Source organism: Megalops cyprinoides, chromosome 2, assembly GCF_013368585.1.
Source record: "Megalops cyprinoides isolate fMegCyp1 chromosome 2, fMegCyp1.pri, whole genome shotgun sequence".
Classification (NCBI taxonomy): domain Eukaryota; kingdom Metazoa; phylum Chordata; class Actinopteri; order Elopiformes; family Megalopidae; genus Megalops; species Megalops cyprinoides.
Window position 1 is genome coordinate 62,336,677 of NC_050584.1, and position 144,179 is coordinate 62,480,855.

General features: G+C 48.2%; 1 protein-coding gene across 1 annotated transcript; it reads right to left on the reverse strand.

The window, feature by feature from the left end:
* Positions 1-8,029: 8,029 nt before the first annotated feature.
* Positions 8,030-109,305, reverse strand: LOC118795056 (heparan-sulfate 6-O-sulfotransferase 1-A-like). The gene is made up of 2 exons (XM_036553412.1): positions 108,480-109,305; positions 8,030-9,167 (listed from the first exon to the last, which is right to left on the reverse strand). The coding sequence occupies exons 1-2, from the start codon at positions 108,995-108,997 to the stop codon at positions 8,429-8,431; spliced, it is 1,257 nt and encodes a 418-aa protein (XP_036409305.1). The 5' UTR covers positions 108,998-109,305; the 3' UTR covers positions 8,030-8,428.
* Between the last annotated feature and the right edge of the window lie 34,874 nt (positions 109,306-144,179).

Here is a 144,179-nt window from a genome sequence, read left to right on the forward strand (position 1 = left end):
CCCATGTCACCTCCCGCCGGCCTTGGACCCCTAACCACATCCCTGCTGTGGAAATACGGGGATCCATCAAAGAGAAACATCCTGTACACTTCAATGAAAAGGGGCTTCCATTGTGACTGCATGTCCCTCCACATGTTTAGCGCCTGATCTCAGTTCTAAACAGCAGTAGCCCCCATGGTCAGGTCTGGCAGGGACGGTGACCATAAACACCGCCATGCCGCTATGCTAACCGCGCCTTCACCCTCCTGGGTGTCATCCGAGGGGCGAGGGAGCGACACACCCCCAAACCCAGAGGCAGCAGCAGACCCCATCCCTATTCGGTCGATAAAAAGCGCACCGCCCCAGTGGCGGAGGACACCAGAAAGCCCGAAAAAACACGTGCAGTGACTGACTTGCAGTGACCCCGGAGTGCCCTTGCGGCGCCCGGCGCGGGACGGACTCCTGCCCGTCGTGGAAACCGCACAGCCAGTGACCCCGGAGTGCCCTTGCGGCGCCCGGCGCGGGACGGACTCCTGCCCGTCGTGGAAACCGCACAGCCAGTGACCCCGGAGTGCCCTTGCGGCGCCCGGCGCGGGACGGACTCCTGCCCGTCGTGGAAACCGCACAGCCAGTGACCCCGGAGTGCCCTTGCGGCGCCCGGCGCGGGACGGACTCCTGCCCGTCGTGGAAACCGCACAGCTGCCGCCATCTGTTTTCCCTCTGCCGGGGGAAGAGACGAGCCGTAATCCCAATTCCCCCGTCTCCCCGCCGTGTTGATATTTCAAACTTAATAGGATTGTTAAATTTTCCAGATTGTCCCTACAGCTGCTGCTGCTGCTGCACCCCACCCCCCCCCACCCCCACCCCCACCCCCCCAGCCCCACCCTACCCTCCTCCCCTCCCATCCACTGCCTCTCTGGATCAGTCCCAGGGCTATTCATTTTTAATGGGGTCTTTATTTTCGGCTGTCCATAGCTCATCCGCATCCATGCTGATGGCATATCCTTGCCTTGACCCTGAGTGTTTGCAAAGCGCCATAAGACCCCCCCCCCCACCCCCCACCTTCCCGCCGCAGTGATTTTACAAGGCAAGGTATTCATTACCGCACCCACTCCCGGTCCTTGCCGTTATGGCTCTCCAGTAAATTTCAACCCTTTTTTCTGCTTCCAAGCAGCTGATGAACACCTTGGGGTGATGTGATTTGATTTCGGATTTATTTTTGAGTAAAAAAAAAAAAAAGGGAGCTGTTTTCTGAAGGACAAGAATGTGTTTTTTTGTCGCTCTAAACAAGGGAAAGAAAGTCTAACTGGGGCAATGGAAGCATGATGGTTTATAGGGGCTGACTTTTTATCCACTCTTGCAAAACTTGATTGGATTGTTTGGCGTGCACACGTCTGAGTGTGTGTGTGTGAGTGTGTGTGTGGAGGGGACTTGATACTTGTTTTTCATGGAATTTGTTCTAATCCTGCCTAATTGCACAAAAGGACTCTGACAGTGTGAAAGAGGTCCCCTCATCCCCAGATTGTTGATTTATCCTTTTTTTTTTTCCCCCTTGTTATTTTCCCTCCATTTGAAGCGTGTGACGGAGCATGCGGACCCTTTGAAGGGGTAAAGCTCAAAGCTGCGGAGTAGATTAAAGAGGCTCACCTAGCTGGGGTGCCGAATCACTCTGAGCGCGAGCCGGGGGTCAAAGGTCGCAGGAGGCGCGCCGCGTTTACGACGCCAGGAACAGGCGCCCGGATTCCGCAGGTTATTAGAGTCAGGCCTGACTCATCAAGAGCACGTGTGTTACTTACCGCCTCCCGGGAGGGGTTGCCGGGGGCAGGGGAGCCTCCTCCCAGCAATCCCCCCCCCCCCCCCCCCCAAGGGAGGGTGGGGGGCAAAGAGCAGTGCCTCTGGGCCAAATTAAACTGTATATCACGCATGACAGATCCCAAGAGGAAGCAGATTGTTTAATGTGGGGGTCAAGGTCCTGCGTGTTATACATCAAGGGATCGGACAACGGTGGGGGTGGAGGGAATAGCACGGGGATTCTCATCCCCTTCACAGCAGCGCTGCGGGCAGTTAACCCTTTACTCTGCCGATTTTACCACATGTACGCGGTGACCGCTCCAGATGCAGACGCTAACCGCTTCACCTCCACGTCAGCCGTGGGTCAGCAAACCCCAAGCCTCAAACCCGCAGTCTATTTCAGAAGCCGTTTATTGCTGAATTTTGCGGTCAATTGTACATAAACTGCCAGCATTATGTCTACTGCCATCAATTGAGCTCAAGGAGGCAGCGGAATGATAAATTTTAAGGGATAAAAATGCGTGAGTCGGTAGCACAATGGATGTTTATTTGATGCATTAAGGTATTTTATGTCTGATAGTTTGGGCATTAGACTGGGTTTGAGGGAAAGGTAAAAACAAACAATAAAAGAACATCTGTCCAGATGGCGGCTAGGCATTATGAATAGGACTCAGGACCATATTTAATCAGTGCTTGTCCTTCAGCTTGACTCAGTATTACTGCTTAAGTTAAGCAGTGTTACTTTTAAGTGTTACTTTCATTCTTCAAAACCACTTTGGCAAGTTCAGTGACTACCAAAACGTATATAAACCCGCTTTTATCAAATAACACACCAGGGTTTCCGTTATCTGGTAATTACCGGTTTTTGCCCAGTGAAATTTATAAAAAAAACCTATAAATTAAAAACTTGAGCTGAAAAAAAAAAAAAAGCTGATCAAAATGTCCGGTAATAATGCTCACACAAAATGTAGCTATAATGAAGGCTATCCCTAAACAGGACATTTGTGTTTTGACAACGAAACAGCCTATTAACAGTCTACGGTACTTTTTTTCCCCCCTGAAAGGATGTATTGGCAGTGATGACGGTGCTCCACGGTTATGGGGGTTTAACTTTTGCAACAGCTTGCAAAGTGCTTATTTATAAGTTCAGCGAGCTGTATCCCGACTGGGCTACACTGGCTAAAATTGCCTGTGTTCTGCCCGTGTCAAGCGTGCCAGCAGAGAGGGGCTTCTCTCTGCAGAGTCGAATTAAGACGGCACTGCGAAGTCGTCTGGAGGAGGAGAGTGACGCGGTTAATGCGCATTGCAAGCTGCAAAGACACATTGGACATGTTTGATTTCAAGTCAGCAGCAGAGGACTTTGCCGCAATGAAAAAAAGGAGAAAATAAAATGTTACCTGGTAGTTTTTTTAACAGGCTACAGATGTTACAGGTTACAGATGTTTCGTAATAGCCTACATTTTAGCAGCTAATGTTGAGGTTTTGCTCAATCGTTATTGTTCATTTTGCTTAATCGTTACTGTTCATTAAATAGTCAAACTGATTTGAGGTCATTGTCATTCTTTCGTCAACCTAGTTGTACATTATATTTGTGTTTGTAACATAGACTCTAATTGAAACGTGACCGGTAAGTTTCATATTTGTCCGGTACAATAACTTCTTTCCAGACACCGGACCAGCAAGAAAAAATCCTAGCAGAAACCCTGACACACACATGCTTGCATTTACTTGTTGGTCAAAGTTAAGGGCAAATGTTGATTGAGTTCAGGCCAAAGAGACTGAAAAACACAGTGCGTTTGATGGGATATGATGTAACACTGTGCAGCACTGTAGCATAGTGGTTACGGAACGGGACTTGCAACCAAAAGGTTGCTGGTTCGATTGCCCACAGGTGAACTGCTGCTGTAACCTCGGGCAAGTACTTAACCCACAACTGCCTCAGAAAATACCCAGCTGTATAAATGGATACAATTGTAGTTGATGCAAGTCTGCTAAATGCCAATAATGTAATGTAACATAACTGACAGCTGTTGCCTCCAACTTGACCCCAACAACTCTAACAGAGCAAGCTGAGAGACGAGTGTCTTGTGTAATGTTAATGACACAAAGGCATCCGACCTGAGCAGAATCTCACCAGTTTCTTCTCGAGACTCCAGATCCTTGCTGTGACTGGGGGGAAATTATCACGGCAATTACCTGCAATTTCATCCTTTTCCCAATACTGCTTTATAATCACGTGTAATCGTGGGATAACAGCCAGGCAGTAAAGTTGAATTAGAGCGAAATGAAGTGCTAATGATTATTAATAATCTTCATTATCCCTGGGTCTGGTTTGATTTATATCATAGCGCAACCAGGTAGAAGACATTTTGGTAGCAATTACTACCCGTAATTCACATAAATTCACATATGTACACATCACTAAGTGCGTCAGAGAATTCCTTGCCATGTTCTTACATCGATTTTGAAAGCATTTTAGAGACAAAACAAAAAAATTTATAAATAGAAAAACTGGCTCTGGCTTATTTACTGTGTTGTTGCAAATGCAATGTTGCACTCTCTAGACACTTCCAAAACATTTTAAAAAAATCTGCACGTGCCACTTGCTTTTTGACCATTATGTCTCCACTTTATGGACCCGTTTACAGTAGCTCTCTGGAATGGAGCGTTCCCTTGGACTGCGGGCGATTTGGTGCGAATTTCCCCGAATTTTTGGCCGGCCTCTCTCCGTGTGCTCTTCTCTTCAAAATTGCATGCATTTTCAGCATTCCTCTGAGAAGTCAGAGAGAAGGTGCAGCGTTTTCCACTGGTGGCTTTGATGACATTCAACAGTCCTTGAAATGCCATTGAATTACCTCTTGCACAAACGCACATGCACACGTACATACAGATGTGCACACGCACATACAGATGCGCCAGGGTGAGTGACAAAGCCATCTTCTTGGTTCCGGGACTTCTGAATCCTCTTTTAGCCTTATGACAAGGCACAGCTGAACACCTGTTCCATTACCATTTTTATCATTATTATTTTATAAATACCGGTAATGTATGTAATGTGATATACTGATTTTAAATAAGTAAAAACAAGACTTCCATTTCAGCAGAATATCACAAGGAGAACATTGATGGTTCCTGAATGGGATTTGTCATTCTAAAGGTCAGACAAATGTCTGAGCCCATAACCCACACTCATCTAACAATGACTCGCAGGGCTGCTGCCGAGGGAAAGTGAATAAATACTGGGGAGAGCTACACTGTTAGCTGCTCCAGCTGCTTTTTGCTTGGTGTGTGGAAACATGTTACTCTGAAATGACATAAGGGGGGCTCTGCAATGTTCGCCTTTATAATATTCACCTGGTTCTTTTTGTAAAAAAAAAAAAAAAAAAACAGAAAAACCAAAAACTGAAAAAAGACAAGTGCATTGATCAGAGAGTTAAAAGAAAAATTTAAGAGAAGACCATGTTTTTCGTAAAAAAAAGAAATCTCTTTAATGGTGGCCTGGTGATTCATTCTGCATGAATGACAAAAAAAACATAATCACAGCAAAGTACAGTTAGAGCAGGACACAAACTGGTAGAACACTTGAGAAACGTTCCGTTTTTTTTTTTTTTCCGTTAAACAGGGCATTCGGTAACAAACGCCCCCTCCCACCCCGCTGTCCGCAAAAAAGACGCAATTCAAACCCTCTACACAGTTCAACGAAAAGACCTTTTCAGGCCACAACCCTGCTTGATCGCCGTCGCCTGGGAGACGTCTCTTGCTTGGTCACATGATCAGGGTTTTCTGGTTGCTCGGAGGACTTGGTCCATACTTTCCCATGAGGCTGTGGGCCACACACAGCCCTACTGCGTGCGGTTGCTGTCACAGTTAAACCTGGTTCAGAGAAACAGACTTTGGGGAGGGTGACAAGCCCATGGGCCTTTATTTTTCCTGATTCACAAATAACAGAGAAACCAACAGATAACAGTTTGATTCCGTATTGCACTGGCTTCTCCAATACCAAAGTCTCACTCTCTGCAGTCACCCCTAAACTGTGATTTTTCCATTATTTTATATTTCCATACAGAGACACGGGGAAATCCAAGCTCTTGCATTATTTAAAAAAAATGAACAAACCAAAAATGTTCCACGTTTTCCATTCTTTCATAACATTCATAAGCACTACATGAGAATGACATAATCATGGCATAAGAGTAAGTAGACACATTGAATGCTGTTTAATGGACATGTACCAAATTAAAATCACTGCCACACCGCTTCTCAATTCACTGGGTAGGTTAGAGGCAGCAACGCTTCTGATTTGGCGCATAACCACCAGACTCGCTGTGCAAATGTTTAAATCATTCAATCCGTATTCATCACTGCTTATGGGATGCTTTGTGAAGGCTGCAAAACCACGTAAAATGAATTTAACGCGGCTGCTATGTCACACTTATGCATTGCTTATGAACACGTTACGCATGCATTATAAAGACGGCATACCAAAGTAAAGCGTCACCGACCCCTTTTGTAATCCCACGATATCAAGACAATTTTAGCTTGTCTCTCTTCTTTTAACACAGTACAATGCAGGTGCCATCATAAGACTAAAAAAAAAAAAAAAAAACATAAAAATGAATGGTCTTAGGCAACAAACAGCTGTCAGTTTGGAGTAGTCCAAGTCCCGTAGAGGTTTTCATAGATTATTCACAACAGATGGCTATTTGAGATGATGAGAAGGGTCGTTCCAGCCATTACAATAAATAATAATAATAATAATAATAAAAACGAAACTATTGTCAGTGGGAAATGCTAAATCCACATTCACATTTTCGGCCCTTGCTATTTTCACCTACTGTAGCTGAGAGAAAAAAAAAAAAAAAAAAAAACAGTTGGGGGTTAGAAGATAAATTGGTCTTTACTTCACAGGAGGCTAATAACCACTTACATTCCAATGTAATTTTTTGGCAACTTTCGTCTTCTTAATTGCGATCAGTTCGGTACTAACTACGTAATCATCCAATTGTTTTTGAGGGGGTATTATATTTGTAACCGGATAATTAACGATTGTTGTGTGCGAGACAAAAGGAGATGTTCCAGAACTCAGAGCCCTCCGCGCTGGGGTTCTCTCCCTCTGCTAGCAACATATATGCATAAACACAAACATACACATACACTCAAACACGCGCACATACGCACAGACAAGCACCCACATCTAGACAGTATAGTGAGGGAGCCATTACCACCCCCCCACCCAACACACACACACACGCACACGCACACACGCACACGCACACACACGCACACACACGCACACACACACGCACACACACACGCACACACACACACACACACACACACGCACACACACACACAAGCAATCTGAAGGAAAAAGTAGCAGGGGTACAGAGAAAAGTCACTTTGTGTCCAGGGGTCGTACAGGTGATGTGGCTAGGGACTAATACGTTCACTCCCCTCAGCTAAAGGGCCCCATACAGACAGCATCTCCATGATCTGTATTACAGCGTGTCAATTAATGACTTCATTTAACAAAATCAAATTCAACAGAGAGAGAACACAGAAGGCTTAAAAAATAATATAAAACATATAACAACATTCTGCATTTAAGGGGATGTTCCTGGGCAGTCACGTGGTGAGGCTGTGGCCAATAACTTTGCAGGTTGTAACAACCAGGACCCATCCCTCCACCATCTTATGGGTCAAAAGCAACTGGGCCAATGGGCCACAAACACACTTAAACCAGAAGGGCTGGCCACTTCATACACATATTACAGAAAGTGGTAAAAACACAGAGGTAAAAAAAGGTTTGTTCTTGTTTTATATTAAGATATAGCTCTAAAATCTGATAAAATATGTTAGTATACCTTCAGCAATTTGATCCAGATACAGTGATAAATTCAATATGACAACAGCCAGTCGGATTCAGGACCTCCCTAACCCACCAGTCACTTGAAAGCGATTTTATACAAACTGAGGAAGGAAAGAAAAAAAAACTTTTTTTCATCGATCTGAGCAGCTATCATATTGCATTCAAATCGCTTCTCAGGCAGCTTGCTTGGCCTTACTGTCATTAAAACATTTCTCTCCAAAGTACTTCTGTATAATTTACAGTCCTGTTAAAATGGTATTAAGCGACATGGAATATTCATGTTCGGTCGCTTTTTGAATCAAACACTTTTTCCAATACGCATCTTTTTTTTTTTTTTTTTTTGAAACAATCAGCTTTTTCTTTCGAGAAGTGATATCTGAGCCCGTGGCAATCTCTGCTCTGTCTCTGCCATTGGGAATGCCATAGCACCATGGCCTCCACAGTCCTGAGGGCTCTGCAGGGGATTATGGGTATCCATCGAGACAAAAAAAAGCCCGGCCCCTAACCACTTAAAGACAAAGCTCCTCTTAATAGATTGAGAAGGGGGAAAAAAAAGTTTGGTGGTAGAGAGCTGGGGTGAGTTTGAGGGGGGCAAGGGGTGTTGGAGTGAGGCTGGGGAGAGGGGAAGTATGTCAGTCAGCACCCCTCAACGGCTGGGGCCAAGGTTCAGCCTTTAAATGGAGTTTTGAAGCTGTCCGCGATCCATTCCCCAGCTAGACCCCACCCCCCGTCCCCTCTTTCCCCGCCTCTCTCTCTCTCTGTCCCTCCCTCACCCGGGCCGTCCCAAGGCTACCACCTGTTGATGATGTGGTTCATGTAGTCCTCGGTGGGCAGCCGCGCCCCCTCCTCCGGCCCCTCCTCCCCGGGCGCGTCCAGACGGGCGCGGCGCTGGCCGAACCCGCCCCCTCCACCGCCGCCGCCCCCCTGGCTCCTGAGCATGAGCCGCTGCTCCCGCCGGTCCAGCTGCCGCTTGTACTGGTAGCGCTGCTGGAAGAGGTCCTTGGCGTAGTCGTACAGCTGCATGTCCAGCTCGTTGAGCTCCTCGATGCGCAGGATGGTGTCGTTGTCCACGTCCACGCCGGCCGCCCGCGTGCTGTTGTACTGCACGAACGGCCGGATGAACTTGAGCCGGAAGGTGCGCTCGAACAGGTACTGCGTCTTGCGCTGGAACTCGGTCAGGCCGAAGAAGGCCATGTCGCGCAGGTTCTTCTTGGCCGACTCCAGCAGGATCTGGGCGCGCTTCTTCTCGGGCACGAAGGACATGTTGTAGCAGCCCACCAGGCTGAGGTCGGCCAGCATGCGCACCTGCCGGTTGTTGGCCAGGTTGTAGGGGCAGTCCATGAACTGCTGCAGCGTGCAGCCCGACCAATCCGTGCCCTCGTAGCAGGCGGGCAGCTCCTCGGGCGTGGGCGTGCGCCCGTCACACATGTGCAGCGACGTCTTCCAGGTGGCGCCACGCTGCACGTGACGCCACTCGCTCAGGTAGCGCGACACCGGGTCCCGCAGGAGCGTGATGTAGTAGAACTTCCTGCGAGGGGGAACGAGAGATCATCCTTAGCATCACATCCATAGCATATATTACAGGCATTTAGCATCACATCCACAGCATATATTACAGGCATTTAGCAGATACTCTTATCCAGAGAAACTTACATCGGTTACAGTTTTTTTTTTTTTTTACAATGTTATCCGTTTATACAGATGGATATTTACTGAGGCAACTGTGGGTTAAGTGCCTTGCCCAAGGGTACAGCGGCAGTACTGGCAACCTTTTGGTTATAAGTCCTGCTCCTTTACCATTGTGCTACACTGCCGTCCACGCACACACGCAGACACACACACACATACATTTTATATATATATATATATATATATATATATATATATATATATATATATATATATATAAATAATTAGACATATTAGCTTTATATATGTACACAGCTTTATAATTTAGCTTTTTATTTTCCGTTTACACACCTGTGTATTTACTAGAAAATTCAGTTTAAGTGCCTTGCTCAAAGGTGCAATAGCATTTTCCCAGATGGGAAGTGAACTGGCAACCTTTTGGGTTTCAAGACCCGTTTCTTCCCACTACACCACAGAGATTCTTTAACATCCCGAAGGTTACAATGGAAGGATTCCCACGTGCTGACCAAAGCTGTGGGGGTATGGGAAACGCACACGTGCACGGATGTGGGTTAAACCGCTAAAAACAACCCACAACGCTGCCTGTCAGTGTTAATCACCGGCCGAGACAGCGGCGTCCTCCCCGCGTTTAACGAATTGAGCCGTTTGACTTTTACTATCCCACAGGCACTGTGATGGAGGAGCCTTTTTAATCTGGATTCCACATGCGCGGTGCATCTTGAAACATAATCTCCAGCGCAATAACGGCCTGACATTCCTGAGCCCCCGCCGCGGACCGGGGGTTGCCCGCCGTTCGCTGACGGGGGCCGGATCTTGATAAGTCGTTTTCGGCGGGACGCTGACGCGGAAACCGGGGAGCGGGCAGAGAGAGAGACGCATAGAGAGACATGTCCCCGTCCCCCAGAACTCGATCCACCTGAAGCCCCGCCGTCCAGATTCCCAGCGTCCCTCCCGGCAGGCGAAGAGCTTTACCCCTCACCCGATTAGCTGCCTGTTTTCTCATTTTTCCCCTCACTCCTAATGCAATTGCAGAAGGAATTCAGCTCAGTTCCAAACAACATTCCGCCTCCTCTCATCAGAAATAATGTAGGCTAACGCGATAAAGTGGTAGATGTCTGATAATGAAGCTGATTGATGTTAAATTCTATTTATCTGTACGGAGCCTCATGCATGCATGCATTAACGAGGCCTTTTAAAGAGCAACAACAGAGGGATCTCTGCGGCAGCCGGCCCCGCTATGAGATGTCTCGCTATTAATCATTCTCCGCGAGACCCAGTTCATTCATCTCATCGTGATCTACCGATTAATGTCGGATCAGAGCGTTAACAGTTTCCCCCCTTTTTAGGTCTCTTGGCGCCGTCCTGCGTAAGTGTGGTTTTCCGAATGAGACACTGGGGGGGGGGGGGGCGCTGAGCGGGGGGGCTGAGCAGGCGGGGCCGGTGCCACACGCCCACGGCCTGCTTCTCAGCTCTGGCTGATCTCTGTGGCGGCAACGGCAGTCTGCCGACTGCGAGTCCCGCTGGTCGCACAGGTCAAGGCAGAAGCGTGAGGGGGGGGTCGAATTTATTTTCCCAGAATGCCTCGGCTGCTTTATTTATGGGGGGCGATAAAGAATTCTGTCTGCGGCGTCCGCCTGGGTGACCTTGCCGCCTCCGTTCCGCGATTTTTAAGCAGTCGTGGCGTAGCGGACAGGCACGAGCGCTCGGCCAGTTCCTTTCCCCATCTGAGCCCCCCCCCTCCCCACACTGCCCCACTGCTGCTGCGCAGGACCCCCGTGGAAAGCTTGAGGCTTCCATGAAGAAGAGGGCGGAAAAAAAAACAAACCCCACACATTAGAACAGTCACCTGTTCCCGAAGGTATCGCATTTCATACTGTTCCTCTGCTTGTCAAAACAGTTATCAATAAAGGAACATTCTACTGAACGGACAGCTAAGGGAATGATGAGGGGGGGGGGTGAAGACAGAGAGACATGGGGAGAGAGGGAGAGAGAGAGAAAGAGAGAGAGAGACAGAGAGAGAGGGAGAGAGAGGGAGAGAGAGAGAGAAGAGAGAGAGACAGAGGGAGAGCTCATTTGTTCTGCGGATTCCACAGTGGCTCCTAATCTTGATTTATCTTACAGCCCTGGGGAGAAAGAGTCCAAATTCATAACCGGGCCAGAAAAAAGAGCGAGCCTCAAATGGTAACAGACGCAGATGAAACATTAGCAGGAGCAGGAGGACCGCGGCGCTGATGGAGCCCATATGCTGGTGTAATGGACACGGGGGGGGGGGACCTCTTAACCCTCCACCTGCTGGCTGAGCCCCCCAGCGCGTGGAGGTGGGGGAGATGGATGGGGAACAGCCTGATGTACAGGCAGAGGCACAGACCTGCACCCTGCGGCAAGGCCCACCAGCCTCCAACGCACTGCATCCCAACATGTCCGCCAGCTTCACTGCCTCTCTCCCCCCCTCATGTATCCTCTATGCTCTGCTGTCCCGTCCTCTCTCCTTCACATCCTCCCTCCCTCTCTCACATTCTCTCCCCCCTCTCCCTCACATCCTCTCTCCCTCTCTCACATTCTCTCCCCCCTCTCTCCTTCACATCCTCTCTCCCTCTCTCACATTCTCTCCCCCCCCTCTCCCTCTCTGACATTCTCTCCCCCTCTCACATTCTCTCCCCCCTCTCCCTCACATCCTCTCTCCCTCATATCCTCTCTCCCTCTCTCACATTCTCTCCCCCCTCTCCCTCACATCCTCTCTCCCTCTCACATTCTCTCCCCCCATCCCTCATATCCTCTCTCACATTCTCTCCCCCCTCTCCCTCACATCCTCTCTCCCTCTCTCACATTCTCTCCCCCCTCTCCGTCACATCCTCTCTCCCTCTCACATTCTCTCCCCCCTCTCCCTCACATCCTCTCCCTCTCACATTCTCTCCCCCCTCTCCCTCACATCCTCTCTCCCTCTCTCACATTCTCTCCCCCCTCTCCCTCACATCATATCCTTTATCCCCTTTTGCTGTGTCCTTTCTTCCTCTCTATGTCTCTCTCTCTCTCTCTCTCCCATTAAGAACTACTCGTGTTTCTTTTCGACACCCTGACAAAGTTCATTATTTATTTTATCTGTTTGCTTGGCAGGCAGCCCTGTCATGAGAAACTTACAGCTCATAACTCACACGCTGTCCATTAATACAGTGTTGCAGCAATTGAAGCCATTTGCTGGAGAGTACACTTGCCCTGTACGGGAGTTAAACCAGCAACCCTCAGGTGTCATGCTCTATTCCCCGACCAGAGTGCCACAGGGCCTCAGTTAAACCGGGAGCAAGACCTTCGTCTGTGATACAGGGAGTCTGGCAGACTCAGGGCATCACAGACTGAAGCTTCATGTGGTTCCATCCAAGCTCTTTGTGGCCTCCCCAGCTTTAAGGAGAAACAGTGATGGATACATGCTCTGATGGTCTCCTTGAACAGGGTTGCTGGTTTGAATCCTGGCTTCGACCCTGACTACTCTGTTGCTAAGCGTATCTGTGTGCGTGTGCGCAGCAATGTGATTACACCGATCACGCTCAGTCAGTCACTCTCGAACCCGGGGGAGCACTCCGACAGATTCCCCACTGCCTATTTGCTACCAAACTCAGATACACTGTCTTCAAAAGCGATGACTCCCCAGTGCGACTTCCCCCACAGTGGTCTTCCACAAGGCTATGGCACTGCAGGCCAAGGAGAAATTTTCCACACACTACCTTTCCCAAAACTGAAAGCACTCATCTAGCTGGACAGCTAGGCTAACACGTTGTGGAGGGGGCCTAGACAGAGGGATTAATGCTATTGGTTTGTCTCTTTGTTGCTTTCACTCACTAACGCAAATCAACTTAACTGAGTCAGCTGTCCATTAGTCTGTTACACAGATACCTACAAACAGATCCCTGAAATAGCGTGCCACATGCTACCGTAAAAAAGCGTTTCACACACACACATCTTAAAAACAGCATGTCACACACTGCTCTGACACAGTACATCACACACACACCCCTAACTGCCTATCACTAATCTTTGTTATGTTCTTTGACCCCCAGAAACAGCTGAGTCAAAATGCAATTCCCACACCAACCACACAGTGGCGCTGTATGCAAAGTGTTGTCATTCTGGCATCTCTTGACAGTGATAGAGTTTACTGGTTAATTAATGTCTCCCCTTTCAGGTGCCGTAACAGCACCTGGACACATCCACATATGGCCTGACAGCTCTTTCATTTAATCATCATGATTATCATCATTATTGCCAGCACCATTTTGACTACTGACACTGCTGCAATATTAATAATCTGATTTGATATTTTCCCTCTGATGAAACTGAACACAGAGAGAGAGAGAGAGAGAGACACAGAGAGAGAGGGAGAGAGAGAGAGAGAGGGAGAGGGAGAGGGAGAGAGGGAGAGAGAGAGAGAGAGAGAGAGAGAAAGAGAGAGAAAGAGAGAGAAAGAGAGAGAGGAGGACAGACAGGAGTGAGAGCATGAAGGAAACAGAGGAGAGAAAGAATGGGGGGGAGGTGAAGGGGGGGCAGATACTGAGAGGAGATGGGATACAGGCAGAAGGAGAGAGACTCCAGCACAGTAGTGTAGGACAGCATGTTGATGTTGTAGCTGTATTTGCTGAACTCAGAGAGGGGCAGCACAATGCTGTTGAAAGCACGACTCCTCATTGACACAGTATTACAGTCTCTACAGAGACACACTCCCAGATCTCCAAACTGCCTATCATAACATCACACACAGAGCTAAGAGAGACGCATCCTAACAGAGAAACTGAGGAGTCTACCTAGGCCACCCTCACTGCTTCTCTCCACCTCTCATTCTTTCTCTCTGCCTCTCAATCTCACACTCTCACCCTCTCTCACCCTCTCTCACACACTCTCACACACTCTCACACGCTCTCACACGCTCTCACACGCTCTCACACGCTCTCACACGCTCTCACACTCTCTCACACTCTCTCACTCACACTCTCTCACTCACACTCTCTCACTCACACTCTCTCACTCACACTCTCACTCTCACACTCTCACTCTCACACTCTCACTCTCACACTCTCACTCTCACACTCTCACTCTCACACTCTCACTCACACTCTCACACTCTCACACTCTCACACTCTCACACTCTCACACTCACTCTCTCTCTCACTCTCACACACTCACCCTCACTCTCACCCTCACCCTCACTCTCGATCTCACTCTCATTCTCACTCTCTCTCACTCTCTCGTTCGGTCTCGCTCTCTCTCACTCTCACCCTCTCTCTCGGTCTCGCTTTCTCTCTCCCTCTCACCCTCTATCTTGGTCTCTCACTCTCGCTCTTCGTCTCTCTCTCTCTCTCTCTGCCTCTTTCTCACTATCTCTCTGTCTCTTCCTCTAGCTGTCTCTCACAGGTCACACGGCAGGGAGAAACTGAATACCACCTGGCTGCCAACATCCTCACACACTGGCCCAGCACCTCAGCTACAGCTCCGGAACCTCCCTCCGAATTCTGTTCGGTTAAATAACGCTCCGCGCCCCTGCCTCTCTCCCCTCCCATGTTTGCGCACGGATTACACAGCACAGGGTGTAGAGGAGGGCAGTCACAGTCTGATTAGAGAACCCTACAGGAGCCAACAAACAGGTAATTACTCCCAGCCCCCTTCTCCGTAGCACCCGCCAATATTAATAACACACATCAGAGCGGGCTTATTGCCGGCTTAAAGAGCAGCCGACGGCCGGCCGTGATGTTTTCATTTGCGCGTTTCTCCCTACTGGCTAAAAATGTTAACGTGGCCTGGAAACGTACTGGCAGGGGAAGCAGAGTGAAGCTGAGAGTCGGTGCGTTGCCTTCTCCTTTCGGCCGCTTCGGCTGGATGTTTAACATACTGAGGGCGCTAAGCGCGGGACAGCGGTCAGGCTAAAGGGGAGACAGACCGGCCGATCAGAAAAGCGTACACTGAGGTTAATTCTGTACATTTTAAAACAACCGCTTCCCCAGGGTTGGAGCTTGCGGGCCCAAGTAGTAACGGGGTTCCAGTTCAGAATAACCCACGAAACGGTGAACCAGGCGTTCCTATCAGGTAACACCAGCGCTAATAACAAACCAGCGGTCATACTTAAAGGCAGACGTGTCCAGGCTTAACCAGCTGTGAGCTAGCTCCGGGTTATAAAATTCCATTAGCACTATATGTTTGGTTGCAGATTGGAGGGGAGGTGGGTTGCAGGTTATCTAAAAATAATATAAGCCAAAGCAGCGACAGACTTTCCGCTGTCTGGAAGAGGCATCAGGGGAAATCTCCTAAACCCAGCGTCTGAGATTATGAGTCATTTCTTTTCCGCGGTAAAACAAACCCTCTGCTCGGGAGGCGGAGGGAGCTGCTTCAATACTTCCCTTTGCTCTGCTCTGATCCAGACTGCTGGAGGCCACTGGAATCCCCCATGATGCACTTCTCTGATCCTGGTTTCTTATGGCAGCTGGAAACACCCCCCACTGCCATGATGCACTGCTCTTACCCTGGACCCTGAAGGCCACAGGAATCCCAAACAACCAAACAAGGCGCTCTCTCTCGCTCTCTCTCTCGCCCTCTCTCTCTCGCCCTCTCTCTCTCGCCCTCTCTCTCTCGCCCTCTCTCTCTCACCCTCTCACCCAGAAATAATCACGTGCCAAATCAGAGTTCAACATCAATGATCGATGATCAAGACCTAGTCAGATCAAGACGTCAGAGGCCAGGTCCAACAGAGAACAAGACTCTTATTAAGACACAACAGAAGGTGTGTTCACAAAGCCAAAAGATTCTCATCTCACTACAAACTTTTACATGTTACCCATTTAAAAACAGCAGGATATTTACTGAAGCAATTCTGGGTGCTTTTCCCAACAACAGCAGAGCGCCAGCGGGGGATTGACATGGTTACAAGTCCTGCTCCTCACCACTACGCTACACTGCTGCGCTCACTTACAGTAAAGAGAAGACAGACACAGAGCCTCACAGGTAATTATGCCTAATGTGCCTGCATATGAACAAGGCAAAAAGAAAAAACTTCTGAATGTGAACTCAGAGGGCATCACTGGAAAAACAGCGAGTGTACTAATTACATTTCATTTCAGAGGTACTGCTGATGTTGCAGCTTGTAGCCAAGTCATCTGAGGATACAGCGAGAACATCGTACTTACTGTAATCCTACAGGAACTGCAGCTCGTAACTGAGATCATCAGCCCATGCCATCAGCAGAGCTAAGATCAGCTTTTTTATATTGCTTACCGGGTGAGCTGAATGCTCAGGGAGATTGACTTGATGTACCTGAGAAACTTCAAAACTCGGAACTGGCAGAGACATGTATTTTAAAAAAAATATGTCCCAGAGACTCAAGTGGGTGCGAGTTTTTTTTCATCTCTCTACAAAAGAAAAATAACATCTTTCCCTGGAGGAGAGCTCACTGCACATTTGAGGCAGCGGTGGGATGAGTCTGAGGTGTTTTCTACCTGTGGATGCGGTTTACCTCTCACAGGCACCACCCTGCTGGCTCAGTGATACTGATGAAAGAAAAAAAAACAAGGTGAGCAAGAGAAAAAGGCTCCAGCTACACACACCAAATCAACAAAGAGGTTCACAAGAGGGCTGAACAGCAAGTGACCTGCCTGGGATGGTCGATCAAAACATCACCACCACTGCCGACAGCAATGACCTCCCTCTCTCATTCCTTCTCCTGCACTCACTCACTTTTTAAGCTCTGTTTCTCCAACTTTTGCTCTATTCATTTCCTTAACAGACAATACATTGCGTTACATGCATTTAGCAGACGCTCTTATCCAGAGCCACCTCCAGCATAGAGCAACAGTGTCAGACCAGGCTAACAACACTCCCAGACCAGCGAGTGTGAGCACAACACCCATTAAAGCACTACCACAAGTTAACTTGTGCAATCTACTTAGGCGAAGGAAGCCAAGTATACTACGATACATCAGACATCAGTCACTATAATCCAAGGCAGTTTACACAATGTACATCTAGCATGGTACCCATTCACACAGCTTGACAGGTGCGTCAGATTAAGTGCCTTGTTCGAGGGGGCAACAGCAGCGCTGGTCCCAGCTTTGACCCCTTACCACTGCGGCGGCAATGCAGCATAGTGGTTAAGAAGCAGGACTCGTAACCGAAAGGCTGCTGGTTCAATTCCCCATTGGGGCACTGCTGCTGTACCCTTGGGCAAGATACTTAACCTACAATTGCCTCAGTAAAATATCCACCTGTATAAATGGATAATATTGTCAAAAAACTGTAACCGATGTAATCTGCTCCAGATAAGAGCGCCTGCTAAATGCCAATAATGTAATGCAAAAAATAATGTAACCTTTGCTGTTGCCTAGGCTACACGCCACACCATGCGTACTGCCCTCTGGCTGGCCCCCTCTCTCCCTCTCCCCCCCCCCCAACTGTACGGCCTTATTCCGACTGGACCCGCCAGTGGAAACAGTTCTGGGCGTCGAGCTCGCTGTGAAAGGTAAACTCTGCGGTTTTAGTGCCATGGTCGATCCTTCACTGCAGCCCGCGGGCGGGCGGGCGGACAGGTTCCTGGCACCGGGGAGAGGTCGTGCCCGCCGAAGGCTGGCACCGGGGCCCCGGGGGGGCGTGTTGATCTGGGCTGACTGCGGTGGGGCTCTGAAGCTTAGCTTAAAATCACGGAAAAGTCAGCGCCTCTAGGAAAATGAACCCGGGGCATGTGTGTGTTGGACACCCAGTGCAGACACTAAGTAGACAGCCCTTCGGCCAAGCAGTACAGTGGTTCTTTTTTTTTAGACACATAACAGATGACAGGGGAGAAATAGCCACTGGGATCTGGATGGGAAGGAAATAAAAGAAAGAGAGAAGGGTCAACGACTGAAGGAAGCACACAGGATGAATCCCAGATCGGTTCACTGGCTCTACATTCCCACACTTGAGTCGCTCACTCTGAGTGAGCTCAGTTCACTCACTCTGCTTTCCCATACTGACCCAGGATCAGTTCACTCACTCTGCTTTCCCATACTGACCCAGGATCAGTTCACTCACTCTATATTCCCCATGTGAGGATAATCAATTTCAGATCACAGGGAGATTCATTTGCACGACAAAGCTAATTACAAGGAGCCAGTCAATCAGCGCTGCTTAACGAGCCATGAGCTGCTGACAGACGAGCTGACTGGGGAGAACGCACACCTGTGGAGCCTGCGATACACCTCCAGAAACTCCATCAAACACAACACTGAAAAAACCCCCCAGAACATCCAACACCTGCAGAACATTCTCCCACAGAACTACCTACGCTTCCAGAACCTCCTACGGTTCTAGAACATCCACCGCTCGTGCCACTTCCAACACCAGCAGGACATTTAACCTCTGCGGAACATCTTCCACCCGTAGCTCTTTGGGGTTTGACAGCATGTGCAGAAATGCATGACTCAGGCGTAGTGCCTGAGGGGCTTGGGTGAGGCCAGTCCCAGGTGCAGCACATAAGAGAACGAGACACATCCAACACTGTGTGGTTTCCTCACCCATGCTTGTATTAGCTCAGAGCTGGTAATCAGAGTGCTTTGAATTAAACGAATCCAGAGATCATGCCGCATCCCCTGTGAAAGCAGTATCTGGTATAACCGGGACCTGGCGGACTTGCAGGTAAAAGGGAGAATCGTGATCTCCTGCCTGTAAAAGGAGGCCTGAATCTGACAGATTTAGGAGATAAGGATCAAAGAGCCCAGCGGGGGGGGGGGGGGGGGGGGGGGGGGTGTATTTTGGGGCAGAAACAAATGGGCATGAGGGAGATTCTGACAGGCCGGGGATGGAGTGGAAGTGCCACACAGATCGCCCGCACCACGCTGGCCCAGATTCAACTGCGCATTTAAACAGCCCCGCTCCTGGCTTGTCAGACTGCGGGTTTTGAGCTAAGGAGCTGGGAGGAGAGGGGACTGAGCTATTCGGAGAGAGAAGAACCCTCAACAAGCGCTGCAGAGGGGCAACTTAACCCCGCGCCTCACCGCCAAGACCATAGTCTCCCTGGAATCGGACCCATGCCGTTACAGTTTTTAAAACAGTCACTTGGCCGCCAATGAAAAGCCATTGAGTAAGTGAACACTGGCGGATTTATAAACTGCGGTGACCAAAGACGACATCTCGAGCTCGCTCGACATGAGCGGGCAGAAGAGGGACGGGGTCCAAGGGGCCAAACCGAAGCCCGGGGTGGGGGGGCTGAAAGGCAGCCCTGTCAGCGCTGAAAGCCCCCCCCAGCGACACAAACGGAACTCTGACCACATGAATGGGCGCCGGCGCAGAATGCCGAAATCGCTGAATCAAAGAGCCATTCACGGGGGCCCGGTTAGCGAAGACGCCCTGCACAGATGCCAGGCGCCGAAACGGACTCGCCAGCCAGCGTTCCACGGCGCCAGCTTCACAGGGACGTCTGGTCATCCGCGGAGCCTCATAAAAGCCATGCGAGTCCGATTAGGAGATGAGAGGATTAAATAATTCCTAACCATTTTTATTTAGGTGCACTCGGCGAATCGGTTTCCCCATGCTTTGGACTTAAAAGCGTCTCTGTACATAAGTATAGACACCTGCCCTGAATTGGAAATTAAATCTGTCCTGGTAGGTCGAGGTGATGTGGAAGCCTCCAGCAGGACACATTTGTGCATGCAGACACTTATTCACCCACGCAAGCTGGCATGGGTATATATACACACACACACACACACACACACACACACACCTTAACACACTCACTGGAACTACAGAGCATGAGCTGTTCTGTCACAGCCTGCATGGGGGTCAGGAGTTTTTAGCAAAAAAAAAAAAGTGGATACGACATTGAATAGAGCTTGTGCACCCCCTCCTCAGGGCCATGGGGCGGTGGGTTTAGGGGAATCACTAAGGGTCTTGTGTCCCTGAAGAGGACAGACCCTCTCTCGGATGGGTATACCTTTCAAAGAGAAAGGCTTTGAAACAAAATGCAATCATCTTTCCCATGGATGTCTGAGAACCGAACATTTATCTTTCAGGCCTACGGGGATGCTACTATTTTACTTACATTTTTAATATTTTTAGTTTCCTTTCAAGGTTCTGAGGCTGTCTGTATTTTGGCCAGACATGGCACACCGTGGCACGCAACATCACAGTGACAGAGAGGGACAGGCAGCTGATGGCGGCCTCTCAATTTTACTGCTGAGGAGTAAGTGTTGATGAAGACCAGCTGTTTTACCAGGCAATTACCCTCCATGTGCTTCAACAACACATAAAACCCCTCATCTCTTTCCTCACGGTCACCAAGCTGCAACACTAAGACAATGGAAACTCACAGGGTTTGCCATAGAGCATCTGCTCAGGAACCCTTCACAAAGCTATTCAAGGAGTGAAAAAAGGGAAAAAAAAGAGGTATGAGACGATGATTCTGGGACAAAATTATTTTTCAGACCACGAGTGGATCGCTCCACTTTTCCACACACTTAAAGAAGGACTCGAAACGAGGGCAGCGGCTGATGGAGAGCTTGTTTTCTCCATCCAGACTGCGCCAGGCTGTTTCTGTGGCTCTTTTTTTTCCCTCCGATTCTGACAGTGATGACAAGAAAAAAAAAAAAAAAACCCTGTGTTGATGGTTTGGAACTGAACACGCAGAAGTGCCACATTTTCAATCAAACCGGCTATTTCTTTTTCTGATTTTTTTTTTTTTCCTCTCTATCAGAGAGGAGATAAACAGCACCATCGGGTCAGGATGACTTGACCTGGTTCGGGAAATTGCAGAGTGGGCCGTTCACTCTGCCCTGACCTGGATGGGTAATTGGTGGGCCTACAACCACATGCCGACCCGGCAGGACAAATCTCACAGCTGAGAGTTCACCGTGTACCGACCTTGGTGGAGTAAACTGTGTAGCAGCCGCTACTCTCCAGTCTGGCTGAGTTTAGCATCGGAAGTCGGCTCAGACTAGTTTTCTTCGCCCGTTCCATCAATCGCTACCGACGCTCTCACCCCTGTAACTGCGGAAGGCAGCTCCCTTCTAACCCCCCTTCTGAGTAAACCAGCCGAACTTCACCTTGCACGGTCTCCTCTCAAGACGAGCAAATCTGTCTGAAATAAACCTTCCCCCGAGACCGCTGTCCGCATCCGCGAAAAAAGCACTCATCCAGAGCAGAAGCAACCTCAAAATGATTATGCTGTGCTGTCTGGTTGAAACTGCTCCCCCACCCCCTCCCATCCCTGCCATGCCTCTCGGATATCTCAGAAAGCCACCCTGGTTCTGTGGCCCACACACCCCACACAGACACACACATTTACAGCAAACAAATGGCCCGTAAACCCAGTCATTTTTAGGGAGGCTGCGGAACACTGTGGTTTGGGCTTGGCAGGGCTGTCATTCCCACACGATAGCCACAAAAATCGCAGATGGCGCTGCAGAGGATTTTAGAGTGTGTGTACTCTCGCCTTTGCAGTGCCAAGTGTGCGTGTGTGTGTGGTATAGGGTGTTGGGGGGGGGGGGGCAAAGCAGTGCAGAAGGCAGAAAATCCAACATGTCAGCACCAAGGCAGTTAAGGAAAGAAAAAAAAAAAAGCAAGAACGAGTGAGGAGGAGAGAAGAGAGGAGAGGAGAGAGGAGAATTTCAATTAGGTTTCTAATGCTGCAGGAGGAGGAAGGGATCTTCAGCCAGAATGAGTTATCAAAGGTCTCACTTCCACGGGTAATGAGAACACATGTCACACACAAGGCAAGGGAATAGGACTGACAAAAAAAAAAAAAGAGTGTGCTTTCATCTCGAAACGCAAGAGGGAAAACATGCCCACACAATGCTGGGATACTGACACGTCCTGCACGTTATGGAGGATTCATTTCCGAAAAACAGAAACGGGGGAAAGATAATCAATATACAGGGTATGGCCCTACTGCCTGTCCCTCTGTTCTTTCCACATTACTTTAATGTCATTTAGCAGATGCTTTTATCCAGAGCCACTTACATAGGTTACAACTTTTAGAGAATTCTGGGATAGGTACCTTGCCCAAAGGTACAGCAGCAATGCCCTAGCAGGGAATCGAACCAGTAACATTTCGCTTACAAGCCAAGCTCCTTACCACTACGCCATACTGCTGCCCACTACTAACAGACAGACCATGTGCTCCACAGCACTGTACCAGAGGACTGGGGGAGGAGGTGTATCCACTGCACACCATTGGTTAGCCTTGGGGTGCAAAATAAAATGCATAAACTAAACTGATCTCCTTGATGACATTTCCCAGCTGGCCTTGCAGTGTGATCGCTGGCCACGCGGCCGCACACACACACACACACACACAGCTGTTTGCGAAGACCTGTGGGGATGGGTGTGCAGACGTCTTGAGAAGCTCCTCGGTTGATTAACGTCTGTCACCGTGTCAGGGTGACCCGGCAGGAGGAGAGAGGGGCTCTCTTCACGTGGGACAGCGGTGATGTCACCGCCGTTTCTCCACGTCTCAAATTCAACGAGTTAACATCTACCGAGGACTGGTACCTTCCGGAGAGGGAGGGTGGGAGAGAGCGAGAAAGAGGAGGGGAGAGGATATAGAAACAGACAGATAAATATACCCTCCAGCTGTGGCTTGAGGGCCATTTTTCTTACTGCTTCACTGTTACAAGAGTGAGCTCCAAACCCAGAATCCCCCCCCCCCCATCCTCACTCAATACCCCATTCCTATTACCTACTCCAATCCCAATTCCCCCACCTCTACTCCCCCCCCCCCCCCCCCCCCATTATCTACTTCTGTCCCTACCTGCCCCTCTCAGCTCCCAGTCTCATTCCTCACTCCTATCTAAATTCCCCCATTCTGCAGCCCTATTCCCCCTTACCTGCTCCCAGCACCTGCTCCCAATTCCCCTCCCTCTAAACTCATTGCTCTGGTGCTCCCTGGTTCCCCTCGCATGCGGATGTCGATTGCGCCGATTCGGCTGGCGGGGCGCGGCGCTCTGCTCCGCATCCCCAAACCTCCTTTACGCCGGCCGCATTTCCTGCGCTGCAGCCGGGAGCAGTGAGATGAGCGCCGAGCGCAGCCGAGCCCTCGCCGCATCTCCGCAATTACCCAAGCTGCCAATCTGCGCAAATACCAGGGCTATTTCTGGAGCACACTCGGGTCTGGAGCTCCCCGTGGCCGCGGGGAAATGCTCCCTTTAACCTTTTGGCCCGTGGAGAGAGGGAGAGGATTCAAAATGACACCTTGGCATTGCGGGCAATCTTCCTCTCCTTATGTCTCCTTTCATTAAATATACCTCCCTGCTTCCCTTCTCCTCTCCTCCCTCTCCCTCCCTTCCTTTCCTTTCCTTTCCTTTCTTTAACTCTCTTCTTCTCAGCGGTGAGAAAAAGGATCTCACAGACCTAAGACCGTGAGCAGCATCGGGCTTGTTTTTAGTAGACGCTGTGATGTCAGCTGTGATTGGTTCAAAGTTTACCTCTTCACAGGCGAACGCTATGCTCCTCTCCTGCTTAGAGTGTCAGGGGAGCAGTATCCCATGTTGGAGCCCAGATGAAGACACGCCCTTTCCATGTTAATGAAACGTGTACGGTTACCTCTTCCCCTGCCAATCTTCGGAAATATGAGCATCTTCAGCTCACACTGTACTCCCATTCCAAGAGGAAATTTGCTCGACTGATCAGTAAGTTACTCCACTGAAAGGACACAAGTGCAAAACCACAGTCTTATACATACCTACATCTAATGGTAAAATCATTTTTCAGGGTTAGCAGTGTGGTGGAGTGCTGAGAGCAGGGCTTGTGGCCAAAAGTTTGCTGGTTCGATTCCCCACAGGGGAACTGCTGTATTATCCAAGGGCAAGGTACTTATCCTAGAACCGTCAATATTTCTAATATACAATTCCACGGTAAATACCAAGCTGTGTAAATGGATAACATGGATAGCACTGTACCCTATGTCAGTCGTGGCAGATAAGAGTATCTACTAAGCAGCTACATATAAGTGCAAAAGTTAGCTGAAACACTGTTAACTGAAACATGTTAATTGACTTTCCTATATTGGAAACGCAAATACCTTTGGGGAGATCTGAGTGAAGACCACAGAGTGGTACACCAGAAGAAACCCACCAATTAAACCAGTAAGGACGATGATGATGATGATGATGATGCACACTATCTTTTTCCATCATCTGGTTTCCAGCACCTACAAGAAACCTGCCAGCACCTTCCTAGTTTGTACCTTGTCTGGCCATCCATTGAAACCTGGTCATGCAGTGCTTCTAATATTGATGACTCCTTTTGGTTTTTTTTGCTTGTGTTGCACTCTGTCCCATTGGTAACTCACTTTGGATTAAATCATCTGCCAAATGAATAAATGTTAATGTAAATGCTTTCCCTTTGCCATGGAGCTCCACAGTCAGCCTGAGAGCAGCTTAGAGGCGGTCCCTGTAGAAGCCCCATTCTGAAGACAGCCACCATGACAGCCGGTCTCGGGGGGGGGGGGGGGGGGGTTTGGAAATGAAGTCTGAGCTCCTCTCTGTCCCTCTCAGGGGGGGGTGGGGGGGGGGTGGGCCACGCCCCTGCCACTTGAGTCCCACTCCCAGGGAGCTGTATACCGGAGCTGTCACCGAAATGGAGCCACGGCACCCGAACGCCAAACTTGCGGTTTTAAAAAAGCGACAGACCACAGAGCCCGCTGGGAAAAGCAGCTCCATCTCATTTCAGTCATATACACTGCTGAGGGAGTGCTGAGCTGTTCCAAAAAATGGTGGGGGGGGCATCCCAACTTTGCAGTTTTTCCATTTTCGCAAACTCAATACTGAGCAATTAACGATTTCGCTTAAAACGGAAAGTTGAAACCCTCCATCCTGTTTTTCTTCCCCCAAGTTCAGGGCAGTTTTTTTTTTGTAAATTGAACCGACAAGATCTGCATGAATCCTGAAGCTTGATCCAAATAGATGCTGTCTGTGCAGAACAGATCACGATTCAAAACAGCAGCCCACCGTGACACTGGGCCCCTGAAGTGCTTTCCGCACAAACAGTAAGAGCTACTGTTCTGCTTTGCATGGTTTCAATTCCCTCTCTCTTGCTTTCAGGCTCTCCATCATCTCTCTCTCTCTTTCTCTTTCTCTCTTTCTCCTACCCTCTTTCTCCCTGTCCCTCTCAATATCTCCTCTAATCACATCCCTGTGCTCTCTGAGAGCTGGCCTCTGCCTCCGCCTTCCATAAACAATCAGGGCAGCACTCCTCTGTGTCCTCTGACCTTTGAACTCTGAACCCTTCTGCCTGAGCCAGAGAATCTGCCAGGAGATCTGCCACTGAGGCGGAAGGTGCGTGTGTGTGTGTATACAAGTGGTGCAGGTGTGTGTGTGTGTGTGTGTGTGTGTGTGTGTGTGTGTGGTGTGTGTGTGTGCGTGTGTGTGTGTGTGTGTCCTTGAGCTGGGGGGAGGAGCTGCAGACTCAGTCTGGCATTCATCACAGAGGCCGGAATTAAAACGGCCTGCATCACTGAGAACCCTGAAGGGTAGAGCTGATGTACTGCAGTGCACCCACCCTGCAAGAGGAGCGAGAGAGAGAGAGCGAGCGAGCGAGTGAGTGCGCGTGTGTGTGTGTGTGTGTGTGTGTGTGTGTGTGTGTGTGTGTGTGTGTGTGTGTCCGTGTGAGATTGTGGTGTGTGTGTGTGCCAGAGAAAGAGAGGATGGTACAGGCATGGAGGTGCAAGGTACTCTACATGAACATAATCAAAAGGGACAAGCATACACCACAAGATGTGCCCAGCTGACTAACGACTAGATGAATCACCAACTATCCGAGAGGTGGACTATCCCAGCATCCTGCTCTATGCCCACCTCTGCCAGGGGAGGATTCTCACAGCTTTCTGACCAATCATCTCCCGCCCTGGAGCCATCGGACCAATCACCACTGAGCTACCCCGGGAGCAGGATTCCCTAAACCTTCCACCCCGCTTCGCATTGAATTAACCTCACTGATTTCGCAGGCGCAAACTCAGATGGGACAAAGTGAGAGGACAGGCAGGAGGAAGCACTCTGAGACCGCTCCATCTGAGCTGCCGAGAAAAAGGCGAGAAATGCACGGCGTCCTACGCAGGCCTCAGCACACGCAGACCCGGCCCCACCTCCTCGGCTCTGACGTGCAAAAACAGGAGTGTAAAAAACACACACATTTGAAGCACAGCTCACGCTTCACAGTAAGAGGTTCCCTTCACGCTGTCACACTCCAACCCTGTAGCCTCGCCGTCTTTTCACAGAGCCATTTCACATTGGTGCGTCTTCATCGGGATCCATTAGCAGGGCTAACCTGCTGCACACATCTGTGCTTTGTATTGGGCTTGTGTCCCTAGTTTTATGCGCAGAGGGTCAGCCAGACAGCTCTGGACCCCAGCAGCAGCCTGGGGGTAACAATAAAAGTCTCCCCGCATGAATTTTACATCAGTCCAGGAATATATCACATCCCTGCAACAGGGAGAGAGAGAGAGAAAGAGGGAGAGAGAGAGAGAGGGAGAGAGAGAGAGGGGGAGACAGAGAGGGAGGGGGGGAGAGAGAGATGGGAGAGAGAGAGAGAGAGAGGGAGGGGGGGAGAGAGAGAGAGAGGGAGAGAGAGAGGGAGGGGGGGAGAGAGAGATGGGAGAGAGAGAGAGGGAGGGAGAGATGGGAGGGAGAGAGAGAGAGATAGAGAGAGAGAGAGAGAGAGAGAGGGAGGGAGACAGAGAGAGAGAGAGAGAGAGAGAGAGAGATGGGAGGGAGAGAGAGAAAGAGATGGGAGGGAGAGAGAGAGAGATGGGAGGGAGAGAGAGAAAGAGATGGGAGGCAGAGAGAGAGATAGAGAGGGGAGGGGGGAGATAGGAGGAAAGAGATTGGGAGAGCTGAAGAGAGCAAGAGGGGGAACAGAGAGAAAGAAAGGGAAATGGAGAGAGGGACAGAGAGATGGAGAGAAAGAGAGATGGGGAAAGAGAGGGAGGACAAGACAGGAGGACAGAGGGAGGGAGAGAGAGGGGGAAAGAGAGAAAGGGAAGGGGAGAGAGGGACAGAGAGAGAACCATACAGAGATGGGGTGGGGGGGTAGATGGGAGAGCAGGAGAGTGGGACAGAGATGGGAGAGAAAGAAAGGAGAGATAAAGAAAGGGAGGGAGAGAGACAAAGATAGAGAGGGACACAGGGAGAGAGAGAGGTGGAGGAGAGCGGGAGAGGGGGAAAATGCAGGGGAGTGAGACAAGACAAGCAGGTAAGAATTATACTCCTGCTGACACACAGCGCTGAGCCGTGCCTGTTTTAATAAAGATGTTTTCCTTCTTTACTTAACAGGCTCCTATCACATACCGGGTATATTGAGGGCTTTAGGCTTCTTTATTACGAACTCCCTACAGAAGAGCCTGCCAGGAGAGGCAGGAATAAAGAGATAAGATATTAAAAGGTTTCATAAATCTCTGGGATAACAGGCCGGTGCTGAAAAGCTGCCGATGACCTCTGACCCTGCAGGGTGCCCCGTTTTACACCCGAGCTTCAGGCTGGAGCTCCGTTGGAATGAATTTTATTAAAAAGCTGTAACAATGACTGTTTACACAGAGCCGGGACGTGACGAGATTTAAGCTCCCGCTTTTGCACAAATCACCTCGGAGGTTTGCAGCAGGTGCGAGGGATTTCGGATTTTACAGCCTCTGAGATTACGGGTTCTCCGAACGCATCGTTTTATTGGGTGCAGTTTGTTTTTAAGAGCCCCGCCCTGGGCAGGTGCCGAGGTCCCAGAGAGGCACGCGGAGGGAGATATGAGCCAATGGGCCAGCGCGCTGACGGCTGGGAGGAGGCAGCGAAAAACAACAGAGCCATTTATCCCGGCTTTTACTGTCAGGGGTTACCGGGGGGTATCTCTTTAAAGACACCTTCTGCTTGAGCACTAAATAATACTAAAGACTTTTCCCCTCCAACCGCCTGGATGACTCTTTGATTCTCACAAGGTACAAAGAGCTGGAGATGCTGTCACTCTTCAGAAATCTGAGTCCTAAAAACCACACCCACCTCATTAACTCCATGGAAGAGACAATAGAGAGATAATCACTTTGTATTTATCATCATCATTATCATCATCATCATCACCATCAACCCCCTAACACTGTAAATCTGGGGTGCAGTTGGCCTTTTAAGTATATTTCTATCACAGTACATCTTTACCTGCACCTGGAATACACGTAGACAAAAGTAAAATTTTGACAGGCCTTTTTTGTGTGGTGGATTCCAGGTAACTACTAGTAGAGCAGATTTTTAGAAAGGTTTTTACCTGTAACTGAGTGGAATATACAGGACAGAGCAGAGGTTAGAAAAGGTACAGGAATCCAAAATGAACCTTCACTCACGTGCCTTCCCAGAGTTCAGATACTGTATTATGGGCTAGAGAAAAAAGCACTTCTCACTGCGCCTTATGGAGTGGAAAAATGACAGCACTTTTTCACTGCCAGGCACACACGGCCTGAGGTTAGCCAAGGACAAGCGCGGCCTTTCCTCGCAAGGAAAAGAAAGTAAGCGAAAAAAAAAACAGAAAGAACAGAACCCCCCCCCCCCCCCCCCCCCCCCCCCCCTTATTCGTCAGAACGTGGGCCGTTCGGGGTATCCCCTCGGTTGGTTACTGTGGCGACGGTCCATACGAGCCGCAATGATCTGGGCCTCACAATGCAAACGCAGCCGGGATTCGGAAGAGCCAGCTAAACGGTGTTTTGAACCCCCGGGCGCGCGAGTGAGCGTCCCCCCTCCACCCCCACCCGCTGCACATTCAGAAGGAGCGGAGCTGTAGTTAACCTCTCCGTGGCACCTCATCTTCCCTCGCTCAAACTTGCTGATCGTTTGCCAACCCCAAGCGTTCGGTGATCTCCCCCACCTCCCTTTCATCTTATTGGTCCCCCCAATTAGGTTGCCATGGCGACGCCGCTGACAGGTGAAGCGGCGGTCGGGCGGCAACGGCGGCCGCACGATTCCGCGGAGCCGGGCTGAAAGGTGGGTGGGCGAGTCGTTCTTTAATTCCTCTCTTGATTTTTTTCCAAAGCTCATGAAATGAGCGGCAGGTGCCCTGTTCTCCCTCTCGTCTTTCCCTCCCTCCCTCCCTCCCTCCCTCCCTCCCTCCCTCGGTTTCTTCCTCCCCTCTTCTTTTGGAGCGGGCCTGGCGGTTTGGGGCGTGCTCGCAGGAGCCGGGGCCTTGGCTCCAGCCTCACCGGCCCAAAGGAGAAAAGCGAGTGGGCGGGCCTCTCTGGGAGAGGACAAGAGAGAGAAAAATAAGGATGGAAAAGAGAGAAAGGAAGAAGAGAGCAACCTGCCCCCCCCCCCCTCCCCTCCATCCCCCCGATCCTTCCCCAAATGCTGACTTTGGGGGAATTCGTTTCAGGCAGCACAGTGGGGTGACTGACAGGCACAGTTGGGTGGCAGAGTGCACTATGTCACGGCTGAGTGAGCGCTTTGCTCGTTCCCAGGCCAATTACCCAAAAACCCACCACAGGCCGCAGACAAAGACCCCTCCCTCTCTCCACAAAACAAGCACATGGATACACAAAGGCCAGTCCCTCTCTCCACAAAACAAGCGTATGGATACACAAAGACGTATCCCTCTCTCCACAAAACAAGCACATGGATACACAAAGACGTATCCCTCTCTCCACAAAACAAGCACATGGATACAGAAAGACGTATCCCTCTCTCCACAAAACAAGCACATGGATACAGAAAGACCCCTCCTTCTCCCTACAAAACAAGCACATGGATACAGAAAGACCCCTCCCTCTCTCCACAAAACAAGCACATGGATACACAAAGACGTATCCCTCTCTCCACAAAACAAGCACATGGATACAGAAAGACGTATCCCTCTCTCCACAAAACAAGCACATGGATACAGAAAGACCCCTCCTTCTCCCTACAAAACAAGCACATGGATACAGAAAGACCCCTCCCTCTCCCTACAAAACAAGCACATGGATACAGAAAGACCCCTCCCTCTCCCTAAAAAACAAGCACATGGATACAGAAAGACCCCTGCTTCTCCCTACAATCAACTGCACGGGTACAGAAAGATCCATCTCCCTCTCTCTACAAAATAGTACATGGATACAGAAAGACTCATCTCTCTCTCCACAAAACAAGCACATGGATGCATTGTGCAAAGGGGAAAAAAGACTTACAAAATTAAATGCAAAACAATCAGATGTGTCCCTAAACCATGAGTTGCTCTCAACCCAGAGTAATAAGTTTAAGCAAGTTTGACTTGCATAATTATGAATATAAAATAAATAAATAAATAAAGAAAAAGAAAGCAGGATGTGGGAATGTGCAGGTAAACAGCACTGGCTCCTAGGCCTCAGAGAAGCAGAGGGGGTCATTTTCATTGACACATCTCTCTTCTCTTTCACACTGTTCACTCTCTCCCCAAACACCGCCACCCCCCCCCCCCCCCCCAACACCTTCCCCCCAAAACTGACTCCTTGAACGCCTCAACATGCATTATTGAACGTGGTAACTTTTCACCCTCGGACTCCTACTATGCTACGTTTGCACTTCAGAATTTTAATAAATAAGTAAAAATAAAGAATTTCACACAGTGGTTTGCTGCTAGGAGGGAGAGTAAGAGTTGGATAGAGGTGGAGAATATTCAATTCAATTCAATACAATTTTATTTGTATAGCACTTTTTACAACACAAGTTGTCACAAAGCAGCTTTACATTGTTCCCAGGCCTGAGACCCCCTGAATATCATCACTCATCATTCATGTCATATTATACATTACATTCTTACAGCATTATTGTTATAAAATTGTTTTGGCATGACATTTAACTGTCATGCTAACAATTTTTTAATCTGAATTTGAGTTTGGATTTGAATATGAAGTTGAATTTGAGTTTGAACAAGACAGGGAGAGTGAGACAGAGTGGCAGTACAGGATGGTCAGACAGGAGGGGAGAGAGACACTGGGAGTGAGAATGAGACAGAGAGAGTGATGAGGCTGAGGAGAGACCAGAGACAATGACAGACAGAGGGTGAGAGAAACTTCCAGAAATGGCAGAATTGCATCACGGTGCACGTGTTGCTGAAGTAGAGCGGAGACAGATGTCTGCTTGTAGTGTGTGTGCGTGTGTGTGTGTGTGTGCGTGTGCTTGTGCGAGAGCAATGTGTGTAGGGCTGTATCGAATGCCATTTTTTGCCATTCGAATTTTAGCCAACCTTTTTCGAACGAAGCTTCGAATGGCTGACATGACGTCATCGTTTTGGCCTGTTGTTTCGGCATTTCGTGAGTGACCAAATGAATATAACAAACAGTTACAACAGTTACAAAACGCGTTATGGTATTACATGGTTTTGTAATGGATTTATGCGTTTCGTAGCACAGAAGGCATTCTGTCTACGAAAAAAAAGGTCTGTTACACTTGACGCCCCACAGTTTATTGTCAAAACTGTTTATGTTAAATAATAATAAAACGTAGGCCGCTTTGACATCTAAATTTCTTGTATTACAATAGCAATAACCCTAAAATTGCAACGGAGCACCCATCCTAATGACTGAATGCTTAATTTCACAATCGAACGCCAATTCAATGAACGAAGCTTCAAATTTTTCAGTACAGCCCTAAATGTGTGTGTGTGAGCGAGTAATGTATGTGTGTGTGTGTGTGTGTGTGTGTGTGTGTGTGAGAGCATGTGTGTGTGCATGTATGAGCACGTGTGTGCGTCTATGAGCGCGTGTCTGTGAGCATGTGCGATCATGCATATGAAGGTGTAAGCATGTGTGTGCGCATGTATGAGCACACGTGTGTGCGTCTACGAGCGCGTGTCTGTGAGCATGTGCGATCATGCATATGAAGGTGTGTTAACATGCTCGTTTCTGCCTTTGTGAGCACACACAAAGTCTGACCTTTGAATTACGGCAAATAAAGCCAGGCATTTGTGTTCCAGGTCAAGGCTTGTGTCAGATTTCCTGTCTGTCTGTGAGGGGACAAAGGCAGAACACGAGAAAAATGCACCATTTCGTGCTAATACAGCTTAGAGCCAAACGCGTTGAGTCTGAGTTGCTATCGGAGCTACCTCTTCCACCCACCCCTTATTCTCAGTCGGAACAGGTTTTACCGAGTCATGGGTAGCTTGTTAAAGGACCTACAATCAAACCCTTTAAAAGCCAACCACTAATCAGAACCTTGCTGGAAACCCTCCGCGTTATGAAGAGTGGGTTATTTTTGCCACCTTTGCCGGACTTTTAACTGCATTTACAAAAAAAGGTCGCCATTGTGATGTCAATGGGTGGTGTTTACTCATTGGCTGTGGTAGCCATTGGGGGACAGAGTGTGTGAAGGAGTGAATGAAAGCTAAAAGACTTCCTCTGAATAACGGGCCACCTCATTTAGCGGAGAGCTGGATGGCCTTGGGTCGAGTGAGGTGAGGTGGGGGTGAGGGGGGGGGGGTGGCGAGGCCTATCGTGGCCTTCGGGCCTAATGAAACGTGACAGGGACTGCAAACACTTCAAGCGCTGACCTCCGCAGTCACACTCTCTGACCTTGCAAACGAAACGCAGCCCCTCTCATTCTGAGGGGAAGGGGGGAGGGAGGAGGAGAGGTGGGGGAGAGAGAGGTGGGAGAAGAGGGAGAGATGGAAAAGAGCGAGAGAGAGAGAGGGACAGAGACCGGGAGGGAGAAAAGGATGTGGGGAGAGAGATGTGGAGAGAGATGGATGTGAGCAGGAGAGGGGGACAGGGAAAGAGATGGAAGACAGCAGGAGAGAGGGTGAGAAGTGGAGAAAGAACAGGAGAGAGGGACATAGAAGGAAGGGAGAGAGAGAGAGAGAGAGAGAGAGAGAGAGAGAGAGAGAGAGAGAGAGGGATGGGGAAAGAGGTGGGGAAGAGAGACAAAGGAGAGAGACGGAGGAGGGCAGGAAAGAGGGAATGAGATGAGAAAGAACAGGAGTGAGGTACAGAGAGGGGATAGAGAGAAAAAGGCGGGAGAGAGGGGGAAGGGGGAGGGATGGAGAGAGCACTGGCAGTTCGATAACTTATTTAACAGTTCAATAACATCGTTGATGTTGTCCTTTTAAAGAATATTAGTTTTTCCACTGTTCAATTTATGTACCATCTTTGGCAACACAAACAAACATTTGTTAAGTCAGTAAAGTGAATGGTATTGATCTGAGAGTGAGGGGGGGGGAGGGGAGAAAACAGACAGATATAGAATAAGTAATGGAACCTAAGCTTTTGAAATCCATTTCAGCTCATGGCTGGATAAGCTGTTGGTAGTGTTCTGGGTAGATTTCACCTGTTTTTTTAAAGAACTAAGACTCCATCAAGGCCAGTCAGTCATGTGTAATCCTTCCTGCCAGCAAGTGGCTGTTCCAACCCAAGCCCCCGGTGCCATCCCCCATTAGAGAGTCACTCCCAGCTCATTATTACTGCGACTACTACCAAAAAAGAAACAAGGCTCTGCTGAAGGAGGCACTGACACTGCTTTAAGTAGCTTTGCAGTCATTTTCCAAAGTCAACAATAGATAATCTAACAAAGGAGTTGTAAAAAGGGGAAAAAAAAATGGCTCTGCGGGTTTTCATTTGAGTTCCGTGAGATCGGCGAGGAGCACGAGACCGCAGCCTATACTAAAATTAAAAGGCAATATCCCGCATACTTATTTTATGTAAGCAAGCACATATTTATCTCGCTGTTCTCGAATGCCACCATGTCAGAGAGGACCTCGTGCTGAGCAGTGCCCCTGCTGCTGAGCACCTGCAGACGGTGAGCTCAGCATGTTCCACAGTGAGCTGCTTCCCATTCCGCAGCCTCTATCTTCCAATCAAATAATTAGCTTTCATTTCACGTCAAGAGGCCTCTGGAAAAATGCCTTTATTTTCCGTGTGTACGGTGCAGTGTGCAGCTGGTGCAGCAGCGCTGGGTGGGGGTGGGGGTGTTGGCTGTACTTAAACCCCCCCCCCCCACAAAAGCCTGCCCACAGGCAACCAGTCTAACAAGCCCCATTCCCAAAACACAGCACACCCTTGCAGTTTCGGCCCTGTGCCCGGCAGCTTAAATGTGAGGGGGGTGTCCAGCAGGAAACACCTTTTTCCCTCACAGGGCGTTCCTGTGACCTGTGACCTTTGACCCCGCTTCCCCTTGCTGCCAAACGGAGGCTCTGGCTTCCAGGAAACAAGAGATGACGATGGTTCTGGAGTCCTGCATTGTTGTCAAGGTGGCAGTGTAGCATAGTGGCTAAGGAGCAGGACTTGTAACCCAAAGGTTGCCAGTTCGATTCCCCACAGGGGCACTGCTGCTGTACCCTTTGGGCAAGGCACTTAACCCACACTTGCCTCAGTAAATATCCAGCTATATAAATGGATAAGATTGTAAAAACCCATAATTGATGCAAGTCGCTCTGGATAAGAACGTCTGCTAAATGCCAATAATGTAGCATAATGTAATGGTTTCTCTGATCTTTCTCCTCCACCCTCAAGCAACAGAGCAGTTACTGGGGACAGCTGCCATGCAATTGTGTCATTTCTTTCTTTTTAAAATTTGTTTAACTCAATGCAAGTGTATTACAGCTAACACATGTGCAAAGCAATTATCACAGAAAGGGGTGGGGTAGCTGAATTTATAATTTATGGGTACTTAACAGACCCCTCTCATCTCCCTCCCTCCTACAGTGATATACTGCCACCCCCCCCCCCCCCCTCCAAAAAAAAAAAAAAAAAAAAAATCCCCCGCCCCCCTACGCAGTTCTGTACCAGGATGGCAATCCTTCACTCCTGTGCATTTCAGCTGTCTGTCTTAAGCAGCTTTTTTTTAATATGGCGAGGGAGATAAGCTGAGCCTAAGAGAGCGTTTTCCCAGGTGATAAGGTGAATCGCAGCCAATCACACACCCTGAGAAGCTGCTCCGAGCGCACGCCTGTGTACTTCTCTTCGTTTTGGCAGTCAAAACTGATGACGCGAGAACACTGTGTACTGGCTGTTGGGGTGTGTGCGTCTGTGTGCACGGGCGCTTGTGTGTGTAAGTGTGTGGGTGGCAGTGCAGCACAGTGGTTACAGAGCAGGACTCATGACCAAAAGGTTGCTGGTTCAATTCCCTGCCAGGGCACTGCTGTTGTACCCTTTGGGCAAGGCACTTAACCCACAATTGCCTCAGTAAATATCCAGCTGTATAAATGGATAACTTTGTAACTGATGTAAGTCGCGCGCGCGCGCGTGTGTGTGTGTGTGTGTGTGTGCGCGCGCGTGTGCTTGGCACCCTCTCTGTCATCCTGCTCTGCAGCTACTCCCTCTGCCAGGGTTGCCAGTCTGTGGTTCTCGTGGATGAGTAAACACAGGGTACTCTGCATCTTCTCTGTCATGCTCTCCACTCTGAGCAGGCTGAGGTGGCACAACTGGCAACCCCCACAGCGGAGACACTTCTGGGCCCATCGTAACCCCTGGATTCAGGCACGCACATATTCACTTAACCAGAATATTCACTTCTACTCCACCCTCTCTGCCCCCCCCCCCCTCCCCAATCATAAAAACAACAGAGAAGAGAAAGCTGGCAAAGGGGGCCAAATCAAAGGGATTATCATCCCTGTCACCTCCTCTGTTCTTATGCCAATCACTCCATGGCCACACCCACAATGAGGCAGCAGCCTCTCAGGCCCCTCCCACTCAAAGCCACAGCACCAACTCAAGACAATGAGTGTAATAAAAACAACAAAAAAAATAAATAAATAAATAAAGATGGATTGGGGGGGGGGGGGGTGAATGGCACGGAATGCATGCCAAAAAGATTTGCGGCAATGTGCTTCATATTTACGCTCCCGTGCGAAAAAAAGCCCTAGGAACAGTGTGAAAAGCCACCTGTCAGGATTTGAGCGTGTGTGCGTGTGTGCGTGAGTGTGTCTGTGTGTGTGTGTGTGTGTGTGTGTGTGTGTGTGTGAGAGTGTGTGCGTGCGTGCGAGTGTGTGTGTGTGTGTGCGCGTGTGCGCGTCTGTCTGTGTGTGACTGAGTGTGTGTGTTTGGTGGGGGGTGTGAACCCCCCCCCCCCCCCCCCCACAGAGCTAATCCTGGCACGCACTGCAGCCTCTGCTGGCAGGGAAACTGCAGCAGAGGCACCAGCCCAGGCCTCTCTCAGCGACGGAAGCAGCCACACATCGCTCCTAAATTCAATTTCCCTTTCAAACATTCAAATTTGGACAGTGACACAATGAACTCCAGCAACCCCTACCCCTTCCCCTTCCCAGCCAAACAAAAACAACAAGAGACATAAAACATAAAAAAGAAAATAATAAAAATACCTAGCACGGTTTCCGTTAACTGCAGTAGCCCTCTCTCAGGGGTTGCCCTCCGCCTTCTCGGGGGGACGCTATGTTCTCGCCCCACTCCAGTGCTCCTGCCCAGACTCCTGACACCACCTCGCTCTGTCCCCCATCTGTCATCTTCCTCTCCCACCCCTCCAAAAGGCACACCCCCCCCAATCCTGACAGGCCCATATCTTACCAAGCCAGGCAGTGATGGGGGGCGTTTATGGGGTTTTGTCTCTGAAGTTATTTGTCGACTGGGCCGTATTTCACCGGAGGAGGGCCAGCAGGGCGTGGAGAGGGAACAAGTCGCCCCCGCTGTTTCCCGCCTGAAATATTTGTCTGGGGGGAAGGGTGAGTGTGCACGGGCTTGCACCCTGGTACATGCCGTGGAGCGGGGCCGGCCTCTGTCATAAACTCTGCCCGTCGCGCACCGACAGCCGCTAATAACATCTCTGCCTTTACCGCAATCTCAGCTACGAGGGGCGAACTCGGAGCTCGCCCCAACACCGCCGCTCGCAAAACCACCGAGGTCAACGTGGAGCCAGCTCAGTGCCTGCTGGAACCCGGGCCCCTCTCGTAATGGGAAGTGATCGGACGCTGAGCTGAGAGCTTTAAGGCTAATGATAGCCATTTATACCCACACCATCTGCGTGATGCATCCGAGCTTCACACTGCTTTAAATGAGCTTCTTCCAACGTGACCGCTAGAAAGACATATAACCACTTTGAGCCTTTAGGCTTCTGGTAACTCAGCCGCCGTCAGCCATTACATTACAATATTGTCATTTAGCACACGATCTTATCCAGTTACTTTCACAGGTTGCAAGTTTATCCATTTATACAGCTGGATATTTTACTGAGGCGACTGTGGATTAAGTACCTTGCCCAAGGGTACAGCATCAGTGCCGTAACGGGAAATCAAACCAGCAACCTTTTGGTTACAAGCCCTGCTCTTTACCACTACACTACATTGCTGATCAGTCTCACCGGTCAACAGTCCTACATCTTGCCTGATAAGATGGCTGTGGAAAGGTGTATGATGTCACCTTCCGGAATATTTTAGAGAGTCTCGCTTTTGTGACTCTCGCCAACAGAATCAAAAATCAAAATCCCAGTGTGGGTATTCCCAAGGGTGAGGACCATTTTCCCAGAATGCCCTGCGGATGCTACAGATTTCAGCCTCTCACTCCTCATTAGGAACAAGTCCTTGTCGACAGTTCTCGAGGGCAACACGCAGTCAACATAACCTCCACCTAAACTTTAGGATTTATTTACAATTCACAACGAGCGTGCCGCTCAAGGGTACAATGGATTATCTGGGAATGGAGGCATTAATTGCACCACTCCGCGGCTCCAGACCGATGGCGTGTCAAAAGCTCAGCCTGGTGAGTGACACTGGAGCGCCTGAATTATCAACCCTGTTACTGCTACTCGACAGTCACTCGAACACACCAAAGAGCGCTCCCAAATGACAGAAACAGAGAGACTTCCATCAGAATACGCTTCCCAAATGACAGAAACGGAGCCATTTCTATCAGAATATGCTTTCTAAATGACAGAAAAAGAGCCATTTCTATATGAATACACCGCCCCTGTAACAGAAACAGAGCCGTTTCTATCAGAATACACCTTCAAAGAGAGAGAAACAACTATTTCTATCAGAATACACCTCCTAAGTGAGAGAAACAGAGCAGTTTCTATCTGAATACACTGTATGCTGGAGATGCAGTTTTTCCTTTGGCACGCCCCTGCAAGCAGACAGCATTTTAAGCTGGAGAGGGACTCCACCCTAACACGATTTGTTTCCAGTGAGAGGGGAAAAAAAAAGGTTTTTGACAGTGATTAATTCTGCGGGTGACAGTCAATCTGCAGACAGGAACTGTCGGTTATTTGTTTATCTGTGCCCATGATTGCTGTGCCATCTGGCAGTGCAATTCTTTTTTTTTCGCTGCTGTTGTTATTAGCTGGGGCTGTCGGGAACATGTGTTTGACGCCGAACGGCGGCGTCTGTGGCTCTTTTCCTCACGGGCAACGGTCACCGGGGTGCGTGCAGGGGCGTGGCACTTGTTCCCAATTGGTCTGGTGTTGTGGCCCCCGCAGCAGCAGCAGCAACGAGTGGGAAAGATGAAAACACCCAGCCAGCTGACTGCCCCTGAAAAGGCCCTGCACCAAATCGCTCCTAAATGTCACTGAGGGAAAGGAGGGAGGAAGTTTCAACCTTTCTAAAAATTGAATAACTTCAAAAAAATGTTATAGCGTGAGTTTACAAAATTGCATTGTAAAAAAAAAAAAAAAAGTCATGAATTTTTGACACGATTTTCATTTGAATTTACTGCAAGAGATGGGCGCGGCACACTGATTTATACTCTGGAGGACATGCTACGCATGTGGGCCTGCAGAGAACAGAAGGTTATATGTTTGAGTCCTTGTTGAGTACTCTTATGTTCCCCTTGGGCAGGGTACAAGGCACCCATACTGTCTGAGCAATGGTGATGCCTGGCTGTATAAAGGTGTGACACATCAGCGGTCGTCCTGCATGTTTGCTTTGACACAATAACGCTAAGCTCTAATAGCTGCTATTGTCGCGTGGAGGGGGTGTGTATCGCACACCTGTTCTGAGCGCGAGTCAGCGAAGTGGAAGTGCCGTTCCGACAACTGCCACAGGAAGGGAAACCAGAGAAACCGAATCACGCGCCTGTCTGGAAAACCGCTGCACGACGGCACACGCAGAGCCGGTCACGTCTCCCGTCGGGGCAGAGAGAGAGAGAGAGGGGCACGCCCGTCTGTGAAATGGTCTCCGGTTTAACCAGATGAAACAGGCGGGGCCTTCCCTTCTGGGAAAGCGGTCTCCAGGTTAGCCAGACGGAAGAGGCGTGTCTGCGTAAGCGCCCTCACACCTCTCTCCGTGAAAGCCGGAGAGGAAAACGTGTTCCGAAATGCCAGAACAAAAGGCGACCTTTCAGACTGTCCATATATTACAACGCCAAGATTAGAACACTGACACTCTGCCGCACCTCCTGGCTGCAGAATGTCAACCCTAGCCTTTCAGCCGCAACCCGCTTCTCCCATGAGCCTCTTCCATTCAAGAGATAACCACGCCCGCTTAGCTTAGCTTTGCTGCAGCGATTTGGCAGGGCAAGGATAAAGTGAGGTTTAAAAAAAAAAAAAAAGTGCCATGTCCCATCACTCCACCCCCTCACCTCCAAGACCTTCAAACGCATCAGCATGTGTCTGTCCTTGCCTTTGCGTTCTCACTCCTGACAGCTCCCGCCCACACCCCCGACAAGAGACGAGCGTTTCCTGTTAAGAGCCTTCGGGCAAAAGTAACCTCATCCCTGCCCATTCGGAGGGAGAGCAGGCCGAACACAAAAACCAGCCTGAAGAGTAGAGGAGCTAACGCAGGGTAACAAAGGCCCTGGGCATTCCCACAGAACACCGCAACACGGCGCTATCAGGTTCAGGGAGAGCTGATCTGATCAGAGAAGGTGATACGGCCACCAACGCTAAAGGCAGCCGTTTTCCCTCTCTCTCATCAAGCAGGGTGTGCTGTGTTTGCCCACTTCTGTCTCTGCCCTCACCCTCCATCATGTAAATGTAAGCAGTGGCTGTCAACCAAGGTGACCTGGGTTATAATGACCTGCTTTATTGGGGGGGTATGGCCTCAGAATTGATTTCCCTTTCCATTTGATAATAGCGCTAATGCTCAACTGTAATGGCCCTGGAGCTCATGCTGGTGGTGACCATGTGGTACACACAGGGGCAGATACAGAGGGGTCACTGTGTAGGTGACTGGCCGACATCACCCCTCACCTCTCTCTACTGATGATTCCACTTACACATGGAATGCAGTTTCCTCACACACATGTATGCACGCACGCACGCACGCACACAGAACCACATCCACATGGAGAACCACGATTACCTCCCTGTTCCACAACTCAGATCGTGGCCTTCATTTGAAACGTGCAATGATATGCAAGAGGCAGATGGAGATACAGGGGTACTTACCTATAATGGAAAATGACAGTGGAAGAGAAAACAGCAGCCAAGACATGTAAAAAAAAAGAGAAAAAATACACATTAGCAAACTCCACATGTCATATCAGCTTTAATACATCAAAAGTAGGAGCAACTGTCCAACCCTGCTCAGTGCACTGAACATTTACAGACCAGGTCTTCAGTGGCAGCTTACTGTGTAGGTTTAAACAGAGCAGGGAAATGACAACGAACATGTGGACACCTTCACAACTGACACACAGAATGGCACCTTGGCCAGCAGCCTTCATCTGAGCGCCCTGATATTATGCGAGCAAGTGACTGTATATACAATGAGCCTTGTGGCTAGGGTGTCCTCTCTGTTCCTCTCTCTGCATTCGTCCCCATCCATCCACTTGTCCCTCTCTGTCCTCCTCCTCCCCTTCCTCTTCCTCCATCCCTGTCTCTTCCTGCCTTTTTTCCATCTCTCCTCCCCCCCTCTCTCCCTCTCTCTCCCCCTCTCCCCCCCCCCCCTCTCTCTCTCTCTTTCTCTCTCTTCTCTCTTCTCTCTCTCCTCACTCTCCCTGCTTTTCTGTCCCCTCCTCTCCAACACAGCAGCTGCATTTGCTGTAGTGTCACACCACATCCCTCATTACATTATTGGCACTTAGCAGACGCTCTTATCCAGAGTGGTTAACAGCAGATATTGTTTAAAAAAAAAAAAAAAAAAAAAAAAAACTTATCCATTTATACAGCTGGATAATGACTGTGGGCCAAGTACCTTACCCTAGGGTACAGTAGCAGTGCCCCATCGGGGAATCGAACTGCCAATTTTTTTTTTTTGGGTACGAGTCCTGCCCTTTAACCACTATGCTACACTGCTGCCCTCCTGGTGCCCCTCGTGACCGGGGTGCAATGGTTCAAGATCCACTTTTGGTGTTGAGACCTGGCCCTGCCCAGTCTGCCTGCGAGGGGGTTCAGAATGGGCACAAATCGCAGATTAGCTGCCCCAACAGGAGGGGCCCCTCTCAGCTTTCTACCCACACTTCCCAGAAACACGTTTCACACATTTGGCACTTTCATTTCCCGGAGAAACGCAGATGCAGCCACTCAAAATAGCTGCCGCAGAGACGGTCTCCGGGGCGGCACGGGACTCTGGTTCCGAGACCGAGCCGCGTTATTGCACTACCGCGTTTGACGGAGGACGCGCCCGACCGCTCCGCTCCACAGCTGTGAGTACACGCCCGCTGATTAAGGGCTGCGTTCGCCAGCGCTAATCTCCTCCCTCCTCCTAATCTATCTGGAGTTTGCTCACTCTGGAGAGCATCGCGGCTTACGATCAATCAAGTGTCGATACCGCAACGAGTTTATCAGAGACCGTTCCCAGAGCGCCGACACGCTGATGGAAGAACTGAAGTCACGGCTGTGTAAAACGGAGCAGTGACCACTTTTTCTCTTCCCCTTTCCCGCTTTCACTCTCTCTCACTCCCTTGTTTCTCTCTCCTCTCTCCCTCAGCCGCCCTTATTCTCCCTCGTTCTCCCTCTCTCAGGGTGGAACAGTGCCAGGCTAAAGGTGATGTACACAGCGTTCCACGTCCCCTCCAGACACACAGCCTGTGTCTGTTCTGCAGGAATACCATGGGCCTGTCCCTTCATGCAAGGCGTACCCTGGCAGTGCACCAGCTGCCAATTCAGTCACACCCGCGCACAAACGCACACATGCACACACAAACACAAAAATGCACACAGAAACGCACATCTGCACAGAAACGCACACACGGACACACGAACACTCACACACACACACGAGATGGACCACACTGGAGCCAGGATTCCTGTCTGTTTACCCTGCCCTGTCACAGCTAGGGCTGGGCCTCGCCACCACTGCACCCAACCCCACCCACCTGCCGCAGACCACCCTCGCTAAAATGGAAAAAGAAAACCCCTGCGCTCACGAGACTTAAACAAACCATCAGCTTACACCACAACATCACCTCGCAGCAGACGGCCTGGAGCTCCGCTGCCTAAACCAGTCTGTGGTAATCAGGCAGAGGCGCACCGAGGAACGCCCGGTGCCACTCTGGAAGGTTCTGGAAGGGCCCGGGGCAATGTGGCACTCATCTTCCTGAGTAAACTGTGTTTGTCATATTCCCGACAAGCTGCTGCTCGCCCACAAATGCCACGCCCGGTGCCCCACCACCACTACAGGCTAAAGAGGCGGCAGTCAGGGAGTCCCCTGTCCCAGCACCCTGGGTGATTACATATATTACATTATTGTCATTCATCCAGAGTGACTTACACAGGTTACAGTTTTATCCATTTATACAGCTGGATATTTACTGAGGCATTTCTTGCCCAAGGATAAAACAGCAGTACTCCAGCAGGGAAACCTTTCAGTTATGGGCCCTGTTCCTTACCACTCTGCAACACTGCAGCCGATTATACACACCATGTGCAGGAACAAGATAAAAAAAAAAAACAAGAACCGTGAGATGCAACTGCGAGACAATTATCACTGTAACTGTGTCTTTCCTTAAGGCAGAGCCCGTTTCAAAAACTCAATGTACAGTATGGTAGCGAAGCCCTATACCTGAATCCCACAGACCTCTTAACCATTTTGTGCGTATGGTCACACCAGTACGATTAGCCGTTTAGCGCGTATGCTAAAACCAGTGCGATTAGAACACGAGATTGGAAAAATTCTAGCTGATTTTAGCTTTGAGGAAACAGCAAGTTAACGTTAAAAAATGTAGCAAATGCAGCGGTGAAAACTATGAGAAGCTTAACGCTAATGAAAACATAATGAACCGTGTAACGTAACACGCGCGCAACATAGCATAAAATAAGTTATGTGCAAAAGGTTTAATAACCCCCCACCAGCTAGCCAACACTCGCTCAGGCGAAGCTCCCCACCCTGAGGTAGTGCTGAAATCTATGGAGGACCAGGAGCAGGCTCCATACAGAAACTGATACAGAGGAAAGACACGGAGAAAAGGGTGGCAAGAGCAGCATTACCAACAGCTGACAGGGAGGCCCAAAATGGTGGCCATGCGCCGCAATTAAGTGCGAGTTAACGAGGCTAACGATCAGACAGATGGCGCGATCAGGACCCGGGCCGAGCCTCTGGACCCCGCAACAGGGATCGGGGGGGGGGGGGTTGACAGAGAGAGGCGGCGCAAAGCAAAACCTCGTCTCTCCGCTCAACGCTGAGGGCTCCTTTCCTCAAAACCTGTCTGACGAGGGTCCTTTCAGAAACAGACTGTGGCCCACCAGATGCGCCAATGCGATCACGTCACAAAATGGTCAAGAAACAACACAATGCCTCAGTTTTAGCCTCCCGGGGCTCCCAAAGGCTCGTCTTCAGGAGAACCAGCAATCTCCAAGTCTCCAGGTTTCTGCCTCCTTAAAATCTTTACTGCTGAATTCTAAAGGATTCCGATAGTTTTGCTAATCCTATCAGGTTGGAGGATTAAAATGTTCTCAAATGTCAAAGACACTGAGGGAGAGAGAGAGAGAGAGAGAGAATAGCACCAGCCCTCCTGTTAGCGTAGGACAGCTTTGAAAAACCTCTGGTGTGATTTCCAGAGGACTTCACAGTTCAGCTGGCATGTGTGGGCTGCTATGTTGTGAACTTCAGCTGATAACGCACAGCTCCATCCTTCTCTCCCTCTCTCCCCCTCCCTCCCTGCCTCATTCTTTTCTCCATCCTGCTATCATCTCCTCTCCATCCCTCTCTCTCTATTGCTCCCTGCCTCTCCCTTCCTCCCTCTCTGTCCTCCTCCTCCTCCATCCCTCTTTCTATCCTTCTCTCCCATCATTGCCTTCACCTCCCTTCCTCTTCTTTTATCCCTCCGTCAGCCTCCCCCCTGTGCTTCCTTGCTCTTTTTCCATCTCTCCTTCCTGGCTCTCTCCCTCCATCTCCTCATTCTCCTTCCCTTCCACCCCCACCCCCCCTCCCCCCTTCCCCACAACGCACTTTGGGTAAATTCGTCTCTGTCCCGCAACCACCACTGCAAACATGGGTAACACAGCTGCCACCCTGCCCCATTGCACTGTGTGTAGTAGATGCTCCCAGGCCTGCTGTGTGGCACCGCTTAACCAGAGAGAGCAGTTATGTTCACCGGGTAAGAGCCAGATCAAAGAACAAGAGAAGAGCGGTTGAAGGCCCCCTGCTGTGCGCTGAAAGCCGGCCTGGCATGCCGCTGACACCGTTAAATATGCAGATTGCTCTCTGTTTAAAGACATGCCTCCCCTCCCTCCGGTAAGCCCGCCTCTCCATCTGCGGGGGAGGCGGTACTGACCCAGAGCTGACTGGTTAGACAGAGACTGGCGGGTCAACTTGGAAAGAAGAAGCCCGCGTTGACAAGTTCAGTGTCTTTTTAGGACAGAAATTGAACCCTTTTCCTCTGCCGTTCTTCACGCGCAACTGAACTTGCCATATGTATGTGGATTCCCTGCAGAGCCTACAACAAAACCATTTTTTTTTTTTAATCAAATTTGTATATTCTCCATTGCAGGAGTGGCAGACAGTCATTGTGTCACCTAACTCCAGTGCTTACTAAGCATGGGAAGTGATTCTCTGAAGGACTGACCAATGAGAGCCTCTGGGAGAGTCTGTGAGTGCGTCTGCAGGACATGTGACCCTGAACCATGACTGACAAGGTCCACTGGCCCCAACTGCATCCCACCAAAATCAGACCGGGCCTGACCTGAGGAGGGCGCCGCTGGTGATTGGAAGGGAAGAATGTGGGGGTGGGGGATGGGAGCCGACTTGGCTGACACGGTGCTGGATGTGGACCTCCCCCCTTATGGACGGAGACATCCGACACATCTGGAACCTTCTGGTAACTCCAGAAAAAGAGGCAGCCCCATATCTTCAACCAGCAGATCCCGGATCATCACAGCACGCGGTGGGGGGAGTTCAGATATCTGCAGCCAACAGATCCCGGATCAGCACAGCACGCAGTGGGGGAGTTTAGATATCTACAGCCAACAGATCCCAGATCAGCGCAGTGGGAGTTGGGATTTCGGTGCGCAAATCTCACCGACGCACCGCAGAGCACTCCATTCAGCTGGGCTAAACCACACAATCGCTGCACGGTTTGCTGATGTCTTTAGCAAGCCTTCCCCCCCAATGAAAGGTTGTCAGAGCCACAAAACAGCTGCAGACAAATATAAAACTCCAAAGCTAAACATAAACACTTGCAGCTCTAGTAATCTGGTGAAACGCTGGGCTGACTGACCAAGTTTGACCGTGCTGGGTGGGTCGACCGCAGAACTTTGACCGTGCTGTGTGAGCTGACAGCCACAGCGTTTGAACGTGCTATGTGCACCAACCACAAAAGAGCAACAGGTCTGAAACGCATGGTGTGTTTAAGGAAACAAGGAAGAAGTGGAGAAAAGGAAGGCGTCAGAGGGAGTCCTGGGGATGGCAGTAACCACGGTTACGGCACATAGGGACTTCACTCCGGAGAACCGGGTCCAAGCACACAGCAGGTGAGGTCAGAGGTCATGTGAGCTAACAGCTGATGAAAGCAGCCACCAGTGTTTGGCAATCCAGAAAAAAAAAAAAGCTCTGGCTGTTTCCTGCTTTAAGTTGTTTTAAAAACTCTGATCCCCACCCTGCCTAAATCCAGTAGATCTGCGTCTCTGGAGCGCAAACCCAGACCCAGAGAAGGGGGGGGGTGGACAGAACAGGAAACACAGAGCAGAGATTCAAATAGACAGAGAATGAACACAAAGAGAGATCTGAGAGGCAGCCGATACAGACAGTGACAGATATTCAGCCAGGAGAGGAGTGAAATATCCTTGCGTGTGTCCAAAACATCATGATATCCCATTGCTTCAACTGGAAATCACTATGGCAACTGCAGTTGGCAGCTGTCTCCTGGGTCCCCCCCCCCCGTCAGCAGGCCCACAGGGATGCCGGGTTCTGCATCCTCTTTCTACTGACTTTGGGTGCGGTTTGTGGAAAAAAAATCCCACACACCAAAATACACCTCAGCTGTTCATGGCAAAGAGCTGGTAATGCACGGTTCCAGGAGTCTGAATTTGGAGGGATTAACAAAGTGGCCATCAGCGAGGGTAGGGTCAGGCAGTTATGGGCATGGGCATGGCCCTGGCAGAGGAGGGCATGACACCGACCCAACGACACCCCCACCCCCGCCCCCCCTCCGCTAGGGGCGAACAGGTAGAACAGACGGTAACGCCACCTCCTGACTGCCTAATTAACCCTTTCATGCGCACGGCCACACTGGTGTGATTAGCCGTTTAGCATATATGGTAAAACTGCTGCGACAGTTTTTTTTTTTTTTTTTTAAAAAGCTATTTTTCGCTTTGAGGAAACAGCGATTTAACGTTAAAAAATATATCAAATGTGGTGGTGAAAACTAAGAGAAGCTTAATAACGCTAATGAAAACATAACAAACCATGTAACGTAACACGCGCACTACATAGCATAATTGGCAATGAAGGAAGGTTGGGAAAGTGTTGGGCTATTGTGCCCCTGCCGTGAGGTCCTGGTCGTGCAGGCCAACATCGACCAAGCCAGAAGCAGATTAACTCTGAGTGAGGCTGAAAGTGCCTGCAGAAACCATTGCTGGAACAGGATTGGCTGAAAGCAGGGAGAGGTGGGCTCTCCCTCTCTATCACTAGCGGATGATGCTAATGTAAGAGCTACCACTTGGGCAGAGGGGGTGCTGATATATTCCTGTATTCCCCGTAACTGCCATGACTCTTCACCCTGGCTTCTCGCCCTGAGGGATATCACACCACACATTTACACTCATGATTTTAGGGCCAGATTAAATCCAATGACACTTGCAACTATGCACTTACACACGAGTACTATTAATCTGGTGACACATAATGCCGACTAACCACGGAAGGGTTTGACCGCGCTGAGTGAGCTGACTGTGCTATGTGAGTTGACCATAAAAGGGTTTGACCGTGCTGTGTGAGCTGCCCATGGCAGAGTTTGACCGTGCTGTGAAAACTGACCGTACAAGAGTTTGACCGTGCTGTGAAAACTGACCGTAGTCAGTGCAGGCTAGAAATTAATGAAGTACCACTTCAACCTGTCACCCAAATCAAAGCCAAAAAAAAAAAAAAAAATTCGCTTGGAATGATTCGGAGCCTGCAAATCAGTTTGACCAAATATCACTGTGCCTCTTTCTCTTTGAGCTTCACGTTATGATGATGAAATCTGAGCAAGTCTACGAAAATCTGCTGGAGCCCTGCATATAAATAACAAGGAACCCGAGTTTGACAGAACTGAGAAAAGCATTCAATAACACCCCTCTCCACGCCTAAGGGAGCGGCAAACAGAAAGGTGTGTCCTTGGCCTGCGAAAGCCCTGCTATCAATCGCGAGGAATAAAGAAAAGAGGGGGTAAAAAAATTAAAAAAAAAAAAAAACAGCCTGTCTGTTATCTCTGAAAGCAGAGGACACGGATAATGAAACCGGCCTAAGATTATGTGACAAATGGCGCCGCGTCACATATTTCACACGTACGCGGGCCCCCTGGTTACACGGGGAACAAAGACCGGGATCTCCCCACGTTCTCCTCTTGTAACTCTGCGGTAAAAGAGGCCCATTGTCGGCCGCCGTAACCGGAGCCCCGGGGCTGGAACCTGAGACGTCGGGGTGGCCCAGGGGGGAATGGCGTTAACAGCCCCCCTTCGGGGTCGTGTCCAGCGTGAAGGGGGGGACGGCGGTTCAGTTCGAGTCACGCCATTGTGTGTGGTCTCAGTTTTCTAATGGGAGAGACTACCCCGCTTTGTTCAGCGCTGGGTCCCCTCGGCCCTGACCCAGTTCTGCGGGCCAAACGCTACCAATAGACCTATCCGGGCCTCGAGTAGACCCTCGGGGTGCCAGGTACAAACAGACCTGGCAGAACATTAGTCTCTGTATCAGTATCAGTTCAGTCCTCCATCTGAAATCAACATGTGAGTGCCAGGGAGGTATGCTTGTCTTAGCTCTCCCAGTCAGCTGGGAGACCGCTGGGGATTCTGGGAAGGCACAAGAAGTGAGAGGCAAGTTAATGGGTAGCTGGTACTGAGACAGGGTACCTTGAACAATCTCATTCAGAGATGTCCGTGAGGCGTGAGGACAGTAATCACTCTCAGCTATGCAGTTTATTCTGAATTATATGATTTACTGGGGTTACTTTTGTAAGACGTTTTCAGGAGGTTTTAAGTAACGCCACCCTTTCAGTGCATCAATCTCAATGGGATTTTCCTGGTTAAAAGAAAGATAAAGTAAAAGACTGAGGACTGAAAGTTTGACAGTGAGACCATGCACATGCACAAAATTGCACTACCATTTAAATCCTGGTGCTCTTCTTCACTGCCACCTTCATCATCACCATTATCATTATCATCAACAACAACCATCTCAATGTTGTTGCAATTACAGGGGTGGGTTACCAGAAGCCGGGAACCTGTGGGGACACAGTCTGCATCCACTGTCCTCACCCACTCCATCCACCCTTTAAACTTACAATCAGCCTCTTCACATCAACAGATTTCCAATGAGGTTGAGGATGCTCAAGGACTAAAGAGGGCCAACTCCAACACTCTCCTCACCGCAGGGACTACAGGAAATTCACCCCTTTATGGGTTATCATGCAAAACACGGAGCGTTGCTGCAAGGAGGCAGACAGAGAATTTAGATAAATCGGGTTTTAGTCTGAAGACAAAACATGAAAGTAAAGCTAAATGTCCCAGGTGCCTCTATCCCTGCGGGCAGCCTGCTACGGAGCTCTGCGCAGAGCCTAACATCGCGGGAAGGTGCACTGCTCTGATCCAGCTTTCTCGAAGCGCGTAGAGAAAAGCGCTGGACCTGCCAACATGACGGACAGCTGTCCCTTTCCGTAGTGACAGAGAGAAATAGGACCTCCCCGTGATGGAGCGATTTCTCCCGCTTACCGCGAAACTAGCTGATTCTGACACAATCACAGATTTACGCTCACACAAACACACATTTACTCACTCACTCACTCACTCACACACACACACACACACACACACACCCACACCCACACACATATGCGCGCACACACACCCACAACAGAGATAGCCCCTACACGCCAGATGTATTAGAAAAAGATAATGAATAATTGGAGACGTAGTAATATTTATACTGAAATATTGAAATCTGTACTCTCATATTAGGTTGCAAATACTTTTCAAAAGAATGCTATGATTTGATTGATATGTAATGCACCACATCATCGGGCAGTATCATATCCTTAGAGAGTGGGAGGGGGGTCAGAGAGAGAGAGACGGGGAGAGAATTGAGAGGGGTCAGAGGGGGGAAAGTCAGCCAGACAGAGGTAAGCTCACATTTTGTCTCTCTGAGGAGCAGCCAGGCCGGGGGACAGGGCCGGAGGGCACACCGCGGATGACAAGCTCACCCCATTACCTGGGCCTCCTCAGGTGAGAGGAGGGGACGTGACAGCTGGCGCCGGAGATCTGACCGGCCGCTCACACCTCATCCATCTCCCGCTCTCACGCTGGGGCAGAGAAAGAGCAGGATCCCACCGCCAAGTTAAGAGTCCCCTGCCCCTGCCGGGAAAAACCCTCTCCCTGTCTGCTGTTTTCACTCAACACTGTTTGAGTTTACTCTCCACATCTCCACTCTGAATCACTCCATCCCTCTGTGGTGAGGACTTAATGTGATGAATGCTGCATTAGCTGTATCTGTGCGTGTGTGTGTAAGTGTGAGTGTGTGTGTATGTGTGAGAGTGTGTGCGTGTGTGTGTTTATGAGTGAGTGCGCACCTCCCCCAACTCCCACTGTTGAGTTGCGATGTAACAGGGCAGTCAGCCACATCGCCAGTCTTCTCCCTCATTCTCCTGCGAGTATTGCCAATTATTTCATTTACCATGGAAACTAAATTCACTTCATGATTTACGGGAGCACTCTGTTGGAACGTAGCTGGTTTGCCCAACCCCCCCCCCCCCCTTCCCCTTGCGCCTCAGAAGCCCCTGTGAAAACGGGCCAAGACCGCACCTCCCCATGCATTTGCGGACTCTGCATTTGCCCTGCGGTCACCCTGCGGTCATCCTGCGGCCATCCTGCGGTCACAGCACGCATTGGAGGGAGATCAGAGAGCCGCCATTCTCGTTCGGAAGCTGCGGGGCCAGCCATATAAGCCCTTGTGCCTTTCGTCATCCTAGCAACAGAGGCTGGCGTGCGAGAGGTCAGACAGCACCAGACAGGGCACACGAACACGCACCAACGGCGAGGATTTACACTGAAACGGTGAGTGGAGGGTGTGTGTGTCACCCACGTTCCTGGCCCCGCCTCTCTGACCTCACTTGCTCGTTAATCACAACCCCCTTATGTCCCCCCCGAGCCCCTTTCATCAGCGGTTACCCAAGACCTGTGACACACACACACACACACACACACGTGTGCACAGACACACACACCACGGCACGCTCCCGGTCTCATGAATCTGGAGACGGCCATCACTGGGACAATGCGTCTGTCTATAAAAGCACTCTCACAGCTGTGGGCGTGGTCCATATTCAGCTCATACTAGCTGCTAAGTGCTTAATGTTCCCCAGGCTATGTTCAGTCTCCCTTTAACAAAACTACAGCTACTTTTCATTTATTTGTTTAGCAGACTCACTTATCCATATCAGCTTGGACGGCCTTCATACCCAATTATACAGATGCACACTGTAGTATTACAGTGTGTTATGGAAACTGATCTAGAAACTGTGATGTATGGTAGTGTATGTAATTGACTTCTCTTAGTTTCTAGGCTGTCTAGTTTCAGGTTAGCACAAGCTGACTTGTGGCAGTGCTTGAATGGTGTTATGCTCACACTCGCTGGTCTGGGAGTGTTGTTAGCCCGGTCTGACACCGTTGCTCTTTGGATGGATGCGCTTCTGTTCTTTTGTGCTGGAAGTTTCTCTGGACAACGTCTGCTAAATGAATGCAATGCAATGTAATGTAAGCAAGGGTACACAGAGGAACAGTGTCTGATAGTGGAAGGGTCACAGTTCACGCTAAAAGATCTTTCACCGCTTTACCCCAACAGCTCTGAAGTCAGAGCGAGAAAGCGAACGCCGACAACTGAACGCACTGCCGCCGCGCATTCCAGTCACCCTGCGGACAAACCAACACGCTGACAGTCACATCCCCCCCTCCCCCTCCGAGTGCCGTCGAACCCCACCATCTGCTCGGACCGCCAAAGAACGACCGCAGACGGTCCGCTCTGCCCATCGTCCAATAATGTGCTGGCACTCTGACTGAAGGGCCGGGCCCGGTTCGCGCGGGATGACCGCAGTTCAGCGCCGTGTGGCACAAGCCCGACCTCAATCAGCCCTGTCGAGAAGAGCATCGTCTCTGAACCCCATGCGGCCATACATTTCTTCAGTGAATATCATGGTGTGTAAATGGAGCATATTTGTGGTGAGCTATGCGAGTCAGCAGGTAAAGGGAACTGCTGAATAAATAACTATGGAACAAATGAATAACAAACCACCCAGCCATTTTCTGTAAAAAGCATCACATCATATTACATTCATTTAGCAGGTGCTCTTACCCCATCTCATCACAGCTGAACACTTCCCCACAAAGCAGGTCCAAGGACAACAAGAATGAATAAATACAATTCTTACATGCATTACAAAATGCTGAAGAAGCCTCTCAACCTGTCGAGCGTTGCTGTTTAACAGGTTCACTGATGCGATGAGCAGAGTTATACCCCTGGAACATTAACCCTTAGTGCCCACTCTATCAGAGCTCAGGACCCCTGGGGGCTGGAACCTCTCTTTATCCCCCTCTCAGTCTCGCTCTCCTGTGGTAATACCACCCAGTCTCCACACCACCACCCCCCTGCTGCTGACCCTGTGCGCACGCGCTACCGTAACCACAGATACAGAGCTCACAGACCGGACGTGCCTATTGGCAGCAATGGGGGAAGGCGCCCAGTCCTTCTCAGTCTCCATAAAAATCACTCTCTCTCTTTCACACCATCACTTCAGGATGCCAGTCTGGACAGGGTGTGGAAACGTATCGGACAAGATACAGTTACTCTGCACCTACGCCTACATCTACATCTACATCTACGCAGTGGGCGGGAAGAGTGACATCACCGCTAACAGGATCTGCGGATTCCCTACTTGAACCGCGCGGTGAGATTTACTGATCAAGTCAGCCAATCAGAGGGATCCCACCTCGCTAACAGCCTTTGGAGGTTGGGGTGTAAAAGTGAACCTTACAATTCTGTGGGATGTCCCTGCTTTTCCCCTGAAATCCTGACAGGAGATTTGGGCATACCAGCACTGCTACTTATTTCTTTGCTCTGAAGACATCGGATCCAGGGTCACGGCTCACGCTATGCAGGCCCAGTGACATGCTGAACAGTGTAACAGCAGCATCCACTGCGTGATCTAGACAGGAAATCTCCTGGTTGCGAGGCTAATTCTCCAGCCGACCGTCCGCACTGCTGCCTGCAGCTACACAGCGTTCACCTGCGTCGGTCCTTTTTCTTGCTCCATTGCCGCTTTTCTCTATTCACACAAAGGTGCATCCATGAAGGGGACACGGAAAATTGCAACTGGCACCAATTACTGCACGCCTCACAGGAGGAGAAACGCATACCCACAATCCTCTCCATTAGGGCAGAAGCGGTTCCATTAGCGCCGGGTTCGGATTGAACGGTTTTATCGTGCCATCTCGCGGATCAATACCCCGTTATTATGTGGTACACGTGTTTGATTGGTGCGGTTTGAGCGCCGGGAGGTTAAAAGGATACCAGCTGAGAGGATCTCGCCCTCCGCAAGCTGGCCGCGCTCCAAGCCCTGCTGGGCAGTGCCCCGAGGACTTCCTGTTAGCCGAGCAAAGAGTGACAGGAACACATCCTCCACGGGAGAGCTTGTCTCTCATGAGTCAGACTCAAGAGGAGTTAGGCTCTTGTGTAAAGTAAAATATTCTACACCTTGAAAAATCTAATCTTCCACTAATTACATTATTGTCATTTAGCAGATGCTCTTATCCAGAGTACCTTACAATTCTTACATGTTATCCTTTTATACAGCTGGATATTTACGGAGGCAATTGTGGGTTAAGTACCTTGCCCAAGGGTACAGCAGCAGTGCCCTGACAGGGACTTGAACCAGCAACCTTTTGATTATGAGCCCCCCACTCCTGACCACTATGCTGCACTGCTGCCCATTTTAAAATGTGACATAAACCTAAAGAGAACACAACAGAATTAGGTAAATATATTATTATAATACAAATAAATTATTAACTATAGATTCGATGCAAAATGAAATATGGCTTCCTTACCCAATTTGAAATTGGGGAAAAGCCCTCTACACCCCGGGTGATTTGCAACAGTCTCCCAACGTTTCTGTAATGCGGCATCTATGTTTTCCCTTCAGAAGGCGCAATATTTCGTGAATGTTCTACGTTTTCTGGGGGGAGGGGCATTCTTCCCATGGGGCCGCGGTCCGCTTCTTCAACAGTGACAGATAAGGCGTTTGCCGTTTGCCCGTTGCCAGGCCTCTGGGACAGAGCTCAGTGAAATGCAGGCAGACACCAGGGCCAAATGGCCTCAGGGGAGCCCCCTGGACACAGACCCTGCCAAGCAGGGTTACTGTACTCGGTGTGGAAAAAACGCAACTAACAAGGAAGCATTCTGACAGCAAAACGCTAGGTGAATCCCGGGATAAGCCCCCCGGGGGGGGGGGGGTCCAGGAGGCAGGGACACCACAGCGCGAATAAAGTGCCAAGGCGGATGGGGTCTCTCGGGCGGAACGCTCCGCCACGGTCCCGTCCTGATGGATGAAAGGACTCACCAAGGTCCGTATCGATCCGGGAAAATTGCATGTTTGCGCGAACACAGATTGAGTTGGTGTCAGTCCAGGGAAGTGGGTTCAAAGCTTAAACAACAGTTCTGCTCAGGTGTATTGCTTTTTTTGCTTTATGGATAGATCACTGGGGGAGGGGGAGAGGAGGCACGGACACAGGAAATAGAGGAGGATTATAAAGGGGGGGGTTGACAGAGGAGATATCAGAAGAAAAAAAAAACCATGTAATTGTTGGGTGTTACAGGAAACCCGTGGGCCATATTGACATGCAAATCGGCCATCTTGATATTAAAGTCAGCCAAGCATTTACGGTTAAAATGCCTGTGCCCTCTCCATCCTCTCAGTAAATGTATGAACACGGGTAAACATTTCAACGCAGTTAAAAGTGAGGGAAACCAGCAAGTGAAGCTAGACACATGGAAAAAAAAAAAAAAAAAAAACAAAAAAAAACACAGAGCACTTCCAATACCTACAGCGCAGCAGTGTAGCACAGTGATAAGGAGCAGGGCTCATAACCGAAAGGTTCCTGGTCCAATTTCCCACTAAGGTACTGCAGCTACAACCTTGGGCAAGGTACTAAACCAAGATTTGCCTCAGTAAATATCCAGCTGTATAACATGTCAAAACTGTAACCTATGTAAGTTGCTCGGGATAAGAGTGTCTGGTAAATGACAATAATGTAATGTAACACACTGCATTCATTTCTATCCCTGTGGTGCTTATGAAGACTGCTGTAGCGATTCAAAGTGATGGGTGTCACTGAGGTGCAGATTGCGGGGAGTTCGGCTGTATGCTAACCACGAATACACTGCTTTACCTGAGGTACTTGGCATCATCTTTCTGGCCTCTCTCTGTGAGAATCCCTGCTTTAACACGCAACCTGAAGTAGTGGGGCGGCAGTGTAGCACAGCAGTTAATAAGCAGGACTTGTAACCGAAAGGTTGCTGGTTCGATTCCCCATTGGGGCACTGCTGCTGTACCCTTGGGCAAGGGTACTTAACCCATGATTGCCTCAGTAAACATCTGGCTGTATTAATGGATAACACTAAAAAAAAAAAAAAGAAACTGTAACTGATGGAAGTCATTCTGGCTAAGAGCGTCTGCTAAATGCCAGTAATGTAATGTAGTGTGCTGCTATCATTTCCACTGCTGTATTTGATTTATGATGTTACAGATTAGCAGAAATGAGATGTGAAGCAACACCTGAAAATGTTTTATTTTTCCATTGCCTCAGCTCAGATTGTCTGTCAGGTCTGACGGGAGTCGTCTGGCTTGAGCCTGGCTATTTGGCAGAGCCTTGAGTGCAACGGGGCGGAGTTTCACCAGCTCAACCAATCAGAGAGCAGCAGGGAAAAAAAAAACAAACACACAAATGAACCAGAAACCTACCTTGGTTCAAATCCAGGGTGAAGTCATTTAATTAGCTTAGTTATAGTGGGCTATAGATTAGTCAGATGAACGCTGGGAGTTATAATGTACGACATAATATGGATAAATATAACAAATCAAACACCAAATCAACAAAAGCAAATCAACAGCAATAAAATCTGGCAGTAAAAATGTAATAAAATATAATTAAATGAAGGCATAAGAGCCCACATTGTTCCAATTACTCAGGGAATAGGTTTGTGAGTGGGTTCTTCTACTCTTTCAGGTCGGATGAAAGGAAAATAACTGCCTAGAAGCTGAATACGTGAAATAACGGACATTGAATGTGCATGACGGTACTACCTGAAGGACACAAACACGCACGCACATACTCACACGCACACACAGCTCTATGTTAGACCTCATTTGACAGCCTGTGAGGCTTATATGAGCTGATGCGGGGACGCTTCTTTTCAAATTAAAAAAAAAGTCACAATTTATGCGGAGAGATTCACGAATTCACGCCTCTGCTCCTCCAGCTGATCTGGGTACAGTGAGACCGGGGCGGTGTGGCCCTGTCTGGCATGAGAGCATTGTCTGCGCAGACAGCACCACTGATCCGGATTAAACCGCCGTGAGAAGAAGGGATGCCTCCTCCTTCCTCACGCGCTGCACCACCGTGCCTCTTCTCTTCTCTAATCATCCCCTGCAGTCATAACCTCACCTTGACCCTTGTTTAAAAAAAAAAAAAAAGGTGCTATACGCTCACAGAAGCCGCCTGTCAGCCGGTGACATCGCAAGTCATTTTCTCCAGCTCGCCTACGCCCCTGTCCTAGGGCATGACAGCCTCTGTTTGCCACGGTAGCACCCCCCTCCCCACCCCACCCCCTGTTGGGTGTAGTTACCGCTTCTCGCTCTGTCCCAATGGTCTGTCGCCCAAGGGCGTGGCAGCACTGGAGAGGGGGTCTTCAGAATGAAAAATAAACCGAGCCTCTTAGTGTTTGTACGTGCACCTGTGCGCATGTGTGTGACCACACGCCCCTGACGGGATTAAAATACAACGTCACAGGAGAGAACCGAAACAAAATGTAAAAATGATCACAACGCCACTCTGATATCTGTATCAACATTAAATACTTCATCCATTAAGTCATCAAAAAAAAACAAAAACATTCCCTGCTTTTACCAGAAGATGAGGCATGAGAAAATGAATAACGATGAAGGCGAACACCATTGCCAAGACCTGAAGAGCTACAGACATCTGCTCCGGTCGGGGAGAGACAGCTTACTTACGGGTGGCCGCCAGATGGATATGAGAGGAATAATAATGTTATTATGGAGTTACAGCGATGCTGTTTACTGTGTGTGACAGCAGGGTGGAGTTCCTGGTCAGTTCAGATGGAGACAGCCAGAAAGAGGGGCCCATAAGGCTTACCGAATTCCCGACTCTTCCCCAAAAACGCTCCGTGGCCGGGTTGGCTGGCACCTCTAACGCGACCCTCTCTTTTATAGCTACTCCCAGTACTCCCAAATCCCCGTCCTGAGGAGAGGTTTGGCAGCGCCTCCTCCTCTTATCTCCTCTTGTGGAGCAGCGGTGACTCCCTAATCCGCTCTTTTCATGCTGTGCCAGGCTTCGCCTCCCCTTGACTCCGCAGCGGAGAGGGTGTGGTAATAATAACAGCAGAGGATGCTCTGGGCTGCCTCTGTTACCATGCTACCGCGCGTGGCACACACCGGGGTGTCCCAATGCCATATCCTCTCCTCTGCGCACCTCTACATTACATTACACTATTGGCATTTAGCAGACGCTCTTATCCAGAGTGACTTACACCAATTACAGGTTTGTAAAATGGTGTCCATTTATACAGCTGGATATTTACTGAGGCAATGGTGGGTTAAGTACCTTGCCCAAGGATACAGCAGGAGTGTCCCTGTAGGGGAATCGAACCGGCAACCTTTTGGTTACCAGTCCTGCTCCTTAACCACTATGCTGTACTGCCGCCTCTACCGTCTGCCCCCTCTTCTACAGCTGACACCGTGACCGCGCTCTTCGCTCTCTGGGCCCCAACACCCCCCCCCCAGGCCCTGCCAAACCAACGCAGGTCCCCCCCCCAATCCAGACACTGCTGCACGGGGATGCACCCGACCCAGGCGAGACCCCTTCACCCCCACTCATGGCCTTCACCCAATAGACACCGGAGCGGATGGCAGCTTGCTATGTGGTCAGACACCTGTGGCGTAGCTCATAACGTGGACACCCCCGGGTGCAGTGAGCTGTTGGCAACCATCTTCCGATGCCAACTGCTGTGAGGGACACGTTTAATTAACAGGCCAGATTATACTGTATGAACAGTGACTGTAAGAGCCTGGGGGGGGGGGGGGGGGGTCTGTACTGAAGCAAAACCCCTGGCCTAGCATGTCTGGTTCCTGTAAATGGACACCACAGAGACCCTTAATTCTGGGGGGAGGGAATATGTCCTTATTTACTAAATGGGTGAAGGGAAACCCTTGGCCCAGCACCTCCATTCCTGTTGATTGACACCACAGAGACAGTTTTAAGGGGGGGGGGTGGGGGGGGGGGTTGAGAGGGTTGCTGACATATGGTACAGAGAGTTAATAGCCATGTTGGATTCTCCAAAAAACAGCAGGAGGCACAGTGAATGAGGAGAAAATATCTGACTGAAGAGAGAGCAAGTGTGTGTGTGTGTGTGTGTTTGTGTATATATGTGTGTATGCATGCGTGTGTGTGTGGCAGGGGGGAGTTTGAGGAAGTTGGGGGTGGGGGGGAGGGGGGTGGGGGGCACCGCACTGGTAATATTCGAGGAGCAGAGCCTCCACGCTGACCTCAGCTCTGGCTCCTTATGCAGGTCACGCTGTTCGCCCTGGAACGCCAGTCCAGAGGGAGAGCCCTTCTCGGGAATGCCTGTGCTGGTCAGCGTCCAGGAAGCAGAGGATTATGGGGCATACAGGAGAGTCGTATGTCCGGCTCTGACCCCACCCATCCCCCCTGGGGGTGCCGGTCTGCGTGGGGCGCCACGCTTCTCAGGCCGGACCGTCCCAGTCTGGCTCTCGCCTCGTCTCGCCTCCGGGGGACAGAGGGGACAGCTGGGAATGGCAGCTATGCGCACTCGCCCACTCCGCAGCCGACGGCCCTCTGGGCGGAGCAGCTGCCGACGGTGACCCCGGCTGACCTCAGACACCTCCAATCACGACAGCGCGCCTGAGGGCCCCTAGTATTCCAAGAACCAAAAGGGTCTATGTAAACAACCCCCCCTCCCCACTCCCCTCCCCACTCCCCTCCCCCACACCTCACACCTCACAGGAAAACACCTCTCAGAATCTCCATGAGCAAGTTAAACATGGTTAAGTCTACGGGTGGCAGTGCAGCACAGTGGTTAATAAGCAGGACTCGTAAAATGAAAAGTTGCTGGTTCAATTCCCTGCCGGGGCACTGCTGCTGTACCCTTGGGCAAGCTACTTAATCCAGAATTGACTCAGTAAATATCCAGCTGTGTAAATGGATGACGTGAAAATTGTAACCTGTGTAAGTAGCTCTGGATAAGAGTGTCTGAAATGCTAAATGACAATAAAAGATCAGCTGACGGTAAGCGCAGGCACAGACCCTCTTACATAATAACGCCGAGTATCTTTGACTGTGAGGCTGCGTCCGTTTCATTACATTACATTACATTACATTACATGCTTTTAGCAGACACTCTTATCCAGAGCGACTTCCACCGCAATAGAACATAAGTGTATCCATTCAATCCAAACAAGCAACAGAGCCAGACCAGGCTAACAAGACTCCCAGACCAGTGAGTATGAGCATAGCACCATTCAAGTCCTACCACAAGTTAACTTGTGCAACCTGACGAAAGCCAAGTATTCTATGATACAACAGGTCCTAGAACACAAATACATCATAATACTACACATAAAATTAACACTGAATGCAAGAAGTAGCAGGTATTAGGGGGTAGAAGTGGAAGTGAGATGCAGTCCGAAGAGGTGGGTCTTCTGTCTGCATTGTCCTAACCTCTGAGTGGGAGTTCATTCCACCACCGAGGGACCAGTACAGACAGGGATCGTGACTGTCAGGTCGGGACAGTCAGTTGCCCCGTGGATGTAGAGGGTCGCGATCTTGAGAAAACATAGGGTTTGAGGAGGGGGGTTTCAACCCCCTCTGGAATGCGAACCTTTAAACAAACTCCTGAAAATGCTCCTGTAAAGCGGGCACTGATAAAATAATTTAGTAAGAGGCAGGCAGTCACGCTGCGCAGTGGATCAACCCGCGGATAAGGGCCCTTTATTCTCACAGCGGCCAATCACAAGGGAGCACAGAGTCGGAGGCGGCAGCTAACGCATTTTTTTTTTTTTTTTTTTTTAATTCCGCTGCTGATAATTAATATGCTGAGGGAGGCTATCGCAGGCTCCGGGGTTTCGGTTCGTGGAGGGAGAGTCAGAGCAGCTGAATTCAAATCGCTTATTGATGCTGAAAGGGCATTTATTTTTCTGCTCGGAACGAAGAGGCGAAAGGAACGAGGCTGGCGTTCGGAGTCGCTGCGTTTTGAATTGATGCGGATATTTGCTGCCGGTTTGGATAACCGAACACATTTTCCAGATCACACCTGGGATGCATTTGGTATGGCTGGCTGTGTGCCACATGGACGGAGCAATGAGGCAGCTGGGGGTTAATGAGTAATGTCAGCAGCATGCGAACCATGAGACATCATGGCTGACAGACTCGTCCGCCCACGCAGGGGTCAGCAGCATGCTGGCCACGCGGTGATGCGCTTTCACCCTGACGGGGGCGTCAAAGGGCCTGGGTGCCTGCTGTCTCTCCGCCTCCTGCCTGCGCCTTGGTGGGGGCGGGGGGCGCGTTCTCCAAGGTTAAAGAGCCCCCCGGTAGGTGGGTGGCCCCCGCCATGCTGGAAATGGTAATCATTAGCCGGCCCACCCTGACAGCCTGTGACCGGCCCCCATTAGAGTAACTGATACCCTGGCTGATTCGATTAGAGGGAGGCCGGCGGGAATCACCGCGCGGGAGCAGGGAGGGGGAGGGAGAGGGAGGGTGGGGGTTGGGGGGTCTCCTCTTCCTCCTCCTTCTCTACCTGCACACACCCTGGCGCATCCCACCCAATCAGACTCTTCTAAACCAACTGCACCAGTTTCAGTAGCTCAGCGCTGCCCAATCACAGTGCTCCGATTTCATACCGCTGCCTCAGCCAAACACAGTTTATACACCTCACGACTGGCTGTTCAAGCGCACAGTTCCGACGTACAATCTGACGTACGTTCCGATGTACAATCAGAGCATTCTGAGGCCAAACCATTGTCAAATCAGTGGTCTGACATCTCATCAGTGACTCATATCAGTATTCCAGAATCTCACTGCTGTACAGTGATAGTGTCCCAGTGTGCTGTTGCTGTCCAAACAGTACTCCAGTTGCCATTGTTCAATAATGCTGCACCAACATTCAAACAGCCCTCTCCACTTTCCACTACCCTTGTGTCTGGTGCTTCTCCACCGGTGTGAGACCCTCCCTCTGCCCAGAGAAGGGGCTCGCTCCCTCTCTCCTCTCTCCCTCTGGCACGCAGTGTCCTGCGTTGGAGAGACGAGTGCAGGGAAAATCCCCCCCCCCCCCCCCCCCCCCCGGAGGGCTAACGCGGCCAGCTTTCCATTACAGCAGAGATCAGCAACAATAACCGGAGAGGGGAAAAACAACATTCGAGGTCTGCTGGGTACAGAGCCCCTAAGTGGGCTTTCAGGGGCTTAGCGGCCCTGCCGTTGTCGGACTGCGGTTTTCACCAACGGCCGCAGTGCAGCCTTTTGAACCTCCCGAGTCTCCCGTCTCTCCCAAAAAGCCTTCATTAAAAAAGCAAAGCCCGGAGTCTAAAGGGCCATTTGCTGTTTGTTCAGTGGTAGACACAGCTTTATTGTTCCAGTGTCTCGCTCCACAGATAGCCTCGGTGTAACAGTCTCATGAAGTTGTCTGGTAAGTACAAAGTACAAAGGCCTTTTTTTCGATCATTTATATTTCATGTTTTTATGACATATTGTTCGCATCTTACATTTCCTGCGGACGATTCGACGCCACTGTCAGAACGTTCTGGAAGTTCTGGACGAGAGCCGTCTGTCTGGCGTGACAGGAAGCCAAGAGAGATGGTTTCCCTCCAAACCAGGTGAACGGTGGATTGCTGCCGACTGCATCAAAACCGAATAAAACTTGATGACAGATGTTACAATTTTGAAACGCTGGAAGGAGGTTATATATGGAAACTTAGCTGTCTGGTCTGATACTTCTGGGCCGCACTGCAGGTATGTGTATGTGAGCAGATCTGAGGCAATGCTCCAAAGTGTTGCTGCTTGTTAGAACACCGACACGCCAGAGGGGATGAGAACACACAGACAGACGTGAGAGTGATGCCAGGACGCTGTCTCCATCCCTCTTTCTCTCTCTCCCTCTCTCTTCCCGCCTCCTTGCCTCTGTTAACCTCATCTCAGAGAAAGGACCAAAAAAAAAAAAAACACAAAAAAGAAGAACGTACAGTGGGCTAGTGTACAGTCTTCAAGGTGCATAAAATAAATTTACAAATCACAGCTGAAACAAATTCAGTTAAGGCCTTTCACGTCATCCTTGAAATGCACTGGGGAAAAAAATGACCAAGTGCATCCGCTCAAGTGGGTTCGGTGAAGCCCTGTAATCTACAGCGCACGATAGCTAGATAGTGAGATCCACCACCTTCCCCCTTTCCTGGCTTTCATTAATGCCAAATACACCCAGATGCCAAAAGTACTGAGTTAAAAAAAAAAACAATAATCCACCACCCGAAATCCCATGCCTGACAGCGACATCCTAACTTCGTAAAGGCCGTACTTACATGATCACATACGCAGAAACGTGCCTGGGCTGTATGAGATGCGAAAAGCTTTCCGGGACCCAAAAAATTCTACCATCAAACCTTCAAGAACACGGTCTCATCCAAAACTCACAGGCAAACGGAAGACTGCTACATTTAAGACTGCCACCTCCTCCCAATCACACGTGCTCTGACGTTAAGCCCTACTGGAGTCTGGCACTGCTTCTTCACCTGCGCCTGCTCCACCTGGGTTTGGTTCTCCTTTTCTGCACCTTCTTCCTATTCCCACGTTCTGCAGTTTACTCATGAGAACACTCCATGTTCTGGGCCAGGCTGGGCGGCGCCGCTGGGACGCACACATTCTGGGTTCCTTACCCCACCCGCATTCCGGAGCGCTTTGCAGTTGTAATCAGCCATCATTCAACAATCTCTGCTGAATCTATATCCATTCATTTGCGAAAAGCGAAAAACAAGCATTTTCATTGATTACAATAGAGTGTGGGGGGGGGGGGGGAGACTAAACAATAATATATATTTCTTTTAATCTGACACTGTGTGAAAAAGGTGATCCCCAGGAGATTAGCTGAGAAAGGTGAGTGAGAGAGAGAGAGAGAGAGACATGGCAAGACAGAGAGAAAACAAGACAGAGAGAGGGAGTGTGCTGCATGGGGAGAACGGTAACGATCACGTGTGGAGAGGAAAAAAAAAAAAAACAGCTCCTGCAATCCTTCACCTGCTCCCGTCTGCCAGCTTTCGCTGGGGGGTGGGGGGGGGGTGGGGGACTTGGGTTCCTCCCCGAAATCCCCTGGATGGCCAGGAGGACGCCGGAATGTGCATTACAGGAGATTTCAGGAGACAAAGCCGGTTTCCAAATTCCAGCCTACCCCCCCCCAGTCATCCCAGGTCAGCTACAATTTCGGTTCAAAGGCAGGAATGTCGTAATCTTCCCTCAGACTCTCAACCACAGGGAAGCCCATACTGAAGCCGCCCCCTATTAAACGACACACAACCACATTACAGCATATGAGAAACATAAATCCACCCAAATGAACAACGAGAACGGGCCATCAAGCCCAATTAGGCTCGCCATTTTGCCTGCTGTATAGACTAATATCTCGCACTGTGTCAAGCCTGGTCTAAATTAACGAGGGTCTATGTTTGCACTACCCGTCCTGGTAAACCACAGCTTACAGCACCTGGTATTCCCAAGCAGCTTCACATCCAAGCGCTGGCCAGGCCTGACCCTGCATAGCTCCCGAGACCAGACGAGATCAGGCGTGTTCGGGGTGGTATGTCTGTGAATGTGGGCCTGAAGCACGAGCCGGGGAGATGAATAACTCATTAAATGGGAAGCCGAAAAGCAGCACCGTCCCAGGGCACTCATCCACGTGTTCTCTTCTCAGTTTATCCCCGTTTCTTCGGTCCGTCTCCAGGCAGAAGGGGCTAAAATCCCTACGGCCCAGGTGCGTCTCTGACCTGCTCACGCCAGGACCACGTGGTACAGGCTCACCCCGCATCACCTCGAAAAACCAAATGTCACCCAGCCCTTGGGTAGCAGCACTGCTCCCGCTTTGCCACTGCTCCAGACACTCCAGTCTGCCACTGTGACCCGGCGTAGACACGGGCTCAGCATTTTAATCAGCAACTCTAAAAGGTCATCGGCCATTAAACCACACAAGTTTGTGAACCGATGACAACAAAGTAGAAAACAAGGAACGAAGGAAATTAGGAGGAGGTGCAAGAGGGTCTGGGGCTCCAGGGATACTGCGATCACCCCTCCAGCAAAGGACTCTGGGAAAACACATGGTTTCTGATGCAAGAGATCAGCAGACTGTGTGTGTAAATGCAAGCACATGTGAGCTTTCCATCACACTGATGCTGTTTACATGCGCCTGATGTACATTTCCTAGTTTTTCCTTCAGGCAAACAGTGTGGGAGAGGATGGGGGGGTGGGGGTGGGGGGGGTGGATTTCTCCGACCCTCATGAGAGAGAGAGAGACCCTCTCACCTGAAGGGCCTGGGGGAGCAAAAACAAACATAATGTGGCGCCTGCTACTGCAATGGGCCCTTTCTTATAGAAACACACACACACACACACACACACACACAGACACACGCACACACACACGCACACACACAGACACACACACAGACACACACACAGACACACACACAGACACACGCACAGACACACGCACAGACACACGCACACACACACGCACAGACACACGCACAGACACACGCACGCACGCACACACACACGCACACACACACAGACACAGTCCCCCCCACACACACACACACACACACAGACACAGTCCCACACACACACACAGACACAGTCCCACACACACACACACACACACACAGTCCCACACACACACACACACAGTCCCACACACACACACACACACACACACACACACAGTCACACACACACACACACACACACAGTCCCACACACACAGTCCCACACACACACACACAGTCCCACACACACACACACAGTCCCACACACACACACACAGTCCCACACACACACACACACACACACAGTCCCACACACACACACACACACACACAGTCCCACACACACACACACACACAGTCCCACACACACACACACACACACACAGTCCCACAGTCCCACACACAGACACACACACAGGTCAGGAGGCCGGTTCCCCTTCATCAAAGACTGGCGCTCTGAGAGGCGCAGACAGACGGGTGGACGAGGAGTCCGCCCCCACACACTCGATCGATGCCAAACACAGCACAGCTGGGAGAAGGAAACCACTTCAAAATAAAAAATCTGTCAGCCCCAGCTGCCCGACGCTATAAACAAACAAATGGGAAAAGGGGGTGGGGGGGCGAGAGTGTACAGCAAGACTGGACTGAAGTGGAAGGGGGTTCTCTGCTCTCCACGACCCGGGCCTCAGACAGAGGGTGAAGCAGGAGTATGAGCTCAGCAGTGCAAAGAGAGATGCCTGAAGACCACACCAACAAACCTTAGTGTGACCTCATTACCACATTCATTAGCTTATTCATTCATCAGTACATTCACTCAGGCTGTGTGTCAACAACAAAGCGGGTGAGTGCAGAGATCTAGCTCCGAGACAGCCGTCTCAGTCAGGCCTCAATCCGCAATCTTGCTCTCACCGCGCAATCACACGCTCGTAAAACAATGCGCCCGACGGGAAATGCTGAAGCTCGTTTTTACTTGCTGGAGAAACAGCAGGAAGGGTTTTTTTTTTTATCTCAAACCAGTCAATCAATCAATCAGACTTTATTTAATGTAGCTCAGACAGGACATTTCCACAGAGTGCTTCGGAGAGCAAAAACGGGGGGGAAAAAGGATTGCTGAGAAAGTGCTTCTCAGCATCTTTTGAGGTCGCTCTCCCTCTTGCTGTTGAATGAGGGGCCCCTGCTAAAAATCTTACTTCTGAGCGTGGACTTCATGAAAGCGGGGGGGAGAGAGAGAGAGAGAGAGAGAGAGAGAGAGAGAGAGAGAGAGAGAGACTGGGTGCAGTGGGGGAGCCTTAATGACCTCCCCTACTCTAAGAACTAGCTCCCCGCTGTGACACACACCACCCAGGGATCCAGGATCCTGACCATAAAAGTGGCAGGAAATGCAGTGGCTATGGAGTACCTGAGCCCCCACAGCACCCCAACCCATTCACCCCTTACTGCCTACCTTTCTGTTCCTCTCCCCCTCCCATTTTCATACATTGCAATTTACACTCTGACTGCCATCCTCACTTGCTCCTCACCCCTAAAAAGAAAGCCTTATAAGACTAGAATGATGAGGTTTCCTCAACATTACATTATTGTCATTTAACAGATACTCTTATCCAGAGTGACTTCTTCAGGTTATAGGTTTCACATGTTATCTACTAAGACAGCTGGAAATTTACTGAGGTTACTGTGGGTTCAGTACGTTGTCCAAGGGTACAGCAGCAGCGCCCCAGCAGGGAATCGAAGCGGCAACCTTTCAGTTGCGAGCCCCGGTCCTTACCGCTATGCTACATTGCCACCCCTCGACAAAAAAGAAACCTATGAAAGTAGATAAACCCTCTGAGAGTGAGTGGGAGCGGGAGCGGGAGCGCACTCTCAGACGAGCGTGGATCGAAGACACGCACGGCTGTGAGACCCTCTGCCTCCGCAGGCGGCGATATTGCCACGGCCGCTTGCCCAGGAGAACCAATCACAGTGGAGCAGCGTGCAGTCAAAAAAAAAATATATATATATACGCTGCTGTTGCAAAAATAACATGAAAGCTTTGCTGAGAAAGCAAGGGAAAAGCAGCCTTATCCTTGACGGAGCACGTGTGAGTGCCTGAATTCTATTTGCTTAACAATGAGAGCGGAGAGCAGCCGAGCGAGAAGGCGGCCGTTCGCACCCTGGAGATGGGAACCGAGATAACTTCTCAGAAACCGTGTTCTTTTCTTCTGTTTGAGAATAAAAACGGCAGCGTGGTGTTAGCTCATTCATCATTCAGAAAAGCCGTGTCTGGAGTGCGTTTTGTTCTGCGGGGCAGAACTCTGAGCAAGCGATTAATAAATGAACAATTAGGGGGTGTCTCCTTTCAGTACCCGCAGACGCTTTGTTAACCTATTAACAAAATGCTTGATTAAAACATAAGGAACTTGCCAATGCACGTCAATGAATATGGTCAAAATCCCATGTGTCCCAAACACTAATTACACTAGAGGAGACCCATTTCTGATCAGGGGGTAGCTGACTCTATATTAGAGAATGCGCGGAACAGTCGCTGTGGATAAGAGTATCTGCTAAATGACAAAATGCTGATGTGCATAACTTACCCAGGGTGCGAGTCTGCACACAGGGAGAGGTGTCCCTCTACAGTACCTAGAGGCTCAAACAGAAGAGGTTTAAGGCCACACGCACGCACACACACTCGCACGCACTGTGCACGCCTGCAAGATTAAAAAACCTGCCAGGGGTAGGTACAGCACTAAGCCACTTCTTCTAAGTGTCCGAATTTGTTGTACGTCCTACAGGTTTGATTGACTCCGTTCCTGCATTAATATCAGGCAGAGAGGAGGGGAAAAAAAAAAAAAACCTCAGGTAAATGCATGGTTTAATTATGCCTCCACAAACATTAGGAGCAATCTAACCCTCCATTCATCTAAAGGGGACATGACACCGCATGCATAATACATGCTCTGTTTTGATCTCCCCGAACCCTTTGTGCCACCTGCGTGCCCCTCATCAATCTGCCTGTCTGACGGCATTTCTGCGCCAATCGCTCCTCTCTCCTCTCTCCCCCGCAGAGCGTCGAGCGGCGCCGGCGTGCACCTGCGCACGTCCGCGGCGTCCGCCAAACGAGCGCTTCATTCCAGGGGAGAGTCGCCCGACTCACCCACGTTGCCCTGGCCCGTGTTCATATCTCGCTGGCGGCAGTGTAGCACGGCGGATAAGGAACAGGACTCGTAACCGAAAGGTTGCCGGTTCGATTCCCCCACAAGGGCACTGCTGCTGTAACCACAGTTGCCTCAGTAAATATACAGCTGTGTAAATTGATAACATTGTAAGAACCTGTAATTGATGCAAGTTGCTAAGAGCCTCTGCTAAATGCCAATAAGGTAATGTAACGTAATCTCACACAATGCAGTGGTCGCTGCATCTTTTTATTCTGTCTCATCCACAGAGGGTTCCAGAGATTCACCCTGCCGATGTTTCAGCATTTATCTGGATTTCGTCTGGATTACCTTTTTTTCCCCTTCTTCAGGAGTGATGCTAATGCTTGTGGGTAAGGGAGTATGGATAAGCACAGCATGCTTACCTCTCAGGTTGTGTTCTTACAATCAAAATTGGGGTTTGCAACTAAACTAAATGGAAGGGACAGGTAAACATTCTACAATGTCAAGGTAAATCCCGAATGTGCATTTATATTAATGTTGCATTTGGTGATGCTTCAGAAAACGCAACACCGGGGACACTTGCTCCTTAAGTCTTACGGAGCTTACGGATTACACTATTGTCATTTAGCAGATGCTCTGAGCAACTTAGATCGGTTAAAGATTCATATGCGATTCATTTACACAGGTGGATATTTCATATGCTATCCATTTACACAGCTGGATATTTACTGAGGCAATGCTGGGTTAAATACCTTTCCCAAGTGTACAGCAGCAGTGTCCCAGCGGAATCAAACCAGCAACTTTTTGGTTACCAGCCTTGCTCCTTAACACTACGTCACATGCTGCCCTACTGACCAGTAACTGCAGAGGCCACAGGCCACTCCCAGCTGCAGGTAACAGTCTCAGCCAAGAGAACTCCACACACCGTAAACTGCCGCAGAGGAGCCGATTAGCCATTGAGCCAAAGGGTTAAATCGAGCCACAGAGAGGAGGTCACTGCTTAAAATAAACAGCAGCTGATTTGGGCCAGGTCACAGGGAGAGAGAGCTCGGCTGCACTCTGATCCCTTTAAGACGACCTACGCTGGCACCTATCAGAGACCTGTGCTGGAGAACAGGCTGCTCTGCCTCTTTAAAAAAAAACGTGTGCTGCTATTAATAGCCATCAGGAAAACTTTCAGCAGGTACTCATTTACCCCGGCTTTCCCCTGTTACAGATAGAGGCGAAAGAACACACAGACACAGCCACACACACAGAGACACACACACAATCACACACACTCACACTCACATACAAACACACACACACATATGCACAGAGCCACATGTACAAAGACACACACACACATACGCGCACACAGCCACACATACAGAGACACACACACAGACACATGCACACACAGACACACGCACACACAGACACATGCACACACAGACACGCACACAGCCGCATGCACAGAGCCACACGCACACAGCCACACACACACACACACAGGCAATACAGACACACACAGACACACACACAAACTCCTGGGCATCACACTTAGATCTATCAAGTGAAATTTTCAGCTGGCACAGGAAGAAACACGCACCTCTGCCTCGGTGCTGACACTCTTCTGTCTGCGGGAGCATTCAGCTGCCGGCATTGCCCGGTGCAAGCTGTCCCTGCCTCGGACTGGCACTGACGCCAGCGGGGACTCTGCGCAACACTGGCAACCCATGTCATTTATGTCAGAGCTTCACCCCCTCTGCCTGCGGGCTCTTCCTTCACCTCCCATGGTTTATTTAAGAGGACCGGATCAAAGACAGCCAAAATGAGTCAATATTATTGATTTGCCAGGCAGACTTACACAGCTCATCTGTCCATTTATACAGCTGTACTTACTGCAACAACTTGATAAGCTCCTTGCTCAAGGGTCCAACATCAACTCCCCACCTGGCAACTGAACTGGCAACCTCTGGGTTGCCATCCCTGCTCCTTACCTCAACTCCACACTGCAGCTCAGTGAGACGCTACAGTCATCCCTCATCTGGGTGCGCTGAGCGCTTAGTGCCTACAGACCCTGAGAAAAGGGGTATCCGAGGAGCCTGGAATCACAGCGCTAATTAGCGAGTTTCACATAGAGGGGAGAAGCAACAGAGCCACTCTCACCCCTGCCACCCACCCCCACCCTGCACAGTGATCCCACTGACAGCGTGGAGGTCTGAGAGCAGACTGCTCTTCATTTTCGGCCTGTGGAAGTGAAAAGGGGATTTCTGGAATTAGGGGGATTCCTTCTGTCTCTCCAACGCTCTGCTCATCTCTATTTTATACATTCACACCTGTAACTCCGACCCACAAAAATAACACAGGCACAAACACATACATACAAACACACACACACACACACACCTATGACTCATACTCACACACAGCATGTGCACACACACACACACACACACACACACCTGTGACACATACTCACACCTACTATATGCACATACACAAGCAAAAACACACATACATACATCACACACACACACCTGTGACACATACTCCCACACAGCATGTGCACACATGCACACACCTGTGGCACATACTCCCACAAAGCATGCATGCGCACACACACACACACACACACACACACACACACACGCGCGCACACACACACCCGAGGTCCGCCTGCCCGTTAGTCTTGCTTGGTTAGGCCGAGCGCACAGCATGGTGTGTCAAACAAAGCGTGCCAGCAGGCCGGTTAGCGCGCCGGCTAACGCAGCGCCGGTCCTCTGGAGTGCGTTAAGGCGGAGGACACCTGTTCCGCTGCGCTCCAGGCGGCACGGCCGCAGGACCCCCGTCTTAATAAAACATTCATTTGTTTGTTCAAGGACAGCTGGTGTTGCCGTTTCATCCCGCCTCACCCCCCTCCACAGCCATTTGCAGTTCAGTGCACACCTGGGAATGCATGCACACATGCACACACACACACACTAAACCACTCTCTCTTTTCTCCTTCTCTCTCTCACTAACACACACACACTCACAATCACACACTCACACCATCTGCTTGCCAACACCCCCCACGTCAATACACACATCATGTTCACACAAGCAGCCATGCAAATTCGCACACAAACAAGATTCACTGTCCACAACCATCTGTTTATTACCATTGTGCTTACATGGAGAAATCTAACACCCCCATCTAAACACACTCGCGCGCGCACACACACACGCGCGCACGTACGCACATGTGCACACCCTACGGCTCTTCATGCCTGCCCATCATCCAGAACGAGCCGTTTTCATCTGTTCCACAGGAGAACAGAACAAAACAATTTCTCTGCCGTTTAAAGCATGGCCTTTCCCACCACGGCACGGACCACAAGCCCCTCACTGCGCCGTGTCTTCTGACCGAGCTGGTCGGAAACAGAGCCTTCAGAAGCTCAGCCCTCAGAGAGCACGGCCCTCGCAACCCTGTGATCAGCTCCCCTCAGCTTCCAGTCAGAAGGGGAGACGGAAAAAAAAAAAAAAAAAAACAAACAACTGACTCCTTAAACGCCAGGGGACACGGGGAGGAAGTGTTTGTACCAGACACAAGCTGCTCGGAGACGGACTGCCGTCCCCAGACACGAATCCAGACGAGGCAAAACAACACACAGAGCAACCGGGCAAAAAGGAAGGCAGCCTGCGGAGCTGGCGGTAACCAGTACAGGGACGCTGGGGCCACATTGATGATGGAGAGGTTTTCATGGTGTTATAATTACTGCTTATGGACCTGCTTGATGGACATACTTATCTGGGCAGATTTCACGGCTTACAGGTTACACAGTAAGTGGTAGAGTTGGGATGCGTGCTGAGGCAGTCAAGGTTAGGTGCTTCAAAACGGCAGCGTGGCACCCCAGATTCTAACCAAGCAACACTGCACATTACAAGGGCTGTTATTACATTAGAACATTACATTATTTGTCATTACGTTATTATTTAGCAGATGCTCGTCCTTTCACATCATGCTCTTTTCTGCTCATATATGCATGCACGCACGCACACACACACACACACACAAATCCACAGGAGAAACTGCAGACACTAGAGCTGACTGCAGACATCTAACTGCATTACATTACATTATTGTCATTTAGTGGATGTTCCTACCCAGAGTCGAATCGAACCAGCAACTTTACGGTTACGAGGCCTGCTCCTTACCACTATACCACCCTGCCGCCCTGAGCTACTACAATATAACCAATCCACCGACTAACACAATCATACGGATAAATAGACACTACACAACGTTAATGTGACACCAGATGCATGTCAGAGAGTGTTGATCTCTGAAGCCCAGTCTGTGATCATCTGAAGCATTTCAGTGGAGAAGACCAGAAACAGAGACAAGCGTGAGTTGTTCAGTTTTCAGGTCTTTGATAAACCGCCTTTCACTGTGACATTACATCTACCACACAGCAAGCCTGAGACGAGCTGTAAATTAAATAAACGGTAATAATCAGGCTGAACAAAACATGAGGCGGACAAGCTTCTTAGTCTCCCCCGCCCCCCCCGTGACTGCACACCAGGGGGCTGCGATGGTGTAGAACAGACATCCCTCCAGGGGAAAGCAGGAGAGACGCAACAGAGCGTGCTCTCCGCGGACGACCAGCTTCACAGAGCCCTGGCTCGTCCGTCACGCGGAAGGCTGCCTTTGACTTCAGAGAGAGGGAGGGTCGAGGAAGAGAAGCCCCAGCGTCGACCGTGGGTCTGAGAACCAACAAAATACCCCCGTTTCATTGGCCGACCTCCTCCACCCTCTTATTCGTGAGGATCAGCCTACGCTACCCTCTGAGGGGACATGTCAATACCGCTCCGGCATTTCCTGCAGAACCTGACACAGAATCTAATGGTTTAATGCACTTGTTATCTCTACCAGATAGCTAGCACCTCGTCTGGCCAACCATTGAAACCTAGTCATGCAGCGCATCTAATATTGTTGACTCTTTATGTTTTTTTTTTTTTGCTTGTGTTGTACTCTGCCTAATGTAAATGTAAACGTAGAACCTCAATGATATACAAACAGTATAAAACAGCGGACATGGTAAGGCTGAGCCGTCATGTTATGCTTAACGTGCAGTTTAATGGAAGCCGTTCTTCTGCACAGAGCTGCCACTTGACAGCACTCTCCCCACTGCTGACTGCTCCCGACGGCCTCACCCCAACGCAGCAGCAGGGGTCCTGAAACATTCGAAGGTGACGAGTGGCCGCCTCTCCGCCCGCGCGGGTCAGGGACATGTGCCGCTCCTCCAGCGAAGGAGTCCTCAGTTCCCGAACAGACGACCCCAGCTGCCGCATGACGCGCTCCACTCCCCCGGTAAACAGACAGCTGCATAAATACTCCCGCCTCAATTACCAGCCTAACGTCAACACTCGACAAAGGATCAATCCGGTCAAACAAAAGCACTCGTCCGCCCCCCTCGGTAGGCTCCGGGCCAATGAAGGAGGGAGGGAGGGAGGCCGGTTTGCCAAGCGCTGACCTTTAAAAGCTCATTCTGCATGCAGGGACGCGAGGCTTCCTTAAAGGGCTCCTGGAAAAGGGTCCGCGCTAATCCCTCAGAACGCCTCGCGACCAGGACTCGGGAAGCGGGCGCCAAAAACAGGAAAGCGTTTGTTCGCGGTACGCCGGGGCCTCGGCAATCAAAGCCCAGAGAAACGGGCTCTTCTGCTCCTCTATCCATCCCTGTCCCCATTCTACATGCTGGATGCCTTTCCGGGCTTTTCAGAAGAATCCTTAGAGCCTCATCTTAAGAATGTGCACACACGCGCGCACACACACAAACACACTCACAAACAAACACACACAGCTGGAGGTTAAGAGAGCTATAAGAGTATGTGTTTTTAGTCCCTTCAGAGTCTCCTCGCTGATTTTTTTTTTCCCTTCAAGGCACTTGTATCTACGTCCCATTGCGACCTCCCTTTCCTCAGTCTCCGAATCTCCCAGCACTAATCCAAATGTGGGAGTGAGAGAGAGAGAGAGAGAGAGAGAGAGAGAGAGAGAGGACAGCGCAGAGTTTCTACATCAAAAGGGTTTTTCTGCTCATTATATAAACCTCCACACAGAATACGGTCTTTTCAGCTTTAATGCGCCTGGCACCTGTGTGCCCATCTACCCCAGAGATCTGCGGTTGTCTTGAGCACCGCCTCGGGGGGGGGAACGTCTGACAGCAAAAATTAAACATCTCTTCATACTTTTTCTCCTCATCCTCCTCCCTTCTTTCCCCTCTGCCTGCATCCCCCGGTCCCCTACCCCCACCTCACATATGCCACAAGTGCCAGCCCCCCTCCCCTTTCCCCATATTATGACGGCTCATTTCAGGCCTCCGTGACCCAGTCACTCTGTCCTCCCCCTTTAAAACCAGGCAGAACCAAACATGCCACGTTTGGCCACAACATGGTGTTGGGGATGGCAAAGGGTATTCCCATGCTGACTGGCGCCCAGATTTCAGAGGCTTCAGCTGTCCGTAAGCCGTCACACTACCGCTACTGTGCCGCTGGGCAACCAGACACCAGAGCGGAGCGAACTGTCAGCTACCTGCAGGAGAGTACCGGGACTTACCTGAGACGGAGGACAGCGAGGAGTGCAGGGATGAGGCAGGGATGAGAGGGATGGGGGAGAGGGGAGAGAGAGGGAGAGAGGAGGGAGAGGGAAAGACAGAGGGAGAGAAGGAGAAAAAAAGAAAAAAAGGTTAGTATCACAGACACTCGACATTCCAGCATGCTGACACAACACCTGCACAAAAACAAATCGTCATTTGAACAATACTTAGCGGTGGGGCTCATTTGTGTCTGTTGCCAGCCTGTAGACTTAGAGCCACGCGCACAGTGCTCGAAAAGACACCTGAGGAACGCCACAGACTGACCAAACTGCAAACTGTGCCTGACACACACATTTCTGCTGTGAGAGATAACGGACACTCCTCGGCTACAGACGTAGACTGGCCTGCTTCACGGGAGAGGGTTAGGACAGGGCAGGTAACACGGCAAGGAGGACTGCTAACTTTTTGGAATGGTGCCCACCCCTCGCAGGAACACCCCTCTGTTGTCAGACATAGAGGAATCAGCCTACAGCCTCGAGCAGCAGGAAACGGGCCCTGACTCCTGGCATGTGGCACTCAGCTCACACACCATTGAGGTAGCCACCAGCGCATCTTTAGAACTACACCCACACTAGAACCACTACTGAAGAAAACATGATTTATGTATTATACACATGCACGCATGCAGATGAGCATGCACACGCGTGCACGCACTCTGCAAGCAGATATCTGTCTCTGCTCTACTTCAGCAACACGGCACCGTGGTGCAATTCTGCTATTTTCTCTCACCCTCTGTCTGTCATTGTCTCTGGTCCCTCCCCAGCCTCATCAGCTGGGGGTGCAGTGCAGTGTCTATGGTAATGATGTGTCTATGGTGATGAAGAGTAGGGAGTGAGACGTCTATGGTAATGATGTGCCTATGGTGATGAAGAATAGGGGGTGAGACGTCGATGGTAATGATGTGCCTATGGTGATATGGACTTAGCGGTAAGGCATGTATGATGACGAAGAGTTGGTGCCTAACTGACTGATGTGAACTCCATTGTAGTCGGGTTGTGGGTAGATAAGGTGTAGAGACAGGTGGAGTCTCCTGTGTTAGGACAGCAGTCTCCTGGACTGGAAAGACTGTTCTGACTCCGCTCCTTTAAAACCAGAACCTCCCTTGCCGCTACACTGAAATTTCCCACATCCAAGCCAAAACAGGGCTAGAATCTACCTCCTAAAAAGAAATCAACGTGTCAGGGATTTTTTTTTTTCTGTGTAGATAAAGACCCATTTTGGGATGATAATGGCCTTGGGGACCGGTCGAATTGTACTGGAAGGTTTTGCAGAGTCAGGGCATGGCAACCTTGTTAAAGCAAGCTAAGAGGAAACAGTTTAAGGAATGCATCCCTTCAGGTCCCGAGAAGCAGAAACGCTGCACAGTACTCTCTGTCCACTCTGTCAGCAATGCGTGTCTCAAGGCAGGGAGAAGGAGAGGGAGAGAGAGAGAGAGAGAGAGAGAGAAAGAGAGAGGGAGAGGGCAAGAGAGAGAGAGAGAGAGAGAGGGGGGGGGGAGAGAAAGAGAAGGAGAGAGGGAGGGGGAGAGAGGAAAGAGAAAAAGGGAAGGAGAGAGAAGAGAGGAGAGAGAGAAGACAGATGAGAGAGAGTGTGTGTGTGAGAGAGAGAGAGAAGGAGAGAAGAAGATAGAGGGAAGGGGAGAGAGGGGAAGAGAGAGAGAAAGAGGGAGAAGGAGAGAGAGAGAGGGAGAGAGAGAATGCAAGGGGGAAGAGAGAGAGAAGAAGAAAGAGGGAGAGGGAGAAGAAAGATAGAGAGAGAGAGAGAGAAAGAGACAGGGTTTTGCAGTCTGCACTCAACGCAGCCCCACCGATTCGACGGCAAGACAGGAAGATGGGTTCTGGGGAAGGGATTAGCGATGGCTTATTGTGAAATAAGATCAGCGCAGCCTCCCTCTCACAGTAAACTGAGTGGCATTTTCGCTTTGATAATCCGGCTCATTTGGGTCCGGGTCGGAGGCCGGCAGCTCCGGGCCGGCGCTGCGCGAGGCAGTACCGCACAATGGGAACTCTGGGGGGCGGAGCCACAGGGTCGGGCCCTGATTGGTCAGGAGGTGATCTTCAGCCACCCGCCGGAGCCGCCGGAGCCCCTCGGCCGGGACATCATCTGTCTGTCTTTCGTGTCTGAATTCTGGTCTTTTCCGCCTGTCATTTTATGATTAGTTCATCGCATTTAGGTTTCATCTCGCCATCTAGTTTGTTGTTTTTACAGTTTAAATCTACTCCCAGTATCCTTGCAAACCGTTTTCCCCTCCTGTGGTGAAGTATACGCCACATACAACTGGTGTGACTTTTTCCAATGTTTGCTTTGAGTCACATGCTCGGTTTCACTCAGGTATAGCTTGGCACCTTAGTAAACAGACTCAAAAGCACGCAAGCCAAGCAGCACCCACTAGCACATGTGTAATCACAGTCCAGGCTAAAATGCGGATGCGAGTTCAATTGTGTAGCCTATTCTACGACACAATGCACCTGTGCAGGAAACGCTTGTGGAAATGTCACCAACCAACATATATTACATTTATTTAGTGGACACTTCCTATCCAGAGCAACTTACATAGGTTACAGGTTTTACATGTTACCCATTTATACAACTGGGTATTTACTGGGGCAACTCTGGATTAAGTACCGTTCCCAGGGGTACAGCAGCAGCGCCCCAGTGGGGAATCGAACCAGCAACCTTCGGGTTACGAGCCCTGCTCCTTTCCACTAGCATACATTGCTGCCCAACCTCCATGTCTCCCACCTGACTCCTTCAGGAATTAAACCTCGTGACTTTGAGACGCCATGTTGGACGCAGAGTCAACATCGATGTAGAGGTTAGGACCTCCTGCGAGGTGTGACAGGCTAACCTCCAGCTGTAGCTGTGGAACGCACTGCACTGTGCTGTCCCGGTCTGAGCATGAGCACCCCCCCCGGATTAGGAGTCTTTACACCACGCTAAGGGGATTGGAGGGGGATAATCTGGGAGGCTGGGACCTGGGGAACTCCCCCAGGGAGGGGGGGGTTCGGCGCGGGTCTGAGCTGGGTAACTGACAGATAGGAGAAGAGGATTCACCCACCGGCACGAACCTGGCGTCAAACATTGACCCAATTAACGGACGCAGCCAGGGCCTGTTTAGCATGAACGCTAACATCACCCTGCGTGTGATTTTTATTTTTTAATGTCCAAGGAGACAGCTGCAAGAAACAGACACTTCTCACCATGTCTTCTTTAAGTATCTGTGATGCAATATGTGTTGTTTGCAATATTTGCTGTTATGTTTTCACCTCATGAAAAATAATGTCTATTAGCCTGTGAATATGGCCCAATGCCTACAGTTTCTATAGCATGAAATGATATACGCATGCACTCAGCTGCTACTCCTCTTTGCCCCAAACCTGGGCTTGCTTTCAAAACAGGTGAGAGAATTAGTGGATTCTACAGTCCACCAAAAGCATCATGGGAAATCAAGTGAGCCAGAATGGTTCCAGCTGCACAGTGGAAAACAGGACCACGATGGGCCTTTCAGTGCTTGCAGTCAGACGGGGGGCCCTCAGTGTTGTCTGAATCACTGTAATCAGCATTCCCACTCACAGAGGTTAACTCTTAAGTCATAGATTAATGAGGCCAATAGGGGCTGGGTTTGCAGTAGTACACCCCCCATGATGATCCTGAGTCTGACCTCTCACCTCTCCCGGCTGTCAGGGGAAACCACTTCGGAGGGCGCAGCTCCTACACTACTGACCCCCCTGACCTCCGAGTCGTGAGGTCAGAGGACAGTGTAGCGTGAGCTTCCACAATATCGCCATGCCTCCCTTTTCAGTTAGATTTAACTCTCCATCACCATCTCCATCAAAACGCCCATCTCATCAAAACACGTACGCGACGCAAAGCTATCCTGAAGAATTCAGGAAATTGGTATCTGTTATTTTGAGAAACTCGCTCACATGAAACTCCAAAAGGGAGTGCCCCTTCTCTAATGCTCCCAAGCTGGGGGTACCTCTCCTGGCACGGGTACCTGAAAAGACAATTAAGACAGTTTCATGTTCCTGCATCCTCCCACACTGGTTTTAACAGGGAGTAAAAAGACCAGCTGCCTGTTTTATTGGCACCATCTTCTGCCCACCATCCAATTAAAAGCATATCCATCACCGGAGTATAAACCCAGCTTTGATAACGAGCGGCGCTGCAGTCGGGTTACGAGCCAATAAAAGACGAGCAAGGTTTCGGCGGCACTCTCGAAAACCCCTCGCTCGCCGGCCACGGGGAGCCCCAGGTCTGGTACGTGACCTCCGAGAGGAAACAAGAGTGTAACGCGCCCGTTAACGAGGGTGTCGCTTGCTTTTACAGCGGCTGGAGTCTGGCGCGTTAGTGCGCCGTGTGTGAAGCTAAGCTAACAACGCTCGCTAAAGGTGCTGCGGCTAAAAGCGCAAGCAGCAGGCGTGCTAACTGCAAAGCCCTTTGTTGTGCGCTTCCTGCTGAGTCTGCCACAGGTGGGGAGGGACCTACAGAAGGATTGCCAGGCCACCTCTGAGAGCAGAGAGACAGTCTGCCTCTCTCTCTCTCTCTCTGTGTCTCCCCCTCTCTCTCTCTCTCCCCCTCACCGTGACTCTCTCTGCCAGGCCAAAACCCTGCCGACGCCTGTGAAACTCGGCCTGTCATGTGGGTGGGAGAGGCCAGTGAGGAGCCGCTGTGTATAAATGAGTCTTTCTGAGGATACAGCGCGCGCACACACATACACACACACCCCCGCAACCACCGCCACCATAACAACCCCCCCCCCCCATACACACACACACACACACACACACACACACACACACACACACACCAAACCATAACCACCAACAGATGCCGGAGCGTCTTTCACCCTGCAATTTCCCTGAGCAAATTGGCGCTCTCGGCCACGCAGAAATAACCAAATGTGTCACTAGGAAAACCCAGCAACACAGAGAGTGAGTTCATCCATCTCACTCGGCAGACGGGACTTAGAAAGCAAAAGAGAGGGGAAGAAGACAGACCACAGCATTGGTCCTGCCTGCAGTCTCTGTCCTCTCCTGTTGCCTGCAGTCTCCCTTTTCTTCCTTTCTTGTTGCCTGCAGTCTCCCTTTCTACCATTTCTGTTGCCTGCAGTCTCCCTTTCTATCACTTCTGTTGCCTGCAGTCTCCCTTTCTGCCACTTCTGTTGCCTGCAGTCTCCCTTGCTGCCATTTCTGTTGCCTGCAGTGTCTCTTTGCTTGCATGAACATGCAGGCACATGTGAATGTACACACACATGCACAAAGATGCTCAAAGATGTTCAAAGACACGCGCGCACACACACACACACACACACACACACACACACACACACACACACACACACAGACAGAACAAGACTGTTCAAGCGATCCCTCAAGAGATGCTCAGACCTCCTTACAAGCAGAACTGCAGGAGAGATGAGGGATGGACTAGTTTTGTCTGATGAGGTGCATTTTTCCGACCACAGCTCCTCCACAGCCCCCGTCTGCAGCGGTTCCCCCTCCGCAGTCACAGTCACAGGTAGAGGGTCACCGAAGCAGCACCCCTGCAGCAGCACTGAAAGAAACACAGCTGGGCAGCAGGCATTCGGCGGCATCAGCACTACTGACAGAACCGCATTCAAAAGCAGACCATTCAGTCATCCAGTCACTGCTAACCCACAGAGCCAGCTGCACCGGAGTCTACTAACACTTCCTGGAAGTCACTCTGGACAGGAGCGTCTGCTAAATGAATGTAATGTAATGTAATGTAACCCCACAGAGCCCAGTGAGACAGAGCCCACGGAGCCACATTGGGCAGCTAACGGGCAGCTAAAGTGCATTATAATATGTAGAGGGGTCCACCACAAAGGGGTCAACAGCTACAATGCTAACAGTGAACAGAGAGGGCACAGCAGTGTGGTGCCGTGGTTAAGGAGCAGGGCTCATACCCAAAAGGCTGCTGGTTTGATTCCTTGCTGGGGCACTGCTGTTGTACCCTTGGCCAAAGAACTTAACTCACAACATCCAGCTGTATGAATGGATAAAACTGTCAGTCACTATCTGTATAGTCCACTATCTGGATAAGAGCGTCTGCTTTTTAACGATAATGTAATGCAATGTAGAGGGGTTGCTAATGGCAAGCGCAGGGGTTACTCAGGGTAAAGAGGAACCTCGCGCAGAATTAGCTGGGAGCGGGAGAGACAAGCGTTAGCAGGCTGGCGAAAGTGCCTGGATCTAATGGAACGAGGAGGTCAGATAGCATCTCTAATCCCTGCCGGTGCGGCGATGGTTCAGTGTGAGTGGAGAGGAGGGTCTCAGCCGGGATATCGGGATTACGATCTGGTCTCATTACCGCGGCTTCCAGACTGGGGGGGGGGGGGGGGGAAGCACGCTTTCTCTAAGAGGCTATAACCGCACCGGTCGGGCTCATCGATTCGCACTGATCTCCGCCTCGTCCACAGCCTGGCCGCAGTTACTCCAGACTGCCTGAGAGAGCATCCCTCAACGATCGCTTAGCAAGCCGTTACGGGTCTGTAAACCTAATACACACGCCGGAATGCCTTCAGTGAACTGAAGCAGTCACAGCCAGAGAGCTAATATAAACCACTGGGCAAGAGAGGGAGAGAGGGATGGATGTGTTTGTCTCACAAAGAAAACAGACGGTGGACCAGAATGAACTTTCAAACGTTTACTGCTGCTTGGACTGACTCACGTACATTGTTGCCACAGCCTTAAACGAACAACTCCCGGCCAGCCGTATGCGCAGTAAATAACAACATATAGAACAATTTTACATTAACAGTTGCGTTATAGATTTACATTTACATTTATTCATTTAGCAGACGCTTTTATCCAAAGCGACTTACATAGGTTACAGTTCTTTACAATGTTATCCATTTACACAGCTGGATATTTACTGAGGCAATTGTGGGTTAAGTACCTTGCCCAAGGGTACAGCGGCAGTGTCCCAGCGGGGATCGAACCTGCAACCTTTCGGTTACGTTTTGTTATACAAAAACAAACTTAACAGGATGGAGGTAGGGGGAAGAGAGACAGGGTTTTTTGCTTGTGTTGTACTCTGCCTCACATTCAAAAGAATAAATGTAAATGTATGTGGAAACACAGAAAGAGTGAGACAGGATGGGTGGGGCACAGGGTGTTTGTGCTACGGTGTAACCCCCCCCCGGCAGAACATAGCCAATTATGTCCCACCATTGCAGGCCCCTGGTCACTGCCAGCTAATGACACAACCCAGACTCCAACTTGCAATGTGTCTAGGGCTCAGCTATTGCTTTGGAAAAAGCACCGCTCTGGGACGCGTGGGCAGGAAGAGAAACAGCCTGTACTGAATCAGGAGATAGTTGGGGTTGCTGTAGATAACGAGATTCCTCACGGCTTCATTGGTCCATATCAGTCAGTCACTAATGACGGGATTCGGCTGTAATGGCAGCACCTGAGACTGGGGATTTGTGCTGCCCTAGTGGTACAGAACCAGAAACAGCTGCTGTCAAAAACAGCAGCCATTAAATAACAAAATCAACAGGAGGCGGATAGTGAACAGTGTGTCAGTGTGTGTATCATCACACACACATGAGCACACAACACACACACACACACAGAAACAAACACACACACACACACACACACACTTACACATTCTCTCACACAAACACACATGCACTAATAGACTTGCTCTCACACACACACACACACACACACACACACACCTGCATGAATGCACACACGCACTCACTCAGAAATAAACACACACACACACACACACACACACACAAACACACGCAGAAACAAACACACACACACAAACTAACAGCTGATTCCTCACCCCGGCTGTTGTGGATCACATGGCAGCGGAGGAAGAGGGGGAAAGTGGAGCAGGTCTAAATAAAGAGGCAGCGCTATAAAGAGCAGAGTCTGCTGAGCTCACTGAGGGCAGCGCACCGCCATACATTACTGCCAAACGGCACAGCTGCTGACAGACCAGCACCACCACCCCCCAGGGGGAGAGCAAGACAGAGGGAGCTTTCCCAAAGCACAGGAAATTTACGTTTCATATACTTTATTTTATTCTAATCTGTTATCTGCCTCCTTTTTTTTTTTTTTTTCCTTTTTTAATAATCGTTTGAGATAATTTTGTTGTGTTTATGTGAAATTTGCCTTGGTAATACTGTGCATCTGTGTGGTAATGCCAATAAAGCTTGTTCAAATTTGAGAGGGAGAGGGAGAGATGGACAGAGATGGATAGAGATGGATTGAGACAGAGAGAGAGGGAGAGAGAGAGAGAAAGAGAGAGAGAGACGGAGCACAAGAGGGGGAGAGAGAGAGAACAGTAATCAGGGAAAGAGAAAGACAGTTATTGGCACATGTTCAGACGGGAGCGCAAAATATCAATTCACACAGTGAACGTGAATGGAGCCAGAGCTCGGAAACACAGGCGCAGCTGGGATGCAAACGCACCAGGCCTGCAACACATCAAGCCATCATCTGCGAGAGTATCTGTGTTCAGATAACGATGACGCATGTAAAGGCAATCATTTCACTCCGAGGCCTGATTCTGCTGATGCAGACAGATCCACAGCTGGAGAGAGAGGCGCTCTCTTCTGGTTAACTGCTTGGCTGTTTGGACAAATGATGCAGTAATTATCACTTTCATTCCAGCCCCCGCAGGAACTGGGGAATGAATGTGCACGTGTGTGTGTGTGTGTGTGTGTGTGTGTGTGTGTGTGTGTGTGTGTGTGTGTGTGTGTGTGTGTGTGTGTGTGTGTGTGTGTGTGTGTGTGTGTGAGTGAGTGAGTGAGTGAGTGAGTGAGTGAGTGAGTGAGTGAGTGAGTGAGTGAGTGAGTGAGTGAGTGAGTGTGCGCGCGTATGCGTGAGCATGCATGTGTGCGTGTATCCCAAAAAGGGTAGGGTACAGTGTGTTGTTGAGTAAGACTGAGTGAGTAAGTGAGCAAGTGAATGAGTGGCAGTGAGTGAGATAGTGAGTGACTGACTAAAAGGGAGAGAGAGAGAGAGTAAGTAAATATTCCAGAGAGTGAGTGAGTCAGTGAGAGAGTGAGTAAGACTGAGTCAGCTCAGTGAGTGACACGAACGGGGTAGCTTTTAAGGTAAGAAACAGTGTCATGCGAGGTGAAATCCTCCCTTCCCAGACTGACTGACAGGGGAGGCAAGTGCGTCTGAAAGGGTACCAAAAGACCAACGGCACCTTGTGACACACAAAGCCATGGGGCACGAAGTGACAGGCGTCACCCGGCAACAGGCATTCCATTCAGGGGACGGACAGAAACGTTCCTCAGACAGACACACATACACACGCACACACCTAGAATTCCAAAGGGAGTGGCAAATCCTGTGACACAGGTGAGCCTCAGAACGTTTGAAATAAAAGACAGAAATGGAGGAAGTTACTTCACTGCTGACAGTTTTGGGCTCTGTATCCATCTCTGGGCTCCAGGCTCTGCCCCTCCTCCTCCAATCAGAGGCAGGCATTCAAAGTCCAATGACCAATGAGGACACTACATCATGCATCACATTAAATGAATTCCATAAGTATGGCAGCTTCATTTGTGTTGAAGAACCACTCAAGGGAGGGGGGGGGGGGGGGGGAATAAATAAAAACTCTACTGTAGAGGGGTGTGTATGTACATACTTATTCCTCAAGGATCCAGGATCCCCACACACACATACCCTGCAGGAATTTGTCAAGCCTGGTGATGTAAGAAGGCCCTGTGTGTGTGTGTGTGTGTGTGTTTGTGGATCCTTGATCCTTGAGAAACAAGCTCATTTAAGCGCTCCGAAGGGCCACATTGTCCCAGGAGGGCCGACGGGCAGCTCTCTCATCACTCTGCCCTTGTAAACATGCCGAGTTTACATCAAAGCCCGCCACTTGTAAAGGGATTTAATGCCCCCTCCGAGACTGGCAGCACTTGAAGAGCAAAAGGAAGCAAGGATGTGGCCCCCCCCCCCACCCCCTTGTCTCCCCCTCAGGGGTCTCGTTAGTGAGTATAGCTGGGACCTGTATGTGCTCACCGGTGCACTGCAGCTTCCAGTCTCCTTTAGGATCTGCACCCATCCGGGTCCTGATAACGCCACTCCAGCAGATGGCTGTGCCTCTATCCCTCTGGCCCACTCAGAGAACCAGCCACTCTCCTGCTCAACACCGCGTGGAGGCTCCGCCCTCGGCCTGAGGTCAAAGTTCATCGTTTCCACAGCCCAAAGTGCGAATACAGACTCAAACAAAAGGAGGAAAGGTTCAGGAATTTGGACAGGTGCGGCACAGGAGGGGATGGGGAAGACACAACGATAGATTCTGTACCGACACCGGGAGCAGCCAAAAAGGGTGTGTGTGTGTGTGCGTGCGTGCGTGCGTGCGTGCGTGCGTGCGTGGTGAGGTGGAGTGGGCATATTTAATTTTGCGGATAAAATGCACAGACAGAGAACACCATCTCTCTCACATATATGTCATGCACTTCTGCACATTAGTGTTTCGAAAGCGGTTCTGCTGAGTGCCTTGTGGTGTGTGTGTGTGCGTTTGTGTGTGTGGGGGGGTGGGCGTTACTACTCTAGAGCCAATTACCTCAAAAAAAAAAAAAAAAAGCTCCTCCATCTCATTCTTTAACCCATGGATGATTGATGACTCCGAGGAGGCAGATCTCATTTCTAATTCTATTTAGTGTCTGCCGAGCGGCGCTTTGCCTTTGTTGTTCCTGAGAGCTCTTGGCTGACAGGGGGCCCCCTCGGTTCCTCTGCCTGACATTTAGAGGGAGCCTCCAAAAGGATCCCTCTCCGTTTCCGACTCGCGCGCGTTTAACCTTTGATCGCTCCGGCGGAGCGTGCGGACTGACGCCTCCCGCACCTCGCTGTGTCGCACTGATGCGCTGGCGGAAACCGCGTCCGCGCGAATGCCGCTTAGTGACCTGGCGGGGGGGCCTGCGGAGAACGGGTGTACTGGTAAGAATGCCGTGCGGTTTCGGGTGTTCATAGCAGGGGTATGAACAGCAGAGCCCCCCAGGATTCTTTAAACAGGGGGCTCGCTCTACATTCTATCTCTAGTCTACCTTCCTCTCTATCTATCCTATCTATCCCAATTTTCTATTCAAAAAAAAGCTACTCTACACGAGTTTATCACTTAACTCAGTATCTTACTGTCCTCTCGTAGTACTTCTCAGCAACTACTCTTAGCATTGTGATGCACTCTTTTGGAAGTTGCTCTGGGTAAGGGCGTCTGCTAAATGACGTAATGTGATGTAATTTAACGTAATTTGGACAGAGGACGATTGCATGTCCCCCTTCTCATGGCGGTACTTCAGCAGAGCCGCTCTCTGTGAAACCGCCGCCCGGCCCTTTTGCTGCGGCAGCACGGTTAGCGCGCTCTCCTCAGGGGAGAGGGAAGAGTGGGAGTGGGTGTTATCCAAGGCCCGTCACGTCCCCAAAATTTATTTCCTCGGCGTTAATCCAGGGTGACGACAATAGCTTGCTATTTTAAAAATTTCCCTCTGTTTCTACAGCTATATTTTGGTCACGCTTTTAATAGCAGTGCCATTTTATATTTCACACTGTTACTGAAGTGTTATCATCCCCCCACCCCCAACAAATGTGGGCTCCCGCCAGGAATAGTCTGGTTTCGGCGTTCTCACAGCAGACCCCAGATATCCCACAAGCCACAAAAATACACAACCACACAACGCAAACAGCAGGACCCCCGCAACTCTGATCTGACACCTCTCCTCTCCTGCCACATAAAGAGGTCACAGGTCTCAAAGGACAGCTCTGCCTCCACAATTAACGCAGATATGTTCCGACGGCGTGTGACCATAGCCCCACCCACCAGTCCGCCCAATCAGCACGTACGACACTGGAACAAGACAAATAGGGCCACTGCAAACATGTACTTACACATGCAAGTATGAATTATGCCGGGACCACCGCAGGTTGTTAAAGGGAATTAATCTTCTGTATCGACACTGAACGGATGAGCAGTAATTAATGCAGAAAAAGGGACTCGTTTTAGTTTAAGAGCCCGTGCTTGAGCGCAGGTACGCAAGCAAGCGAGAAATTTAAGCATGCCCCGTTTCCCCTCCATTAATCTGACTGGATTAGCTAATGGCGTTTAATGCAACAATTATTCTTCCTGAAAAACGCCATCAATCACGGGACTCCGTGGCAACTTCTGCGGAGTGCCATATGGACACCCCTCTCACAAAATTACCGCACACGAAGGGCAGGGAGGGGGGGGGGTGGGCTTAAAACTCCATGGCTGACCGATTTGGCAAAGCTGCTGGGGTCTGCAGAGGTAAAAGGAGTCGAGGGATGAAGGCCAGGGTCGACAAACAAAGAGAAACATCACATTACATTTACATTTATCCATTTGACAGATGCGGTACAATACAACACAAGCGGAAAACCATATGCAGTCATTACATTATTGCCATTTAGCAGACACTTGACTTACGCGGGTTACAATTTTAAACAATTATACAGCTGGATATTTTACTGAGGCAATTGTGGGGTAAAATACAGCAGCAGTGTCCCAGTGGGGAGTCGAACCAGCGACCTCTTGGTTACGAGCCCTGCGCCCTACCGCTATGCTACACTGCTGCCCCGATGACGGGGGGCCCCCGGCTTCAACACACTCGGAGGGTCAACAACACCAGAGAGGCGAGAGCCCATATACCGTCACTTTTGGATCCCCGCCGTCGCCTCAAAACAAAACAAAATCAATCGACCTCTGAGCCATGTGGGGGTTTGGGGGAGGTTGGGGGGGGCGGCTCCCTTGATCCTTCCCCCGTATTGCATTTCCCCCGCGCTCCTCTTTTCATGTGGAAACGAGGCCTGCCCTGACTGACGGCCGAACGCGCTCCGCTGCGAAGCGGAGCGACGCGGAACGCAGCGGGTCAAGCGCGAGAGCAGGGGCCCCAGTGCATGCTGGGAAAGGAGTGCCGTGCTGACAGACAGCAGGCGGCGCCGACGGTGCAGCGCAAGGGGAGGGCGCATGTTCACGCCCTCGCTGAAACACCACGGAACGGCGCCGGAGGTCGAAGGAAAACCTACCCGACTACCCGGGGAGACGTGAAAACGGCAGCAGCGAAAGTGACACCTGCCAAGCGCCTGTAAACACCAGGGGAGGAGAAGAGAACAGCTAGGTCGCTGCTTGAAAACCATTTCAAACATTAACGAGCGTTCGCTTACTCATTACTAAAAGCTGAGACCAAAACTTCAAACATAAATGACTTGAGACACTTCGCTCCTCATGTTGTCTTTGTAAATGCAGTGTGTCAGTTCACCTGCATCACGCTGAATATGAAAACATGTATAAAATAACTCCTCCAAACTGTTTTCGTCTCCCTCTCAGCATCCACAGATTACTGCTGATGTGAACCACATTGTTAGCACCCTTGTCTCATTTTCTTATTTTTTCCTTCCCAGCTGGGACCTCACCCTGTCTGGCAAGTGCACGCTCACATCCTAAATGAGTACAACACCGCCTAAAAATTATGCTAATGAAGGTTTATTGCTCTCTGCTCTCCTGTCTTCTCACAGTAGAGGCTCTCACCTGAGGACTGCCACTGGTTTATAAGTCGTGTTCAGAAGGTCAAATGCTAGCTCATGGCTAGAGTTCTGCTAGTTTTGAAGTCTACAGTCTACGACCCTGCCAACTTCTTCTTTCTCTTAAAAAAAAAAAAACGACTTCATTTTTTGTGTTTAAACTTTTTTAAAAGTTTAAACACTCTTTTAACTGTAAAATACTGTAAAGCATGGTTCCAGTGCCATCGGCAGGTAGCTGAATACCGTTAGTATCCCCAGTGAACAAATACATTTGCTTGGCACTGCGCTAACTTGTGGGAGAAGTCCAGAGCATGGTGCTCTAACCCCTACTCCACTCTCATTTTGTGGCACAGCAGTGTAGCATAGAGGTAAGGAGCGGGGCTTTTAACCGTAAGGTTGCTGGTTCGATTCCCCACTGGGGTGCTGCCATTGTACCTGTGGGGAAGGTACTTAACCCACAATTGCCTCAGTAAATATCCAGCCGTGTAAATGGATGAAATTGCAACCTATGCAGATCCCTCTGGATAAGAGTGTCTGTCAAATTACAGTAATGTAACATAATGTTTTCACTGTATTATGGGTACTGACATATAAAACCGGTGTGTCTAAAAGTGTGCCTAGGCTACACAGCCTGGTAGCTGTGTGAAGACTGCAGCCAAACTCCCACATGCCCCAACTACAATCCAGACACACCGCGAACCTCATTTCCAGGGTCAAACCGCTGGGGACAGACGGGAAACCTTCTATCTAAAAGTTCTGTCTGATGTGCTTTTCAAAGCCTGCTTCAAAACGGTGCCCTCAACGCTCTTTACGCACAAGGAATGTGATCTTCTACAAGCCCCAGTTAAATCAAAGCAGCTTCTGTGCCAGATTGAGGAGATGGATTTCAGTCCTGCGTTCTCCACCCACCTTTTGTGCATTTCCCCCGCTGCGTGCACCGTTCAGTAATTCAATATCTGTGGTGAAAATCACCTTATCGCTGCATCGCTGTCAGATCAGATTATTCTCTGATTACACGTCTCCCTGACCCTGAGTTGGCCTCTGCTGCCTCGCTCTGTCCTTCAAAAACTTGTATGTCAGCGTTTTGGTTTAAAAAAAAAATAAATAAATAGAAGAGAAGAGAAAAAATAAAAGGTAGGTATGAAAAGTCAGGTCCTGAATGAGAGCTGCGCTGTGGCCGAGGGCCACGGTCGCGGAAAACGCGAAGCGGGGGTAACTCTGCAGTCTCTCTCCGTTCTCGCACCCGACGCTTCCACCTGACACCGTGGCACAGCTGAAATAACACACTGCTGGGGAGAAATAAAACAAAAACTCACACCCTCCAACCATTCCCCGGCCTCGCTCTCAATTAGAGAGCCCAAGTCGGCCAGGTGGATTTGGAAAGCGACTCTCCTAGAGGGGTGTATTCTACACCCCTGCCCTGGAGCCCTTCTATTTAGGGTTTCTTTCCCTGAGCAGTCCATGTGGAGTGGCCCAAATTGACCCTGTGTGTGTGTGTGTGTGTGTGTGTGTGTGTGGTGAGGGGGTATTTCGACCATTGTTTCTCTCCGAGTCTAATTGTGAGCTTCCCATGTCCTGCTGTTTAGTGTCCTAACACCAGAGCTCCTCTTCAGAGCCGCCATTAATCATGTCCCGCCCCCACGTTGAGCCATTTGGATCCGTTTCTCCCGAGCTAATCCTTGCCAGCACCACACCGCCACTTCAGAGCTTCAAAGGCCCTTTCTCCCCATGCCTGGGAATAAACCAGGGCTTCCCGGTACACGGTTCAGAGGAGGTAAAATTACAATTAATTATATCAGTTCGAGAAAAAGGAGCCGTCTTTCACAAATTGAGCTGGCGTGGCTCCACAATGCTGGGGGGTGGAAACGGGTGGAGTAGGGGGGGGCTGCTGCAGTAGATTCGAGTTTGGCTCGGCACGAGACAGATAGACTCCACTCCATTCTGACAAGAGCGAGAAAGAATGAGTCCCTTTTACCCTCGTCTCACTCGGATACTCTCCTCGTCCCTCGCTTTCTTTCCTGTATCGCTAACCTTGTTAAAGGCTGACCTGCTTGCCAAACAGGAAGAGGTTCCTCCTGAAGAGGGGGCTTCAGCTCCTGTTCACAGACAGAGTGCTTCTCAGAAGAGGGGAGAACAGTGCTGAAGCCCCTTTTGAGAACCCTGGTCGCTCTCCAGTACTACTGCACAAAGCTCAAGGAATGTTCTGGAAGAGGACGGGCACCTCCAGTGCTTTTGAGATGCCCTCTCAACCCCACTGCCTGTTAGATTCGCTCAAGCTTCACAGAAGACCCACCACATTCCAGAGGACACCCAAAAAGAGTTGGGCCCGGTATTTAACAGCTGGTGTTTTGAAAGACCCAATTTTCACTGTTGAACTGTTTAACAGCGAGGACGAGGACCAACAGAAGCACAACTGGGCACATGAAACAGAAACTGGGCACATGAAACATGAATTCTCTAATTGATGGAAATGAGGACTGCTAGAATCAGGACAATCTTAATGTACTATTCTTTGACATAACGATATTAAGAGGTACCCTGTTTGTCTGTCTTTAGTCTTCCTGTCTTTCTGTCCGCTTGCGGAGAAGGGCGTATGGTGCCAGCAGCTTTAAAAAAAAAAAAAGAAAAAAAAAGAAAGAGGAGCCATCTTTGCTATTGAGGCCATCTTCAGTGACGGATTTGTCTGCCTGAGTCTGCCACAGGGGCCCGGAGGTATGAAAGGAGGGAATGCCAGCGCGATACAGTAAAAAGCGGAGCTGCACTCCCACCGCATTCACGCCAGCAGCCCGCTATTAGCATTTTCCCACAATTCAATTAGCACGCCTGTCAAATCCCGGGCTGGTTCACATGGCTCTTTCAACCGGCTGACATCCTGCGCGCCACACTGAATCCCCCCCCCCCCCCCCCCCACCCCCCCAAAAACCAGGATTCACGTCCTGGCCCCTCCAAGAGACCGCCTGTGAAGGAAAGATAACTTCCATGATGCTCACGGCACCGGGGCGCTTAAAAAAAAAAAAAAAAAAAACCCACACTCAAAGTCGAATAAAATTTCACAAGCAGAAGCCCGCACGCCCACATGCGTATTGCCTTCAAATAAGAAGAGCTATTTCCTTGTTACTTTCCAGACACGCCATCTTTGAGTCTCGGCAAACAAAAATGAATAAAAGACAATCCACAGAGACATGTGAGGAGATTGGGAAGGAAGGAGACGCAGAACAGAGCTGCCCAACTCTCTCCGTCTCTCTTTGTCTCTCTGAATTCTGTGGAAGTTTGCTCGCAGTAATGAGCCTTCTCACAGCTGTACTATGCACCACAGGGTCACGGGTTCAAGTCCCAGGTGGGGCTGTGCCATTGAGCTCTTGTCCCAGGCAACTTAGCTGCTATGCTAGAGGCAAAGCCAGGCTGTGGGAACGAGCCGGAAAAAATGTGACAAAACAGTCAGCTTTTCAACACGTCTTTTTTCACTGAAGCAACCAGGCATCAAGTATGTTATAACACCCTTGAGGCCCACCAAGCTGAAGAGAATCTTAACACCATTTCTCATTGTTCTGTATTGGATCCCTCATTTCACACCGTTCTACACTGGATCCTCACTTGTGCTTTCCTCTTCCCTCCAGCTGCAGGAACCCACTCTCAGCTCACAGAGAGAGCAGGGACAAAATACACACACCAGGTACACACCCCCAGACATCAGGACAACAGCCAGCCCTTCTCCATTGGCTCCAGGACTGACCAATCAGAATTCTGACAGGGTAACAGGCGGTGCCTGTGCCAGAGTGGACGGCCCCACCCGCTCACTCAGGCTGGTTACCCAGGCTCTGCTCAGCTCCTGCGGGCTACTTTACAAATCCAGCGGCTGAGAGCTGCTCTGCGGTGAAGGACACCCCACATTTCACCCCAAATTCCACATTTCAGCGCTCATTTACAATCCTGCCACTCCTGGTAAGACTCCCCTCACCTGGCTGTTTAACCAAGGACTAGAGACGGAGTGTCGGCCTCGGTTTGATCTGTCTGAAGCTGTCTGGGCCTTTCACTCAGGTTTAAACAGCTTTAATCCTTCTACAGACCTGGAGAGAGAAGAACTGAGGACTTCACCATATTGCATCATGTTAAAATAAGGGTCTTTTAGGGAGAAAAAAAAGCTAATGAAATTATACATCAGGAGTCACAGTTGGGCGTTTTAAGTGATTTAATTAAACGTCAATGGAAATCACGCCCTGGACTGAGGGGCGGCCGTTTCCTCCGGGGTCAGGAAGAGGGGTCTTCTGAAAGGAACCAACAGATTACCATTTAACACGGCCCCGCTGAGATGGGGGGCCTCATTGGCTACGCTCTCCGACACCATGTTCCCACTTCAACGGCTCTCTTCTCTGCTTGCACGGTGCATAAATCACTCCCATAAAAACCACTGTGTTTAACACAACGTCCACACGGCCTCAGAAATGCCTCGCATTCCAACAGCGTCAACGTCTTCCTGAATAAAAGTACTGTGCGCTTCCTAAATAAAGTAACCGCTCACCAGCGGGCTATGGCTGGAATCCGATTATATACGTCCAGCCGTTTGGCAGAGTCACTTCAGATTACAAAAAAGAACATTGGGGTGAGACTACTGGAGATAAAGGACTCATATTGTCATGCTTCTGTATACATCTGCAGATGCTGAGGAATGCTGGTGTTCAGTTAGAAAGTGAAAGCCAGTGAAGAGGCTCAAAGAAGTTTCTGCCCGTGCTGGAAATAAATTTTATTTTGTTTTTGAGACTGTGTGGGGAGGACGGCAGGCATAACTGATCTAGGATCAGTTTAAGGGAAGGGTTTTTGTGTATTCCGATGAGGTGAGCAGATAAGCTATCGCTCCTTTGTCTCCCCATTACTCTTACACACTTTTTGGAGGTCATCGCTGCCTCACTCTGCCTCCCGTCTTTCGCGCTCTCTCTCTCTCTCCTTTTCTGTTTAACTCCTCTCTCCTTTCCTTCCCCAGACTCACTCTCTCTCCCCCTTTCTTCTGTATCTTCCCTTCCTTCTCTTTGCTGCTCTTTCTTCCCCTCTCTCTTTACAACCCCTTCTTTCTCTCCGTATCTCTCTCAACCCCTCTCTGTTTCTTCCCCAAACTCTGTCCCCCCCCCCCCCCCCCTTCTCTTTCTCTGTCATTCCCTCTCTCCCTCCCCGCAGCTGTGAACACAATCTTGCATATTTGTGAAGAGATGAGACACGATGCTGCTGAGCAAAATCGCATTTACGCTACTAAAACCCTACGCTTACAGGCTGGGAAGTGAGGACAGAACAGCACTCTAATGAGGCTGCGGACCGATTCCATTTGAACTGACCACAGCAGCTTCAACACGTGCTCCGGAGAAAACGGCAAATCCGAGCTGAACACCTGAGACCAAAGAATTGCCGGTCAGCCTGCTAGTCATGAGCAATGGGCCATACTGCGGCATAATGCACCGCATCAAAGCATACGGTGCCATATTGCGGCATACGACGGTGCCATATTGCGGTGGATACAGCAAAGCCTGTCCACACCTGCTCTGCGTGGAAGCCTGCTGCCGGCAGCTGGGGTGTGGAGGTGGGTGCCTGTCATTTGGCTACACAGCACGTTACATTACATCATTCAATCGCTTAGCCGATTCCCTCATCCAGGGTAACTCGCGTTACATCTCGTTTCTACACGTTACCATCTTATACAGCTATTTACTGAAGCAACTCGGCCGACAAGCAGCAGGACCCTAACCAGTTTGGCCTCAAACACATACCGCTGTGCAAATGGCATCACGCTCAGGGTTTCACACCGAGAGAGGATGACAGATCCCAAAAGAAATGGTCTGAATACAGCCCACAGTCCCAGGGCACAAACACTTCCCATATCATGCCCTTTCTGTCCTGTTCCTTCCCTCCGAGAGATCTCATTTCCCAGAGTTCCCCAGTGTATGGGGACAGCTCCATATCCAGCTCAGGTTCACTCTTCCAGAGTGTAGCAGTCCCTCTGCCCGTCTTTCGTCCGCCCATCCTGCCTGCTGCCTCAGCTCAGCCGGCTCAGGTGCTTGGCACTGTAGGGCAGCGTTTGAACAGTATGCGGAGGGACGCATGCACGCACTGATACAAGCAAACCTGAAAGGTATAGCAGGCCCACATTTGCAGAATTCACCGTTTCCTACGACAACCCCACGGGGGGGGTCAGTGCATCGTGAGGCCTTTCCGGGGTGAGCGACTGGCTTCCCTCTCTCCGAGGGTGAGGCATCAGGAGAGGTGTGAGCACAGGGCCAGGCCAGAACACAGGCTGGGCCCCTTCACAGCACTCTCAGAGCATGGTCACACACAAATGCACAAGTGAACGCATTCATCCTCTGCCACGCCCACACACACACACACACAATGTACTGTACGTACTACATGGAGCTGGCTGAATGTACAGTACAGGCTTCCTGGCTGAACTGACAGGAGGAAACCGTTAGCCTAATAACAGTTGATTAATGGCCTTTCAGTACCGGGTCTCTAATGGGATGAGTGGCATATTAAGGTTACAGCTACCGGCAAGAATCACTCATCGTTTATTAAAAAGGAGGGGGGAGGAAAAAGCGCACCTGGCGGATGAGCCGGAGTGCATCAGCGGTTCCACCGCGGCACGGGACCGTGGCCTTTGTTGGTGGTTTCGATGCCTCCCCGGTGTAGGCTGGGTAATTAGCTTTCCGCAGGAAGAGGAGTCGGCGCTGTTCCCGTTTTTATGACTCCCCCCCCCCCCTTGCTCACTTGCTGCCCAGGGCTCACTGTTACTGAACCTCTCCTGCCCCGTCCATCTAAACTTGTTCCACTCCGACCTTCAAAACTCTGCCGTTCTGCAGGGGGGAGGGTGGAAACATGGGGCTTGTCATTGCCCCTTGGAGACAACCCTTCATGTCCGCTGATTCTCGCACAAGATGCCAATTTTGAGATGGGACAGAGAGAGCGGGAGGGAGTTGGGGGGGGGGGGGGGGGGGCACTCCTGCAGCTGCAGCGGAAATCTGCATCTTGTTCAGGGGGCCTGCTAATTAACACTCGGCTGTCCTTCAACTCACACGCCCTGACACCGCGCACTAATTATAGGTCTACTTTTTTCACCCCCCCATCTAATCAGTCATCGCAAGGCAATTTGTCCTCTGCATCCAAAAATCGGCTCACTGAGGAGGCCAGACATCTGGTTTGGCACGTCGATGCGGGCCGAGGGGAAAAAAAAAAAAAAAACAGACGACTGGAGTTTGGGGGGCTGCAAACACCTCCAACACACAATGCATTACAATTCCGACGCATGCACGGCCTGATATTCCAAAAAAAAAAAAAAGCAAACCAGAGCAGGGTTATCATATGCACTTTGAACGATACATGTTTCAGCAACAAGCAAAAAAAAAAAAAAAAAAAAAAAGGCCAGCAAGACTACGTCTTTTCTCCCTTTTACTTTCTGTGAGTGTTTACTGTGAATGGATGAGTTTTTAACTCACAGCCAAAAATATGAATCTGTTGGCATCTGAGCTAATTAGCTACATTAGCTACTGTTCAGCTGGGTGGTTGCACTTTAACAGTTACACCTTATACTACAAAGAAGTATTATTTCCTGACCTTGAAGCAAATCTTCCGAGTTCCAAGAAGACTAAATGTCGAAATACTGGGAATAGGTGGCTATCTAATTCAGTTCCATGGATACAGAGACACACAGGAGCACACACAGCGTGTGCGTGCACACGCACACACACACACACACGCGCACACACGCGCACACACGCGCGCACACACACACACACACACACACACACACACACACACACACACACACACACACACACACAGTCATCAGGCATTCATCATATCAGTCACCAGTGAGTGAGGTTTTATGTGTTCCGTGAGCGTGCATACGATGGGAGGAAACACACACACACACACACACACACACACACACACACACACACGTTCTGTGTGCGGAGCTCCACTGTAACGGCCGTCACTCTCTTCATTTCCACAGCGCTCCCCGCTGAGGCCTTGTGCAGCTGGGCCGCTGTTTATTAAAAGACCGTTATTACTGACAGCTCCCAGACCTGCTGTGCGGAACAGCACCACATATTGGGGGGTGGGGGGCTCATCCTCACCTCTCCGAATGGCTCCGGTCGGACCCGTGCCGACACGCCCGCGGGGTCGGAGTTTGACGCGCATGCTCCGCGCCTTTCCACCGTGACTGCAGTGCTGCGGTGACCCACTGCATCCGGAATGAACGCTGTTGCTGAGCTGTCAGCTGCAGCATCGCCAGGCCGCTGCCTGAGCTCTGACCTTGCTGTGAGTGACGGGCGGTCCATTTCTTTAATGTACTCTTTTTTTTTTTTTTTTTAAATACATTTCCTGCCGCTGCAATAGTCTTCTCCCCCTTGTAATTTTTCAATGGGATGAAATGCACGGCAGAGCTCTCTCTCCCTCCCTCTCTTCCCTTTTTTCCCCCTCTGCTCTCTCTTTTCTCGCCTCTCTCTCCCCCTCCCTTGCTTCCCTTTCTTCCCTCCTCTCTCTCTCTCTTCCTCTCTCCATCGCTCTGCAGCCCCCCCCCAGGGCAAAGCTCAAAACTCAAGCTTAACTACAGTATGGAAACATCTCATCAGGCTGACATGTGACATTACCCTAATGCTGCCGTTTTTAGGAATGCTGTCCTTTTGAAGAAGGTGAAAGACAGCAGAAAAATATCAATCATCTTACTGCTGCAGAACAGGGAGAGATCAACCCGTGCAAGACGGATAAAATTGTTCCCCATCCCTGTACAGCTAGAATAAGAACCTGCAGCTCACTGCAGCTCTTAGAAAGTCACTGTTCCTTCTCACACACATCCAACTGTGACCTAAAAATGTATTATAGATACACACCACCACTGTTCTGCTCAACATACATGTGGTGTCAGAGAGGTCAGGCAGAAAGGGATGGAGGGACAGACAGAAGAAAAGAGGGAGAACAAAGGAGAGAGAGAAGATGAAGGACTGGAGAAACTCTGTACTCGATTCAGGAATACAGACAGCCGGGAGATTAGCACAGCCACGTAACTGGCTTTGACACCGGCCGGCTTTAATCCACGCTGATCTGATGAGATTAACACATCGGGTCCGTCCTGGTTCAGAGAATCACGGACTCACCCCCCGAGCCTCTCCCAAAAGGCACGGCGCACTCCGCGAAACTGTCAAAACCCACTTCCTCTCCGCCCCTCCCCATCCAATCACAGCCTGTCGTAATCTTGACCCAGGGCACCTGGCAACCCGGCTGCACTGGCAACCAAAGAGAGGGAAGAGCACGCTCTCTGAGAATTCCCACAGACTGCAGAACCTACAAAAGCAACTTTACTTTCTTTGGAGAGCAAATCACTTTTGCTGCCATGTCAGTTTGCGCCAGTTCACGCCTGTCAATTCCGCTTGCTCCCAGACAGCCTAATGATTCAATTCAAAAATTCAATTCAAAAAGCTGGAACTGACGTCACCCCTGGATATGGCCACCTTTCGGCTCAAACACCCAGCCCCTCGTTGACGCAGTGTGATCGGGGGGGGGGGGAAAAAAAAGAAAAAACTGCAATCGCTTTATTAATGGACTTCGAAATAAGTCCTGCACATGAAGCAGGGGTGGAATTGAGTGCCTGGTGATGACCTCAGCCGAGTGAGAGCCGGAGATGGTCTTCAGCTCGGGCGCCCGGGGGAGCAAGCGGAGAGATAATCACAGAGGCGCTAAATTAAATCCCGAAGAGTCGGATCCCGGAGGCCTCTTCACTGACAGCTGCCACGCCGGGCCTCTTCAATAACGCGCTTCAATTAGGCCATCGAGCGTCCTTATTCCGTCTCCTTTTCTCCCTCTTCCGAGCACTTGCTCCAAAGGCTTATGGGTGATGTCAGTCAGAGGGTGCCCCGGCCGGGGAGGGGGCGGGGTTAAACCGCGATGATCTGAAAAGCCGGCCTCGCCGGAGAGGAGAGTAATGGACGGGGCCTGACGGCGCCACTAATTGAATTTAACCCCGCGATTACCTCCGTCCGCCTACTCGCGCACGTGTGTGCTCATTCACGCAGAAGGCAGCGGGGCCTGAGATGGCCATTTTGGAAGTCGCGGCAAATCTTCCATGAAAGTACATTTCCTCTGATGTTCCGGTCACGCTCGGATAGCCGAAGAGCCGCGGCGTGGAAAATCGCCTCGGCGGTCTGATTACCGTGACAGCGGCAGGAGACGAGACTAGAAGGAGAGAGGCATGAGACAGAGGGAGCACCACAATATGTCTACGGTGCTCCCGCCACCACTCATTCCGTCCAGTGCTCGATCACACGGGTCTCTAAACCGCTCTGGACTGCATTAGCCGCAGACAGGGACGCACCAGCACCTTACGAACAGCGGGAGAGCTATAGCTGTGACAACGCTGCACCCAATTTCAGCACAGATATTCTACTATGATCAGATATTCAACTCACAGTGCTCTTTCCATAATGCATGGCTCCTTGTCTTGGAAGTTCAGGACAGTAACAGGAGGGTCTGGTGCTGCCTGCTTTCCTATGCCGGCTAAAACTGTTTGGTTTACACTGTACCACATCAAGAGTGTTCAAAACCATGCAGGAAGTCAAAACGGACTCAAAAACACAGGCCATAGCTTCAACAGCGCGTTACATTATTGGCATTTACCGGACGCTCTTGTCCAGAGTGACTTACATAAATTACAGTTTTTACAATGTTATTTACATTTATACAGGTGGATATTTACCGAGGCGATTGTGGGTTAAGTACCTTGCCCGTGGGTACAACAGCAGTGCCCTCGTGGGAAACCGAGTCAGCAAACCTTTCGGGTACGACTGCTCCGTAATCACCTTAACCACTATGCTACCCTGCTGCAGTGGAGCATACGGAGATGTTTATCTGACACATATATAATATCTGTAATTTCAAAGACAGGAATGAATTTGGAAAACACCTGAACACCACGGCACAGCATAAACAGGAAGGAGGAAGACCACAATCATCAAAAACCTGGCTTTGAGGTCATTTGTTTCCTCAAAGAACCAAATAGCAGGTTACAACACTTCCACACCAACAACAGTTATTACTGTAAACACAGGGAGGACCTGTAAATCAGCTATGTCTAGTATTACCGGAATTATAACAGGAACAATTTAGGAAGATTCTCCCACTGAGAGTGTATGTAGATGGCACAGCTTACAAGAAATACTGATACAAGAATGACCAACATATACTGATCAAAGCTCTGTGGCACAATTATTCCATTATTAATTAGGAATCAGTTTGGGCTCATTTACACCATGTAATATGGTACCCAATGGAATACAATGGAATACAATGGTGCTTAATTAATGGGGAAAAAAGCTGTTTGAATAGAGTCTCATCTCACCCTTACACAAGCACCTAGAACATGAAATATTTTAGAAAAACATTTCTCATTTTCCTACATTTAGTCAACTTTCTACAAATGGAAAAACCATGACCTTTTTCAGACTTCAATAACCTTAAAAGCAAAGAAAAGAAACACAGCTGAGAACCCGGGCATTCCACAACCCACACTGTTTAAGACTGCACGGAGAACTACGGAGGAGTCGCATCTTGAAAACGAATGCGAACAGGCAAGGAACCGCAGTGCCAATTATAATGGAGACACGCAATTAATGTGAGCCAAACTATCATTTTATGTTTTAATTTAATTATCTGGATTGACGAGGCTACAGCACCGTAGCTCGAACAGCTCCAGCAATTCTCGCAGCGACGTCCAAATAATTAATCAAAGTTATTTTTATTTTTAGTTAATAAAGTATGGTTTAAAAATACTGAACGCTTCATATACAGTTTGTTCAATGAATTACCACTTTAGGCAAGGACATTTTTCCCCCAGTTAAAAACACTGTTTAAAACAAATGTGATCATCTGATTATTCCTTTAGAACTCTAACCCTAACCCTAACCATAAGAGCCAACCTCTTGTGAGAACCGATTTATCCTGGGCAGATGTGATCCTTATAACCTGAGCGCACTCTACTTCCTTTGTCCCAACACACCACATATGCTCTTATGACCACTTTCAAATGGGCTTCTGACTAATCTGATCAGGATGGACCCCGCTTCAAAGTACATGCTCTTCCCTTCCCAACTTAAAAACAGAGGTTGCAGAGTTGTTCGGAAGTCAGCATTTATGCAGTGGCTCGAGCGTCAGGCGTCTGGGGGGGTATCGGCCAGCGATCAACCCCCCCCCCCCCCCCCCCCCACCACCACCTCCTCCCAAGCGCCAGATTGGAGCAATTTCTATGGGCCGCCCTAACAGGCCTCAGGCTATAATAAGCTCCCAAGATGCACCACATCCTGATCTAAGTGCGGCTCTGAGAGGAGTCTGCAGGGCAAAATACTGCACAATGGCCGCGCTGTGCCGAGGGCGAGTCGGACGGCGACACTCGCCGCTAACGTGGCCGCCACCCGGTCCGGGGGAGCACAGGGGTCACCCTTTCAGACGCAGGTGAGATCCGTGCTAAATTCGTCTGCTGTAATTACCCTGCTCATTTTTCCCCACAATCCTGTGGGAGTGCACAAAACCAAAACAGAGAGGGTCAAAAAAAAAAAAAATAAAAGATTGAGAGTGGAGGAAATGACCAAGAAAAAAATAAAACAAACAAACTGCAGGGCTGCTAATTGCCGCGTTTGAAGTTTGTGTTTGTTTATTTGTTTTTACCTCCAGGCGGAAGAGTAAAAGTAGCTGGGATGGTCCCGGCTGGCGGAGAAACCAAACAGCTAGAGACCTGAAGAGGGGGGCAGGGATCATCTGAGGAGGAGGCGTCTCCGAGACTGTGTTGGTGCATTCCTTTGGGCGTAACGCACAACGCTGACCTCAAAGGACATGTAGGGCCCTTCACTGAAAAAAAATCGCTGATCGTTCACCTGAAAAAATTAGTTTTCATTCAATGTGCACCCTAATCAGACATTGAGAAAACCCTAAAATTATTTTCAATGCAGGATGGGTTCATAAAGGTCATAAGGAGCATGCCTAACGTGTTTAACCGAGTCCCAGACGGAGCAACTCTCGCCCCAGGCCACTGCGATTTAGCACTTTCTTCCAGGTACAAAGCCAGACTTAAATTCAGCCAGATAGCAGAAACCCTTGGAAATCCGACCGTCTAATCCAGTGTTTCTCAATCCTACTCCTGGAGCCCCCCTGTCCTGCATATCTTCTATCTATCCTTGCTCCAAACACACCTGATTGAAATTAGTATGCATGCTCTTGATAAAATCAGGTGTGCTTAACTAATCAAAAAGTGCCACTGATGAGTTCAGTCAGGTAGGTATAGCAGGGAAAGATGGAAAACGTGCGGAGCAGGGGGGCGCCAGGAGCAGGATTGAGAATCAGTGGTCTAATCCAATCCAGGCTGCTACGACGATCCTGGTTTACAGAAAGGATCTTGAATTGTTGCGTCTTGTCTGTCCTGCCACAATACAAAGCACTGCACTGTGCACGCACGGTTCAGACGACGAGGTTGAAGAACGCATTAGCCTTTACTCGCCGTTAAATCACTCTCTGCACAACCACGTGCTCCATCGTTCCACAGGAAAAGGCTCAATGATCCTTACCACTGCATACTGAAGTTCAATAACCACTGTGTCCCGTGGATCAATAGACCAATAAACATGGTCCCTGACAATAATTCCGTACGAGTCTGCAGTTCCACCCCTGTTTACTACAGAGTCGGGTTACACTGTGTTGTGAGTTATTAGGATTCTGTTTTCCCACACAAGCCCTGATGGTAATGCTTTTGACTACCGTTCAGAAAGCTGTCTGAGCCGGCAAAATAGAGCCATGCATGCGTACCCTTTGGGTCAAGTGTCAGTTCCCAGAATGCACTCCAGCTGTCAGAGACACCAAGCAGACCGCATCCAGACGCCTCACTAGCGGACATGAGAAACACACGGGAAGTATGGTGGTGTCTCTGGAAGCTGCAGTTAACACCACAGAAGCCAGTGAGAGACAATAGGAGTCTGCCTCAAAGCTAAGCCGCCGCTGACATTTCAGAGGAAGGCGGCACTCAGTATTCCTTCTCAGCTTTCCCTCAGGGAGGTGTGTGGAGGAACTGGTCCACTGAAGACATCCAGCCACCCCACTTCTTCCACAGTGCACAGTGACTGTAGAAACCCACAGTCACCAAGGGCTAGACTTCGTAAACCCAGAACTGTGTAGCCGTACTGCTCATAAATACACACCTTCCTCTCTATGCAGTCTGCCCAATATTCTATATTCTCAAGGCAAAACTAGGGCACTGTGTGTGTGTGCTTGTGTGTGTGTGTGTGTGTGTGTATGTGTGCGTGTGTGTGTGTGCGCGTGTGTGTGTGTGTGTGTGTGGTAGAGAGATGGGGCACCACACTGTGTCACAGCTGAATGCAAAATTGCGTATGTGAGTGCGGTTTGATCTGAAGGTGAAGTGCACTGAAGTGAATGCAGTGTGTGCGTGGAGTGGTATGCGCGTGTGCCAGGTATGCGCGCTAGCCTGAAAAGGAAACGCTTCACGTGTTCTCATGCATAATGCATTACATTACTTACATTACTATCGCTTAGTAGATGCTCTTATCCAGAGAATTTACAAAGGTCACAATTTTTATACTTTTTTTAACCATTCATACAGCTGGATTACTTGGTGCCACAGTTGTGGATTCGGTACCTTGCCCCAGGTTACAACAGCAGTGTCCTGCGGGGAACTGAACGAGCAACCTTTCGGTTACAAGCTCTGCGCCTTACCGCTATGCAACGCTGCTGCTCCGGCAGCTGAGAACTGCACACAGAAGGGTTTTTCCTCGCTGCGCACCAGAGGGCGTTTTAGGTTCACCCTGGGAGAAACGCCGGCCAATATAACAATGATGGCATCTTTCCGCCAACTTCAGGGGGATCAAAATGAGTTACTCCCCCCCCATTCTCCAGAGCTCTGTGCAGTGTACTGGCAATGAGCTGGCTTTGTAATCGACAGGTTGCCAGTTCGATTCCCCGCTGGGGCACTGCTGCTGTACCCTTGGGCAAGGTACTTAACCCAGAATTGTCTCAGTAAACACCCAGCTGTATAAATGGGCAACATGTAAAAACTGTAACCTGTGTAAGTCACTCTGGATAAGAGCATCTGCTAAATGACAACAGTGTAATGTAACCCAAACACATGATATTCATTATGGCCAGGTAACACAGCCAGGAGCAGCACTGTAGAAGTGCTACACGCCAGATGCTTGACAAGACTAAAATACGTTCTGAAACACAAAAATAAGTTACGAGCTGCGTCAGGCAATTCAAAGCTTGATCAGCTGCAGATTCACGGCATCCCGAAGGGTGCCCACGCGGGGCCTCGCACACACCTCAGAGACATCTCCGTCCCTCTCCACGATTAGCGCAATTATCTGCACAAATCTGCGACGGAGGATCCCGCCTCCACGCCCCTCCCCCCCCACCCCCCCCAGGGGAGCGTGTGGGCGTCGCAATTTGTTTGTCTGATCACGTCTGCGATTAAAGTGAAACACTGCCACCAAATCTGCACTGACAGAATTAGTCTCAAATCCAATCTGTCGGTGCTGCTGCGGGTTGAGGACTTCCTTCACAATACCCGTCGGGCCACAGATGCTGGGGAGCGCGCGTGCCCAAGAGGGATTCTGCAACACACCTACACACATTCAATTCAGGGCCGCTACGCTCTTTAAAGAGATCACAGTAATACTTTACATAGTTTCCATTGGACTTTGATGCTTTTTTTCCCCCCCCTATTTCTATCCAATTATTTTCAACTTTCACCTATTCATTAGAATGTATCAAAAATGAACAAAATTCAACACAAATCCCCCACAGAGATGCACTTTCCAAAACATGCAAAAGTAAACAAGTACTTTGAAAGGATTGTCTTTATTCCCATTACTCTAAGCATAACATTAAACAGCAGTAAACAAACTGGTCTCTCTGTCCTGAATGTTAAATTAAATTAGTACAGGCAAATACAAATGGCATGCTGAATAATGACAATAACAACAACTTTCATCATCTGGAGCTGCAAGTATAAGCCAAGCTACAGCCAGGTTTTGGCATACCTCTGTTCAGAGCCATCACCGAGTCTCTCACAAGCCAAATCCTGCCTGCAGGCAGTACGCGAGACACTCCTGGGCTTTAGGACCCGAGCAACACATGGGCCATTAATGGAATCCCTGGGCGGATGCTAAATCTGCTGTTGCACGCAGATGCTCTGCGGAACTCCAATTTCAAACAATCACTATGACGTTAAGGCAAACACTGGTTCACATGACAGCTTGATCAACTGTGACAGGGTCAGAACAACTGAAAAAAAAACTGGAAGAAACAAAAATGTGTTTGCTGACTCGAAGAAGCACATTCACTCAGTTTGCTTACGCTACATTATTGGCATTTAGCAGAAGCTCTTATCCAGAATAACTTAAATAGGTCACAGTTCTTCATGTTATCCATTTATACAGCTGGATATTTATAATGAGGCAGTTGTGGGTTAAATGCTTTGCCCAGGGGTATAGCAGCAGAGCCCCAGAGGGGAGATCAAACCTGCAACCTTTCGCTTAGGAGTCCTGCTCCTTACCACTATTCTTCACTGCCACCATTTTCTCAAACATTCCTCCCATTCAGTTTAAAAAAAAAAAAAAAAAAAAAAAAACTCATCAAGGAAAATGATTAAGACCTCTGTCGTGATCCGCTCCCTCCACTGCGATTAATGACAGCTCCTGTCCTTAGCGTTCGGTAATCCCTCCCGACACATCTGAACGCTGATGAGGACCAGTCAGCGCTGGGCTCTTAATCACCCGCACTGATTCACATTAGTGCCCTGCTGGGCGGCCTGTACTCTGAGGCCTGTATAAAAAAGCACATCTTCCTCCCTCTGTCAGGTTCCATTGTTTCATTTTCCAACGACTGGGGGGGGAAAAAAAAAAGAGGAAAGCATCCTGAATCCCCCCGGGGCAGTCCCGATTAAAATGCAACATGCGTATGCTGCTCCTCCTCTCGCCACAAGGAAGCCAGTGGTCCTGGCATCCTAGGTTTAAAGAAGGGGTTGTTCTTATGCCAGTTTGTTTTGTTTTGTCTTTAAACATTACTTGAGTTTGCTTTTTTAAAGCTTACCTGGTAAGAGAGATGTCCGTTCCTCACCCATAGTTCCAGACTGTCACTGTACTGCTCATCACGCAGTACAAAAACAGGGCTGTACTTTCTCTAGACCTGACTCACTTGCTGGGTATAACTCAACATACAGAGGTATGCATTTCCCCTATTCCCCTGACTGTCGTGAATTTGCTAGGCAGATAGCCTGGTCCCTTGGGGCATACATTTTCCACCTTATCCAGAAATGTACTGTGGCTATTCATGTCAAGAACCTCCCTTAAGTTGGCCCATTCAGGATTCAAACCTAGAACCTTCTGATGATAAGACAGGCTCAATGATCACTGATTGATTTCTGCGAGTCTCTAGTGGGCAATTCCTTTTTTTTTAGGTTAATGCACTGTGACTGGCTATTACCATAAGCTTATCAACTACAGTCTGTGCCCCACCGGTCTGACTTTCACAAGGTAAACGTTAAGAGCATTCTAATTATGTTTGCGTAATGTTGAATCAACATTAATAATGAACCACTGCAGCAATGAGGAAGGATATGTTATAAGACGCCTGGGTCGGTAATTTCACTCCAGTGAGATCACGTGTCTAAAATGCCCTCTGTAGGATTATTTTAAGCGAGTCAAGTCATGGCACAGACCAGCATCAGGCTGTGTTTGACAGGAATCGCGTATCCAGGTTTGCTCAGAATAGAGCATATGGAAACCAATGAAAATGTCACTTTATACCCCTCCCACACACACGCGCACGCGCGTGCATTCACAGCTGTACAAGTAATGTATTTTATCTACTTAATGCACTTGTTTATCAAGGGAGATGCCAACAAGAAGCGTCTAAAAACATGGAACTACATCGTCCCTAACACTAGGAGAAAATCTACAACCAATTTCCTTGACATGTTGATGAATTAGAAGTGAGGATTACAGGCCGCCTGGGAACGGCGCACGGGCCCTCTGAACGGAGGCTCGTTGCGGGTGTACGGCGACGCGCACGCACTTCGGCAAACAGCGTAATCAATGGCGTGAAGAGGCATCTTTCACCGAGCTCCGCGTCAGAGCTTGTAGCGCTGTCAGATCCCGGTAATGAGGAATATTGACCTGCTCGGCTGCATTATTGACCCTGACCGGTCCGCGTTGAGGACTTGCACTTCTGGCGCTGAACAATGACACGACTACCGCAATCTTCCAAGATTTACACCGGCTGCGGGTTAGTGCCGGGGGGGGAGGGGGGGGGGGCTGTCAAGTATGTCTTCACCGCTTATGAGATCACGCAGTTTGAAAGAAAGCCTAGCTACAGCTTCAACCGAAGGACATTCAGGAGTCATCACTCCTGTTGCACTGCGCTTCAAATAAGTACCTTTTATGAGAGCTTTACGGAAGAAGACCTCGTTACGCACTACCTGAATGAAAGACCACTTAATTGAATTACATGTGTAACACTTACATTCGGAATTAAACATCCACCAAGCCGTTGTTAGGTAAAGTGTGACTACCCATTCTGTGCTTAAAATGTATTTACAATACCATACAAAATACCTGCAGACACTCCTGAACTGCCTAAAGTAATACATTTGTTCATCAACGTGATCTGTAATATGCGAGGTGAAAAAATATTTGCACTGAGAGCTGCTTGTGATGACGACGTCCAAACAGACCGCAAACGTTACGCCAGGGTAATGTAGAAGACCCAGAGACAACAAAATAGCATTATGTCATCGCTCAGATTTAACTGTGTAGCAGATGCCCGCGACTGAAATAACCGCCAGTAATCGGCGGTCTTACGGCGGAGCCCGACGCCGGGGGGTCCCGGGGCTGCTGTTCCCGCCCCGTGGAAAACCCCCTTGTGCGAGGAATGCGGGGCTGGAATTCTGTAGTAGGGCATTGTTGTCATGGTCGTCAAAGCAGGGAGAATGGAGGGGGGGGGGGGGGTACTAGTAGGTACTGCAGCGTGACCTCATGTACGACTGACATATCCCCACGCTAACTGATGAAAACACTGATAAGGTGTAAGACGACACTTGAGGACTGCGGTCCTGGGTTAGTAAGTACACATGGCTCGCCAACTGTGTGCGCTCGCCACACAACGGGGAGCCCCGCTTTGAATCAGTAATGTATAACTCAGCCGGCAGCTCTCTCGGTCTCTTGTGTATGTGAAAATATGTTGACATTATTTGACAAAACATTAAAATCGATGCGCGCTCGCCTGAACGCCTGAGAGCAGCCGTTCCTCGGAGTAGGCTACAGCGGCTTCTCCTCTTGCCTATTCAAATTTGTATCTTTTTGTCCCTCTAAGTAGGACACATGAGGCTTTTGAAATGGGAATTATACCACTCGCTTCGTGCTTTGGCTCCTAAATAGCGAGCAAGAAAGAATAAATAATATTAAAGTCTTGTTTACTAACATGTATCTTCTATGGCACTGTTTACTCGTCCACCCCAAACTTTTTAAGAAGTCTAGAAAATTTCTTGTTTTCCACTGAAGGATCCTGCGCAAAAATTGCACAGCTTACCATTTAAATTACTGTCTTAACGTCAAGCTATTGTCGTTTAATTATTTGCTGAAGAACTTGATCAATAGAAAAAAAAGTATTATTTTGGCTAACGTTATGCAGGACCGAAACGAACCGTATAACTGCTTCAATCAACAACACGTTCTACCATCGTCACCTGTAACACACATTGACTAAATTATATCAAGTCGCCAGCAAGGTCCTCCTTGACCCAGTGTGCCCAAAGAAAAGCAAGCGATGCCAAAAACCGCTCAGTCAAACTAATTCCGACAGGAGGCTGATAACAGTCTACCGCAAAAACCTCCGACTACTGATTCCGAGACGGAACACGTTCACCTTGCTCGGGTCGCGCCGGAATTTGCAACCACTTACGCTACACAGCTGGCAAGAATTACCCCAGTGTTTACAAAGACCGTTTGATAAAGCAGTAATTTTCCACTTTCTCTGCGCAGTTAGGGGCATGTCATATTTACCCCCGCTTGCTATGTATAGAGAAGGGGGTTGCTGCCTTACTGCTGACGGTTAGAATTTCCAGTACACGCATAGCAGCACGGTAAAATCAAATTTTATCCTAAACACACAAGATCAGGTATTTGTATCTTGATACTGGACTCCAGTGTTATGGAAATTACCCACACGCACGCACGTATGACAAGGTTTGTAAGAGTCCTAAAAATGAGGCGCTGCTGTTAGTTAACTATAGCCACAGTTTAGGTAGATAAATGCAGTCGACCACATCATGAAATATTTCAGCATACGTACCTCATGTTTTTTAATTTATTCTCCTTCTTGTTGAGAACCCCCGGGACGCAGTTGGTGAGCTCTGTCCAGTCCGCGTGCAAGCCGCAGCTCCAACCGGTTGAAAACCGTGAAAACAGCCAGGTTTCTTTTCTGTTCGGGCGGTAGCAGGTACACTTTTTCTGCCCCGGTCTGCAATCACAAGGAACCTCTAGTCTCACATTTTGGACCAAATGCCTTCCGAAAGTGGTCCCCCCAGTTTTCTGGATGTGCAGAAAAACTATCACGTCTTCGCCCTTGATTTCAAAATCCACCGTACGCTCCAGGTCTCGGATGGGAAAATAGTACTTTTTCACGTAGTGCGGATCCGGAGTGGGAAAGATATCCGTATCGTCCTCGATGAGGTACCCGTGCGGAGACCCGAAGTTCATCACCCCCGGAGCCACGTACTGGTACAAAATCAGCATGAAAAAGATGGATCCAACGACGATCAACAAAAATTTACTGGTCCTCTCAACCATGTTCCTTCCAATTTCGTACATACGTTACCATCTCCCGGTGAACCGAGTTGCGTGTACTTGGTAACAGAACGCCACGCGCAGCTTTTCTCCCCCCATACAGCTTAATGCAAGGCAGAAGGGACACGGGATCGCTAATTTAAAGTTCGGGTTTAGATACATTGTATCTTCCCCGCCTCTAAGCTAAACACACGTCGTCCTGGCAAATCCAGAACTCGCGGGGGTCCGAGGCAGGCCACCGTGCATTGCATGCAGACTTTACCCCGGTTCGCGTTCACGCTTTACGACTGAATGTTTTGCACGAACGCCGCGCTGTGTTGTACGCTCTCCCTCTCCTCACCATCATCTTGAAGCTCTGCGCCCAGCATGCTTAGCGACACCCACTTTTCAACACACGCACATCTTACACACACCAAAGCGAAAAAAAAACGAAGGACGTTTAATGCCTAGCTTGGGATACAATGCCCACAGTGCAGTACGAATGAGACCGTTTTTTTTTTTGTTTCCAGCAACCTTCCTAAAGGAATGTTGGGGGTTCGGGGAAAGATAATAGTTGAGCGAAACAGATTTGTGTGTTTTCAAATTGAAATGCAAAACCTTTTTTTTTTTACTTTGACAGAGGCCTGGTATTTTAGCAAAACGTTAAAATTGCGTCTTTAATATATGAACTGCCCATTTGGTTACAAAGTCAAAGGTGTAATATTACTTTGAAAGCTTGCTCAGCTATTGAGCATTGAATTGACTGAATATACTTTATTAAAACTCTCAAATGGGACATTCATACATACAGACAAATCATGGGCGTTCGGCCATTTACAATATATCCACAGTGCGTATGATCATTTCATAAACACAAACAAAATGCGCAATGAAAAACATAAACATGAGGGTAGAGACTATTGAATTAAACGCCTCCCATAAAGAAGAGAGAGAAAGTCCCGGCAATAATAAAACCCGACCGGCTGGGGGAGGAGGGGGAGTCACACTAACAAGAGAGTGAAACAGAGAATCAATCCCGCTGGAAGCTGTGCAATGCGCGGAATGTGAGATCTGCTGTACGCCGCTGGAATGGTAGGGGGCAGCACCGGAATGCTTGGGGGGCAACAATGGGAGATGCCCGCGTTGACTGAATCGGTGTAGAACGTGCCGCAACGGTTTTGTCATAAACGGAGTGACGTTCCACTATTCATTATTCCAGACTTGAGAAATTGCTCACTCTAAATTTTAAATCGTAGCCTACTGTAACACAGCCAGATTAATGAAGTGGTATGGGAAGATTCACGAACCTTAAATTGCAAATACATTTTAAATGAACCGAATTGCAAATAAATTCTAGTTTGTTAGGGTCATGAGATCAGGAAAGGGTTTCGAAAAAGCTCTTTTTTAGTTAGTCACTCGAAAAGATTTCAGCATAGAGCCATATTATGGTGAAGGTAAGAACAAAATATGAAGTTTTATTATTATTTTATTATATTATATTTTATTAATCATGTTTTTTTTTTAAGAAAAGTTATAAAGCATTAGTAATGAACAGCGGGAATACTCCCTAGGGGTCTGAATTCGCGAAAAGTAAGGTATGTGTAGCATAGCTGGCAACCTTAAAGTAATGCTCTGCCAACCTCGGTCTCAATGTGTTGACCCATCTGCAGGGACTCTGATTTAAATTAGTTCAAATGCTGTTTGTAAACCAGAAGAGAGACTGTTTACGTCTGATAAAACGGTTGTGCGTAGGCTGATCTTTTAACATCGTTTGTTTGTAACCATTATGAGAGACGTGTGACCCCTTTTAAACAACAGCGATTTTTGGCATCGTTGATTCTAAAATACGTTAATAGGCGAAAGGTCTCGGCTCATACAATACATAATGCGCGTTGAAGCATGAATAAAAACAAGTTAACAAACGGATGCTGTAATGTGTTCTAAATTAAGACACGCATTTGTTTACAAAATAGCAGCCCACATGTTAACAGTAGTCATTTATCAGCATATTTCATATTTTGCCTGGAGTGGCTGCTCCAGCAGATTGCGAGTGTGGGAAGTCAGCAGCGCTGATTGGTGGGGGTGGGGTTAGGTTGTCTTTTACCGCGTGTTTAGTTTTGATCTGTTGGAGTGTGCTTTAAAATGGCTGTTTTTTGATATTAGTTTTTTCCCCCCTGACAATTTTTTGGCCTAGTTGTTCCTGCTCATTATCCCGGGCAAGGGCCGACTGACCGCTTGCAATGTACAACTTGGGGGGGGGGGGGGGGGGGTGCATTTAAAAGCATATAGGCCTAAATGATTCAGCAGCTAATGCTGCTACATAGACGTGAAGTTCCTCCAGCTCCAGGTGGATTGTAATGTATCGCGCTGAACATAGCTCTTTCAGATCACTGTTAGGCATTGTTGTGAATATGCTGCCATACTGCGAGTTAATGTCGTTCTTATGGATCATTGTTTGGCACTTAAACACTATGATTTACAGTAATGTTGCTTTTATAACGTAGATCTTTGGCCCTGTGTTCATTTAATACGGTGTATTTTGCTCTTAAGGGTACTTGGCAGGCACTATATTTTAACTATTATATCCTCTATTTTAGCACTGTTGTATACCTTTGAGCCCATTTACTGTAATCCTCGCTATTCTGTGCTTATTATCTTTGTCTTCATCGCTCCTCATATATATTTCATGCGCCACTCCATACTGTTATTGTAAGATGCAGTGGTTTAAAAAATATGGCAAATAAATAATTACTTAATTAATTATTTCATTATTTGAAGAATACCAATAAACATAATTAGTGCATGAGACTCGTGCAGAGATTCCAATTAACGTCATTCACACAGCACACCTGTAAGGGTGACGCAAGCGTTACCTCATTGCTAAATCAGTGTTAAAGCTCAGTGTGTCGGCTAGAAGCCTGGAGTTTCACAATTGTTCAAACTGATGTGGGTTATTTGGAGGATGTTTAGAGCTCTCCCACGTCTAGTCTATCAAAAACAACTTTTTTTTTTTCGATGTTCCCCATTACAACTGGTTGCAAGTCAGCTCCCACAGTCAAAATCAGACAAAACTAACTCCTGCGCTAGTAGGCCTGCAAAGAAAAAACGAGCCTCAATGGTTGTGATTGTAGATCACGTTGGAAGACGAGCTGACGAGGTACAGTTTTCATCAGGAACAAATCAAATGCACGGGGAAATTTTTTGACCCTATAATAAGCACGCCTTCAAGGAGCCCAGTTACAGACGCGGATCGGCGCGACTGGAACGCAGCTGACTCGGGTGACACGTGACGGTCTTTTGTGCGTCTCTGCAACACGGTTGAAATCTGTCTTTTTGATGAAATTGATCTTGCTCCCCAGGAAAAAGTGCAGTGTGAGTGTGCAAAGACACGAGGCACCGTTAGGGGCTCCAACACCTCTGCACACCCCTCTAGCTGTGTCACAGCACCATACGAGGACGTGTCACCTCTATAATGACTAACACATAGATTTCATACCACATGCTGTTTTTTATATAATCCTGAGAGGAAATTGGTGTTAATTGGAACATCATGTTTCGCGTGTAGCCATGAATTCCTTAATATCCTCACATCATCTTAATCTCCGCCGAGGTGAAAATTGTATTTTTCAGCTTCATCAAAACTTTTTTTGCCACTTCTTCAGGAAACAACTGTTTTGAGGGAGAGCAAGGTATCTATCAAGACAACTGCCTGAGAAGTGAGTTAACTTTTTTGTCCAAGGATTGATTTGGCAAAATGTGTACTCTCTGAAAGCTGTAGGGTTGTAATAGGAGGGTCCTACTTTGGCGTCATACCTGCTAGTGCCTTAAGCATTGCACTGCTACACTTCAAATAGCTCTTGAGGGAGTGAATGGTTCTGATTCTGCTCCTTGGTAGTCATCGGTGAGGTTTTTCAAATGATACCAGATAATAATAACAGCATGGTGGCAATGTGGTGTAGTGGCAAGTGTAGCAGGGCCAAAAGGTTGCAGGTTCGGGTCCCCTCTGGGCCACTGCTGCGGCATCCTTGGGGAAGGTACTCAACCAGAACTGCCTTAGTAAAGATCCAGATGTATAAATGGATGACATGTAAAACTGTAACCTATGTAAGTTGCCCTGGATAAGAGTGTCTGCTAAATAACAATAATGCGATAGTGCAATCTGAGGACACCCTTAGAGTAAGTAAGTGAAAAATAAGACAGTTCAAGTTATCTATGAGAGGCAAGTGAGTCCTAGCAGTATAGCCAATAGAACATTAGCCAACAACCACATTAACAATATGAAACAAAGCCTCATACCACAAAGGGTATAAAGAAATAATTAATAATAATTCATATCACAAGTGGCCTGCTTTCCCAGGACAAGTATCCTGTTCCATGAGGGAACAGCTGTACTCCCCGGTCCTGTTGATTTGAATCTAATTCGGCCCTCCGCTGACCAAGGGGCTCCAGACCATCCGCACGCGAGGTTGGCAACATCCGATAAATCAGACCAAAAAAGAAAATGGTGAAAGTTGAGAGTAAATAAAAAAATATATATTGATAACTGATTGATAATATTTTCCAAATTCAAATATTTTCTTTGGGATTGACAAAAAAAAAACACATAGCAGCAATGAGGAATGGGGGGGGCATAAATTTACTGCATTCCTACATATAAAGCAGTTAGGTATTGCATGTGCAGCTGAGAGGAGGAGTCTGTGGACGGAGATCGTAAAGGAGATCGTAAGGAGAGGCGGATGGTGTCGTCACTTCAGGCCCAAGTCCTTTCTAAGCGATCTCATCATAGCCAACAGTCAGGTTAATACTTAGAATTCACTCAGATTTACCTTTGAGGACAATGCTGCATTTCTGTTCCTCCACCCCAGTAGCGGTTGTGAGAAAGCCGTGAGCTTACGATACTGGCTTTGCTTTTATGCGGAGGTTGTCATCCGAAGGAGCTTTGCTGTGTGGGGAGGTGAGGGCATTGCTTGTTTGACGTGGGGTTAAATAGGTTTTGATTGTCAGAATTGTCAGATATGTCCTTATTTAGCCTGCGATTTGCAAATTGTCATTTGGACTGTGCACTCTATGGCCGCGTATGCTGGTGCTCTGGAGAGGAGCAGATACCACATACATGATGAATGTCAGTGATAAAGTGTGATTTGAAAAATGGGATGACAAGCTTATATGAGACAGACTCCGAGCAGGAAAGCGACGAGCCTCCCACCCATAAACTGATGATGGTAGAAACCGACATGATGACATTGTATCTTTGCTTCTATAGCGGTGTGGTGTAGTGGTAAGGAGCAGAACTCGTAACTGAAAGGTTGCTCGTTCAATTCCCTGCTGGGGCACTGCTGCTGTACCCTTGAGCAAGGCACTTAACCCACAATTACCCAAGTAAATATGTAGCTGTATGAATGGATAATAATTGTAACCTGCATGTATGTAAGTCGCTCTGCATAAGAGCATCTGTAAAATGACAGTAATGTAAATGTGAATGTAAACATTAGGGGTAGGCTGAAAGAGCACCGCAGGGAAAGTGTTGCCCTCGTTACCGTGTGCTGTGTGTGTGCAACCCATACATACCCAGACGGGCGGAGCTTTGATGGGACTTGACTGACAGAGAAGACTGGCGGTAACCGCTCTGTGATTGGTTCTTTCAGGACCCTCTGGAGCAGCTTGATTGAGGCAAATTCCCTCCGATTTTGCTGATGCTGGTGTAACCCCCCCCCCCCCCCCCCCCCCAGTGCTCGCCTCTCAGTGTCAGCCTACATCCATCACTGAGGGGGCTTCACAGTGAAGACACCCCCCCCCACACACACCCTCAGAGAAACCTCCATATTACCCTGTAACACACACACACACACGCACACACACACACGCACACACACACACACACCACACACACACACACACAGGCACAAGAGCGCAGACACACACATAAACACACACGCACACACACCCACCCATCAAGTTTCCAAGACATGCACACACAGAAAGCATCATTCAAATCTGGCCAGCTGTTTTCTCCGGAGTTGCCAGAATGATTAATTCATACTTTGTCAGTGCATGTGTATGTATACACATTTTTCCTTTCAGAGAATGTCAGCATGACGTCAGTCATCCACAGCTGTGCGGCAAATTCAGCTGGAGTGGTAGAGGCGCCGCCCAGGGCTGTGAGAGTCTCCTCTCTCTTTCCTCCATTATTCCACCAGCCCTCATTTGCCATAATGCGCACCTTGTAAGGCAGTAACCCTGAAATTAGGGAACTCAGAACCTACACCTCCTGTGCTTCATTACAGGACTGAAATCTTTTAAATCTGATCTTTTCTATTGCATCGGTATTGTTGCCTTTTGACACACATTCTTCAGTTTTGAATTTATGGTTATTGCAGTGTTGAGCACATCACTGGTTGTTAAAGCACCATGTGACACACTGGCATATGTTCAGTGTTCTGTCATTTTCTGCATGTACAGTTGTACATGTGGCCTTGTGGTATGCACTAATTCACCCTGACGTGCAATTCGCTCCGGATAAGAGCAATCAAATTACTTCCACATCTATCAAATACATGTAAATACAAATGTAAATGTACAACTCAGGATGAAAACAGGAAAGCAATATACCCCTTTGAAACTGAAGCATAAGACATCATGTCCATCAGAATCTAAAATTTTACAGAAAAATATCTTTCAAATGATGATGAAATTGATTTTAAACAGTATTCAGATGTTAAACGTATTGGTTTGTCCTGTGATTTTTTTTAAATGCAAACCCTCAATGGATCAGTGGGTTAGTCTTCAAACATCATTCTCAGTTTGACACAAGCAAAAACAGTCTTAGTTACTGGTCCACTTACAGAGATCCCACAGCCGAACAAGGGCAAGAGGCTACACATATGTAGCAATTTGTGAGCAAAGTACATATGAATAATAAATAGACTTAATATGTCCCTCTTATTAACAGAACTACTTGAGAAAATCTGGTATTAACGTCATAAAGTGATATCCAGCTGCCGAAGCCCTTTAGACTTTGTGTATAATGAGGTGCTGCAGTAGGGGTGAGCTGCACTTAGCAATCAGCTCAGCATTCTCTGAATGAAAAAAGAAAAGATCGCAGACTGAAAGGCACTATTAGCACAATCTATATTAGTTTGTGCGAAAATCATTTTTGGAGAGCGGGGGAAAAAAAAAAACACATGGACGCTTTCATTTCATTATTCTTGTATTGACAGGTACGCACAACCTCTCTCGGATCGAAGTCTGAATACTCCGGTGCGTACAAAATAAAGGCTTAACACCTTTGGAGCTTTTATGAACATGTATGTAAGGCCTGCAACACCACTGTGCAACACTAAATAATGATATTCTTAATCTCTCATGAACATTTTATTGTGACCTGGAAACATGGTACATTGTTAAACTGGGTATTTTATAACGTGTGAGTCAATGGTAAGATCAGTGATTGATTGTACATTGATTGTCTCAGGTTTTTCTGTGTGCCAAATCTAATACTAATGCTAATACTAATACTAGCTCGGTAATGTGTAGCATACAATGAAAGAACCTGAGAGTCAAACAGACGAGCTAAGAATCTTCCGTTGTACTGTCCACCCGTAAGTGTTATCCAATTAACCTCATGCTTCCTTAATACAAAGGGTTAAAAAATGCAGGGTAGTGCAGCTAAGCCTTCTGTCCATAAGGCTGTAGTTTAATTATTAAGCTTCCGCAATAGGTTTTAATGAGTCAGCCATTGTAGAGTGCTTTTCTCAACACATCTGCTTATTAACCAGCAACCTGTCAAACTCTGGATCTGTCTTCAAGAGCCTTTTTTTAGAATGAAAATAACACACACCCTTTTATTATAGCCAAGCTTCTCTACCTCTGTGAATCAGGGAATCTGACTGAGAGGTGTGTGTGTGTGTGTGTGTGTCTGTGTGTGTGTGTTTGTACATGTGTTTGAGTGTGCTTGTGTGCATACAGTAGGTGTACTTTTAATTGTGTTTAATGTACATCTGTCAAACTGTAAAACAACACCTTGGGCCATCTGGCCTTATCACGGCCCAGCTAAGCCAGAGGCAAATCTCTGAGCTGCAGTGTGGGGTGATGGCTCTAGTGTTGCAGTCCGAAGCTGACAGTCCCGGGTTTAAACCCCTGTTGGGACAATGCTGTAGCACACATGTGTTTCAGATAGACACGTCGCTAAGTGTTCTAACAGCCTCCCTGTAAATGTCTCACATACGCCAGACTGTTGAGCGAATTAATGCAGATGTGACCTCAAAGCATAGTGACTGAGAGGGCACCAAGAGTCTTTCCCCAGCCCTGGTGACGGGAGGAGGCGAAGAGAAGGCACCGGAGAGAGATGTTTATAACCCCAGGGGACTTCAGTGACAGAGCAGAGGTTGAGAAAGAAGAGGGAGAAGGGGGACGTGGAGGAGTGGAGGGCGATGTCCCAGTGGAGGACGTCCCCAGTGGGTGACAGGCATGTGTGCCTCCCCTGGTCTCTGAGGAGCAGACATCTGGCGCATCGCGGCCGAAAACCCGACGCTTCGCACTCAGCGGAGTCGAGGCGACGGCCAAACGTGAGCACGTGCAAGCTTCTGCGCGGAACACGCCGTTCAAGTCCGGGCAGCCACGCTTTCTGCCACGACATGTTGTTTTATTTTTTTTCTCTTTCCAAGGGATGGTCGCGTGGTGTGAGCGATCTGCACAGCTGTGTGGCGAATCGAATTAGGGGAAGAACAGCCGCCACCCAGAATGCAGTGTGCTTTTTTTGGAGGCTTTGAGAAAAGGTGGGTTTTTCCGACAAACCTCGCTGTGTTGCTCACTTGGCTTTCTTGCACTGTGAGGTGAACATCACAAGGTCAAATCCATGAAAATATGGACCCGTGAGCTTAGTTTTAGAAAATGCACATTATTTCTTGGTTAAGAGGAACCCGAGAGCTCGCTTCTCAGAGGCGGATTTCCTGTGCATGTGGCCTTGCCTCTATGTGGCCTTGGGCAGCACAGTGACCTTTGACCTCCTGCTGGGGTTTCTTGTGTGCAAGGCCAGGGATAATTAATCTGAAAGCTGACAGTGAATTACGATGCCCTCATCAGCAGGGAAGCCTTGTTCAAAACCCCAAGCATTCCCGCGGTCAGGGGTCAGGGGGGATCTCCAGTTAGAGATCTGTTTTAGCAATAATGTACCCGTGCACTCATGCACTTCAAAAACCTTAATAGCATCTGGCCTGGTCTTTCAGGGTAATCTCACAGGTACTTGAGCCGCAGTGTTTTTAAGTGGTGACTCATGAGTAATCACTCATGTGGTTCTGACTGAACTCTAATTAACTTATAGAGGCTTTCATTCCTCTCAAGGATCTCAAAGAGTTCTGTCTCAACACCCACCCATGTGTTGTTCTTACCTGGGTGAACCCAGGCAGCCATTTTGCACCTCAAATCCCCACACATTGGAGGAGGAGGGGCAAGGATTTATTCAGCCAATCGGACTGAGGAAAAATGACACAGGCAAATCAGAAGTGTGGCCAGGACATAGGGAGAATACTCCTGCTTTCTGCAATGAATACCCCGGTTCTCTTCTGTCCAGGGAGAGTCAGGACCTTGGAGGCGTCTGTTTGATGTTATGAGGCGGTGTTGACAGCGGTACCCCTGAGTGGAGCTGGGAGACAGAGAGGGCTGTGCCTGGTTTTCCGTTTACATTCACACTCCTGTAGGTCAGCCACACACTATTGCATGACAGTCTGCCAACCAGCCGTTACCATTCACGACATTTCTTCTCACTTGCCTCTGGAGTTCTAAATGAATTACATTAATTATTGACATTACATTACACAAATATTATTAATTTTATTTTCTTCCACTAACCTCCCCTGCCACTCCCCTCCAACACATGCAGGCAGCACAAACACACACACACACTGCAGGGGGAGGTGTGTGTGTCTCTCTGGTATTGTGTTTTGACTCGCTGGCTAATTGCTTCAGCTGGGTCTGATTTCACATTTCATATTTTAATTTTCTGCTGCTTAACAGCAGCATCCCCGTGCACCCTCTCTCTTTTCTGACAGCCGTGTCTTCGCTCCTCTGCATCTTCCTCCTCCTCCTCTTCCTGCGCTCAGTGGGCGTGGAAATACGAAGCCCTGCCCCCCTTTCCCAATATGCCATGCGTTCAAAACTTGCGATCCTCACGATTAAGCATTGACTGAATCCATCATCATAGAAAATCCATCACTAAAGATCCAGCCAAATGCCAAACTGAATCCTAAACATTTTATAAAGCGATCGTAAAATTTAGAACCACAGACAAAGGGCAAAATTAAGTCATTTGGTCATTGTACTGTTGTACATGCACGCGTGTACTGTTTTTAACGGGCTGGGGTTTTTTCTTCTGATGTGTATCCGTTGCTTCCACTGAGCGTTTGCAGGGTTTCTCCTTATAACTTGTTATCACCATTCAGGCTTTGCATCAGGAAGAGCGCGATGAAATGTGAAACCTTGGTTACGCACTCAGGGCCTCGTGAAAGCATGCCAGATTCAAACTAATGAAAGAAAAACAACTCAACCCCACCGCCGTACGAGTGCTTATTTAGCACAGCGCTAAATAAAAATGTCACACTACCAGATTTTTATTGGGGAGGGAGTGTGGTTCTGTTCCAAAGGTAGCCTGCCAGAAATCGTTATTGAGGCCCTGATTCACTTCTGTACAATCGACCACTTGTAGACCGGTCTTTGACACAGAATGAAACGATTGTTCATATTGCATGTTTTCCTCCCCCACCCCCCCCGCTCCCCCCACGTCCACACAAGTTTATGATGAAAGAGAATATTTTGTTCATAGGAGGGTATGTGGAACCTTCAAACGCATTCAAAGAGCTGCTCCTTCAGAAATATGACTGATTGGTACATAAAAGATCAAATCAGACTAATGCATTTAAGTCAAACCTCTTATCAATCAGAATGGCTGTCTACATTCCCATAGCTCATGTGGAAATATGCCTTTCACATCAGACTGAAAAAAGAGTGAGGAGGGTGTCTTTTATTATTAACTTACCTGGCACTTTTTTTTTCCTGACTTGTGTTATCTGCAGTTCTGTTCAAAGCCGGTATCTTTTCTCCCGGGGGTGCTGGTTGGGGTTGACTGTGGCAGATACCTTAGTGTGTTAATATGCTCAGTTGGTTGATTATGGAAATATTTTGCATTTCATGGATAGCAAAAGCTAGTTTAATTACATATAAGATCCCTATGTACATTTCTAGAATATCCGTCTCTTGTCTGAGGAATATTGCCAAATTCATTCCCTAAATGATGCTGAAAAACTAGCCTACACCTTTGTTGTGTCAAGACCTGAATACCGTAATGCCAACTTGACTGGCTGCCCAACTCCGGCGTTAATCATCCTTTAATGGTTGCAAAGTGGTGCTGCTGGAATTCTTACACAATCTAGAAAATGTAATCGTGATACGTCTGCCATGTCCTCACTCCACTGCGCACCCATAAGGTAAAGGGTTTATGTTAGGGTGATGTTCATGCCATATAAAGTGCTAAATGGCCTGGCTCCCACCTATTTACCAGAGCTATTATCTCCTTGTAATGCTGCCTGGGTGCTTCGGTCACACTGATTACCTCAGGGTCCCCAAGATAACTAAACGTAATATGTAAGAGGCGGCAGGTCCTTGTAACACAGAGTCCCACAGTTACTGAATAACCTGCCTTTTGTTCTATTTCAGTCTTTAACCCTTTTGCACGTACGGTCACACCAGGGTGATTAGCCCTTTTATGTGTACAGTCAAACTGGTGTGATTAGAACACTAGATTGGAAAAATTCTAGGTAACATTAGCTTTGAGGAAACAGTGATTTAATGTTATAAAGTATAGCAAACGCGGCGGTGAAAACCACGAGAAGCTTAATAACGCTAATAAAAACATAACGAACCATGTAACGTAACACATGTGCTACATAGCATAAAAATAAGTCACGTGCGAAAGGGTTAGAATCTAGATTTTAAAATCAACATATTTAATCTGTCCTATTTTCCAATCCTCTAGAATACGGGCGCCACTTTGCAGTTTTAATGGGCACAATTTCACGCTTGACTCACGTGCGTCATTTTAAGAAGCAAGACAACACAGTACACGTCCTGACTGAGTCTGTCATCCTAAAATGGAGTCAGAGCTGGCCATTACGGAACCCGGTTCTGCACGGTCCATTAAAATGAGTCAGCATCTTTGGAACGCGACCAGATTTACATCACATTTAAAATGAGAAATAAATAGCTTAAATGTGTTTGTTGTAGGACCTGAACCACTGCAGTGTGTATAAATAGCTGTACAGTTAATACCTCTAACTCTGTCCCATGTCTCTCTCCTGTCTCCTCTCCCGAGTCCCCAGATATTGTGCGCATTGCTGAGGATCAGACCTTGGGCGGCTGCGTAGCATAGCATAGTGGGTAAGGAGCAGGACTTGTAACCGAAAGGCTGCTGGTTTGATTCCTTGCTGGGGTACTGCTGTTCTACCCTTGAGCAAGGTACTAAACCCACAATTGCCTCAGTAAATATCCAGCTGTATAAATGGATAACATTGTAAAAACCTGTAATTGATGTAAGTCGCTCTGGATAAGAGCATCTGCTAAATGCCAATAATGTAATCAGACCTAGCCAAACGCCATGAGTGCTGAAAAAGACTAGAACTTTAATCTGCTATCCCGCCATATTTATACGTTTTCAGTGTTTGCCATTCAGTATCACTTACTGTTTTTTATTATTATTCCCTCTGGAAATAGTGCTCTGTAAAGTTCTCTGTGGCAATCTAGTTGTAAAGGGTGCTTCACCAAATAAACAGTTTATTGAGTGGCTGATTGATTGATTGAAAGTACTCGCTCACTATATCATACTTGACTCTTTATAATATATCTACTTGATGACATACTGTATGTTTGCACAAAATGTATCCTTTTTAGCTTCGGCTTCCCCAGTGCAGGTAGAATGAATTGCTTTATGGAGCTATAATGACGAATGGGAACCTTACCTGCTTTATTGGCTATGTTGTATGAGACCAGCACATCAGAGGCTAGTATTATTTATTTATACTTCATATACAGTATGTGTGCATGCTCTTGTCTGACATATGGTATGGTTAAAATCACAAGCCCCTCCGCATACAAAATAAGCCTGTAATTATTGGTTATGGCACACTTTTGAAGGGGGCTAAGTTTACGTTCTGCTTGTCTTTGCTATGGTGCACTGCCTGGCAATACAGAACGCAGACAGAGATGCAGTCTGACCCTGTAACCCTGGGTTAATGTGGTTTTAGTGCACCAATGGTGGATTCTTCATGCCAAAATTTAAAGTGCCCCCTTTGCAAGAGAAAGCAGTATTACGTTCTGCTCAGTGTAAAGGTATGGTGGTTCAGGATTGGAACATGCTGTCTGTCTGCAGTACTGCTATGCTGTCTTATTGATAGCATCCACAGTGATGTTGGGCTAGGCCTGCTCCCAGTTTGGTGCATGGTTAAAAAGAAATCCGTTCTTGTTCGTGAAATGGTTTCATACAGTGTAGCACCCCCACTGCTGTCCTGAGAGTGAAGCACACCCTCAATCACTCCCAGGCCGAGCGAAGTAAAGCACAATCTGTCTCTGTCTGCCTGTGCGCACGTGTGTGTGTGTGTGTGTGTGTGTGTGTGTGTGTGTGTGCACGTGCATCATTCTTATTGTTTGTAAGCCATTAAGCAGGAACCCTTATGCAGAGCAATTTTATGTAAACTGTACACCAGCAAGAACGCAAATGTAGCCACATAAACAATGAACTGAAATATCCCTTCGTTAGTAAATCAGATCATAAACAACTGTACAATGAACAATTGCAGTCCCAAACGGATACATCAAATAATGAAAGAGAATGAAAGAGAAAACCTTCAAAACTGCAGCAAATGAACCGCTTTCAGATTGCAGTGTTTTAAACCAGCGGACTCCTTTCTGATAAAACCATATTCACTTTAGATCATGTGCAGCCATTTCATTTATTAACTCCCAGTGAATGCTTAATCAATCAAATGAGGAGGTCCACTCATTTCAGAGAGAAGTCCTTGTGGCCTTTTGAGGTCTCAGTGTCAGGAAAATCAATTAAAACAGTCACCCTCCACACCCTAACCATAACCGTAACTTCCCCCAAAAAAAGATTAATCGATTATCTAACTTGACATTAGCCGAATGGGAGGCTCTCCAAAATTGTTGAAACAGCATTTCTTAAAGGTATAATTGACTACGTTTACATTGACAGTCTAACTTTTGACCTTATTCTGAATAAGACAATATTCTGATTAAGGTGTTTACATGAGTTGCTTTTAGAATATTCCTTACATGTTCCCGTTTTACACGTTATAGAGCATAGATCAATTAATGGAACACATTTTACGTTCCCACGTCACGTCGTCCAACATTCCCTCCAGAATTTCACGTAGGCTAGGCTATCGACATACAGTTCGTTATGGTACCATACACTGTTTTGGGTGTTTCATTTTTAATTTTACGGAAGCTTCAAGTGTAGTTTCTTATTTGTCGAGCCATACGTGCAAATGGACAATCTTACAGATCTTTCTAAACCATCTCTGGCCATGCTCACGGTTGACCACTGCTGTGTGTGTATGTGTCCTGCCGCAAAATGCAGCGAAAACCCCCACAGGACGTTAATAGTGTGATTAAGGTGTGTACATGTCTTCGATAATGCGACTAAAATAGGAATACTCCACATGTCTTAATTCAATTAGTGTTTACTTCGGGTATGACCTTAACCGGATTAAGGTAATCAGAAATCGCTGTTTACATGGTAGTTTCTTAATCAGAGTATTGTCTTAATTGGGTTAATATCGGAATTAATGTAAACGTACTGATTGAGTAGCATCTATCTTATATGGTTATGGGCCTTAAGAAATTGAACCAGCATTACAAGACCACGCGTAATGCCAGTACATGTAACAGCTGGAAGCATAATTAAAGTGGCCTAATGTTACAGTGGAAAGGGGTATCACACTTTTTTGTTTACATACTTGATATTCTCCCCCAAAGGCTACAGCATTTCCTTTGATCATATATTTTTCACTCAAATGTAAGACAGGTTAGTCTCACTCCCATGAATAACAAGTTTTTCTAATAGTGACTCTGAACTCTATTAGAGTTTACTGAAAAATCCTGAATGCAGAGATCTGTGTTTATCTGCCAAAGCAGGCTTTTTTTTCCAAAAGATTGCTGAATACCACCATCCCTCTGTGTTAATCAGACATGATAAGGTCTGAATGTAATCATCTGCACATGCGACTAGGGAACAAATCAGAGCTGCGTCTCGTAAAGCAGAACCGACCGAGGGCTGCGCCGGGCAGGTTGTGTATCAGGGACCCGATGAGGGCGGCGGGACCGAGGGACGCTTAATCACAGTAATCACCTGAGAGCGAGGCCGGGGCCGGCAGCACACCCTGGCGATGTTAGCCTCCCTCCCAGTCCTGCCTCTCAGTCAGCGCAGCGCGTTTCAGCCGCAGGAATCATGCGCTACCCCCGCTCTCTGCTCTACACGCCCGGTGTGCACACACACACGCGCGTACACACGCGCGCACGCAGACACGCACGCACATGCATGTGTACACACACACACACACACACACACACACACGCAGAAAGGCAAACACACACCCACAGGCACCGCAGATACATGCCTGCACACACACACATGTGCGCACACAGACACGCACGCACATGCATGCATACGCACACAAATGCGTGCTCAAGCACACAGAGACACACAACCATATATACACATACACACAAACACCCATAGATCTTGTATAGGGACTTGTACTCAGAGAAATGACCTCATTCTGGGCGTCTGTAAAGATGCAGAGGTACGTCATACCTCTTGGCCAAAAAATTGGTAAGGTAAATAGATCAAGTGCTTAGCTGTCCCACTTCATCCTCCTATTTCGTCTATATGAGAGGCGAGTGTAGCTTTTGGCAAAATTAGGACTTGAGGGTTATTTTTCCTGTATTTATTTATTTTTCTTGGCACAACAGCCCAAAGGCACCTGAGCAGAACATGGTCACACAATGCTGAAACCTCAGGACTATAAATCAACTAACCAAGTACTCCCTTCCTTAAAAAACTGGAAGCTGGCACATTATAAGAGACAGTCTCAACCGGGCTGTTGGTTGAGAGAGCCAATGAATGGTGGACTGGCTGAATGTTTACCTTTTTCCCAGGAGCCCCTGCATTCGTATGCTAATCTGCTCCAGATGCTGTAATTACGGGGTTAATTAAACTCCGCATTCCGGAGGTGCAGTGGCGGCTCCCGCTGCTCTCGTTCTGGACGCCCAGTTTTTTCACCAGGACGAAAGACTCTCACGTATGAAGGCTGTGCGACAGAGAAGCAGCACAAGCACAGAGCATACGACAGAGTAATTGTTTTTTTTTTTGTTTTTTTTTTTCCAGGGCGAAATTTCGGTCAATACACCGGCGTGGAGACCAAACGCTCCGACAGCAGCTGGCAAAGGATCACGGGACTGAGCGGACTCCTGCCGAGTCCTCCGCAGCTGCTCGCCCGGGACCGCGTCCAGCCGCGGGAGCGTCATAGGTGCAGGCGTGTGTTTGCACGGGCTATATTTGGAAACGCTCGGACAGAAAGGGGAAGCGCAAACATCCGTGGGAGACGGCTGATGCGGAGCGGAGCGGCTCGGCTGCGGGGCTGTTATCACCTCATCCGTCTCGCTGCCTGACGCCGTCTTAATAAACGGCCACGGCTGGTCGTGATTAGCGCAACAAGGCTTCCGAAATAGCGGAGGCAGAGATGACGCGTGAGCGGTTCCTCACGGTGCCTCGTAATGAATGCCATTGTGTGACAACCGGCAGCTCAGGCACCTCCCATTACCTGCTTAGAATGATATGATGCAGGACAACAGCGGGATTCCTGCCACCAGGCACATTAATGAATCAGAGCGGGATATCCTGGGAGAATGGAATATCTATCAGTTTCTCCCTGCTGGCATTTTTAACCCAACGCATGAGTTTCTCACATAAAGGCTGTTGCCCAGCTGCCCCGTGTAGTATAATAATAACTAACAGAATCCTATGTTTTCGCAGAAAACAAAGAAATGATAATGGGGGCACTCCTAGGGGGAGTTAGGTTTTCATTCTCTCCACTGAGCATGGAAAATAAAGTCATCTCTAAGTAAGCAGAGACACTGCTCCACAATGATGTCAGCCTAGCACCTCACACGTGACACCAGCCGGTGGCTCATAGAGCTGTCGGAGGCTTCCGACACAGTGCCAGCAATGCATTATAGGTATCTTACGATTGGAGCTCTCTGATTGTAGTTCGCCGATCGGAGCTGCATTATAGGTATCTTATGATTGGAGCTCTCTGATTGTAGTCCGTCGATCGGAGCTGTGGTGGGCTGTCATGGGGGAGCCCACAGCCAGTGATCACGGGCCTTGTGTTAAAAAAAAAAAATTCACATTTCAGGTGATAGCTGCATTTTGAATGATTCCCATGACAACAGCGGTAGGTGATTGGCATGTTTTCTGCATTACTTGCTGCATTGACATCATCAGGCACCGCCCACCACCCCCTGCCCTCACTCTCACCTGTGTGCTCGGATCACTGTGTAACATACACTTTCCCACAATGCCATTATAGTATTGTAGAAACCAGAAATAATTTGTACTTTAACTGTGCAGGGAACGTAACAAGACCTTTACTTCTTGTGAGGTGGAGATGGGGAAAGCCATGTACACGTCCCTTCCCTTGAACTGAAAAATAATGAATGTTCTTTTTCTCATTTCCACGTCCTGAGACATCATGGTATCGAACCGCTTGCAAAGTGCATTGTTTGTGTATCCTGGCCTCTTTATTTTTTTTTTTCTGTACACGGTTCAATTCGATTTATTTCAAGCTTTTCAGCGAGTGTGTGTCGCAGGCCGAACAGAACACCCCCCCCCCAAACCCGCCCATCCCCTCCATACCTTTTGAAAATGCTCCCTCTTTTTTAAAAGGAAAAGCTGTGGCCATCATAACTTAATCAATTCCGCTGGCGTGTCTGCAGTCCACCTGCTTGCCTTTCACTGAGGCGTCAGCTCGGATTGTAAAGGGGGTACAGAGCCGCGGGGGGCGGGGGGGAAGGAACCGAGAAGGAGGCGCGATTCTCAGCCCGTTCGATACACGGACGAGCTCCTCTTTTTTTTTTTTTTTTTTTTTTTTTTTTGTGAAAGGAAACTCGGCATGAATATCGTTTTTGATTTGCCTTTCAGAGAGGCGCTCGGGAGAAAAGCGCGCGCTAATCTCTTACTTTGACTGTGGAGGAAAGAGAAACATACCATGTCCGTGTACAAAGACGGGCCGGAAACATCTTCGGCAGTAACAGACCTCCAGATCCAAACAGAGCGCTGGAATATCTCTGCTTCGTAAACTCCTCAAACGGAGCACAATGTAGGGTTTATTTTTGTTCTTTGAAACTTGCGAGGCCCTTCCCTTTCAGTGACAAAAGAGCTGACGGACCTCAATCAGTCAGTCCAATTCTATTTGTAACAGCCTCTTTTTACAACTGAAATTTGATTGAGACACGAAATACGAAATGCATACAAAAGAGAAGGCCTCCTTATATCAATTACTTTTAAAAACAGTAAAAAAATAGTAAATATCACAATAGTAAACGTGAAAGTATAGATAGACGCAGAAAAATAAGAAACATTAAATGGAATACAAAATATGTTAACAAGTCTTGAGAAAAAAATAAACGTTAAAATGATAGAGCAACTACAGTTGTGTTCCAACCAGTTTGGTCTTGAATGTTCCGGATCCTGATGTTTGGAGGTTATGAAACAGCAAGTTTTAACATGTTGCCGCTGCCCTGTGAAGGAGCCAAAAAAGAGGTCTTTGCGCGCATGGGGTTTCCCAGCTAAACAGTCCGCCTAACAACCCCCCCCCCCTTTCCTTGCCCTTAGGTCGCATACACCCATGTTGTTTGCTAGTTTGGAATTTAATGGGCTGGAATGTACAGCAATACAAATGATCCCTTGATCCGTTTTAAATGCAAGAACACGGAACAAAACCGCACTGGCCCCAGCGCAGAATTCCGGAGTTCTATAATTAGCACTTACCTAATGCATGCCTTTCTTCGCCAAACTATAATCAATGTTTGCCTCGCGGTAATGCTAGGGTGTTTAAAAGCTAATTACCAGTTTTTGGTTACCTTAATGAGGAGAAAATCCGCGGAAAAACAGCGCTCGCTTTACCTGCTGCGAAGACTGTGCTTGCGCAATCTAACAGCACAGTGGCTGCATTAGAATTTACTGCCAATCCCGAGTAACTTTATTACACAACAGCAGAACGAGACTTGCCTGTACGACCCTCTGATCCTCGAGCACAATGAATGTCAGCGCATCTTGTTAAGTGTTGGATTATGTCCTGTGTATATTGCTTGACTTTTGTTTAATATGCTTGTAACCATCTCAGTAGACGTATTTAAAACGTGTAATAATTATGAAACGGAAGGCTAACAGTGTTGCGTGTGCATGTTATCTCATGTTAAAGCCGGGCATTTGTTCACCAAAAATGGCTGTGGATATGCAAGCACAGCATTGTTAAGTTTAGTGACATTACCATGCAGGACTCTTTTAATAAGTATATCTACTATGTTAAATCAAGATAACTGACAGCACAGGCATTCTCAGTGCCTTCTGTCTTGTCCTTTAGAATTCTTGGGGTGATGACCTCACAGAAAAAACAGCCTGACCCCTGACCTGTAACCACACTCTCTTTGAATGCATTGTTGGTCCATTGTGGGTAAACCTACAGGGAAAGCATCAAACCGTACTGCCTTTTTGCTTCACACAGCTGACTTCTAGATGACCAAAGTCTGAACAATGCTTCAAACTTTAAATAAAGATAATATAAAGCTCCTGGAACTGTTCTAGGAATATTACAGTCCTAAATTATTACTGTATGTACTATCAATACGGACCCAGGTTTGAGTCTGAGCTGTGTCTTTTGCTGACAGCCACCAAGCCAATCACAACTGGCTTCCATCAGCTGGGGTAGGGTGGGTTTCACTGGACAGGGTCCGTTCGTCATACCGCTTGGCACCTGTGAGTCTGTCAGATGATGTAAGCGGAGGTACCCCATCCTCCAATCAGCATTCAGTGTGCTGCAGTGCACCGTGGGACTTGTTGTGTGAAAAACAGCTGTTGGCTGTGTGCAAATGCACTTGAAGATTGCGTTGGTCTTGCTTCAGTGCTCCCGCCTTGCATACGTAGCTCCTTGAGCACAAAGGGTGCAACAGAGAGGTGAGTTTAATGTATTTCAATGGGCAACACCAGAGAGGGGGAAAAAGTATAAAAAAGAATAAAGAAGAATAAAAAAAAAAACTCTTTTTGAAAGGAAGAAATGTGTGTAAGAAAGAGCTCACTGCTCCTGCCCTGTGGCTCTCCGAAGGTCCTGCCATGTCCTCACAACCCTGAAGCCCCTCATGGCCCTGGCCAGCAGAGCCTCACCTACAGGCACACGCATCTGAGACCGATCTTGGATCGGCCCAGGTTCTGCTTGCAGCTTTCATCTGGCTGGTTATAGAGGTGGACTGTGCTGTGTGCGTTTAGAGACAGACACACACACACACACACACACACACACACACACACACACACACAAAACCCTGCATACTGTGCCCAGCTGTAGTGGAAGTGTCCTCCTCACCACTGTTGGAGGACTGCCTTTCTCTACACATGGACTGGGTCAATTTTTCATTGAACTTACCTTATTATTATTCATTTTTTTACGTTTTTTTCATACCCCTGTTCTGTTGTAGACTCTGAGGGGAAGTGAGATGACTGTTGGCCAATTCGCTGTTCTTTTAAAGTCCAAGCCTCATGCTGCTGCCACCAGACATACTGGCCACGCCTTCCGCTGTGCCAAACCCTACCTTTTCTCTGCCTCCTCCCGAGAACCCGCCCACGCGGTGTCCGTTTAAGAGTTTCAGCAGGCAAATGTTCTTCCTCTGATGCAAGCAGGTCTCCCCTGCTGTTCCCCTCAGGGTCAGGTCGGTCTCACCGAAACACCGCTGGAACAGCGAGATTGCCACCGGCCGTTGCTACAGCGATAGCTACTTCTCACAGATTTGCAAGGCTGCACCCCATCACTCCCCATTTCGACTCTTTTGATTCGGAAGGACAGGAAGACAGACCAGCTTTGCAGACATCCCACAGTAGTCTGCTCAGGACACAACTGTCATGTTATGGGAATGTTATACGATAGCTAGGCCTGTGAGAGTTCAAAGTGGACAACCCTCACTATAGTTTCAAACACCTAACCCCCCCTCCCCCCCACCCCCCGTCTTCAGCCTCCATTTTTAACATGGGGGTTGGTTAGTGTATGATCACTCTGCTCTCACTATTTACAGGAAAAAAATGAAACTGTTGTATTTTCTGAAAATATAAATAAGCGAGTGTTAAAGAAAACTACTTTCCATACCACTGACCTCCCTTCGCATGAACAACCAGAGAGCCGGAGAGGCCGAAATTGTGTTTCTGTATCCATCTGTGTATCCATCAATATTATAGTCAGGTCTAACAATGGTGTACTCGATTTACAAGGGAAGGTTATTGGTTGTTGCCGGAACACCAGCATCGCCCCTTGATGGCTCCAAACAAAATAGCAAAATCCTTTCAGAGTTGACCTCTGATTTCTCATTTTCTGAGATTGATGAGACGGACTCAACAGCCCCTGCAGAGGGCATTTAAGTGCACCACAATACAGCGAAAGGACTTTATGTTCAGGAGTTCCGAGTTATGAAGTCTTCACTGGGTACAAAGAAGAAGAAAAAAAAATAGAATAGAACCGCTTTTTCGGTTGTTTTAGCAGGTACAAAACCCAGTGATGTCTGATTCAAACAGGACATGTTAATCCTATCCCTTACTTCTCTTGTCAGTATGAACCACATACTGGAGACCGGGTTAACCTAGGACTGAACGCGTTTTGTATCTTTAAAAAATAGTAAGTGTAAAAGGAGCATGAGGACTTACACACCTTCGTAATGCAGTAGGTATGAAAATTGCCACCGATTCTCAATATCGCACCTGCTGACACTTTTAAAAGAAATGTCAGAGAACATTCGATTCAGGCTCCTGCGTGGTGGTTGGGATGGTGAAACGCATTCCCGATGAATAAATGAAGAGTGGGTGTATTCTTCTTCTTCCTCTTAAGAGAGGAAGGTATGGAAACAGTGGGAGAGACATGTACTTTAGAAACTGTATTGAAACCGTACTGAACTTTGCTCAGAGGCATATTTTCCAGGTTCATTGTTTGGCCATTGTTCCATACTGCATCCCCTGGGTTACATGACAATAAAGACATACTGTAAGAATTACACCTGGTCAGATGTAGTCAAAATATGACAGCATGCAGCATGTTCAGTTAATATTGAAAGAACAGTTATAACGTAGAGTCTTTATCGACTGGCGTGGCCTGATTGTCAGAAATACTGGGAGCGAATAGTGCTGCCTGTGAGAGAACAGAGAAAGAGAGGAAAAAGCTTGTGGGTCTGAAATGGCGAATGTAATGTACATTCCTTATGCTAAAGGTGAGTAAAGAGCTCTCGATTCTGTCCTCAGCAGCACCCGGGCCTGGGTTTGGAGGCTGTCTGCGCACGTGGTGACCCGTGAGATCACTCACAGGCTTCTCAATGACGCTCGAATGGCGGTGTGAAAGAGGCAGCACCTGGAACGTAGGTCTTCCTCTGCTCTGCTCTTCCTCCCTCAATCACACACTCCGCTGGCTGTGTCTGGGTCTTTAAAGGGTCGCTGAAGTGCTGGGGTTTATCATCTCAGGGGTAATTACTGTAGCCCAGCTAATGCCATGGCTGGTACTGCTACCACTGTTACTACTTCTGATACTACTACTAATAACAATAATTATATACATATATATATATATATATATATATATATATATATATATATATATATATATATATATATATATATATATATATATATATATATGCAATGTGTGCAATTGCATGTGTGTAAATGGTGTGTAAATGGTGTGCCTAGCCTGGCTGCTTCTATGGCTGGTACTACTACTACTGCTACTATAACTACTAGAAGAAGAAGAAGAAGAAAAAGAAGAACATCATTGCTCTCAGGAAGCAAGCAAAGTACAGAAGAGTAAATGTGTGTGAACAGTGTGCAATGTAAGGTGTGTAAAAGGTATGGTTATCTGTAGCCTGCGCTAGGCCCTTGGTGGGGTGTGGAGAGTGTCAGACAGGTGAGATGCAAAGAAACAATTTCACCTGTGAGCTCCATTACAGACCTGATCGACTCATGCACATCTAGTGAGACGTCAAGTAAAGAAAAAGTAAAAGTTATTTTTACTGCTCACCTCTGTGTTCATGAACTGCTTGGTGGGTTTCTGTGAGGGGGGGCAGTCGGGGTGGTTTCAGGGCGTCCCACAAAGGAACACATGCTGAAGGCGGAGGAGTGCCCCGCATTGTGCCTGTGACGTGCGCTTGACGCGTGACACCTGCCAATCTGGTGAAGGTCAGCGGCTGAGTGGCCGAAGTGAGCGTGCTCCATCGTGGAGGAGAGACCCTGCTCACCTCTCATGCTGTGAGGGACTGCAGCTGCCGACACCTACCTGTCCCCGGGATTATAGAGGGATTATCTGAGACAGTGGGGGGGAGATTGACCGCGGAGACAAATACTCTCACATCTTCATCTTTGTGCTCCGTCTCTCTCTCCGTTGTGGGAGTAAGGTAGCAGCTGTGGCTTTCCGTCAGAAGCTGAGGATTTTGTGACCTTTTTTCACAGAGTCCTGCTTTTTTTTGTGGAACTGATCTTTACAAATGTTAGTAAACCGTTACTGTAAAATCTGGAAAACACTTGGGCTAATTGATGGCACAGTGATGAGTATGTGTGGTGTAGAGAAATTACACATACTGTATATGCAAATGCACACATGTATACCTGTATGATGTAACATTTTGAGAAGAATATGACATTCACCACTATGAAAAACGTGTGTGCTTCTAATTCCCTTTACATATTGGAATACATATGATGACCATTTAGCTGTTGGCAGAAACAGACATCGAGTTCTTCAATGTTGATGTTACAACTTTTACATAATGATATGTGTTCCCATCCTAAAACAACTTGTAATGAAATTAATATTTATAACTACATTGTTTATAATGTTTGCAATTGTAATGTTACCACTGACTCCATGTGCCATACTGTGCCACAACCCACAGAAAAAAAGTACCACGACCCACAGAAAAATGCCTTCATTAAAACCTCAGAAGCCCCAGAAGTGCAACTTGGACAGCTGTAAGCCAGTTCACGTACTAAGAGGGAGGGAGAGAGAGAGAGAGAGAGAGAGACAGAGGGAGAGAGACAGAGAGAGAGAGAGAGACAGAGAGAGAGGAAGAGATCTATATTTCTTTATAGCTATACATGATTGCAAGGGCACACTGTTGTAGTTAATTACTCTACACCACAACAGGCACTCAAGTGTGACTGAATAAATCACCTATTAATCTGTGTCATGTTTTACATTAACTTCATGCTCTGAAGTCAGTAATTGAGATATCTGTAAATGATTGCTTGACCTGCTGCCTTACTTATCAAAAGGTTGAAGGTCTCACCTTGTGCCAGAGAAGGAAATTTAGGACTTGGACAGATCTCTCATATAATCACCTGCCTTTCTAACCTTGTGTGTATGATATACGGCTTATCCAGCCAAGCATGTAACACTCTGTCAACCTTGCCACATTGTCATAACAACCTGGCCAAACATTTAAATCATCACAGCAATATTATGATGCTATGACATGCTACTTGGAATGTAAGCAACAGTAGGTAGAACTTTCTCCTTTATTGTCCCTCGATAGTGGAGTGAATTTCCACACTCCATCCAATCTGCTGAGACCCTCACTACCTTCATGAAACATCTGAAGACACAGCTTCCGCGCTCACCTGAACACCTGAAACACTACCACCTAAAGCACTTTCTTCTGTGTTAATCTTCAAATCTATGGTTTCATGCACTTGTATCTCCACTACCTAGCTTGTGCCTTGTCTGGCCAGCTATTGAAACCTGGTCATGCAGCGTTTTTAATATTGCTGACTCCTTATATGGGTTTTTGGTCATGTTGTACTCTGCCTCACTTGTAAATCGCTTTGGATAAAAGCATCTGCCACATGAATAAACATAAATGTAAATGCAGAGATATTACAGAAGATGTGGAAGGTGATAACACCCGCTTCAAGGAGATCTCACATCAGTCCTTCAGTTCCTGTTAATGTAATTACTGTTGGGACAGGATGATGAGATGCTGGAATATAACATGACTATCCAATGGTTTTCTATGACTTTATTGATGTTCACAGTCAATACTTTAATTTTATGCCTCTGAATCATCAGAAAAAAAAAAAAACTGTTTCATTTCATTTTCATATCTTGCACGTGTTTTCAAAATCCATAACTGTATAATTTATATGGCATCTGCAGCCCTGGTCACTGCTTATTTATTATGCAAGGTTTACTAGGCTCGGTGGATATTGGATTTTTGTTATCAATGTTTCCCTCTTTGATTGATGACTTAATTCTAATTATTTATCGAAAGCCGTTACAAGGTAATTACAGCATGTCCGCAATGCCGATCCAAAGAAAAATTCTTACTGTACAACTTCCAACAGATTAACAACTTTTGAGAGGGACAGAGAGAGAGAACTTGAAATTTAACTGCCTTTACTGGCATATCTGAAGAGGAAACAAATAAAAATAAATTCACCTTCACTGTCCTCTTAAAACAAAAACAAAACAAACAAAAAATGCAGATAGATGTTTGCATATTATAAAAGCACCCCATGGTCATAGTTAAAATAAATTAAAATTATAATTAAAAAAATACCCAAACACAGAAATTGTGGATTAAGATGCGCATTATAGTAAATGCAAGTACATTGTCCAACAACTCGTATTACACAAATCATTGTGTAACACAATGATTCAACTTTTCTGGTCTTACCAAATAGACAACTTGCCAAGAACAGATAGGCAATTGATTAAACAGACCTACCTCCTTTCTAAAAAGACAGGCTCCTAGATAAAAAATGCCTCGCTCTCGAGAACCTCTCTCGTAGAATACAAAATAGAAAGAGAGATGGAGAGGGGGGGGGATAGTGAAAGAGGAAATGAAGGAAAGAGATACCCCAGGTAAATAAATGTCATTTTAACAGCCATATTCCAGGTAAATAAATATAATTTTACTCACCATTACCCTAGAGCACACTTCCTGCTATACATACCAGAATCTGACTATCAATACCTCAGGGGAGTTTAACGTGGCAAGAAATGCATTAAAAAGAGGACACGCAGGCCTTTTAATACAACAAAGTGGAGACACCAAAATCCTACAAATTGGACTCTACAGTCAAGCCCTAAAACAGTCTTGATTGCATAGTCCCCTATCAGCTACCATTACATTACAGTATATCAGATAGTATTATATAGTATATTTATCAGGGGGCATTGGCAATTGTAAATTAATGAATTCATTTTGGAAGCAATATCATAGTTTATAAAAAATATCAGTTGAGAATGTTAAAGAACGTGTGTGTGTGTGTGTGTGTGTGCGCGCACGTGTGAATGTGAGCGTGTGTGTGTGTAACTCTACAACGTGTAATACTGTGATTTTCTCTCATAAATATGCAGCAATAATTTATGGACAGCCAGAAGTAATTTTTTTGCTGATTCTCTGTTAGTACGTAACACACTTCTCCCACTCCGTCTGACACTCAGAACTAATCACCAAAACAAGCCATTTACATCGCCAGGCCCTGGAACACGTTGTGGGGTGTTGGAATCCATAGGGCCTCATTTGCATATGTTGGGAGAACTTTCCTCACTTGCTGCTTTTAGTGAATGAAAACAAGTCAGGACCTCAGACTTAGACTTTACAAATTAAAATTATTGCAGCTACTTGTACATTATATACAGCAGCAGTGTAGCGTAGTGGTAAGTAGCAGGACTCATAACCAAAAGGTTGCTGGTTTGATTCCCCACTGGGGCACTGCTGTTGTATCCTTGGGCAAGGTACTTAACCTAGAATTATCTCAGTAAATATCCAGCCGTATAAATGGGTAACATGTAAAAAATTGTGACCTATGTAAGTTGTTCTGCATAGGAGTGTCTGCTAAATGACAATAATGCAATGTAATGTAATGCATACAGAGTCAAGACTGACCAGTGCGTGGGGGGAGGTCAGGCAAAATCTCAAGTGTTTTTATTCAAAGTCTCACCTATATGGCATCTCTGGATCCCCTTGGATAAATCATTAGAGTCCATCCAGCTTGGTCATTGTGTACACAGATAGACTCGCAGAAATGAATGGATAAATGAAACTAACGATTTTTCGTCAAACTACCAACAGAAACGGGACAGCAGTGTAGCATAGTGGTTAAGAAGCAGGACTCGTAACCGAAAGGTTGCTGGTTCGACTCCCCACTTGGGAACTGCTGCTGTACCCTTGGGGAAGATACTTAACCCCCAACTGGTTCAGTAAATGTACAGCTGTCTAAACGGATAACATTGTAAAAAAAAAACTATGACTGATGTAAGTCATTCTGGATAAGAGCATCTGCTAAATGCCAGTAAATGTAACGTAATGAAACAGAATATGTACCAGAGTCCAACAACAGCAAATGCTGCCAAACAAAAATGGTGCATTTTTGCACCTAATTTATTTTTAGAGGCATTCATGAATGACCAAAGAGAGTGCAGACGGTATGAGAGGGGTGTGACGTCAGGCAAACGTCACCTAAACACAGACGTGAGACGGCTGAGGAGACTGTGCAGCTGATGTCAATACTCAAACTTGAATCTTAGTGTCGGCTAACCTGAGCCAGCCTGCCAAGCTGTCAGCTACACAGTAAATATGCTTACATCTCAGAACGATCTGTTCCATTCTAGCACATGACATCACAATGGTTCAGCCTCGGAGCATTGCTGACTCGTGATAACTCTATCTTTCTCAGCCTTGGTCCAATCATAAAGGCTAAATCTGGCCACGCCCCGCCTTTCTGTGCTTTTCCTCCGCGATACAGTATGTGTGACTGACAGGACAGTTACCAATCAGAAATCCCACAAAGAATTAAAGTACAGAGTGTGGGTGTCTGTGCAAGCTAGCACAACCCTTTTTCAGATGGAGGTATCCTAACATGATGTCAGTGGGGCAGGTTATGTGTGAACATGAGATTCCCTGTGATGAATTTAAAAGTAATCAGCTCATCCGCTGATTAAAAATGTGTTTGCTGATGCTCTCTTCTTTCTAAAAATGCCTCCACACTTAAATTCAGCCTTCATGCCGTGGGTAAATTTGATTATGCTGCGGGAAGGCATCTAACCTTTGACCTCTGGGTAACAGTGATGCATCTCGAAGTGACCCTCAACTCAAATTGCTTTTCTCTGCCCACACACACAGGTTTGAGTACCACCATCAAGGCCCAGGTCCTCCAAAACTTTTCTTCTCACTCCTACACACAGACGCACACATAATGCACAATGAAATAGAGCCCTCTTTCACATAAACACCCCGACCACTTACATAAATGTCCTCTGTTTGTCGTTTGCTGACAGAAAGGAATGGAAGCGCAAAGAAACTTGTCCTCTGACACAGAGTGGTCGGTGCATTGCTATGGATGTGTGACCATGGGCCGCACTCTCAGTTCTAATGCTCATCGGTGCCAGAAGTGTCTGCCACATCCCCATAGCTGCCATGAGGGACTGGCTGCCCAACACAGGCCGGGGGAGCAGACAGCTGGTCCTGGCTGTCTTTAGGGATCAGTTAGCAGAGAGCCCCCCCATTTAGATCACCTCTCCAAGGTGTGCTGCCAAACAGGCAATCACTACAAACACGCTGATTGTGGCTTACTTTAGAAACAAAGGGCCTGAAACAAGGCCACAATTAGGACAAGACACCCCAGCCACGGCTCTAACCTTAAGAATTATTAGCTAAACAGCCCAACTGATCCGAGATCACCCCTCCAAGGTGTACAGCTGAATGGACATTCACCACAGTCACCCTGATTGTGACTTACTATGGACACAAAGGACCAGAATCAAGGCCCCAGCTAGGACCAGATTCCCCAACCATGGTTGTGTCCTTAAATATTATAACCTAAACAGCACAATTGATCCTAGATCAGTGCTTATGGGCAACTTTGCCTTGGAGTTCAAAAAATACATCTCTCCTCAACATACAAACGCACACTAACAGAGAGCAAAGAAGTCCACTTAATGGCCTATGTGATTACGTTCGTTTTTTGTTAGACAGGGGGAGGAAGAGCGTGACGGCCACAAGCTGTTTAACAGAACACTTATTTGGCATATCGAAACAGTTTCATATTTCTCCTCTACCATACTCGCGCCTCTTTTTCAGTTCTTAGAAAATTTAGCAATTTTTTTTTTGTGTGTGTTTGTTTGTGTGTTTTTTCAGCAGACGTGGAAATGTAATTGATATAATTTTTCCAGGAAATGATTGCCATCTGTTTTGCTCTGTATCCCCATTCTGACCATTCTGTTTCTGATGGCTTTAACGCCACAGTCTGACACCTCTTCTCCCATTGCTCTCATCCCAGCATCTTCACTGATAACTGTGCTGGAAACCAGCAGAGAAGTGACAGCCAATCATTACCTGAGAAAAAAAATTAAGACCTGGCGGGGCCCTAATTAAATCGATGAACGTCTATGCCACCGTTTCCATCACGGAAAGTTCAGATGTACAAATGCACGCGGGAGCTGTTGCAGGCAATAATTCGCGTGGCCTTTTTCTGTGCACATGGTTTCCATCAGCGTTCATTTCAATCATGAGTTTATGAATGGTGCCCTGCTATTTTGATTTGATGTCAGTCTGTGGGTAGTTTAAGGGATTATATTTACACCGAACACAAACAGGAAATCCCGCCAGCAACTCTTTTACAAGCCAAAGACCTGATTTCTACAATCAGGGCTTTCTTTGTATATTTGTATTTTTTTTTCTTTTGAAAAATGTGTTTACTGTAAATTTTTACCTGCATAATAATCATTTCATTTCTTTCTTGGTGTCTATTACCTGCAACTGTGTGAAATGTGCAATGTTCACGCATTTTCCATAATTTTTCCCACACCAAATGCCGTATTTTAACATATTAAATGCTTACAGAATGATCATTAAAAAAGAAAAATGAGTCTCGTGTTACAGGATTACTGCATCTGCAATTTATTTTTTCCATGCTCCTCAAACCACGTCTCAACCACCAAAAACAAGCACAAAAAGACAGAAATGTTAGTGAAGCTGCAAGGGGCAGAGGAAAAAAAAAGTTCTCTAACCGTTCATATAAACTACAGTTAAGTTATTTTGTACACTGTGGTTTGGGAAAGAAGTCTTGTTCACTCTCAGACTGTGTGTGGTCTATTGATGTAGAAGACTCCTCTCCATGAATGTGTTTGCACTTCTTGAACTACCACACACGAACAACGAAAACAAAATGAACCAGATTTTCTTCCCGCTTCTCCTCGGATCAGAACAAAGAACGTTGTTTTGTTTATTTCCGCTCTTTCCTGGAAAATAAAAAGCAGGCCCTGTTCTTTTTGGACCTCAGCCGAGACTTCAGACCCATATGGCCACCTGGCCTCTCATGCACATCCGTCACTTTAAACAGATATGAAGGAGGGAGAGGAACACCCCAACCATTGCAACAGCAGAACACATGCACCTACAGTTTATTACTAAAACTGAGACCAGGACATCCGATCACATCAGGTCAGGGATCCAGTTAAAAAAAGTACTAATAATAATAATGGGTGATAGTGTAGCATGGTGGTAAGGAACAGGACTCTTAACCAAAACGTTGCAGGTTCATTTCCCTGCTGGGGCACTGCTGCTGTACCCTCAGACAAGATACTTAACTGAGAATTGCCTCAGTAAATATCCAGCTGTATAAATGGATAACATGCAAAAATAGGAAGAAATTTACATAAAGAGCAAGAAAGGGAAAAATTATGCATGGTACCTGTTTGTCTGATCCGCAGGGGCGGAAGCTGATGGCTCATTGCAAAGGGGGGCGAGGACTTGTAGTCGGCCCTTATACAGCCTATTATAGGCTATATGGAGATGCAAGACAGATCCAAGGGGAAACGCACGGAGACGGAAGGGCAGAACGGAGAGAAATGCGGATTACAATGAGGTGTGCCATTTCACCTTATTGCATGAGACCATTTTTAAATACCGCAGGTCCGTTAGCAGTGACGGCGATGGGAAATAAAACAAGACAGCTGGCGATCGCCTCGTTCCTACATTGGGGCTCGAACAGAGGGCGTAATTTTTCTGTTTGTACACTTACACAAGGATACTGGACAACGAATAAAGTTTTCTGTAACTCTATTGTGTCTCTGCTCATTCAAAATAAATATTGCGGCGAGAAACTTAGCAAGGGGTCGGTTGAAACGATTTACGCCATTTACTCAGTCTTTTTTTTTTGCCGCAATCAAGACACACAAACAAACTTTATTCAAAATATTCAACTAAACAACAAAAATGCATGTTCAGTCAGGCAGATTGGACCCAAGGTGGGCCCCTTTGTAACTGGAAAAACTGTGGGCCTGGGGCAGCCGCACCCTCTGCCCCCCCCGCTCGCTCCACTACAGCTGATCCGGAAAAGATATAGTTCTGTTCAAAACCATGTCCTGCATTCAGTTAGTTTCCATACAACAAGGATGACCTGATATATGATAATATACAAACATATTAGGTCAGGACGCACACTGTGTAAGCGTTTAGTTACTGAAAGACGGCAATCACATTAAAAAAAAAGAAAACACGCACCATAACATTATATGTAACATAATAGTCCCTTTGAAATTAATGAGAGGAAGAACACACAGAAAGACGAGAATGAGGCACCAAAGACAGCGAAAATTCCTTCCTGGAGCTGTTGTCCAGGAGTCACGCAGGGCATGACTAACTCAAAAATAAAACATTAAAAAATGCTATCCTGTCACCTTTTCTTTTTAATCAAGGGGACGGGTGTTTTGCACAATGCGATGACAGTAATCGATAGAAGTGGATTGCTTATTGCTCCCCGCCGTCCCTGCTCACTGGATGCTAATCAGACTGGTTTTATAACAGAATAAATAAAGAAGTTCCATCGTCATTCCAGAAGATTAGGCCCCGGCAACTCTGTTGTCATGGAGATTAGGCCATCAATTTTTAACTACCACGGTGGACACATGTTTTATTGCCTAAAACATGGCTGACCTTTCCAATCCGAATGAAACAGAGCAGGGAACATTCCTATGGACCATTTCAGTGCCAAAGCCTTACGTCAAAGGACAATTTGCATGAAACCTTTTGTTATTTATTTATAGATGTTATCCAGAATATTTTTTCTTTAAACAAAGGGCAACAGAAATTGAGAAGTGTTTGTATTAGAACAGTGTTTAAATTATATTGTATTACTGTTTTTCTTACTGTAAGGTTCAATCACGGACAGCATTCAAATAAGATACCAAAGAAGCATTCCATGCTGATATGGGAGGAATTTAAATTTGTTCAACTGTATTGTATCTCTGAATTTATGCTAAGATCAAAACTGCCAAGCCATCCAATGGAAAAAAAAAGCAACACTGTTGTCAAACAGTGTGGGATTTATGTAGAGAATGCAATCTGCCCTGCAAGAAAGGCTGACTGGAGAGTGCGCTGCAAAGTCAATGACTTTCGCATCCCCCTGCGGCACATCCTCCGTTAGCGTTAGCTAAGGGGATCAGGATGTGTCTTTTCCTTCAAAGATAATGACAATCCAATGCACTGACTTTAGCCTGTGACATGTGATTCATTTACTGGTCAAAATACCAATCAGTAAATGCGACTAGACCAGATATAGAAAAATAGTTTGATTGCAAAATACGCATGACAGGAACGATTTGCCAATAAAGGGATTTCATCTACAATGGGGATTAAAACAAGAGAAAGTGCTAAATTGCAAGTTTTATTATGAACAACAGATATCTGCAGAGCTTCGCTGATGGTATCAGAAGGTCTTTAGCGATCGCTGTTCACAGGAAGCTTTGCACTGCAGCAATGTGAAAAAAAAAACTGACTTAGAAAGCTGGTTCTTTGAAGGCTTCCTTCAACATGAGATGGATCAAACACAGTTATCTGATCGGGAAATTTTATGCAGCCTAATGCATCACTTCATAGCTCAACCATATGCCCATGCTTCAAAGGAAAAGAAGTTCATTCAGCTTGTAAACTCGAACATGTTGGTGGGGTGCAGGAAAAAGAGATGAGGCAGTGAAATGCGAAATAGGAAGAACTGTGCTATAACAGTACTGCGCTCTTCTCTTCAGCCACACAATGAATGTGATGGCTATCACAGCACAGATGAACAAACAAGGGACCGAGTTACACTGAAGAATTTGGGAAATGTTGGATAGGTTTGCTTTGGAATACTGCTGGTGCAGTTTTCAGCTTGTGTGAAGTGGCCCAGGTTGTTTAGTATGATTTGGCTTCATTTTGATGTCAATAATTTTAATGGCAGACCTAAGTGTTTCTACTGAGCTACAGAGAACAAGTATGTAGTGTGTGTGAGGAACTTGGCATTTTTGTAGGTTGAATGTGTTTTTTTAATGTTTTATTATGCAGAATAACTATGAACCTGAAACCAAATTTCGGAGTATTAAAAGCAGTTGCTGCCCATCCTCCATCTTCTGTGACCTCTGCGTCGAGCAGATGACCAAGGCTCTCTCACTCTCTGTCTCTTTCTCTGCGTATGTATTCATATGTAGTGCATTGAATACTTCTGAGTATAAGTGATGACCTTATACTCTGATGACTCTGATGACCTATCCCTTCTAGGTTCCTGCCTGCAAGCAAAATAGCCTGATGAACCATGAGCTTGTTAATGCTATAAAGTTGGCCAATCACAATTTTCACTTCAGATTCATTTAAATTCATTTAAGAATCCCAATGTCCATTAGGAAACAACCGTATGGACTTAATTAATATATTATATTAATTCATCATTGACATGGGATGGTAAACACACACAGGCATCACATAGATCATGATCGACAATAAGTTAAACTGCCCCAGCACCATGAAAAAACAAATCAGTCTATAGAGAGTCCTTGCTTTGCCGTAACCAAGGCCAGGTTCAACACGTTCAGCTCATTAAGGACAGAATTAATTAGTTTATAATCACCTTGGAGGTTGTGTCTGTCATGCGTCAGAGATGGCATTCAGAAGAAAGAAGAAATAAACAAACAAAATAAACTGTCCTCTTAAAAATAATGTCAACCTCCCCCCAAGCCCACAACCTGAAAACAGCCTGCCAGTGGCAAGACTTTGTGCTCTTCTCCCCTTTTAATTGGTCGCTTTTTGAGAGAAGAGCGACCGTGTTAGAGGGAGAGATGTCGGGAGCCCGATTGGGGGGTGTTTGCCACCTCCCAGAGCTGACCTTTTCTCTCTCTCTGTGAAAGAGTGCGCGTTCTTCCCAGAATACCCTCCTGCAGCTGCATGCTGGCCTCTTTACCTGCTCTCTATCTTTACATGCCGCCTTTCTCTCACCTTCCCGTTACAGTGGAAGGTGTCATTACATTACATTACACTATTGGCATTCAGTAGACACTCTTATCCAGAGCAATTTACATCAGTTACAGTTTTTTTTTTACAATCTTATCCATTTATACAGCTGGATGTTTACTGAGGCAATTGTGGGTTAAGTACCTTGCCCAAGGGTCCAGCAGCAGTGCCCCAGTGGGGAATCAAGTCAGCAACCTTTAGGTTACAAGTCCTGCTCTTTAACCATTATGTCAGCTACATGCACACGTTTTTATCTATTTTCTATCTTTGATTTTATTTATTTATTTACCTCATACGGACGGTGAGCAGACAGATGAGAGCGTTTCTGGCAAGCTGCTTGATATATCACTAGATTACATTAAATTGCATACATTGAGAACCAGCAACCTTTTGGTTACTAGCCCTGCTCCCTACCACTACACCACACTGCTGTATCAGATCCAAGTTATTCACACGTTAATTTTCATGAGTAGTCCATACTCATATAAGACATGACATAAAACAGCAAAAAAAAAAAAAAAAACAACAACAGCACCAAAAAAGTGGAGACAACACAAACCAAAATGCTTCCCCTGTGATGTAATCTTCATAAAATGTC

Coding starts and splice junctions, on each gene's coding strand:
- LOC118795056 (XM_036553412.1), bottom strand. CDS start 108,997: ATGTACGAAATTGGAAGGAACATGGTTGAGAGGACCAGTAAATTTTTG. Junction 9,168..108,479: donor AATAAATTAAAAAACATGAG/GTACGTATGCTG, acceptor TCCCCCTCGCAG/GAAGTTCTACTACATCACGC.